Source organism: Balearica regulorum, chromosome Z (genome assembly GCF_011004875.1).
Source record: "Balearica regulorum gibbericeps isolate bBalReg1 chromosome Z, bBalReg1.pri, whole genome shotgun sequence".
In the NCBI taxonomy this organism is placed as follows: Eukaryota; Metazoa; Chordata; class Aves; order Gruiformes; family Gruidae; genus Balearica; species Balearica regulorum.
In genome coordinates this window covers 32,824,035-32,959,966 of record NC_046220.1, presented here as the reverse complement: position 1 = coordinate 32,959,966, position 135,932 = coordinate 32,824,035, and the positions used below count along the sequence as shown (strand labels likewise).

The 135,932-nt window shown below is 44.4% G+C and overlaps 2 protein-coding genes across 2 annotated transcripts; one reads left to right on the top strand and one right to left on the bottom strand.

Moving 5' to 3' along the window:
* The first annotated feature begins 14,643 nt into the window (after window positions 1-14,643).
* On the top strand, window positions 14,644-27,100 carry NIPSNAP3A (nipsnap homolog 3A). Its single transcript, XM_075740868.1, has 6 exons — window positions 14,644-14,784; window positions 16,123-16,330; window positions 24,463-24,624; window positions 26,148-26,297; window positions 26,686-26,772; window positions 26,883-27,100. The coding sequence occupies exons 1-6, from the start codon at window positions 14,710-14,712 to the stop codon at window positions 26,957-26,959; spliced, it is 759 nt and encodes a 252-aa protein (XP_075596983.1). The 5' UTR covers window positions 14,644-14,709; the 3' UTR covers window positions 26,960-27,100.
* Window positions 27,101-31,163: 4,063 nt separating this feature from the next.
* On the bottom strand, window positions 31,164-128,552 carry ABCA1 (ATP binding cassette subfamily A member 1). The gene is made up of 50 exons (XM_075740859.1): window positions 128,172-128,552; window positions 111,705-111,851; window positions 105,997-106,090; window positions 102,770-102,911; window positions 101,760-101,881; window positions 83,631-83,752; window positions 79,280-79,471; window positions 71,872-71,958; window positions 67,104-67,344; window positions 66,381-66,520; window positions 65,579-65,695; window positions 62,427-62,615; window positions 61,351-61,556; window positions 61,082-61,258; window positions 60,250-60,472; window positions 59,680-59,901; window positions 58,869-59,073; window positions 58,202-58,315; window positions 57,563-57,734; window positions 56,903-57,034; window positions 56,232-56,371; window positions 55,057-55,194; window positions 54,324-54,544; window positions 53,781-53,853; window positions 53,058-53,260; window positions 52,011-52,059; window positions 50,968-51,081; window positions 50,484-50,632; window positions 49,893-50,017; window positions 49,401-49,499; window positions 48,074-48,263; window positions 47,828-47,922; window positions 47,382-47,414; window positions 46,714-46,819; window positions 45,932-46,006; window positions 43,212-43,381; window positions 42,119-42,296; window positions 41,455-41,570; window positions 41,223-41,367; window positions 39,901-40,024; window positions 39,149-39,278; window positions 38,898-39,018; window positions 38,647-38,709; window positions 38,069-38,175; window positions 37,541-37,682; window positions 36,143-36,277; window positions 35,285-35,388; window positions 35,071-35,163; window positions 34,649-34,892; window positions 31,164-34,447 (listed from the first exon to the last, which is right to left on the bottom strand). The coding sequence occupies exons 2-50, from the start codon at window positions 111,768-111,770 to the stop codon at window positions 34,307-34,309; spliced, it is 6,786 nt and encodes a 2,261-aa protein (XP_075596974.1). The 5' UTR covers window positions 111,771-111,851; window positions 128,172-128,552; the 3' UTR covers window positions 31,164-34,306.
* Between the last annotated feature and the right edge of the window lie 7,380 nt (window positions 128,553-135,932).

The following is a 135,932-nucleotide window of genomic DNA, read 5'->3' as shown; positions in this document are numbered from 1 at the left end:
CATGTGTGTCTTCTTTCTCCTGCTACAGATGGTTCAGACTGGACTGAAACTGCACACCAGATACCAAACCAGTGAGAAGTGAGGGTAAGGGAACATTTACTCAATGGCCTTTCTTTTCTTGGTAGGGTAAACAGCAGCTTTTTCCAACACTACCAGTGTCTGGAAAACCTGAGATAGAGGAGAATTGCTGCAGCTACAACTATGACTGCACTGTCATGCAACAAGCAGCCTTCAGAGTCAGGCAAACATAAGGCATATCACCCCACTGTCATCCCCAAAATGAGATTCCAATCACCCACAACTCTGGGACATTCATACAGTAGTCAGCCACTGACTGAAATGCTGCAGCCAAAGAGGGAATCAACACTACTGAGAAGGTAAGTACTAACAAGATTTGCTTCCTCTACTTAAACAAAGCTGCAACAGGTGTGGACAACAAACATCTGGAAACGGCCAGGCGCATCCCCAGCTCTCCCCAGGTGGTGAGCCTGCATCAGTCACAAATGATGGATGGAAGGTTAAATGGTGACAATTAAGCATGTTTCACTGGGACAGAGCAAGCCCAGCCAATATGAAGAGCTCAATACTGATTCTTGTCAGAAGTGGAAGGTCTCTGCAGATAGGCATCTTGGCAGATTTTCTAAACAAAGGAAGACACCATTCATTCCCACAGCAGAAAACAGGAGCCTAAGCCTAAAAGACTTGAGCCAGAGGTATCGTGTGTCCAGCCAGAGCATGACACCAGAGACAGCCACTCTCCAGGTGCAGCACCATGGTAACAGCTGCCGTTTGCAGTGTGGAGGGCTGTATTGCCAGGCATGGGGGTGTACCATATTTTCTCCTTCTGCAGCTGGTTTCCTGGGGCAGCCTGCCACACAGGATGGCTGTGCAGCCTCCTGGGCTAACATCAGCCTTGAAGGGTCATCTGAAGAGATGGAAAGCCCTAGGAGAGCAAGAGCCCCAAGGTGCCAGGGAGGATGGAGTGAGAAGGGAGGCATAGCTCTGCATCAGGTGACAGAGAGTATACGCCTGGCATTACTCACTGAAGCTGTGGGTGGAAAACAGGCTACCAGGGGAAGACCCCTGTCCTCTCTTCCCATGTAAATCTCCTCCAGTTTCCTGCTCCTCTCCAACCAGGACCCCAGATCTTCTTTCAAACTTTTCCCTTCTCTCTCTTCCCTCCTCAAACATCATGCATCCTCTAAGTTTCCATCCTCTGAAGTACCACCCCACTGCCTCACAACCAGCCCCACCTCTTGCGCTGCACAGCCCTGACCTCCTACAGCACTCAAACCCAGACCCAGCACAAGGGCTCTCAATCCCCCTGCCCTCCTGCCACCACTGGTGCCCCCTCGGTGAAGGGTCACAGCCCCACTGCTGTACATCCCCAGTCTTGTGCTCTCCACCTCCCTGGCAATCATTTATCTTCATATGATTGCTCTTTCCCCACCTAACTGTTCATTTCCACCCTGCCCCTGGCCAGAGACCAACCCTCCATCAGTGAGATGGGCACACAGACACGACATTCAGCATTACCTGAAGTAGCAGAAAAGCTGTAGAAAGTCCCACGCACCCCACTCTTGTTCCTGCCCACCATCTGGAAGTTGTGCCAAATGCGACATCTACCCAGGCCCACCCTGTGCAAAGAGAATGCTCTAGCCAAGAAGAATTGTTTTCCATTTGAGCTTTTTTTCTACATTGTTCCCCCAAAATAAATTGCTGCTATCACCTTTGCTCCCCCCACCCCTTTACCTCAGCCTTACTTTTCCATCAGGAACTGGATAAAACAGCTCCTGTCTGCTCCTGTGCTATAACCCTCAGCATTAGTTTTCACCATTTCCATACATCTTCCTCTGCACCATATATAACTGTACTAAAAGGCAGGCTAGCAGGCTACACAGCATCTATTTCTTTTCTTCCCCTTACTTTCAGGAAATCCTCACTAGGAATGCAGAAGGCATGAAATGAACAATATAATACTTTAGAATGGAGATCAAATCTCCTGCAAAGTGGGTTTTGTCAGAACTAAGGGTGCTGGTGGGCATTGTCTGTCATTCCCCACTCCCAATCACTCACCATCTCCATGTGGATCCAGCATCTACAGGTGAAACAGATGTGCTGCTCCTGACTCCCTCAAATCCAAAAATCCTTCTTTATTCTATTTCTGAAAGCTTGATTTTTTTTTTCCTTCAGCATCATACTGACTTTTTTATGACTCCATCAAACTAGCTTCACAACTCCACAGCTATCTCAAGATCAAATCCAAGTCCAAATTCAGCCCAAGGGAAAAAGCTGCTCAGTCCCACAAGTATGTATTACGATCCTTCACAATTCTTTTCCATTTATATTTTTAAATTAGGATGCTAGATTTTTGATAGCTGGTGCAGAAGCAACATGCTGTTTTCTTCCCTTTCCTTGATGTCAGAAAGACTCGTTTCCTGGCTTGAAGAGCTTGCTGGATTCCAGTTTTCTGAGAGAAGCAGAAGATGAAGAGGTATGTATGGTGATGAAGTGATAACTATCTGAGACAGCTGTAGGAGATACAAGCTGGTTCAAAGCCTGCTGGAGTCGGTGGAAAGCTATTACTGACTGCTTTGGCTTTTGGAGTCTCCCTTGGTTCTAAAAGCTTTAGGCTCTTCCCAAAATTTGGATTTCCAATAGCTATCTTAACAGTAAATTTTTAGTCTGATTCTGATCCTGCTGAGCACATTCAACCTTTACTGCTTTGAGCAGTAGTGGCAAACAGTCGGCTGTGCTCAGGATAAGGCTATTGTGCAAGTGTTTTCAAGTGCAGGACAAACAATTCTTAATTACAGTTTTTCATACTGCCAGACTTCTCTGAAGTCCAGGGCACACACTCATGAATTAATCCTCCTACATAACCTGTCAAAAAGGCAAACCCTAGCAATCTGCCTTCTGAGATGAAACAACCAAGGTAGAGAAGTTAAATGACATGATCAAACCACAGATGCAAGTGAGTGTTACAGTCAATATGAAAAGGCTGCTCTTTGCATGGCAATAAACCAGGTGCCTTTCAGCTTGGCGTCTCTCAGTCCATAGTAAACACATAGTTCAGTCCCACTGAAGATAGTCACATACATGGAATTAGGTAGGCACAAAACTGCTTTATAAATCTGGAACCCAAATATCTTAGGTTCACATGCACGTTTTTAGACACTGGTCAAGCACAGTGCTGAAGCATGAGCTCCAGTGCATTTACCACATCTGAAGTGGCCACAAAATCATCAGCCGGCCCAGCTGTCTCAGGAGTCAGCTTTGCTGAACTGAGCTCTCAAAGGAAGGCCTGAATTTCCCCAGGTTGCCTGAGCTTGATCTATTGGAACTGGGTGGAAAAAGAAGAGAATGATGTTCTGAGGCACTCTGGTTTGTTCCTCCTCCTCCTGCTTGAATGGGGAACACCTTTTGATCAGTCATCTCAGATGAATAAACCTGACTCACATATTGGATTTGAGTTTGAGGGGATTATCTGAATTGGATGGGATATTTTTGCCTCTTTTTGCAAGTCAGTATTTGTCAATGTGTTAGCAGCTCCCTTGAAACCAACAGAAGACCACTGTTTTCTGTGGTAAAACAAAGGTTCAGGTTTTCCAAAGAACTCCTCATGCTGCAGTTCTTTAGACACACCTATGGGAGGCAGACAAATTTGCACCACAGGTTAGCACCAGCCAAGAGAACAAGGTACAAACCCTTGTACTTCCCATAATGGGAATGTGATTATTGCTAAAATAGCTTGCTTAAATAATGGACTTGCTTAAATAATGGCTTTGATCTCCAGAGAAAACAAGTACTGCAGGCTCATGATGATACAAACCTACCATATCATCTCGTGGTATGACAGGAAACCTTTTTGCATTTCCTGCATTCTCCCTGCATTTTCTGCAGGGAATGCATTTTTTGAATGGAACGTGAACATTGCAAAGGCAATCTTTGTATCAAGGCTGTGGGCCTCAAGCCATACCGCTGCCTGAGGATTTGCAGGTACCTCACCAAGGGTCTCTTCTGGATATAAAACATTCAAACGCATGAAAAGAAGCACTGTGCTATATGCACTGAGGTAACCTGGCAAAAAGAGATTGCCAAAGATCCTTTCTTTTTTATCTTTAGAAAGCCATGTTTGAATTTAGTAAGGCCAGATCTCTGGGATCCAAGGGGTACTTTATAAGGATTGGCAGGGGTTGGGCTGAGCCCAGAGAAGGTCTTGGATATGGTAGTATGCACACCACATAACCTGTTGTCTACAACTAGTGGAAGTCAAGCCACTGAGATCTTCTCTAAAGATGGCAAGGCAAGCCACCAGTCAAAAACTCCCTGTATGGACTGGAATCATCCTTAGGGCATGGCACTATATAATTCAAATATTGCAGTGACAGACTGGACAGCTATGGGGAAAACTCATACCCTTGGAGTGGACTGGAGGATGAAAGCCATTCTGAAGATGAACACAGTGAATGAATGAACAGCTTTTAAAAACTAAAGCATATTGCGGTAATAAGGTACAGTACAAACCACCCAAAACTATTCATATAACTACTGTTTATCCCTTGGGAGAGACTAAAATGTGCAGAATGCTTTCTAAGCATTGCTCCTTACCCAAAAAGTTTCCACTTCAATCCAAGTGATGCTTTTTTAAAAGCTGATGTTTTGCTATGAATCACATGACAAGGAGACTAATAAAGGTGTCCTAGAAGGCAATACTTTGTACTAAGATTCTGCAGTTACCCCCTTGCCATATCCTTCATCCTATTGCCTTATCTTCTCCCTCTAGTCCCAAAAGAAGGCACCACCACCCAACGCCAGTCCTTCTGAACTCAGTCCCGTCCTTCAGCCACAAAGGTGCCCACGGGTTGCTGAAGCAGTACTGAGAGCAGTGCTGAACATTGGATCAATGAGGATTAAATCAGACCAGCCTGGGCAGGGACTTTACAGTCAGTGTGCCCCCCCAGGGAATCTGCTGGATTTGGCTGCCTGGTTTTTCAAGCATAGGCTTTCTCTTCAGTGCCTGACTTGACCAACACAGGCCACAAAAATTTGATTAAACAGTGCTTGTTTTAGCCTGGTTTTCTAAGAAAACAAGAGCTTACTGGGTTATGCTACCTGTTATCTGTTTGTTCATCTGTCTGCTTCCCGCAGTATCTTTTGAAACGGTTAGCTAATTTCAAACAAAAGTAGGACAGAGGTCTCAGGGAAAATCAGGTTGATGGAAATCAGCACTTTTTAAATGTTTGTTCCAAGGGAAAGACAGGGAGAAGCACATCCCTTTGGGCAGCAGTCAGCATTGGCAAGTGGTCCACTCGTACAGGCACTTTTCTTTGCCTGCCAGAGGTAATCCACCAGGACACAAATGGGAGATGGGAAATACTGATATGAGAGCATGAGGTAAGGCCAAAAGAGTGAATCTGTAGGAATGGAGACTTAACAAAACGTTGTATTTTGTTACCATTGGTTCCTTGTGATTCATGTGCCCTGCTAGGAGGCAAACAAGGCCATAGTTTTCTTGGTGATTCAACAGCAACACCACCACCACAGCTGGTCCCCTTGAAATTCTGCCAGCTCTAACTAGAGGATTCCTTCATTTTCTTTGCTGGCAGAGGGAAGAGCTCCTGGTTACCAAAGGGTAACTCTTTGGTAAATACCCAGGTTGCTGCCTCAACATCACAGACAGAGAAGGAATTATGAAGAAAACAGCTGAACCAAGTTATGGCATGGCATTCACCATTGTCCACCCTTTCCCAAGTCTGTGTCAATCCCAGCAAGAACTACTTCATGGCATATAGGGGGTACAGCTGTATTGCAATGTTTAATCCTGAGGCATCCCTGGTTGTTTCGATAGTCACTCAAAATGTAGAAGGCTCTTGTTGTTGAGAAATTCTTTTACCAAACAGCTTTGAATTTAACAAGTGCTATGAGTAATTAATGTGTATGGAGAAGATACCCTTACCTTGAGAACAGAAACATCCTGGCAGGATTGCCCAAACAGGGTTGATAAGGAAGAACAGCTTGGCCAGACAAGAGAGTTGGGAAACATCCAAGGAGAAGAAATTGTCCTCAAGACTCGTGACCATAAAAGGGAAAAGGAGTGGGGGGCTGACTCCCCAAACGACCACTGACGACTACCCGAGACCCCCATGCATGCGTAGTGTAGTTTTGCAACACCAGCATTATGTAAATGTAGTAGATAGGCGGAGAGGCGGAGACTTCTCAGGAAATGTATGAATATTTATGTCTTTAAGGTATATAAAGGATGAACGTTTGTTTCAGGGTATGCGTGATAGGTGGAGCTACCCCCCATGCATCTGGCATAAAGAATGCCTACTCTTTAACACTACATCAGTGTTAAGGAGTTCTTTTCTGATTTTTCGGTAATATTGTCGGCTTTCAGTGACAAGAGACTGGCTCTTGGCAGTAGCTGCTTGTTATCAACACACTGTAAAAACCTCCAGGTATAAATATGAGTTACTTTCTCTCAGAAATTGACATTATCTTAGACAAGATGTCAGATGGAACCCAGAAAGTCAGGTAGTCAATGCCTCAGCCTTCTTTAATCTGGAAAGAAAAGGCAACAAGCCGTGTAGCACTTCAGAACTTGATAGCGATTAGAAGGGATAGTGATGTATGAGTACATTAGTCAGCATTTGGTCAAAGAGTTACCATTTTACAAAATGGTATTTTTACTGGGTTTGCCCCCAACATGTCAAATAATCCCTCAGAGCAGAGGGCAGAGATCTACCACATCCCCACTGGCTGTGGACTGAGGGGTTTCTTTAAATTGTTCTCCCATTGCCCTTTCATGCTGCATGGACCCTGCATATCTCATGCACTGTTACTCTGTGGTCCATATTCCACAGGTTAAGCATGCTAATCTAGCCCATACCAGCTCTGTGAATGCATGAACACCATTTCAACCATCCCTATTTTTTCCAGGCCTGGATATCCTACTTTCTCCCAGGCAAACTTTTCAAACATTTCACTATCTTAACAAGTGGAAAACATCTAATCTAAATTTCCCTTCCTGTAATTTCAGCCTGCTGCTTTTATCTTATCCACCACAGACAGAGAGAACAGATTACACCTTTCTCTCCTGAAGCACTCTTGTAATTGCATGAAAAAGGATCACATGACCCTTGAGTCACTTCCTGTCTAAATTAAAACAACCCTGGCTCTCGTTCAGCCTTCCTTCTAAGTCCTGCTGCATGTGTAACTTGTTTGTATTGAGACAGGCCTACCTGCAGGATAAAGCAAAAATGCAATAGTCTACCTTCTCATTAGAGCTGAGCAGTGATTACTGAAGCTACCTGTTACCAAGCATGAAGAAAATGTTCCGGGATCATAGACCATACATTTTTGGGACCCAGAGCTAGAAATACCTAGATTCACACCCAAGTTCTGCTACTGCCAGTCTGTTTGGTCCTAGGCAAATTGAATCCCAGTTCACAGCTCCTTCACTTGACAGACAGGTCTAGAAATAACAATTTGCTTAACTTAGCATAGCATGACCAAGGTAATATAAAGTTGGAGATTGTGCAGATGTTGTAAAGTCTGGTGGAAGAGCTCACTGTTATCACAGACTTCCATGTGGATAGGTGTTCTCTCGTAGAAGCTATTTAAAAAAAAAATTTCTGAAATACTACACGTGTCTTTAAAAATCAATGTTCTTCACAAGTGACTACATCAAACTGCCAGGATATCAGTAGCTTCCAAGTAAATGTGGGGAAGTGCAGGACTTCAGAATACCAGGAATGCCATGGGTAAGTACTGCTATTTGAAGACCTCCGAGTGAATGATTAAACCATTTTGCCTAACATTGCTCTGACTCACACGTTTCCTAGGATCAAGCTGTCTGAGCCTGCTGGAGGATTCTCTCTGCAGTAGGTGTATTCCTCCTCCCTAGAAGATGATTACGAGTATCTGAATGCTTTCTGGTTCAGGCTGGTCTTCTTATTTTTGTATCACTGCAGGAGAGAGCCACATGGAATCACATAAACGCTGACTGATAAGACTTTTCCTCCAGTCTGGAACTTTCTACACAATCACCTTCCTTTAGTCATACTGGCAAGAGACTCCGTATCAAAGCTTCGTAGAGAATTTCATAGGCTTCCTAACTTAAAAAGGATTTGGTTTATTTTCTGTTTTATACATTAAATTAAGAGAGATCCTTCTGCAATAACAATCACAGAGAGCACCATTTCAGAGCATTTTCTGAAGTAGTGTGGGCATATTCAAAGACACCAACATTGCTTGTTTTTACTCTTTTATTTAAAGAATGAGTCATACATGGATTGATGTAAGCAAGCAAAAAGAATCCTGTATTTTTTTGTAAAAGGGAGTGGGCACTCATATAAGTTACAATCTCCAGGTGAGCCAAGCCCACTTGCAAACATTCTTCACATTGCACGTCCACTCCATATCTGTCTACCTGCAGTGTATACAGGTGCTACAGTCGCTCCTGTGTGGTAGCAGGAGCACTGAGGTGTATCTTACAGCTCTTGCTGCCTAGTACCACTCTAGGGATTGCTCTGAGGAACACAGTGGCAGAACTTGTCTGTTCTGCTCCCAGCCTCCACCTTCTTAGCCCATCAGTTCATTTAATTGAGCTATACCCTGCTTAGCACATTCAGCCTGTGTTAACCATAGCTTATTCACAGCTAGATGAAGTAGTCCAGCCTTCAGCTGTGCTCATTGCACCAGTATTCAGATTGGAAGGCCAGAGATAGTGATGACACTGTGCCAGACAGATGCGGAGGCAGGTGACAAGTACTGCTGTAAATTTCCCTTGAGTGATTAGCACAGACCTGCAGCTCATTATCCTAAAAAGTAGCAGTCCCTCCTGAATTTTGGCAAGAGACATTGTATAACAAGGGAACTTCTCATCTTGCAGTACCAAGAAAAGCAAGTTCTCTAGGGCTTGAGGGAAGAGCAACTAAGGCAGAAACCAGTACTCATTTCAATGCAACTCCAGGCAAAGGAAGCCTTGAAGCCATTATTTACAGAGACTGGAAAAAGGAACAATTTTTCCAGGTAAGTGGGACATGACTGGTTTTTCACAGGAAAGAGATGTTTATCTAATCAATGCATCAATAATTAGGACAGGTGAGTTACTAGGGTTGATAATTCAGCCTTGCTTAGCAATCTCACTCATTATTTTGGGCTTGTCCTTGATGAAAAATCCTCCAGGACTTAAACTCAAGAGCTGAATTAGGGCAGAGGAGCTTGCTTACAACAAAAGAGCAACAAGACTTGCTGCCTCTAACCCCAAAGAGGCCAAGCACAGCCATCACGGAGTTCCTTTCATTAACACGGCCATTGGGACTTTCGCTGCAGGCTGTGTAGGTCAATGTCATAAGTAGTATTACTGATATTACAGAGAGTCACAGACAAAGAGATAAAGAACAAAATACCTAGAAATTACATGTTTACTATATGCCAGTGTTGATTGTTCTCCACCCAGGTTAACCAGACCCACAGTAAATCAACAATGCTCTCCTTCCACATTGGGCATTGCAGGGTTCAGCAGGGCAGTATGGGGAAAAGGGGCTAGCTGCCCAGTCAGGGCTTCCCACTGGCACAAGCATAGCAACAAGACGATGTGAGGGGATGCACTTGTCTGTGAGTGGCCTGCTTGCACTCCTTTTGGATCCATGGTGGGAGAGGGTAAAAGAAATCACCCAAGAAAGGAAAGTGGTCCCTAGGAGCCTCCCCTCCTCTCTTACACCTGCCCAGGACCATGTCTTTTCTCCACCTCTGGGCTAGGCCTGGCATGGGACTGCAAGGTAAGAAGGTGCTTTCCCCAGGTAGCTGTCTTGTGTTGGACTCTACCTTCCTTCATACAAATCTGATGCAATGGGTACTTTTGCTTGTCTCCTCCATCAGGTAAGGCCTCAGACAGGTTAGGAGGCACAGTATTGTTCCATCCTCAGCTGAAATCATCCTGTATTTCTCCAAGTTAAACATGTCCAGGTCTGTGTGTAGAAGACCAAGTAGAAGACCCAGAAAATACCTGCCCAAGGAATGGTGGGGTGGCCCTGAAAGATTGATATCTGCCACCTAGCTTTACCTGCTTTCATACTAGAGAAGTTAGAGCCTGCCTTAAAGAAATACTTAGGTCCTGTCTTATGCACGCTTCTCTGCAAGCAAACCTGAGTTCAGAACACAACTGCAACCTTGGCTAAATCCTAGAGAAAATCTCACTCTGCACCTCCAGAAGAGAACTTATTGTATACAGAAAAGAGAAGTAAATAAAAGGCGGCTGTAGAGAGTTTTAACTTAGGAAAGAGGATCTAGATATTTTATCCACATCCTTTCAGGTCTTAATTTTATTCAGGAAAATGTTAATTAAGCTAGCTAGTACCTGTGAAGTGAAACATGAACCCAGCTAAGTATTCCTCATGTAAACCTTCATCTGCATACTCATGTTGTCTCCTTTCCATTCTCTTTGTAGTACAGATCTCCCAGTTCTCAGCTGCATCGTGCTTGAAATACCCACAGTGGCAGAAGATATTATGTCACCCTGTCTGTGAAAACATGCAAGTAGAACATTCATTTTTTGCCTAATTAACAGAAAAGGGTGGATTAAAAGGAATATTTCACTCTCAGATTTTAAAAATATCATTCAAAAAGCCCACATAGATATTCTGAGAGGAACAACTGCAATTACACTGGTCAAGTAATAAGTACAAGCAATTAATACAGTCTTTAAATGCTTTAAATATAATATTTATGGTCTGTTGAAAGATTTTTTTTAAAAATCAGAGGTTTGGAATAAAACCATTTTTACTATACAAAAATGACTGGAGGATTTCAGTGTGTGTGTTATCTTTAACATGTCCATTCTTCTGGAATCATTAAACCATTACAGATTTCCCAGGAAAAAAAGAAAGGAAAAATCCATTCACCAAGCTTCTAAGAAACAAGTCTTCTAAAAAAAGAACAGGGAACACATCTGAATGTTTTCTTTGAACTTAATTCAAACAGATGTAGTGGCCTGTTACCCAGTTTGTGCTACAACTACTTGCAAGATGAGTGAAGAATGTTTGATACAGTAAAGTTCATCTCCTCCTAGTGCTGATATAAACAATGACACAGGGTGTCATGACATCAAACATCAGGCCCAAATGTTTTTAAAAATCAAGCAGGATGAAGCAGCTCTCTAACTCCCTTCCAGATAGCCGTAAGTGCCTGTTCTGCCCTTTATCTTCTTGCTGTGCAGCTCCGAAAGGCTGTGGTCTCTCAGCCAGGTTAAGACAGCTGAGGGACTCCACCCTGGTGTGGTCAGAGGCTGTGTCAAACATCCGTGCATATTTGGGTGTGGAGTGAGTAAATCCAGAGTGGAGAGCACAGACTTCCTTCCCAGAAAGATAAAGTGCTACGCTGCTCTCTCACTGCCTTCTCCAGCAAAGTGAAAACATGAAACCAGCTTTCTCAGTCCTCATTCACTGCCTGGTAGGGCACCTGAACATGCCTCTGGTTCAAGCTTGTCCTCAGGCTCTGGGAGCAAGGAACACTAACAAGGCTCTTACTGCTGGTAAACACAGAGATCACACTGGTTCTTGTAGGTATTCTCATCAGTGCCACACAATAAATATTTACATACACTGCAGATTGTTTTCACGAGATAAGGAAAGCAAATTGGCTAGGAAAAACAGGGAAGAAAATACCAAGTCTGATAAGCTCTTATTCAGATTTTCATATGGAACAGCTGAGAGAATGGAAAGCAGAGGATATTTACATGTCCTGGCCTACAGGGAACATACCAAGAGGCTGCATTACATTCAGGAATGTTGCCTTGTGTGCAAACCAGGAAACCTCTCACTGCTTGCTTACCCAGCAACAGAACTGCAGAGAGGAAAGGAAGCACTCAGCATGAAAGCTTTGTGAAAAGTAACAGTGGAAACCTCGTGTATTATACTCACGCTAAACAAGCTCATTGCACACCTATATCAAGCCTACTAATGGCACTGCACTGTGTAATGGAAACCGTAGTGCCATTGAAAATGAGTGGTGAGTTACACCCTCCTGTGCTTTTGAAAATTGCCCTTCTAAGGAAGGTATTGTGCTGCCTGATTTTCCAAAACTCTCAGTCACTTTCTGTGACTTTGTTTAAACAAACACTGCAAATTAAGTTTAAGCTGCTCGTGAAAGCATTAAGTCTTTTGGTACAGATGGTTACCTTTCTGTCATTATCACCATCTCCACTTAGTGTACAAACGAAATAAAAAAAATCTGATCCAGTCCTTGCCCACATTCCCAAGTCACATACAGATCAGATTAAAAGTGTTTCCTGTTCCATGGGAAAATGAAAATAGATGAAAATGTTGCATGCAGGGAGTACCACACATAAATGCAGTAATGCACACAAATCACTTTCTTGCATTTTGCCTTCATGGAGCTTTGGCTTCCCTCAGTAACAAAAGTTTTTAATAAACCATTTCAACTCAGGCAGCTCTGGCAGTCACGGCTACATAAATTGAAAATTTAATTTGATTCATCAACTCAGCCCCAAAATTAAAACTTCCCATCAAAAAGAATTTGTAACAGATACTTTCCACTATTATTTGTTCTACAAGATCAACACTGTCATTTCCAGATGTCCAATACCATCTGTGAGTTGTGAAATTTATGTCTATGAAGCACAGCTCCTGTTTACTGTTCTGTATATTGGTAGGCAGACCTGCAAGTGGCAGGCAAGAGTTGCAGGTACAACCCCCTCATTTCACCACTGCCTCTGCCACATCCACGTGGAAAGAAGAATATACCCTGGACTTCTAGAAGAACATAAGAAAATATCAGGGAGTATGGTGAATTCAAAGTCCAGGCAAAAATGCAGACCTGAAAGAAGAGCCTTCTCAACAGATTTTATCTTAGCCACTTCTTTAGCTGCACTTATAAGCAGTTTTCTCAAATTTACTTGCTGTATAGAATCATTTGCTGAATTGTTTCAGGGACTCATTTCAGGCTTTCACTGAGTTCCAGTGCAGTTTGTTGTACATTTTAGCTCTGCACTGTGTTGAACTGTTTTGCTCAAATTCATGAAAATCAATTTCACCTTTCTATTCCCTGACAAAGCTTCTCGACTATTCAGGTTAGCAAGAACAAAACCTGCTTTTTTTGATTACTCAGTTCAAATCCTGCCCTGTGTGATCATTCCTAATGAGAAAGCAATCACAGAAAAAGTTCAAATAATTAAAATAAAAGCTTTATAAAATGTGAAGGAATATTCCAGCACAACATGGCTGTGAACATTACTTCACCCATATAACAAGATGAACAGAGGAGAACCTTAAATATTTTGGAGTTTGTGATCCCTGCCTTCAGCTGAAATAATACAATTTGTTCATAACTGAGAAAAACCCCACATGTTAAACCAATGTTAAACCGTCAATAACTGCATCAGTAATCACACTTCACGTGTGCTTCTGCTGCAGCAACTATGAGAATTACTCATGCCATATTGCAAAAACACTTTAGCATGTATCATGCTTAGTTCTTGTGATATAAAAAATGTAACCAAGAATACCACTTGCAAATGAATATATATATGCAGTGCAGATGTTTTATTCTTTCCACACCACTCTTTTAATGTGTTTGTTAGAACTATTTTTTCTATGTCATTTTAATTTAGACAATCTTTCTTCCTGGGCTTGTCTTTAACAAAGAGGAAAATTGTCTATAATTGTGAGAAAAAGCATGAAAGCTCCATAGGCACAAAGCCATCATTTCTCTCTTCACGTTAATTCCATGCAGAGGCCTTCAAAATCAATTGCTCCGGGTGGACAAAGTAATGTGCTGCCCCATTAAGAGGAATCATGAAAGATACTGCCTTGTTAATTGAGGTAGTCTTCCATCAACCACCCAAATAAGCTAGGAGCTCAATTGTCTTCCACAGGTAAAACACTGGATGCACTCAAACCAATGGAAATTTTACCTTTACATTTGTTTTGGCTTTGATTCTGCAAAGGTATACAGTCTCAGCCATCACAAACTCTCACCCCTGGGTAACTTGTACGGTAGTAAGAACTACGCAGTCAGCCATACAGCTGTAATGGGGTGACAGTGCTTGGCACTGTATACCCATGGTACAAAGCCTGGATTTACCCAAAAGAACGCTACAGGAAAAAGCCACAAGGCTTTCTTGTGGGGGAGCACTATGGGTGACGGATTTGTATCTGTACCATTTGAAGCTTAATCCAGTAAATGCTTGAGGGCGCGTGATTTACTGAGCGATTTGCCCCAGGGCAACCTGTGGAGGACAAAGAGTCCTAGGTCTCCCCAAGCAATCAGGGTACTTTTTTATTGTATTCAGGGACTCAGGTAGAGACAGAGATACCACATTTCAGACACTGAAGCCTGGTAACCTGAACGAGCATTTCTTCTCAGCCGTGCGCCCATGCGCCCGCCCATCCGCCCATCCACCCATCCATCCCACTCCAGCGGAATGAAAACCAGGAATGAAACACCCTTCGCCGCCGTGCAGTTTGCTGCTGACCAACGCAGCGGGACGCGCTGCAGAGGCCGCCCCAGGAGCCTCCCCTGTCACGTGCCGGCCGCCCAATGGCTGCTCAACGGCCGCCCCGGCAAGGGAGGCACCGCCGCCTCGCCCCGCCCCGCCCAAGGGCCGCCCGCCCGCCCGCCGGCCCTCCCACGGAACCGACCGCGGACAGCTGCGTTTGCCTTCCGCCCGGCCTGCCGCTCACCATGCTGCCCCCGGGGGCGCTCCGCCAGCCCCTCGCCGCCGCCGCCCGCCTGGCCCGGGCCCGGGCCCGCCCTCAGGTAACGGCCGGGGCGCGGCGTGGGGAGCCGAGCGCGGCGGCGGCGGCAGGGAGCGGGGATGGTGGCGCGATCCGCGGGGGCGGTGAGAGGGCGGGGTTTGGTGATGGGGTGTGGGGGGGCGGGGCTGGAGCCGGCGGTGCCCGGCGGTCCCGCCTGTGGCTCTGGCCCCCGGGGCGGGGCGGGGCTGTCGTTGTCGCGACATCCTCTTTAACGGGCAAGTGTGGGCACGCCTCGTGCTGAGCACGGGCCCTGGGTCTTCTGCAGAATTGTGTGATGTGTTCTTTGGACAGGAGGGATCTGTTCGTTCAGGGTCCTCTGGGGATTTAGAAACTGTAAATGCTAAAAAAAGCAGTGGCACATGGCAACCGAAACTAGACATGTAATCCTTCAAAGGGTCATTAGGAAACAAGACCTTTGGTCTTGGCCATCTGAATTTTGTGTCTTGAGCTGTACAGTGTGCATCACTGCTGATGCTGGTGAAATAAAGTCATGTCCAAAATCCATCCTGCAGCCAGTGCTGTGCAAATATGGGCTAAGGCCAAAGGTTTGATTTGGCCTTGATTTTTCTAGTTTTATTTGAGAGGTGAGTTGCATGTTCCAGGTTATTGAGGCAGTTGTAAAAGTATGCATATTCTGGGACCTCTGAAGCGGTTTATGTTATATGAATAGAAAAACTGTTCTTGAACCGCCTTTGGGAAGCAGCCAGTGAAGGGCAAGGATGCAGACTTTAGCAATCTTGTGCTGGAAGGAATCAGTCTTTTCCCAGCCGCTGGTATCTTTTTCTTTCTTTTGCCAACAATATGTAATTTGCTAATACTGATGTAAGATTGTAATTAGAAGACAGATTGCACTACTGTGAGTTGGTTGGATAAGGGCAACACAGGCAGGTGTTGATGTTGCCTCTGCTTCAGTGGCATCAGCGGCATCAGCATCCTCACATTATAAATAATGTGTTTAGCCCACTGTCTTTTTATTGCTTTGACTTTTTTCATCCTGCTGCTGGCTTCCTAATAAAGGGGTATGAGAAAAAGAAAATCCTGTTTTGTTACAGGCTAATAATTAGACAATTGAGTGCAACAAATAAAAGACATGTCATGGTCTGTTGCACTGTCAAAAGGAGTTGCAGCAAATAATACACATGGGAACCATTTCCAAAGGAAAAAGTCACAAGATAATATGTAGTGGAGATCATGAAGTACTACCTCTCCCAGCACCCAGTAAAAAAAATCTCATCTATACCGTCTCATTTTTTTTAAAAAAAAGCCTAGAAATTAGGCAGAAGACAGTTTTCTGCCTTGAGAATTAGTTTTAGTTGTTTTTCTTAACATTTTCTTTCAGGCACTTGCATCCCTTGCTACAGGGCCCAGACAAAATAATAGCATTTTCTATGAAATTCGCACATATGATATTAAGCCATCAAAGATGAAGGAGTTTGTGGAAATTGTCAACAAGTACTTTCACCTTCGCACAGCTCACTCGGAGCTGGTGGGATTCTGGTCTGCGGAGCTGGGAGCAATGAATAAGGTTATCCACGTTTGGAAGTACGGTACGCTCAGCATCCCTTTGCGCTGCTCTGCTCTCTCTGTCCTCCCTACCTCCTAGGGAAGAAGATAGCTTTAAATTAGGGCCAGTTCCTGAACCACAAATGTCTTCAGAATTTCAAAATGGATGGAAAAAAGATTGAGACCTCCTTAATAAGATAATACATATAAGTGCAGACAATCTATATGCAGTCTGTATATGTTTATATGCAGGTATAATTATCAAATTTTAGTTCAGTGTAACAGTTACTTCCCTAAAACAAACGAGCACACAGTTTGCATGCTAAAACTCCTTCTGCAGCTGGACTGTGCTGAGGTGGTGTCCTGGTTTTCAGCTGGGATAGTGTTAATTTTCACAAGAAGCTGGGAGGGGACGCAACCAGGACAGCTGACTCAAACTGGTCAGAGGGGTATTCCATAGCATATGGCGTCATGCTTAATATATAAAGGGGTCTGACCAGGGAGGAGAGGTTGGTGCTCTGGGATGGCATGGGCATCGAGGGTGAGCAAATTTCATTGTGTATTACCCGCTTTGTGTATCCTTTTATAAGTATTGTTGTTGTTATTTCCCTCTTCCTTTGCTGTCCCAACCCACAAGTTTTACCTTTTTCTTCCCATTCTCCTCCCCATCCCACCAGGGGGGAATGAGCAAGCAGCCCTGTGGTGCTCAGCTGCGGCTGGGGCTAAACCACGACGGTCCTTTTTGGCACCCAACGTGGGGCTCGAATGGTTGAGATAACGACAAATCTGACCAGAGCATGTTGAAACAAAGTTGTTACACACATTTATTATAGTAGTTAAATAGTCACTGGTCTCAACAGTGATTTGTTTGTTCACATGGCTGTGTGTATTCCCTGTTTATCACCTCTGGGAGGTGATAAGATTCTCAAGATTCTCATTTTGTTGTACTGTGTGATATCGACTTACGATATGATAACATCACTGGTCATGAGGTTAAGCTGGTATGTGTATGTGGCATTGCTGTCATGCCTGTAGCTCGAAAAATATCTCTCAGGATTTATTAATAATTGCACCCAATCTATGGGGAAGATGGGAGGATACTTTCTCTCGCTCTTTCACCTCCCCTTTTTCCTTCAGGCTGGTTACAGCAGCTTTTGAGAATTTTAAATATCCTTGGGATTTTCAAGCCAGCATGCTCTTATTGCTATGTCTCCTGAATGTGGACCAGGTCTTGTTTAGGATTACAAAAAATTGTTTTAAGAATACCACCCAGAGATCTGCTCCAAGGCTGGATAGTCACGGATGCCATGGCATGTGGGAGAATATGGGCAGGTACCTAGAGAACTTCTCACCTCCAATGGTTCAGAACTTCACTCCCAAACAACTACAGGACCCTGATGAAGTGATAGAATATTTGAAAGGCAAATGCTGTGGCTGTTCTAAAGAGACACAACTTACTGCGCTGTGCTGGGTCCTGGCCAACATCTATTAAACACTGCTCATTATTAGGCAGCACCCTTAGTGGGAGGAGAGGAAAAACAGAGCGACAGGCACTGTGACTACTCCAACCCAAGTGACAGGCACTGATACTACTCAAACCCTGGTGACAGGTGCTGTGGCTACTCAGCCCCAGTGATAGTCACTGTAGCTGAACCAGAGAACCAACCTGTGCAGGTATCAGTCACCCCTATACAGAAGAAGAAACACACAAAAAAATCAGTTCAGTTAGTAAGAGATGATGATGAACCAGGAGCATCACGAGAACAGGAGGAAGAGGCAGAACCAGAGGGAATCACCCAATCCCTGTTCCTGAGTGAGCTGCAAGATATGCAAAAGGATTTCAGCCACCATCCAGGTGAGCATATCGTTCCCTGACTGCTCCAATGCTGGGATAACGGGGCCAGTAGCCTGGAATTAGAGAGTAGGAGAGCAAAGCAGCTGGCATCCCTGGATTCCTTGTCTAGGGAAGAGGGCATTGACAAGGCAATTGGGGAAAAGACACAAGCCCTCAGCCTCTAGAGCTGACTTCTGTCAGGCGTGAGGGAAAGGTACCCCTTCAGTGAAGCTGTTGTATGACACCCAGCCAGGCAAGTGAACCACCATGGGGAGAGGTGTCCAGTACCTCAGGGAGTTAGCCATGTGAGAGATGGTTTATTATGACCCAGACAATGCGCCATTACCCACAGATCCTGATGAAGTCCAATGCAGCCGACCCACATAGTGGAAGTTTGTACGGAGCGCACCATTGTTGTACGCCAACTCATTGGCAGTAATGGATTGGAAAGGTGAAGAGGCACCAACAGTGGATGAAGTGGCTGGCCAACTCCAGCAATATGAAGAAAGTCTTTCTTCCTCCCTCATCTCAGCTGTGGAGACACTGGCTCAGAAGTTCCAGCAACTCAAAGAGAAAATACACTATTCCTTACCTGCAGGGACCAGTATCTCAGCTATTAGGAGTAAGCATTCCTCTGCTCAAGAGGGAGTATATAGAGCATACACACCATGAGGCACCCTGTGGTTCTACCTGTGTGACCACAGAGAAGGCATGAGGAAGTAGATGGAAAACCTACCTCAACCCTAGAGGCACAAGTACATGAGTTGCAAGAAAAACTATCACAAAAGGAGATTCTTCCAGGAAAAATGTGGCTCCAGGTTCCAGTGGGGAGTTCCTCAGTCCAAGTGGAAGGCCTGATCTTACTCATGATACTCTTGAAGGGACTTCTAAGTCATTTTTACAAAAAGTGAATAACAAATACAATGAGCAGGATTAGAGGGGCCCTGCCTCCAGCCACGTGGAGGAAAGGGATAACCAGGTTTATTGGGCTGTGTGGATCCAATGGCCTGGCACGTCAGACCCCCAGGAGTATAAGTATTAGTGGACACTGGTGCACAGTGTCCCCTAATGCCATCAAACTATGAAGGGGCAGAACCCATCTGTATTTGTGGAGTGACAGGGGGTCCCAAGAGCTGACTGTACTGGAGGCTGAAGTGAGTCTGACTGGGAATGAATGGCAAATGCCCCCCATTGTGATGGGCCCAGAGATTCCATGCATCCTGGGCATAGACTGCCTCCAGAGAGGGTATTTCAAGGACCCAAAAGGGTACTGGTGAGTTTTTGGCATAGCTGCCTTCGAGTCGGAGGAAATTGAACAGTTGTCTACTTTGCCTGGTCTCTCGGAGGACCCTTCTGTTGTGGGGTTGCTGAAGGTTGAAGAACAGCAGGTGCCAGTTGCTACCACAACAGTGCACCAGCAGCAATACCGCACCAACCAAGACTCCCTGATTCCCATCCATAAGCTGATTCGTCAACTGGAGAGTCAGGGAGTGATCAGCAGAACTCACTCACCCTTTAACAGTCCCATATGGCCAGTATGAAAGTCCAGTGGAGAGTGGAGGCTGACGGTAGGCTATTGTGGCCTGAGTGAAGTCATGCTGCTGCTGAGTGCTGCCATGCCGGACATGCTAGAACTTCAATATGAGTTGGAGTCAAAGGCACCCAAGCGGTATGCCACAAATGTGTTTTTCTCGATCCCTTTAGCAGCAGAATGCAGGCCACAGTTTGCTTTCACTTGGAGGGGTGTCCAGTACACCTGGAATCGACTGCCCCAGGGGTGGAAACACAGCCCCACCATTTGCCATTGGCTAATCCAGACTGCACTGGAACAAGGTGAAGCTCCAGAGCACCTGCAATACATTGATGACATCATTGCATGGGGCAGCACAGCAGAGGAAGTTTAAGTTTCTGAGAAAGGGAAGAAAATATTCCAAATCCTTCTGAAAGCCAGTTTTGCCATAAACTAAAGTAAGGTCAAGGGACCTGCACAGAAGATCCAGATTTTAGGAATAAAATGGCAAGAAGGACATTGTCAGTTCCCAATGGATGTGATCAACAAAATAACAGCCATGTCTCCACCAACAAACACAGGCTTTCTTAGGCATTGTGGGTTTTTGGAGGATGCGTATGCCAGATTACACTGTGACTGAAGCCCTCTCTATCAGGTGACCTGGAAGAGATGGGGCCCTGAGCAATGACAAGACTTTGTACAAATTAAACAGGAAACAGTTCACACAGTAGCCCTTGGGCCAGTGTGGGCAGGACCAGATGTTAAAAATGTGGTCTACACCGCAGCCGTGGAGAATGGCCCTACCTGGCATCTCTGGCAGAAAACACCAGGGGAGACTCGAGGTCAACCCCTGGGGTTTTGGAGTCGGGGTACAGAGGGTCCGAGGCCCGCTACGCTCCATCTGAAAAAGAGATATTGGCAGCCTATGAAGGAGTTCGAGCTGCTTCGGAAGTGATTGGCACTGAAGCACAGCTCTTCTTGGCACCCTGACTGCCAGTGCTGGGTTGGATGTTCAAAGGGAGGGTCCCCTCTACACACCAAGCAACTGATGCCACGTGGAGTAAGTGGGTCGCACTGATCACACAGCAGGCTTGAATAGGAAACCCCAGTGACCCAGGAATTCTGAAGTGAACGTGGACTGGCCAGAAGGCAAAGATTTCAGAAAGTCACCGAAGGAGGAGGTGACGTGTGGAAGAAATTCCACCATACAATAAACTGCCAGAAAATGAGAAGCAATATGCCCTGTTCATGGATGGGTCCTGTAGCATTGTGAGGAAGCATCAGAGGTGGAAGGCTGCTGTATGGAGTCCTACACAACGAGTTGCAGAAGCTGCTGAAGGAGAAGTTGAATCAAGCCAGGTGAAAGCCATCCAGCTGGCTTTACACATTGCTGATCGAGAAAAGTGGCCAGTGCTCTGACTGATGGGTGGTGAATGCCCTGTGGGGGTGGTTACGGCAATGGCAGCAGGGCAACTGGCACTGTAGAGGCAAACCCATCTGGGCTACTTCACTGTGGCAAGACACTGCTGCCCAGCTAGAGAAGCTGGTTGTAAAAGTACCTCATGTAGATGCCCACGTACCCAGGAGTTGAGCCACTGAGGAACATCAAAACAACCAGCAGTGCGTCAGACTGCTAAGATTGAAGTGGCTCTGATGGATCTGGACTGGCAACATAAGAGTGAATTATTTACAGCTCATTGGGCCCATGATACCTCAGGCCATCAAGGATGAGATGCGACGTATAGATGGGCTTGTGATTGGGGTGGACTTGACCATGGATGCTATCCACAGGTCATCCATGAACGTGAAACATTGTGCAGCGATTAAACAAGCCAAGCGGTTAAAGGCTCTCTGGTGTGGAGGACGATGGCTGAAACATCCATATAGAGAAGCCTGGCAGATTGATGACATCCCACTCCCACAAACCTGCCACGGCAAGCGCAATGTACTTACAAGGGTGGAAGCAACCACCAGGTGGTTGGAAACATATCCTGTGCCCCATGCCGCCACCTGGAACACTATGCTGAATCATGAAAAGCAAGTCCTGTGGAGACATGGCACCCCAGAAACAATTGAGTCAGACAACAGGACTCATTTCCAAAGCAACCTCACAGACAGCTGGGCCAAAGAGCATGGCATTGCGTGGGTGTGTCACATCCCCTGTCGTGCACCAGCCCCCGGGAAAATGGAATGATACAATGGACTGTTAAAGACTGCACTGAGAGCAATGGATGGTGGGACGCTCAAACATTGGGATACACATTTAGCAAAGGCCTCCCAGTTAGTCAACAGTAGGGCGTCTACCAGCGGAGCTGGCTCTGCCCACTCAAAACTTCCACATACTGTAGAAGGGGATAAAGTCCCCATAGTGCATGTGAAGACCATGTTGGGGAAGACGGTCTGGGTTAGCCCTGCTTCGGGCAAAGGCAAACCCATCTGTGGGATTGCTTTTGCTCAGGGACCTGGGTGCACGCGGGGGTGATGCAGAAGGATGGGTAAGTCTGATGTGTGCCTCAAGGGGATCTGATTTTGGGTGAGAATAGCCAATAAATTAAATTCTGTGATGTTAATTGCTAAATAACCCTGTCGTATGTTATCATTGCTACAATTGCTATAGGCTGTGTCAATGATATTAGAGTAAGGGTGACCCAAATGAATGAAGGATGAACTTGGATGAAACCGAGTGAAGTGCCACGATGATGGAACTAGAACTGGCCTCTGCAACTGGCACCCAGCAACTTCCTTGAAATCAAAACCTTCAACCTGCAGACGGCGAGCATGGGCCATGCCAGATACACCAGCGGCGAGCTCCGGATGCAGCATTCAACAGTCCCACAGCACACACCGTCGCTCCCACCCTGAGAGACTGTTATGACAGATGGAGCCCAAAGTCATGGATGAAATGAACTCAATGGACATTTTAGAGGGATGGCCCATAGGCCAAGGGAATGATATCGAAGACAAGCAGAGTGGTTGGGAAGTGTACGATCTGGGTATGATGTAGATAGTATAGAATAAGGGGTGGATAACATCCTAGGTTTTGGCTAGGATAGAGTTAATTTTCACAAAAAGCTGGGAGGGGACACAGCCAGGGCAGCTGACCCAAACTAGCCAAAGGAATATTCCATACTATGCTCTGGATATAAAGGGGTCTGGCTGGGGAGGAGGGATAGTTGCTTGGGGACGGGCTAGGCATCAGGCTTCGGGGGTGAGCGAATTTCATTGTGTATCACCCGCCTTGTATATTCTTTTTGTAAGTACTGCTGTTGTTATTTCCCTCTTCCTTTGCTGTCCCAGTAAACTGTCCTTATCCCTACCCATGAGTTTTACCTTTTTCTTCTGATCCTGTTCCCCATCCCACCGGGGCAAGGAGGGGTGTGAGCAAGCAGCCACGGGCTGCTCTGCTGCTGGCTGGGGCTGAATCACGACAAGGTGGGCAGCCACTCCATCACCCCAACTTCCCATGCACACGAAGCATTTTGTTGCTGCTTCAGCCTTGCCTTCCTGCAGTACAATCAACTTTTTATGTTGGAGTCAGTGCTGACCAGGAAGATGCTGGTGAGCCCAGAAAAGCTATGATTATGCAAGAAACTAAGTGTGCTGGCTGTGCTTTTCATGGAGCTCAAGGGAACTTCATGTGGAGGGTTGTGGAGAGGTGGGAAGGCACACTGGTATCATTTCTTTGTATACGTGCTGCAGTCCAGGGTATATGTGTATGCTGAGACAGAATTTTTTTTCTGAAGTTCTCAGTTTGCTCGCTGAAATCCAGCGTGTTCTCAGTACTTGTTTAGAATAAAGAGTCACCTCTTCTGTCCTGGAGGGGACCAGCCACCTGTCAACAGGAATATTACATTTTTACGTGTATCTATGGTTAATAAATTATCCTGCTTCTCAGAACTTTTTAGCCTTGTTCTTTCTCTAATAATAAAAAACCCCAAAACACATTTTTAATAATCCATGAGAAACTTTTAAAATGGTAAAACTAAGGAAAAACCTACAATTTTTATTTGTTTCCTAATGGTATTTACATGTGTAAGGTACAACATCCTTTCTCCCTGATTCATCAGACCCCTGCTTATATCTTTTCAGTAGGTAAAAATAATTGGCATATTTTTCTTTTGGTCCCAAGATAGTGATATTTCTCAAGGATCTTCCCATTCTTAGATGCTGGATTTTTCTCTTGTGTTATTGAAAGCTGTCTGTATAAAAACATACTGCTTAAGATGCCACTGCAGCCTAACCAATTGAAATTCAGACACTCTTAGTTCAGTGGATTTGGTTTTAATAAAAAAAAAAAGGTTTAGGTTTTGGGTATATAATAGCTTTTTATGTAGCTGAACAAACAAACATCACTTCTATGCTTGTAATTTTAATGTCATTTTGTATAAGCCAAAACTCATGTTTTTTCTTATTTTTCTCTTGGTAGGCTAATATTCTGTCTGAATTTTATTTTCCACTTCACTTTCTTTTCCACTGCGCTTTCTCTGAATCTCCTTATCCTTAGTAACTGTTGCCACATCCAGTCATCCCTGTGGATGCCGTATATTAAGGTTTCTTAACATTGCTTAGTGTATTTTAACTTTTTTATAATCTGTCTTGGAAAATTTGGTTTGGCTTGAAACCATTTAAATCTGAACTAAAGCAAAGATTTTTGCAGAATTTAAAGGAAACTTACCACATCTGCGTTAAGCTAATATGCTGTTTAAAAATATCAATTTCAAACTTATGGAAGTGCAGCTTGCTTCCTTGTAATTATAAATTTTTGATTCTGTCTGATGTGACATTAAGAGCATTTTTTTCATACTTTGTTTTTTGTTTTTCCTTTCTAACAGATAATTTTGCCCACAGAACAGCAGTCCGGCATGCACTAGCCAATGACAAAGACTGGCAGGGAAAATTCATCTCTGCAGCTCTCCCCTTGATAGAAAAACAGCACAATGAGGTTGCTTATCTGGTACCCTGGTGTCAACTTGGGAAGCCTCCAAAAGAAGGGGGTGAGCTTATCTTCTCTTTTTTCTGATTAATGTTACTGATGCTGATGGACTAACCAAAAAAATGGCTTAAAGTTTAAACTAGGTATTACATGGTTTTATAACCCTTTATGTAACAAGTGCATGCACATACAGCCATGTGAAAAAGGTGACATAACGCAGATGAGGGACAAAGTTTTTAAAAAGGATTTTACACTAACTTACATCAGTAACTGACTAGAGCCCTGATCGTTAAGGTTGTAAAGAGGTGTGTGAATTGCCCAAATGAAGTAGCAGTGGTCAGAGCAGTCATCCCGGTCTTGCTTTGCCCCATCTATCAGTGAGAAGGCATTTCCTGGAGGTGCTAAAGACAAGGATTGTTCTCTTTCACAGAGGTTTTTCTCCTTTATCAATTTGCTTTGATGTTATCACTTCATTCGCCTAATAGTTTTAAGAAAAAACAAAAATAATCGGTACTTTTTAAAGATAATACAAGTCAAGTATACTTTGTAACAATTGTAAATTAGGTATTGATGTCCTGTCCTGATGTATTTTAATTCTCTCTGTAGCAAATGTGTTATCAACAGTGTTGACCGTTCCACAATTCATGAACATTTGCAGATGTTGTTGCATGGAGTGACATCACAGAGGCCTTGCTTTAGCCCTCAGCATGTGCATGCATACAGTAATCTTTGTTCTTTATTTCCCTGTGATTCTGAATTTTATGCTGTTACAATTGAATTTGAAAGCAGTCCAGTTTTCTCTTAAAACTGGAGCACTGACTTTTCAAACACTTTGTTTCCATGTTAGTTTATCTCCAGCCCATTGCTAGAGAATGAGACCAGATGTACATTGTCATATGGCAAGTATCTAGCTTTCTATTAAAGTGTCAGCAATTGTGATCTAGAGTAACTACCTGAGCGGAAAGGAAGGAGATAACGTGTCTTGTAGCAGGACTGGAGTTTTTTGGCAAATTGTGCCATTTATCTACAAATAAGGGAGACTGGCAGAGCAGAGATGCTAAGCGAGTCCTAGTCTGTTGGTTAGGTCTTCAGATCTTGCTGTGACTAATTGCCAGGAGTCAAAGGGGTTTATAATGTCATAAACCACTTCAATGCCAGAAAGCATTGCCAGTTTTAGAAAAGGCCATCTTGCATTGTTCAATCAGCCATCCAAACCCCGCAAACATGTATGACTATTTGTGATTTCTGCAAAGTAGTCTGACTCTCCTCAAATTTCCAGGCAACACTGAAAATTGCTAAATTGAGCTTTGTGTGAAGCCTTGTGTTCCTCAGGGTCTTGGTACTTACATTTGCACTTGAACAAGCTCCAGTTAGCAAGTGCTTTTGTGAGTCCCTGTGACATACTGTGCACACTGGGGCAATGGGGCAGTTTCACGTCCTGCTGACCCCAGATGGCAGGGAATTGCAGTACTGATTTCACAATAATTATGTCGTGGCCACGGCGCACTGTTTGAGAACCAGCATATTAATTTGTATTTCTTTCCTTGAGGTCACCTTTGCCTTTTCTTTCTGTACTCTTTCCAGGAGTATATGAATGGGTTACTTTTCAGATGAAGCCTGGTGGGCCAGCATTGTGGGGTGAAGCATTTCGAGCTGCAATCAATGCTCACATCAACACAGGCTACACCAAGCTGATCAGTGTTTTCCACACAGAGTATGGATTACTTAACACAGGTGCTACTCAATTTCTGGCACAGACTTTAACATGGGAAGGGGTGGAGAGAGGGGTGCAAGCCCTTGTCCTGGATCAGGATTGGCCAGCTTGATGAAAATGTTGGTGCAGATCACCAAAGTCCTATCAACAGTCCTTGAACCCAGCTTTGTGTATTGGCTTATAGGCTTAAGGCAGGTGCTGGTATCTTAAAAGAATCTCAGATCTGATGATAAAAAGTCAAACCTTTTAAAGGCTCAGCAAAGAATCATGGCACCAGTTACTTGCCTGGAGAATTGTTTCTGCTAACTGCAAGGCATCTAACAGGTGAAGGCAGACTGCTAGGACTTAAGAGTACATGTTGTATTGCAGCATAACAGTATTCAGCTGACTTTATTTGTACTTTCTCAGTCCATGTGATCTGGTGGAATGAGAGCCCAGATCACCGGGCAGCAGGAAGGCACAGTGCCCATGAAGATGCCAGAGTCGTAGCAGCTGGTAAGAAATGATGGATCCAGAGAACTCATTAGCGGTACTTGCATGCATGCCGACAAAAGTATTATTTCTCAGTGGATTACTGTCTTAATTAAATATGCATTTAATTTCAGTGCGGGACAGCGTCAGATTCTTGGAGTCCCAGCAAAATGTGCTCCTGGTTCCTCTGCAATGCTCACCGCTGAAGTAACCTTATTCTAAAGGTTATGTAACTGATAGCAGAAAGGACAGGAAAGAAGTGCTGTCAGCAAGTGCCACGCATGGATCATCATACTCACATGCACTGAGTTGACTGTTCTTCAGTTTACAATAAATGTATGCAAAATGCTGATCACTAGCAATGTACATCTGTAAAACTTTGCACCGATAGCAATTTGTAAACAGAAGTTTATGGTGATGTTCCTACATAACCAGGAAACAGAACTTGACCCGTAGCACTTATGGCATGAACCACACTTCACCTCTCTTTTATTTTAACCCCATAGTTCTTAATGCTTTTCTGCATAGCTAGGTCATTTATCAAACCTACTAAGTGCTCTTTTCCAACACTAGAGCTAAGGGCTGTTACAATTTTCGTAACATACGTTGGTGACTCTTGTAACTATCACACCTTGGCTATTGCATACTGATCTAAGAAGGAGTGCCCTCACGTACCTGTTACCCAGTCATGTTTTAATCAGACTTCTCATTGAGATGCTTTGTATTAATTTTGAGTAATGTAAAACATCAGTGTGGCTGGATTTGCCCCTAGGAGGTACTGCAGTGAAGCTGATCAGATGGTGGGTCCCAATAAACGCTGCCACAAGAAGAGCATCTTGTTATAGTTCACGTCAGCCTTTTCCTTTTTTTTGTTCAGTAAACACTTCCTCAAAATTGTGTATTACACACCTAATGCTTTGCCTTAGGTATTTCAATATTTGAAATTGATTAGCCCTTCTTGTTCAGTGGTATAGTCAAACTCAGCTGACCTACACATGCTCACATTCATAGAATCATAGACTCATAAAATGGTTTGGGTTGGAAGGGACCTCGAAGATCATCTAGTTCCAACCCTCTGCTGCAGGCAGGGACACCCTCCACTAGACCACGTTGCCCAAAGCCTCATCCAACCTGGTCTTAAACACTTCCAGGGACAGGGCATCCACAACCTCTCTGGGCAACCTGTTCCAGTGCCTCACCACTCTAACAGTGAAGAATTCTTTCTAACCTCTAATCTAAATCGACCCTCCTTCAGCTTAAACCCATTACCCCTTGTCCTGTCACTACACACCCTGATAAACAGTCCCTCCCCATCTTTCCTGTAGGCTCCCTTCAGGTACTGGTAGGCCACAATTAGATCTCCCCGGAGCCACCTTTTCTCCAGGCTGAACAATCCCAGCTCTCTCAGCCTGTCCTCATAGGAGAGGTGCTCCAACCCTCTGATCAGCTTTGTGGCCCTCCTCTGGACTCGCTCCAACAGCTCCATATCTCTTCTGTACTGGGGCCCCCAGACCTGGATGCAGTACTCCAGGTGGGGTCTCACAAGAGCGGAGTAGAGGGGCAGGATCACCTGCCTCGACCTGCTGGTCATGCTGTTCTTGATGCAGCCCAGGACATGGTTGGCTTTCTGGGCTGCAAGTGCACACTGCCTGCTCATGTTGAGCTTCTCTTCAATCAATACCCCCAAGTCCTTCTCCTTGGGGCTGCTTTCAATCCATTCCTCACCCAGCCTATAGTCGTGCTTGGGATTGCGCTGACCCATGTGCAAGACCTTGCACTTGGCCTTGTTGAACTTCATGTGGTTCACATGGGCCCACCTCTCCAGCTGTCAAGGTCCCTCTGGATGGCATCCCTTCCCTCCAGTGTGTCGACCACACCACAGAGCTTGGTGTCATCGGCAAACTTGCTGAGGGTGCACTCGATCCCACTGTCCATGTCGCTGACAAAGATGTTGAACAGTGCCGGTCCCAGTACCGACCCCTGAGGAACGCCACTCATCACTGTTCTCCACTTGGACATTGAGCCGTTGACCACAACTCTTCAAGTGCGACCATCCAGCCAATTCCTCATCCGCCGAGTGGTCCATCCATTGAATCTATGATTCTCCAATTTAGAAACAAGGATGTCGTGCAGGACAGTGTCAAATGCCTTGCACAAGTCCAGGTAGATGATGTCAGCTGCCCTTCCCTTATCCACCGATGCTGTAACCCCATCATAGAAGGCCACCAAGTTTGTCAGGCATGATTTGCCCTTAGTAAAGCCGTGTTGGCTGTCACCAATCACCTCCTCATCTTCCATGTGCCTGAGCATAGTCTCCAGGAGGGTCTGCTCCATAATCTTGCCAGGCACAGAGGTGAGACTGACCGGCCTGTGGTTTCCTGGATCTTCCTTTTCACCCTTCTTAAAAATGGGGGTTATGTTCCCGCTCTTCCAGTTGGCAGGAACTTCGCCAGACTGCCAGGACTTCTCAAATATGATGGCAAGTGGCCTGGCCACTTCATCTGCCAGTTCCCTCAAGACCCGCAGATGCATCTCATCAGGTCCCATGGACTTGTGCACCTTCAGGTTCCTTAGATATTCTCATACCTGATCTTTTCCTACAGTGGATGGTTCTGCATTCTCCCAGTCCCTGCTTTCTGTGACCTGGGCAGTGTGGCTGAAGCATTTGCCAGTGAAGACTGAGGCAAAGAAGTCATTGAGTACCTCAGCCTTCTCCATATTCTTTGAAATACTTTTTGCCAGACTGTTAAAAGCCAAATAAATTTGGATAATGCAGGAATTTTTAGTGTTTACAGCTCAAGCTCTTACTTTTTTTCAACTGTGAAATGATAAACTCCATTCTCCAAGTGCAGCATTCAGCAGGTCTTGTATTTTGGTCAACAACAGTCTTGGTAATAGTTGCTTTAGAGCCAGTAAACAAGTGAATAGCAGCAGGGCAGAGAGCACATGGACTGAGAATTCAAACTTGTGTTTTGTGTACAGTGGTACCGAGCACCCTCTTCTGCAATTTAGAGGTCATTAGCTGGCAGAGCACTTGGGAGGCTGTTCCACAGGTTAACTGATGACTTGCAATGAGCAATTGATTTCACGTCTCTACTGAAGTATCTTTATGCAGTCTGCCTAATGATGATTATTGCTTCTGTGAAGTGCATTGAGATCTCGTGGAAAGCACTAAAAAAACAGGTGTAGACAATTATGTTTATGTCCAAAGTGCATGGATGGGATCAAGCTGCTGTAGCAGGGGAGTTTAATGGGTCCCACCTCCTACTCCCAAGTCTTCACACTCCAGTATTCTCAGGGTGGAACAACCACTACTTCAGAGACTACTGTCTTATAGTTTACAAATCAACTTTTTAAGGTATAAATGGCTGATAAACCATTGATTCAGAATGTTGCCTTACGGCAGTTAAAGGAGGACTTTGGTTTTTATAGTAACAAAAATATTGGCTGAAAAATGGGACAGGGAATTACAGGACTTTTTTTTTTTTCCCCACATGAATGCAAAAATCATTTTATTGTTTACTGGAATAAAAAATAAAAGCTATACTAAAAATAGTATAATTTCTTTTTAGTAAAACTATTTTCCTTGTCACCAGCATTGAGAGTAAAGAATACTTGGGATGTTAGAGGTGTGCTTTATTCGCAAGTTTGTTGCTTTCTGCAAGAGGTTGATAAATCAAGCACATTACCCAAAGCACCACCTAGACACTAGGTTAAAGCAGAAAACAGGAAATCTTAAATGGCTTCTTATCTCAGGATGAATTTTCCTGACAAGTGTAACTTCAAGAATTGGTTGGCTTCTGGAACTTAATTGGTTGGTAGTGGGACTACAGGCAGTAAAATACAAAATTTTAAAATCAGTTTTCCTTTGAGCAATCAGACCATTATTCTCCTGTCATTTGTAAACTGCTGTTAAAATCAACCTAGTATTAACCTGAGTGATCTTCCTTTAATTTGGTATTAGCTAAGGATTAGCTAAGTTTAAGGTATTTCAGATTCTTTATACTAACATTTTGCTTTGTCAGCAAAACCAGGTATAGAGTATTTCTACCAAAGAGAACAATTACCAATACTTCCAACTTGCTGCAAGTCTGTTATGGAAATATTCAGAGGCAGGTCTGACTTGGGATTTAAACATCCAGGTAAGTTGGCCATGCCGGATTTGATAGTTACACGCACCACTTTTTTCAGGATTTGCTGGAGACCTTTTATTTACTAACTTTAGAAGCTTAAAGTAGCATTTGCCTTTCAAATCTTGTGCCACCTCATCTGAAAATAGTACATGCCCCACGCTAATTTGTAGAGATAATGGAACTTGCTTATACATTACGTATCAAAGCTCAAAACAAAACAAAATCGGGTAAAACAAGAGCTGCTAACAGCACTCCTCAAAAGAACATACAGAAAAATGACACTTTGAAGACCAATGGTGCCACAACAGCTTTATTTTTCACTTAACATGAGGCAATTAAGAGTGCCTTTTAATACTCCACATAACAGTTATTAGCAAATACAAACATATACACTTTTTTTCTTTTAATGAAAATGTCCATTTAAGGATTTAACTTACACATTTCAGTTGTGAAATCTCTCTAGATTTTTGCAAAGTTAACAGATATTCCAGTGCAAAAATAGATCCCATTACAGATAGCATAAAGTGCTTGGAATGAAGGACCAACTATAATTCAGGAGGGAAGGATAAGCACAAAGTGGTTTAACCATGGGGAAAATACAACTTACTGAAATACAAATGTACTACAGAGAGGGATGCAATATGTCAATAGTAATAAAGTTTAAAATAAGTTAACACCTCAGCGCAGTTTCATTATCAAGAGTGGTTCATATACTGTATGTGACTCTAGAGTAATTTTTTTCCCCAATACACTTTTGAAAGAGTCAATTAGTGGCTGTCTGAACTTATTCCATGACAAATCATCATGTGAGAGTTGCATTATGCTGTTTGTTCAGTACAAACAAGACAGATCAGCTGAACTATTTCACAGCTCTAATATCCACATTTACTACAACATTTTGCCACAGATAGCAGACTCTGTATGAGCATGACAGTCACAGGGCAATAGGAATCAAGAATCTCTTTTTGGTGGGCTAAGGAAAGAAGATTATGATGTGAATCTTATTTCCTGCTATATTAATCGTTTATGTGAGCAGTTACAAAAAGCAAACCACAGCTCTTTCAGGACCAAATCTGTATCCTCCTAGGACTCATTCTAGTTGTACATGCACTAGTCTGGTGCAGTGCAAAACTAAAGCCCTTCACTTTGGTGACTTAATGCCAATTTGTAATAGTGATTTTTAGCAGTGGTAAGGCTTCAATACATGCTATTTGTTTCAATTATACCGTAACATACCTGCAGCCTGTTAGAGAAGTCATGGCTGTAGCTCAGCTGTTTGTTTAGTAATTTTTCTGCACCTGGAGGTCTGGTGTATTCATCACCCTGTAACTCATCCCCATAGGGTGACGATGCAATAAAGACAATAACAAAGCACGTTTTAAGTGAGGTATACTGATCCCCATTACACTCCTTTTTCAATCCCCTAAGCAATGTATTATACAGGTTTTTTTTTTTAAAAAAAAAAGTATGAAAAAGGCACTTTAGCAGAGCATGTAGTAAGCTCTTACTTTATCCAAAGGCAGGATGCAGCAGGGACTGGGAACTTGGACTAAATACTTAACTGTTTGTGTATTAAAAATGCTGAATTGGTCAGTGTTACCAACTATACCTGCAAATATGTAATCAACCTTCTTCGGGCTCATGGCAGCCTCTCCACCATTTGTTGGGCTGCTATATGGACATTCACAGAAGAAAATGGTCCGTGATTGATTCATGGTGGAGTAGCATCAAGAAATAGTGCAGAACCTGTACTAGTATTTAAGGCGAAGGTGTGACATACAGGAATAGCCCAGGAACTGCACTTGGGTTCACACCACATTACTGAACCTACTTCTGACTGTAAAAGCAAGACAGAGGAGTCCATAAGTACTAATGAAGGCATACTCTCCCATGACTGTTGTACAATGTGAACAAGAGTTGGTTGTTTTAATCACATAATATCCCCTCTAATATTATTATGACTTTGGAAAACTTTAAAAATTATTGACTGATGGACCTGTAGCACTACTACTATGAACTATCTTGTTCTTGAAAGGGATTTTTACTGAAGCAGTTTGTCACATGTATAACAAGGGTGTATACTCCAGTTAGGGATCACCTAACGACTGAAACTACACTGCACAACACTAGCAGAAACTTACACGTTAATCTAGCATTATACCACTTTCCAAACAGTAAATTCTTAGGTGAACAGCTTACAGTAAATGCGGATAGTGGCCGATTGCTAGAGTCTGGAACTTGGTCAGATCACAAATGTAGCTATCACTGAATGGATAGAATGAGAGCATAGCATTACAGGCATATCATAAAGAAATACTGTGGCTACAAAGATCAACAGAAAGCACTTTCAATATCTAATTATGCTACCTACCTAAAGTCATAAATAACACTGTTAAAAAAACAACTACATCTCATTTCTAGTTTTATCTGGCAAAGCCAGAAATGGCAACATGCTTGTGCTAAGCAGTTAACTTCAGATGATGGGTACCTTTCTGGTGCAAAGCAGGGATTAAAGAACTGATATTACATATCTGAGCAACATTTCATGATTTAGAATGCGCTCTTGGCATTAGCAGCTTGTACAACTACTGAGTTTGCTGCTGTGGTCCAAACTCTAGGTCTGCTTCTCACCCACTTCCTCCTACTAGGTGTTCATGCAGCTGCTGCAGTACCTCAAAGGAGCAGGAGCGTACTTAACTACACAAAACCCTAGTCAGAGCAGGTTATTGATTGTGATGCTGGTGGGACAATCCTGTGTATTTACAGGATTCACAGTTTGCTTATCACCACTTACTGATGATGCAGACGTATTGATATGATGGCCTATTTCTTGCCATCCCATCTGCGCAGCACTGCTTTGTGGCCCCAACTGACCTACACCAGTCTAGGAAAAGCAGTTGGTCAGGTAAGTTTTCACAACCTAAGGCTACAACATTGGTGGTGACTTTTCTTGCCACTGTCTGTCTTGGTGCATTCATTGCCAGCAATGGATGTAGCACCGGGACATTCCCACTCCTGACATGATTGTTTTAAGACTAAAACATCCATGTCTAAAGTATCTATAAATAACCACTGGCCATGATTCCTCAATGAACTATTTTCGCAATCCTAGTAAAAACATACTGTACAGGACAAGGTACAGCATGGCTGAAAGCCCACAGCATCTGGTGGGTGCTTTACCACAGCTTCAGAGTTATACTGTAATGAGTTAAGTTCAAGTCTTTCACTTGAGAACAGTACACAACGACTCCACGAGGCACTGCCCCTGTAAAGGAATTTTGTTTTCATTGCATTGAATTGCATTGCATTGAATGGTTATCAGTAGAGTGTCCAGTTTCTCTTCCTCTAGCTTCTTCTTTGGGAATATCCTATCCCAGGAAAAAGAAAGTTTGCATGTTGCTTATCATTTCTTTGCTGAAACTGGCTCACACACAACTTTCTTTTACCTTCTCATCTTGCAGGAAGGAATTAAGGATTGCAATGTCTACCACAGTCTGGTTTTTGTGCAATGACAGGTCCTTAGTGTGGTCGTCGTCACTTTGGTCCTTAGCAAAATTTACAAATACCTACAAGAAAAAGGGCCATGTCATACATCACCCTGAATTTTCATTAATTCAGGGCATGTAATACACTGGGGATCCTGAAGTACTGAGATTCAGTACTCTACTTCACTGAAATACCCTTAAAAGATAGGTCCAATAAACCAGTGGATTTATTCCTATGTCTGCACGAGGAAGTTTTTGGCAGACAGACTACTAATAACTTACTTGGTCAAGTGTGGTCTGAGAAACTGAGTAGTCTTCTATGTGGAGTCTCTTTTTGTTCTGGGAGAGAATACTGAATATTCTGGCCAGGGAGGATGGTGAAGAGGGAAGCTGGTACTGCAGCATATTCCGATGCTTTTCCTTCAGGACACTTCCAGGGAAGGCATGCCCAAAGAACTCCTCAACAGGCTTCAAGTTTGGGTTAGCCCCTGCAATTCTCACCACTATGGTGTAACCATCTCCAAACCTATAAACAATAGGGCCAGCACAGGAGTTAAGTGCCTTTGAAACAGAAGTGCAGCATAAAATCCAGCAGTATTTCCCATAGCCAGAATAGCAATGGGAATGCTGCATGAGGAATTAAGTCTGACTATGTCCCTAAAATGCAGACAAGTCCATGGTATAAGCGAGAAGAAAATAGCTACCTGTTCTTTAGATGCTGGACACTGCCCAGACACCTGAATCGCCCATTGACCATTATTGCCATTCGAGTGCACAGGGCTTCACATTCTTCCATGCTGTAGGCAGAAATAACTTCATTAGCAGTGCAAGCAGCAGCGAGGGGCAGAGCAGCCAAGCAAAGTTGAGCATCCAGCCCTGGTAGATGCAAAAGCCAGTAGCAATTGGGGTGCTACTTGCCTGTGAGACGTGAGTACCACTGATCTCCCCTCTTTGATTACACTCAGAGCACAGTTCCACAAGAAACGACGTGCTTTGGGATCCATCCCTGTTGTTGGCTCATCCTGTAAAATATATACAAAAAACCAGGTTATGCTGTTACATTCTACAAACAAATACCTCTGAAATGACCTGTCCATTCTGATTATGCATACTGGAGAAGCTGAAAATAAGTAAGTATGACTCATTTTCCAAAATGAGAAAATAATTTATGCTCCAAATTTTAAATTAAAAAACTTCTTTTTCAGAACTGAGAAGTACTGCTTATTCTGCAACTGTAACATTTTGAAATATCCAGTTCTAAAGCAAGTTAATGTCAATTAGCTTGTTAAATAGAGCACTAGACTACTTTCTCTTGCACTATGAACCTTACTAATCCTAAGTTTTGTCCTTGATTTTAATGTAAAGAACCCTAAAATACTTATTTTCAATTTTCACTGAATTATTAAAAACACAGGACCGATTCTCCTGCACAGTAAGATCTGCTTGTATCCAGCAGAAAGGCTGTTATTTTTTTGTAGGTATAGAAATCTTTGCAGCAGTACTAAGGTGGTGAAGATGCTACACAGTTGGCAGTTTGGCATCACGTTCGAGAACCCCTAGTTCCCCAGTGATTTTTCAGAAATAGAAGCCCAGAGGCACATTGTAGCTTGCAGCTACATTTAAATAGAGAATCTTTATTTCCCTGTGCTCTTTGCTCATGTTTAAGTGACTAATCATGTATTTAAGTATTAGTTGGCTGTGAAACATCTAGTCTTCATTTGAACTTGATTTTTCTGTCTCAAGGAAAACGTTAATGAGCAATGGTTCCAGACTCACCAGGAACACCACGGGTGGCCCTCCAATGAGGGCAATGGCTGTGGAGAGCTTGCGCCTGTTCCCACCACTGTAATTCCCAGCATATTTTTCTCCGTATTTCACAAGGCCCAGTTTCCGAATTGCCCACTCACCAACCTACAAGAGACAGCACAACACCATCTCGCATCAAGCATGGCAACATCTACACAATGAGATTTTCCTTGTGAGCTTTGACTTTATAAACATTTTTGCGAGGGGCCATTCATTTAAGGATCTAATGTGGCATGGATATGGTTTTTGAAACACCCTGTTCACCTCTAGATCAGACTACATGCAATCCTGCCCCTGGGAGGCCAGAAAAATCAAATGGCTGCAGCCTATTTGCCAGTAAGCATGAGTTTGACATCAGCTGAGGCACATTAACCACTGGTGTAGTCCTCTTTGCAGTACTGGCTTCAGCTAGCTTTCCAGTTCCTGTGGGTTTGCAGCAAGGACACAGTCACTACTGACACCCAGCAATCCCACTGTGGTGCAACTTAGCCCTTCAGACAGATGGGGAGGATCTGGTCTGTTATTCAGGAGTATTCCTACTGGTGCCAATAAGCAGGCGTTGTTGCCCTGGGAATTAAAAAGCATAAGGGGGAAGAGATTCAGAGACTACTCGGATCATACCTGGTTCCTTTTTATATGGGGCTGGTGAGAACATCACCAGGGGAACTCACCAGCAACCTTCAAAGGACCTTGCAGTTTTGACCCATCATCACTACTCTCAAAGAGGGATTCAAGCTACCTGGACATACCCTAGGCACCAGATCTGGCCCTATGCAAAGCACTGGGTACAAATGTCATCTTCCTACCTACAGCAGTTCCTGTTCTGCAGCACCCAGAACACATACAGTGAAAACTGCTGTTAAGGAAACAGTACTGGGAAGGGTGCTGTTTAGTACTAGCAGCTGTTGTTAATTGTCTAAAGACTGTTAGTGTAACCCCATGTCTGAATGCTGCAATAGCAACACTTTAATGATGCAGCATGATCAAATGGAAAGGTAACAGCCAGCATGAGGCTTCTATTAAGCTGTAGAGTACTTGCTCCCTGGGATTTTTGATAGCAGGTGAGGTTCTGCATGGCCTGCTGCTCCACAGCCGTTAAACTCTTAAAGGAAAGAAGTCATTCAGGGGAGAGCGCATCCACTATGAAAATGTAGGACCCAAAGTATCTGCCCTTCCATTTAATACATTTTTCTAAGCAGCATGGAAAAACCACAGCAATGTTGTTTTGCCCTGGAACAAAAGTGGGGCAGATTTCACTGTACAGTATCTTCAGCAGCTTCACATCATGGCATTGCATGTGTTGCAGAGAGGGTGCATGCAAGCAGGAACAGTTGGCCACGGGGGTGGGTCCTACAGTGTTCCACTTACCTTGCAGACTTCTTTCTCTGGAACACCTCTCAAGAGTGCAAAGAACTCCAAGTGCTCTCGTCCTGTCAGCAGTTCATTAACAGCATCGAACTGTGGGCAGTAGCCCATGTTCTGATAGACTTCTCGGATGTTGGACAAAATACTGTAAAAGAAAAAACCCCTTCTAGGATTTCACAAGGACACACTCTTATTTTAGGTGTTAAAAGGAGAAAAGTGAAACAGTGGTTTTGAGATCACTGAACTAACAAAAACACAGGATCCTGGAAGTATGTCTGGCTAAATTCTTTCTTCTCTCTCCCCATCCCCCTCTTCTTTTCTTAAACATGACATTTAAACATGAGAGGGCAGGTAAGCTGCTGAAGTGCTTTACCAGACACAGCAAAGGGTTGCCAGGAGTTAAAAAATGGAAAAGTGGGGCAGAGTTGAGTCTTGCTGGGAAGTAGAACCAAATGCTGTGAAAGCTGGAGGAAAAAGTAGCAAAAGGACCTGCTTTGACACAAAGCAGAGGAAAGATGCATGGATTTTCACCTGTTTCCTTTGAGGAAAGCTTCTCCTCCTGTCACATCTGTATCACCAGTTAGCATCTTAAAAGTGGATGACTTGCCAGCACCATTTACTCCCAGGAGTCCAAAGCACTGGGGATAAAAAAAAAGCAGACGAGCACAGTGTGTTTGAGAATAGGATTCAGCTGCATCATTTTCAGCACTGACAAGATGGGAGGGAGCAAACTTGACCCTCAGGACAGCTGGATGGAGTCTTCAGTGCATTTTCAGAAAAAAACTTTTGGACTGTCATTTTAGTACAAATCTTTAGGCTGGGAAAATGAACAAACTGTGGTGTCACCCTCATGCAGGACCACCACAGTGTATCTGTGCCACACCTTGGAGGTTAAAGTTTGGCCTCTCATCCCAGACACTGAGAGTTCAGTATCTTCTTCAAAGCCAGAGAGAGACAGAATCAGAATCAGAAACTTCTTCAACTTCCAGGCAATTTTCTTTGATGTAATTTGAACATCATCTGTTTCTGATCTTACCATACCCTTTGCTGTCTGTTGCTCTTAAATACTGCTGTAATAGCAAAGCAATAAATTTGACAGATAAGCTTACCTCTCCAGGGGGGATTCCAACACAGATCCTATCAACGGCTGGCTTTCGCTTCATTCTGTAAATCTAAACCAGAAGAAAAAGAATGAGAAGGACAATGTCAAAGAGAACTATAATTAAAACTATAATTACACATATTCAACACTCCAAACATGGTCCGGTTTTCATCCCACTAAATTCCTCTAAATGAAGCTTCTGGTGAACTGCATGGTGGTGTGCCAAAAAGTTTCGAGAATGCAGAACTTTTCTGTCACCTTGGTTAGCTCCTTGATTTCCAAGATGTCACTCTGTCCTCCTCCACTAATTATCCTCTGTCTCTCTCTGGTTACATCCTCATCTTCATCATTGACAGGAGGCAGCTTGGCATAGACAGGCCTGGAGAGAACAACATGATAAAGCCTTAACAGAAGATGATAGGGCCTCCATAGTTAATATTCTCCCCACTTCATGGGGAACACCAATGAAAACTTCACCTGCGTGCAGTGAAGTACAGCAGAGAACCTACCTGGGCTTGATGAAGAACCTGTACTGGATGAGCACTGTGATGAAGAAGAAGACAGCGCCCTCTACTGCCATGGCAAAGAGGTTCCTTCCCACCAGGTCCCATGACAGAGGGGACACAAAACGATTTTCTCCTGCCAAAATGAGATGAAAAGCACAGTCACCTTTCCACAGCAACAGGAACAGGTTAGCATTTCTTCCTGCTCACCATGTTGGCCACCAGGGCAACCGGAGAGCAGCCAGCGGGAAGAGGGAAGAGACAGACCACAGAAGGTGCCAGTTGTGGCTGCACATGTTTCTTATTGTAGTAAAGTTGGGACTGAGGCCCAGAAAATTCAGCCTGCCAAAGGAGAGCTAGCCCACCTTCCCAAAAGTTTAGTGAAACACAGAAAGACTGTGACTCAGGCCTGATATCTGCATCCCAGGAAAAAAAAAAAATTCAGCTTTCCAGAATCTCAGCCACTCCTTACACTTGGCCTAATGATCCTCTCCATGCAGTTGGCTTTACACATTTTTATTTAAGGCCACTAATAACTGTAAACTCTGGGGATCTATCTGTCAGGCCCCCTTCAGTTCTTGTAAGAACCTAAAGAGGACAGCTGTGGAGACTTGCCAGCTTTGATCAGATCTGTGCTGCAAATCACGCACTTGCAGTTCCTGAAAAGTCAGAGGAGCAAAGGGTGCTCATCCGGAGCAGACTTCAGTTTCCCCTGTTCAGTTCAGGCCACCGTCCCTGTGATACACAATTTCACTCACCAAACCTCTCCAGAGCATCAGCCATGGCCTGGTTTTTCACCATATCAATGAGTCCTCGGCCTAGGCAGAAGTGGGGGAAGATGAGGAAAACAGACTTCAGGATGTCATTGATGTTGTTCAGCTTCTGTTAAGACAAAATCAAGTGCCAGTGAGCCACCTCAGCAGAAAGTAGCCACCACGTGCCAAGTGTGACCAATGTTGTGATTGACCCCTCCCTCCCCCAACACTGCAACCCCACAAAAATTCAAGGATTAGAAATGCTCTCCCAAGAGCCAGTGCCATGGCTACTCTCGACAGTGTTACTGTGTTGCTCAAGATGCTATTAATGCAAGGAAACTGCACCAAAGGAGACATTCCTCCATATGCTCACAATTTAAGATATTCTTCCTGAGACAGGAAAGTTGTGTTTGCACAGACTGGTTATCTCAGAGGCTGTGGGTAGCCCCTCCGTATCCAATATTGGAGACTCTAATCCTTTTCCTTTGTTGTCTTCCAGTTGGCTTAGCCCATGGGTTGGACTGACAGCAGCCTGAGGAGAGGCTCCTGTTCTGCCAGGCACTTATATTCAAGCAGGTACATGTTTTTACTGAGCTAAAACAGGCCTTGTAACAAAAGGGACCATCAAGAAGGACTGCTTCCTTATGCCCACTGGGAGTGGTACAATGAACAGGTAACTTCCACAGGGTCTCCTCAACTTCCTCCCCCAAGGAACACTTCACACCAGTGGGGGTTAAATGGGGCCTGCTAAGACATCTTGTGTTGTATACAGGCAACAGAGGAACTTGCACCTTCCCCAGTAGGCATCTGGCTTTGGAAAAACTGAAGTGAGGTGTTCCCAATACAGTTAGAGAGGTATCCTGCCCCAGGAGGCAAAACTGAGGGCAACTAAATCCTTAGTGCTTAAAATGGCCTGTAGTAGACAGAAACTACCCCTTATGAAGAACATACAGGAAATTCCATTTGAAAATGTTGGGTTTTTTTTACCCTAAGGGTGATTGAGAATTGGAAGAGGTTGCCTAGAGAGACTGTGGAGTCTCCATCTCTGGAAATGTTCAAAACCTGATGGCCCTGAGCAACCTGCTCTAGCTGACTCTGCTCAGGGGTTGGACTAGACAAATCTCAGGAGTTCACTATTCTATGAACATTGCTGAAGTGAGCTTTAACCCATTTCCATCAGAACCTCTGTTTAAACTGCTGCAGTAACTAATGGGTACAGGCCAAGGGCTAGCCTTTCTGGAGGACTGGCTGCTAAAGGCAACATGGCACCAACATGGCACTAGATCACAGCAGCACAAGACAGAGGAGATTCTGGAGAATCATACATTGTTGGTGAAGAGCTCCAGGACAAAGGTGGCCACACTACCATTGATGCCAATGAAGAGGTTCACACTGGTCAGCACAACGTATGCTGTGCTGGGGATTTTGAACACGAAGGAGGCTGGATACATGAGAGGGGTGATAGACCACCTGGCAAGAGGAAAGGCAGCAACATCAGTAAACACTTTCCAAGTCTAAGAGCCTTCCCAGTCATCTTTTTCATGAGAAATCCCTTACCCATAGAGAAACAGAAGAAGAGCCAGCACAGGCAAGTTGGAGGAGGATACGTAGGACTTCTGCTGGAAGCAGATGAAGATGATGACGACTAGTGTGGCTGGAACAATGTAATTGCACTGGAAAGTGAAAAATACGGCTTTGTATTTGTTTCCAGATGACAAAAAAGTGAAATATGTCTTTCTGCTTTGAACCAAAGTTTTTTAACATTCTTCAGTGTTCCCAAAGCTGTTTCCAATGGGAAACTCTCAGGAGCGTCACATGTGCGAACTACAATGTAGTATACATGAATTTACATTTCTTGGACCCTCTAGAAGTAGTCAATAGACTCTCAGAGGTTCTGGACACCACAGGCGGAGAAAACAGCTTTGAACAGAGCAGAACAAGGGGCTACACAAGCAACATTTTGGGCAGGTATTTTAAAGTGACATAATAAATGCTGATGATAGAGCTTATGGTTGCCCTCCCATCCTCTGTTCAGCGTTCCTTGTCCTACTGAGGTGAACCACTGCCCCAAGAGAGTAAACACAGAAGTCACAGGCACAGTTATTACTCACTGAACTAATGTGGTGCCCACTGGCCCTTATATGCACTTTGCACTTCAGGGCAACAGACACCCTGCAAACACAGAATGAAGGACAGTTTAGCACAGTCACAAAGCCCTTACCATATCCCAGACAAAGTTGGCCAGCCAGTAGATCACAGGCTTCACACCACTGATGAACTGCAAGTGTTTAGCCTTGCTGACACGTTCCTGGATAAGGAAGACCACAAAGCTGGCAGGAACAAAGGACATGGCAAAGATCACACAGATGGAGACTAGGACATCCACGGAGGTGGTCATCCTGGACACAAAAAAAAAAGAAGAAAACAAAGCATTTGTAAGCTGGTGCTGGGTCCTTTGAGATGAAATAAGGCAGCTCATGCAGGACAGTGCAAAAACCATTTCTCTTTCTGCTGTCCTTGTTTTGCAGGGTAAAGGATGACCATATCAGGCTGTCTTAACTGCACAGTTTTTCTCCAGCTATATATCAAAGGCAACATATGCAGCCTGTTGGCATCTCAAAGACAGCACCACAACCTGGAGATTGGTTGGTAACTTCAGCATAATAGCCTTCCTTATCACCACCACCTTGCTTCCCACTTAATGCATTTCTTGGGGTTGTCAGGGTTTTGTCTTTTTTTGTGTGTGTGTTGTTTTAAAGTTCAGAGATGTCTGACTGTCATCTGCCACTGCTCTTAAGATTTGAAGGATGTATCTGCAGACAGCTTGTAAGTCTTGACTCTGGTTGTGGTAGTAGTGGACTGGAGTAGTCCATGGCTCAGTAGAGTAAGCCCTGTGCATCACTATGTGCCTCCCAGGTTGAGACAGTGGGCAAAACTGAACAGTATCTATCAATGGTTCCTAGTCAAACGGTGGCACCTTGGGACAAAAGAATGACATGCCTTTGACAACCTGCCTTTCTGCATATGGCTGAGAAGAATTTCCCAAGGTCCCAAGACTACACTGGTTCTTAGAAACTGCACCTTCCAGGAACTCAGAAACAGAAAGCTTGCACAGTAGTACTGCTTCAAAAGCAAGTGCTCTACAGCATATGTTGCCATCTGCCCACCACAGAAAATAAAGGCCAGCACATTAGAGCCTAAACGCTACAGGCCACTGAGTGTCCACCAGTGAGGCTAGCATCTCCTATGTTGCCTGCTTCCAGCGATCAGCAGCTGATGAGCCCAAACCCATCCATGTTCACATCAGGACTTACAGGGCCACTTCAGAGAGCTGTTGCTTGGTGAGGTTGAGTGGATGATTGAAGGCAGTGATCCCATAAGCACTAGGGTTTTTGCCGTGCTGCAGGTTGGCCCGAAGGATGGCGTTGTTGATCACATTCAGGAAGGAGGCAATGGCATGCCAGCCCTTGTTGTTGAACCACACCTGCAAAAGATCACATCAGCATCAGAAAGGCACCAGGTATCTCAGCCACCCAACAGGCTCCTGAGCCCTGCAGAACATCTCTTCCTTTATTGAAGTCATATATCATAGAATCATAGAACGGCTTGGGTTGGAAGGGACCTCAAAGATCATCCAGTTCCAACCCCCCTGCCACGGGCAGGGACACCTTCCACTAGACCACCCAAAGCCTCATCCAACCTGGCCCTGAACACTTCCAGGGAAGTGGCATCCAGAATCTCTCTGAGCAACCTGTTCCAGTGACTCACCACCTTCACAGTGAAGAATTTCTTCCTAACATCTAATCTAAATCTACCCTCCTTCAGTCTACAGCCATTACTCTTTGTCCTATCACTACACTCCTTGATAAAAAGTCCCTCTCCAGCTTTCCTGTAGGCCCCCTTTAGGTCTCCCCAGAGCCTTCCCTTCTCCAGGCTGAACAACCCCAACTCTCTCAGCCTGTCCTCATAGGAGAGGTGCTCCAGCCCTCCGATCAGCTTCGTGGCTTTCCTCTGGACTCATTCCAACAGCTCCATGTCTTTCTTGTACTGGGGACCCCAGAGCTGGATGCAGTACCCCAGGTGGAGTCCCACAAGAGCAGAGTAGAGGGGCAGAAGCACCTCCCTTGACCTGCTGGTCATGCTGTTCTTGATGCAGCCCAGGACACGGTTGGCATTCTGGGCTGCAAGCACACATTGCCAGCTCATGTTGAGCTTTCCATCAATCAAAACCCCCAAGTGTCCAGCTGCCCTGAGGATCTTGAATTCCACCATTCTGTGGTCAGTGCAGCCAAGGCTGCCCTTGAGCTTCACATCCCCTACCAGGACCTCCTTATTGGTGAGAACAAGGTTCAGCATGGCACCTCTCCTTGTTGGCTCCTCTGTCACTTGGAGGAGGAAGTTATCATCAATGTATTCCAGGAACTTCCTGGATTGCTTGTGCTCTTTTGCGTTGCCCCTCCAACAGATACTGGGATGACTGAAGTCCCCCATAAGGACCAGGGCTTGTGAACGTGAGGCTGTTCCTATCTGTCTACATAGGGCCTCATCTGCTCGGTCTTCCTGGTCAGGTGGCCTGTAGCAGACCCCCACTATGATATCCCCCGTCGCTGCACTCCCTTTAATCCTGACCCATAGGCTCTCGGTCAGCTCCTCATCCACCCCCAGGTGGAGCTCCATACACTCCAGCTGGTCATTGACCACTGAGGGGGTGACACCCCCTCCTTGTCTCCCCTGCCTGTTCTTCCTGAAGAGCCTGTGGATCCTTCCATCCCAACACTCCAGTCACAGGAGCCAACCCACCACGTTTCCCTGATGCCAATAAGACCACAGCCCTGCAGGCACGACCACATCTCTAACTCCTCTTGTTCGTTCCCCATCCTAAATGCGTTTGCATAGAGGCATTTCAGTTGGGCCCCCATTGAGGCTGGCTGACTGGCTGGAGTGGCTGGAATTCCTCTGAAGTGTTTCACTGGTGTTTCCCTGTTGGTTCCTGTTATCTCATGAGCCCCTTGCTCGTCTCCTCTAGACTTCAAGTGTGCTGCAGTGTCCAGCACGTCTCTGAGCAACAGGCTGAGGGTCCTCACTGGCACCCTGTCCCTCCAACCTTGGCATGCCATCCCACAACATTTCACAGGCAAGCCTGATATTATCCCCCTCCTCCTTCAAGCCTAGTTTAAAGCTCTGTCAGTGAGCCCCACTAGCTCCTAGGCAAAGACCCTTTTTCCCCTTTGAGAGAGGTGAATCTTGTCTGAATTCATCAAGCCTGGTGCTGTGTAGGACATCCCATTGTCAAAAAACCCAAAGTTGTGGCAGTGACAACAGCCACGGAGCCATGTGTTTATGGACTGTGTCTGTTCCTCCCAATGTTGCTGCCCACCAACTGGAAGGGAGGAGGAAAAAATAACCTGCACTTCAGATTCTTTCAGAAACCATCCCAAGACTCTGAAGTCTCTTTTGATTGCTTTTGCATTGTGTGTCGTGGCTTCGTCCCCACCCACATGGAGAAGCAGCAGTGGGTGATAGAGGTCCATACCAGGCTGGGGAGTTTCCTCGTAATGTCCTTAACACGGGCCCCAGGGAGGCAGCAGACTTCTCTAAGAGGAGGGTCTGCCCTGCTTATTGGGCCCTCTGTACCCCTCAGAAGGAAGTCCCCTGTAACTATAACCTGCCTTTTCTTCCTCATGGAGGTCATGATATGGGGTGTATATGGTGTATATGTAATTTCTTTCCACATCCTTCTGGCTAGTTTGCTCAGGGAAAGAACATACAGTTTGATCAATAACTACAAGAGGTTGCTGGAAGCCAGCGCTGAAGTCCTTCTGGGCCTTAGGCCTAGACTCCAAGGAAGAATCAGATTTTGAGGAAACCCACACAAGAACACAAGCTGCATTTGCTCCACTAGCAAATACAGAGAGCTCTGGTCTGCACAGTTGTCCAAGGGAAACCGCTGGGACTTTGCTAACTAAAAATAACTCCAAGTTACCAGAGTTTCAAACAGCAGGCACAGCAGTGAGGATTGGATTGGTTAATTTACCTTCACGTTGTTCTTTGTATCCAGGCCTTTCATGAAACTTGCTAAGCTGTTGAGAAACCGATCTCCGGCACTCCCCTGCAAACAGCAAAGAGAGTTACTTTCCCTCTGAGAATATCTTTATTCATGTCCTCGAATCTAGTGGGGGTCATACTACATTTTTCACAGCTCTAAGAGTTTTCTTTCCATTCTGCAGCCTGTATCCACCAAGCCAGAAGTGGTGTGAAGGCTGAGAAACTGCAGCTTTCATCCCTTCTTTCCTTTCTGCAGTCCCACTGGTAAAAGAGGTCAGCCTTAGGCCTGCTTTTTTCCCAGCAGTAAGTATTAACGAGAGCTGCAGGCAACCTTCAGATACATTGCAGCCCACAGGCAGTCTCAGAAGCAAGCAGTGGCCGAAATTCTCTTCTGAGCCAAGGCAGACTCAGCACAGGAGGGTTCAGCTGAGGTTTTGAAGAAGGTAACAACCACTTGTTAATTTTCTGAGACAGCCCACCCTGTCCTGCCACAAAGCACTCAAGAGGTGTCTGTAATCCCCAGTGGCTTGCAACTGGTGTTGGGTAGAACCCACATCAGCAATGTGGCCTGCGTAAGCCTCAGCTGAGCGTGTCCCCAAGCCTTCTGCTGCTCCCAGACACCAGCCTGGGAGACCTCAGCTTAGAGACAACGGGGAGAAGCCACTGAACACAGCTAACATACACACATGCTTCTCATTTTAGGGCTTCCAAGTCATCTCCCAAGTTACAGGACTCTGTCATTAGTGCATCCAGGGTTTATGGGGGACTCACCTGTGCTAGCTCCAAGATTTTCTTCACCTGTTTAATGGCATCAGTGACTTCATGGCTTGGAGGAAGCATGAGGGAACTGCTGGCTCCCAAGGAGAAGCCACCATACCTGAAAGTTCAGATAGAAAGTGATGCTAAGACCCGACTACACCCTGACCTCCAGAAAATGCCACTCCTGCTCGCTCCCCAGATGTCTTCTCTTCCTGCACTATATCCCAAGCAAGTGTCTCTACTCTTACATGAAGGGATGACTTTGATCTTCCTACACTGCTGCTTAGCCATGATGTCTCCTAATCCTTGTTTCTGGGGTTAAATACCCATCTTATGACTGGTCAGTGTGCTGTTCTGTTTAATGAATGCAGCTATCCTCTGCTGCCAGCACAGGCAAAGCAGGACATCTCCCTGCTTCCCTTGCTTGGAAGAACAACACCTCTCAGGATGGAGTATCAGCAGGCTGGTCCTGCAAATCTTTTCAAGCCAATGCTGCTCTCTGCGTAAGGCAGGTATACTTTCCAGTGATGTGCTCTGGGGTTGTCCCCGTTCATCCTTAAACATGCTCCCTCAATATTTGGCAGTTAAGAGTCATATAAAAAAAAAAGCAAAGTGGGGTGGGTTTGTCTTGCTCAAGGGTTAGTGGACACATACAAGCTAGAGAAAAGGCAGTAACTCACCGGAACTCATTCACCCAGATCTTATTCTTTAAGCTGTAGAGACAGAAAAGAAAGTCTATATATATACAATACGTGGAACAAGAGGAGAGCCAGACCTACCAGTGCTTCAGGCACGTGGCCAGGGAAAAAGAGTGCAACAGACTCTCACATCTGGCATGTGTCCCACCATTCCCCTTCAGTGTAATCCCTTGGGTTGGTGCCCAGACTTTCCCTGTATTCTGCCAAGAAGGCTCAGGACACCCCTCCACAAGCTGCCACAGCATCACTAACAGAGCAGAGAAACCACCTGAGCTGTGGATCAGGACAGCCTGAGGAGCTGGGTGGGTCTGGCCCACTGCTGAAGAGTTTGGATTGCCCAGGCCCATTCACCCAACCTGTGCACCATCCCCCATTCAGCAAGCAGCATCTGGTGGGGAGAGACGGGACAGGGCGTGTTCAACAGCTACCTTTTCCCAATGATCTGCACGTAGGTCTTCACTAGGTAGTCTGATATATTGCGGCCAGTCAGATTCTGGAGGATGTCAGCAGTATCTTGCTCACGCTGGTGTCACCAGGGAAAACACAGATAAACGCCCATAAGAAAACGCAGATGCCAATTCAAACAGTGTGCAGTGCTGCATACAAGAATCACACCCAGCTGCTCTGCTTTCCAGGAGCATCCCTCATCACAGCACCACTGAGCTTTGGCCTACCTGTGGGGGTGGCAGCCCACCTGCACCAGGGGGGCACACAGGCAACATCTTCTTGATCTTCTCATTGCTGCACTCACAAGATGGGGAAGGGTTCTCCATGCTCCAGTTGCCTTTCAAGAATATGTCCAGGACTGATTCTGGGACTGATGCGGTGGTCCATTCCCTCTGCCCCATGGTGCAAGGAGTGTCTCTGTGCCAGGAAAGAGGCAAGGCAAATGCAGTTCTTAAAACAACTATGACAAGCCACTTACATAACAGACACCACAATCCTCAGAAGAGACAGGCTGTTTTTCAAAGGAGCCTGACCTCACTGAGACAAACAAGGCAGAGCAACAGATCAGGCTCTGCAGCTACGGAGACTGAGGTGGGCCAACACTGAGTAGTGCCGGACACTCCCCTCTTCTCATTCACTCCACAGCATGTGAGTGCTTTATTTCAGTCAGTCCCAGCACACACAGCATCCAGAGTTCAAGGAGTACCTGGACAATGGTCCTAGTCATATGGTTTAGTTTTAAGTAGTCCTACAAAGAGCAGAAAGTTGGACTCGATGACCCTTATGAGTCTTTTCCAACTTGAGATATTCTATGATTCCAAGATCATGGCAGACAGTTGTTTCTTGGATGACACTTCTGCCTTTGGGGCACCAGAATCCTGCTCTTTCCCAAGGTAGCATCAGTTGGCAGCCTCCATGGGTGGAGTAACCCAGCTTCTGGGTCTGTTTTAGAGGATACAGCTTACTTTTCATCACTAGCCAACACACAGGGCCCCTTGCCCCCCTCCCCATCACCCTGTGAACATGAGCTGCAGTTCTTCCAGACTACAGACACACTATGCTGGACTCTGTATACCCCTTCTGTACTCACGGCCTGGATCTTCAGTGGCCCCAGGCCATGCAGCAAGTCAGAGCAGAGCTAGGAAACCACACCAATGCTGTCTGGTTCTCCACTCTTTCTGCTAGTGTTTGTGGGCACGCTAACCTAGGTTTCTAGTGCAGCTAGAAACAGAGAAGTGTGGAATGGGAATAGCTACAGTCAACAACATACAGCAACAGGTCCTTTTCCATGTTCAGGACCAAGCAGTAATTTCAGTGAGAGACTACTGTCTCCTTTCCTTCTCTATCAGTAAGGACTTGCCCTCAAACCTCACTCCCTCACCATGCTGAGGGCTGGTAACTTTCTAAAAGGTCCTAAGCAGAAAAAATGAATGTAATTGCAATTCTTTTGCCTTAATGTCATGCATGACTATCATTCTCTAAAGCCAGCTAAATCTACCAGGTGACCAGAAGCACGGACTGGCCTTTTTCTTCCCAGCCCAGAATTTTACTTACGGGATGGAGTGTCCCTGCATACAGCGTGTTCCAAAACCAGGCTTATTGAGAAGGGCATCCAAAAGCCTCTGAGTGCCTGCATCTTCTGGAGCATCATTGCTATGGGTACAGCAAAGAAATACTATCAGGTCAGTGGGATAACAGGCACACAGTAAAAGCAGCAGCAGAGCAAGGCTGAAAGCACAGTGAAAGAGCTCAGGAAAAGGATATGGAGTTTTCCCTTTGAAAAACGCTTGGCCTAGGAGCACACACACACACTCCTGGTCTTTGTACACAGTATTACTAGAGTAATAGCACACTCAGAAATGGATATGGCCTTGCCAGTAGTTAGAGTTGGCATTTAAAGGCCTAAAAATAAAATACCAGGACTCTATGACAATGTGCTTCTGTGCTAAACAAATTTAAACAACCTGGTAAGGAACTCAGTAACTCATGTTTGCAAAGAACAGAATTGTAGGATTTAACACCATTTCTACACCACAAGAAACATACCTAATAAAAGTGTACTGCTCGTCATACATCCAGGGCTGTAATTCAAGGCTGGGATACTTCCCAAAGGGAGGAACGATCAGGCTGAACATGAGAGCAATACACACAAATACTGCTGGCAGCACAATCTGAAATTGCAAGGAAAGAGCAAGCCCTTTTTAAAGCAAATATTCCCAGAGACATCAGGAGCTACATGTGAGTCACTTAATGGATCAAAACTTTTTCAGTATTTCCCAGGAAGGTCTTTGCTATTTACACCAAGCTATTGCTAGACACCAACACAAGAGCTACTCTGGCATTCAATCAGGGCACTCACTTGGCATGCAGAGGATTTAGCCTCCAAATGCTGCTCTCAAGGCCAAATTTGGATTTGAACATCAGCTGCATCCTTGCTGTGCAAGAATACTGTAACCACTTGGTTATCACGTAACTCCTTTCACTTGCACAGGTCCCCTTTTGCTCAGATGTGCAGTGAAGACCAGTTTTGGTTATCCGTATTCCCTTGAGGTTTTCTGCCTGCCTTCAACTCCAAATACAATGCATGGTCCAGAGCTGTCCCTGCTGAAGGACCCCGTACATGTTGGGTGCTCTCACCTGAGCAAAGAAGCCCTTCCGGCTTCTCTTAGCAATAAGCAGCCTCTTCCAGAACAGAGCCGTGAACTGCTGCTGGGTGAGCTTCCAGCCTGTCATCTGGTAGGATCCTTTCCCATCCATCCCACTGAGAAGGTCTGTCTCTCTGGATTCTGCTAGCAAGAAAGGACTCTCATTCAGAAGCTCACAGAGATGTTCTCTGGGCACTTCTGTGCTGGGAACACAGGGTGACAGCTGGAGCAGATGCTCTCACTCATTAAAATAAAAGGGTGGTGGTGAGCAGAGATAGCAACAGAAATTTACATGACTACATTTTCATCCTTATCTGTATAAGCCTTGATGGGAAGATTGAGCAGGCTGTGGATACTGCACTGCCCACTCTTCCTAAAGGCAAATAAAACACCACTCCTTTTGCAGTCTCAGCCTTATGATTTATAATATGAAAGAGTGTCCACAAGAAGAAAAAAGGCTTGAGGTCCAGCAATACCTGGATCTATGTCTGAATCATTAGGATCAAATGCATCATCTTCTGTAAATGGACGAAGGCAGCTTTGTCTGTCTCCAAACACGCGCCTGTTCCTTCTGGCTGGCAATGTCCCATCTGAAAATAATGCAGTTATGATTAGCTGAACGGCTTCAGTTAATCTCCAATTAGCCCCAGAAAAAACACAGCAGTATTTTTTTCATTTTACAGGTCTTCCATTTGCAAAGTGAGAAGCTGATCTAGAGTGACTCCAGTGCAGGTAAAAGTAAAATGAAGATTATCATTTTGCAAGGGTCACATGTTTTATGCACCATTTTTTGTGTGCTGTCCTAGAAGCTTCTTCCAGTGCATTTGTCACTTTTTTTTTTCATTTAGGTATGGAAACTGCAGGCTGCTCTCACTGTAACAAAATTCTCACTTTATATGCATATGACTTCAAGTGCAGTTTGCTAGCACTAGTTTATCAGGAAATGCTGGCACAAGCACTTAGTGCAGTGAGCTGCTCTCAGAAAGTCATTTCGTCCCTTACTGTAGTCTGACTGTTGTCAAGAGATTTTCCTGTTCCTCAGAGTAGACAATAGCATCAGCCAAGTAATTCACAATAAACTCAAACACTATAAACTCTTCACTATTACAAAATAAACATACTACCACTGAGTCAACAGAAGTTAAGAGTACATAAAAGCATGCATGAAGTATACTAAGAACAGCTATTTTAGGTCATTAAAAATATTTGCAAAGCAGAGTTCCAGTTCAGTCTGAAACAGAGACTCTCACACCTTGGCATGCATCACTGTATACAAGCTGGACACGCTGCCATACACAAAGGTCAACAGTTTGCCCAAGGCTGGTGAGACCAGGAACGCTCCTCATTTGAGATACCCTCTAGATCTTTTTACTCCTCTGGGAACTAAGCCCTGCACTGAGATTTTACTCTTGAAATACCTAAGCTTGGTCAGCCTTGTGCTTAAACAGCACAAATACCATATGAAAGGGTATCTCCCTGTGAAGTCCCCTTCAACACTGTAGGGGACAGCTACACCCACCTGAAGTTTCTGCATCCACACCGCTATCATCAGCCACTTTCAGGAAGATCTGAAAAGCAATTTTAAGTGAAAATTAGAAGGGGAGTAATATTGTGGGGACTGCTTCAGAAGATGCCATGAAAGAGTACAAGACTGACAGATGCAGCATGAGAACAGAGGATACAGGGTTTATCCCCTGTGTGATGGGGACATGGACTTTGTGGCTTCTCTCCAGCTTCCAGGAGCCAGCCTGTAACCACATGCCAGCCACTCCCCCTTTCCAATGTCTGTTAAACACATGCCTCAGATAAAAGACCTAGTTACTAAACTTGGGGAATCCCATTTTCCTCCTAGACTGACAGAGCTCACACTCCTGTTTATGCTTGAATAGGCACCATTGTGGAGCTTGTCCCATGGATTCTCCTAAACCAGAAAAAAAAATTTTTGCATTGGAGATAGCAGCCAAGGCCTTCACAGCTGTGGGAGGACCTAGAGGGCAACCTCAGTAAGTGACACCACCACTGTTTCCCTTGTCATTATTTTTTTTTTTTTTTTAAAAGGGACATTTCACATAAACAGGGGATAAAGTGCATGACACTTCTGTGACAAAGGGATACTTGTCAGCTGGAACACAGCCACAAGGAACAAATCCTAAAAATGTTCCTGACAAGGGTATACATCTAAGTGGCTTCTGTAAAGTACAGTCTCCGGTACTGAAATGTATGTTTTCAAGTTAAGTGCAGCACAAAGCATCCCTAAAAATACCTCAAAGGTGTTTACACAGTCATTAGAAGCCAAATTGAGGGACAACCATCACATGACATCTGAGCAAAGTGCAACTGAATACAAAGGACCTGTCTATGCTTGCTTGTACTACATTTCAGTTTTTAATGCATGCTTCTATGAGCACACACTTAAACAGGGAAGACAATCCATTTTTGAGGGGAACACAAGGCTGCCTGTTTCACAGTAAATATTTACAGAAAGAGACAAGACTATCTTGTTCTTATTTCTGCCACGATTCATTTTGCCTAGTTCAAGTCAAAAGAGAATCTGCAGCTCACTCACCTCCTCCAGGGTGGTTTCAGAGATCCCATAGCTGGAAATGCCAAGATCAGAGAGGCGGTCATCAATTTCATGGAACAGCTCCACGAAAGCTCCCTCTTTAGCAGCCTTGTATGGCAAGACATAGGTTAATTCATGGCCGATGTCCTCCACCAGCCTGGCCTCAGGAACATGCTTTGTAATGAGATTTGAAATTGCAGAGACATCTAGAAGAACCAAAAGGAAAAGATGGTGTTCATCTTGTTACTGCTCATTATGCAGAAAAGAAGAGCTCAGTCTGAAAAACCTTGCAGGAAGGAAAGGAGGGAAAATGGGACATCTTTGGAAAGCAGCTCATTTCCATGAAAATCTGGTTTCTTTTTACATTTAACACAAGCTTGGATGAAAGCCTGGACCGAAGCCTGGCTATTCTTTTTATTTGCAGAATCTGGGAGAGATTACACATGCTACTCACAGCCTTGCAAGTCGATGTACAGTTCACCAGCAAACATTACATATTACTAACAGGCCTAGCAATTATACAATCTTTATTAAATCTCAGGACAGCTTGAACCCAAAATGGTTCACTAAAGAAAAATGCTCCAATATTTATGGATTTAAAAATATCATCTCTGTGAATTTAATAATTGTCACAGACTGTAGCTACACAGGGGCACAAGGTTAAGGCAGTTGTCCAGGGTGAAAAAGCAATGTCAGCACTGGTACTGAATCTTTTCAAAGCCTCACCTATTGTCAACGTGTCACTTTCATGGTCACTGCCAAGGCCAGCATCAGAGCTGCTCTGGGAGACACTGTCATCCTGGTCACAAAAGAGAAGACAACCATTGTTTCCTGCTGTTTGATCAAAAAGGGACCCAACTAGATGCGCTACTCTCTAGATAACTCCAACCAAATGCTGCAACATTCTGGTTACTCCACAGAGGACTCAGAAAGCAATGGTGACATACCACTGCAAAGGGCTGGAATACAAGTAAGAGGTCACAGTTATAGAAGTGAGTGTTACAAAAGCGTGCACTCCATCTATTCTGTTTCTCTCCAATGAGCTTTGGACCAGCAGCATTGAAAAACTATATGGAGATGTAAATTCCATGCAACAGTTTAACCAGACATGATCTTGCATAACACCTATAAAAGCAAGTAACACTTCTTTGGAAGAGTAAGGGATTTCTCTTTTAGACATTCTACCATGTAAAATCTTAGCTGCTGCTTCCCATAAGCCTAAGACTTCATGAAGGAAGAATGAATATGAGCAACAAGGGTCAACTGTACCTTTTTCAGATAGGACACTGTGCTGCTGCTGTTTCGGCAGGAGCTCAGAGATGAATCCACATCCTTCTTGACCAGGGTCAAGTAATAGCCTGTTCCCAGCTGGTTCTTCAGGAAAAGAGAAGAGCCAACACAGCAGAGCTTGCCATGAGAAATGATGGCAATCCGGTCCCCCAGAATGTCTGCCTCATCCATGTGGTGTGTGGAGAGGATGATAGTGCGGCCTGGAAGAAAGTAAGGGAAGACTTACTGCTGGTATGTCAACCATACCCATGTTCCCAAGCCAAAGCCACAATTGTCTGGATCTTGCCATGAAGCTGGATGGGAGATTGATGCCAGAAGTCCAGGCTCCTTTGAACAAGGCTAGCAGTATGGAAAATGTTCACAACTGCTGTCGTAGGTTTATTCTCCCCAGTCTCATGCTCAGCAAAGGCATGTTAATTTCATGTCAGCAAAGCTGGTTGCACAGAGCAGAACATGACACTGCTGCACACCAAAAGTGAATTTCTGGCTTTAACTGCCCTCACAACCCAGCAAGGAGCTTTGTTCATGAGCTCTGGCATGAACAGGATGAGAAAGGAGGACAGAGGAGAGATTAGAACATTCTTGTCCTGCATGTTCTTTGTTCCTTCCTTAGCGCAGACAACAATAGATTTGCAAAGACACATTGCTATTTTGGGAACAGTCATTTTGGGAACAGACCCATTCATTACAAGTAGAGAAAAAGACTACATACCTTGCCGATACTTCAGGAGTAATTCCCATATCCCTCTGCGAGAATAAGGATCCACCCCAGCTGTAGGCTCATCCAGAATGACAACTTTGGAGCCCCCAACAAAGGCTAAGGCAACTGAGAGCTTCCTCTGCATGCCACCTGACAAGCACAAGAAAGAGGTGTTCAGGCCGAGGCAGAGATGCAAGGAACAACAATAGCTGCAGCACAGTGGATAATGAGCTCTCCACAAAAAAGCAGAACTGCACACTGAGAAGACCAAGCACCGCTACTGTTTCAGGCCTTCAGGGTCCCATCACCTTCAGGATGGGGTAATTTATCTAGATGGTCTTCAATCAGTGGAGTCCTACTGTCCTCCTACTGCAGGAAACCACACCTTGCAAGCCCTTCCATAAGTGAATCATACTATCTCAACACCAAGAGTAGCAAGTCACCAGCTTGGAGGCCTAACCATATTTGAGGATCTGGAACACAGGTCTCCAGAGCCTGAGCTGCAGAAATAGGTCCCCAAGAGATATCCCCTCCTGTGGAAGTGTGCCAGAGGCAGAAGCAGCAAGGAATTATATTACTCTCTTCAATACTAAAGCCAGCCTGTGGCCATCTGCTCTCCCTTCCCAAGGACAAATGTGCAGTCTGTGCTGAGAGCCAAGTCAGAAACAGAGGAGTCTCGGTCCCTCAACTATCTGGTACAGACTGATACAGGAATCCTGCTTTTCGTAAACAAAGAGGAAGGATGCTCTAGGACACCAACTGAAGAAGTGGAAGTCAGCATAAGAAACGCACGTATGGTTCACAAACAGCAAGGGACTTGGGAGATTATGGTCTGAACCACTCTCATTCAAACCCATAAAAAACAAACATTAGTAAGCATTTGGAAAATACATATCACATGCAGCTGAACTATGTCATGATAGAAACAAGTACAAAATACCCAGAGAAAGTGAGTGACTTGTTATGGTCATTAGGTAGCATATGACAGTGTAAGTTTCTTAAGTTTACTACAATATACTGATTAGGTACTTAATAAATAACTGATTTCCTTAAGTGCTTAATTATGTCATAGTCTATATTTAATTGGAGGATCCAACCAGGGTCTGTGATGCAGCCTCTGTGAAACCCAGGAGAGTTTTTCTGGGGCTGAGGAAGCAGCTGAGACATGTAAAAGCAGCTGAACCTACCAGAGAGTTTGCTTGTCCTAGCTTTCAGTTTGTGAGGCAAACCGACATCCATTGCCATCTGTTCCATCTCCTCTTTCACCTTCTTTTGTGGCAGCCCTTTGAGCCGAGCGTAGAACCAGATGTGCTCTTCCACAGTCAGCCTAGGGAACAGGAGGAGGCTCAGGCACTGCTGAGAGCACCGTGCTGGGATTCATCCCTTGGATTAGCATTACAGCAAGCATGTTTTTTTGCTTGGGAAAATATCTTTTAAGGCCAAGGTTTCAGGAAGGAGCTACAAACTGGGTGTACTCAGCTTAGGGCTGATTTCAGGGTATGGGTATTCAGCACCAATGTAAATAATCCTCCTTTAAGGGTGCTTTACAGAGTACCCCAAACATCCCAGATCACTAGGCACTGGGAAAACATTTGGCCTAGTTAAGTTTAGTGGAGTAGATTTCTTTAAAGAGAGGTGAAAGATGAAAGCTTATGCTCTTGCTGACAATTCACAGACATGTACGAACACACTAATAAACATGCATAGTCCTTGCACCAATCTCACACCACCCCACTGTCTCATACCATGCACACAGATAAAGATAGGACCGTCCTAGCTGAAAGCACACTACTGCCTCCTGAAGAACCCAAACTTCTGTTGGATAACAGTAGCCCTGCATCTCACAGATGCTACTCACAAGTCAAACAGCACATTGTGCTGCGGACAGACGCCCAGGTTCTGCCTGATGGTGCTGAGCTCAGAGCGGATATCTTTGCCCAGGATGAAGGCTGTACCCGAGGTTGGGGGGAACAAGCCAGTCAAGATGGACCTGAAGAACAAACACAACAGATAAGCAAGTTCCACCACCAGGAAATGGCTGCTGCACGTGCCAGGATGGATGAAGAGTGGGTGGAAGCCTTGGGGAACTCCCATATCAGGAAAGTAGTCTGAGAAACATCTCACTAATGGACTAAAAAACACCAAAATAGCTCCAATGGTTTTAACAGTGATCAAAGCACACCCACACAACTCCGCCTGAAGGAAATATTTTTTCCTCTAAAAGCTTCTCATTCTTTCAGTCCCAACTTGTTTCCTTATATTGATAAGTCAGAGTCACAAATGGCATTACTAAAAAATGCCAATCTGCCAATGCAGATTCATTTAGCACAGCCTCAACCTGAACAACCTCCAGTTTCAGTCCTCTGTATCTGCGCATCTTCTGAGGCGCCAGCACAACTAGGGGAAACCTGCACCAGCTTGCACACTGCACTTGTACAGCTACCTCTACCATATTGATAGGAACCACAGTATTGAGAGTCACTTCTCCCACTGTCTTAAAGCATTATTTTGTTCTTACATGGTAGTGGTTTTCCCTGCTCCATTATGTCCCAGAAAGGAGGTGATTTGTCCTTCATAGAAGTTCAGTGTGAGACCATCTACAGCAACTTTCTTGCCATCACGATAAACCTTGACCAGGTTCTGGATGGAAACACCAAGGCTCAGATGCATAGGTTCTTCCTCCTTGCAGACTGGAGGAAAACAGAGTAAAGTAGAGAGAAATATGGTAGGTTTTAACAGCAACTGTGTGGGAGTTCTAATAAATGTTACATTCCCCCAAGCCTGTCTAGATCCAAGGAGAAATGAGCTATATGAACTGACCACATTTCTTCCTCAGGGACAGGAACCTTCCACAGAAGTTGTACTTTAGCTCTTTTCTCTCTACTGGCCTCATCTGGGAGTTGGAGATCTCCACTGTCACCAGGGTCAGCAAAAATTGGAGGAATTCTCAGCTCCATGAAGCTGGAGTACGCAAGTGCACTCAAGTGGGCAAAGTACCTTGGGGTTACCTGGATACACCCACCTGATCAGCATACCCAAACTGTGATAGCAAAGGGATGACCAATTTCACATTAGCCATGCCAGTCCTGCCATCCTTGGACTCTCCTTTCAAAAAGGCAGACCATAACTGCAGAAAGGTTCTGTGTCCAATACTTACCTTCTGAAGGCCCCTTCTGGTCAGAATGATGGTGCTGCCTGTCCTGTGGTTCCTCACCAAACCAATAGGACTTTGTGAAAGGAAAGTACCAGGGCCTGGGAATCCCGTACTGGCCTAAAGAGAAAAGCATTACATGAGCCTGACTGCGTCTGTCCCTTTTCTCATATTAGATTTCAGGACAAGAAGGGAAGTACTCCACCACCAGTAAGCCTCTAGGTTAGGCAGGACTAAGAAGAGATCTTTTGTGATGAAGACACTGCCATACTTTTGGGGTAAGAGACATCTCTTTCCCCAAACCTCACTTCAGGGTTAAAAACTCTGTGCTGAAAGGTGCTAAGCAGCCACATCTGGTGCTGATACTCTCAACTCCTCCCCTGCAGCAAGGTCTGTGGACTTAGCAGTTCAGAGAAGGCAACATCTGAAGTGCAGCAAAGCTTCTGGGACTAGCTCAGCCATCACCACAATGGGGCACAGCCTCTGTGCTGGGCAACAGTCACTGCTACTAGCAGCAGCAACCTTACTGTCATGCTGGTCTGTGGTTTTCCTCCATGACCCTTCTGCAGCTCCGCTTAAAAACGGGCCCAATTTGCACCTTGGCAAATAAGCAGGGTGAAAGGTTTCATTTAAAAGTGTGAAGACATGAACCTCCCTCAGAAGCAGACCTCACCTGGGAAGACAGACTCAATGTACCAGGTCATGACTCCATATAGGAAGGTGTCGAACAACATCATGACAGCAGATGTGGTGATGCTAAAGCCATCTTCTTCCAATGGGCTCTCAAAGAAGTTGTCCCACTGAACACCAACTCCCTGCTCTTCAAACAGCGCAAAGTACTCACAACCAAAGCCAAAGGCTACTGGAGACAGGAGACTCTGTAAATGGGAGGCATGAACATGAATTCAGTTTTTCACAACTACTCTTCAATTGGGCAGCTCAGCTCTAGCACAAGGCTAAGGGACATGGTCCAGAAGCGTTATGGGAAAAGTCAAAGGTCCAAGGAACATGACTGTATTTGCAGAGAGGGAATGGCAGACTTAGTCTTGGCTCCAACAAGCAAGCAAGGCCCAAAGTCTCTGCTGGACCACCACCCAGAACTGTTTGTTTCCCTATTTTCTTTCCCTTGCCCTTTGTGAGGGAAGAGATCACCCACAACCACCCTCTCCAGACAGGTACGAAGTGCTGTGCAGAGGAAAGGCAGCTAGTTACTTTAGCCTGCATACCTGATGGTACAGCATCACAGCTCACGGCAGCTTAGTCTGGCTGAATTACTTCTACTATGAAACCCAACAAAACCCTCCCAGCAGCTCCTAGCAGGTTCAGTCAACCTCTTCACCAAGCCCAGCCCCAATAGTCTCTTAGACTGGAAAACTGTCATCCCCTTTCCACCTCCACCACTTGTGATCAGTGTTCAGCTAGAGAGCTGCTGAGTGCTATATTAGTAGAGGCACAGTACCCAGGACAGTTTCCTCAAGACTCACCGCAAAGATCTTGAGTGAGAAGCTGACATAGTCCTGCCAGGCAACACACAGCACATAAGGCAGGTACAGCGTGAAATAAACAATGCCCCCACAGGCAGCTGCCAGGTTGGCCCTGGAGAACACGGTGCTGATGAGGAAGCACTGGAGGATGGTCACAACACCGAAGATTGAGAGGAACACAAACACCACACTAGGGTCACTGTAAGGCAGCAGATTCCCCATCTGGCAGGAAAACAACAGGCACATCAGGCTTTCAAAGGGCTCTCCAAGGTGGCTATAGTACAAGCAGGTCTGCAGAGCTCAGGGGAGGCTGGGCTTGCTGCAATTTGCAAAACAACCTCCCCAGAAGTGAGGCGGTACCAGAGGCACCTTTACAAGAGCACTGAATCTACTACAGCCCCTCCACCTGTTTTCAGCCACTCAGCCCTGTTTTGCTCAAAAACCTTGTTTGCAAACAGTTGCTGGTCAACCCACACTCACTAACCCCTCCCCAGTGTGCCAGCACAGACCACTGTGCAGGCTTCTCAAGGCTCTAGATTCTGCTGCCACACACTAAGCCAGTCAACTCACCTTAAGGATGAACACCAGCAGGCCTGCGCTCATCAGGAGAGGGACGAGGCTGCTAATGAACCAGCTTAGCCAAAGAATGCCATTGTCAAGTCCCATAATCCGCATTGTCTCCTTCAGCCGGGCTTCCTTCTCATATACAATGCCCTTAATTATCACAGCCACTGAGTAAATCCAGGCTAGAGTCATGAAAAGAGGCATGGAGCGGCTCATGACACGCAGGAATCTGACAGAAGGAGAAACGAAGCCAGTAGAACACAGTGAGAAACATCAGTGCAACTTCAGATACCGCTCAAGGGCTAGCAGAGCACAATGATGGTTATGGCTTCACTGCACAAAACAGCCCACGTGCAGAGCATGACACAGGATCAGTGTCTCGCCATAAGGTAAGGCTGATGGGTCTAGAGCACATCACCAGCCTGGAGTGGGAGCGGGAGTTGCAACTGTTGCTCAGTGGAAGAGCGGGTGCAGAGACCTGCCTTTCCTGGGGAATGCTCTCAGCTGTCCTCTTCCCACTCTCCCATGTCTAAGTCTCTGAGGTTTTCCCCAGTGCTATTTTTGCCTGTATTGGGTTTAGGGATATGGGCACATTTCAGGAATGCACTCTGTATGTAAAAGTCCTGTACAGATAGTCCTTCTCCTGGGAAGGACTCTGCAAGTCATTGCATATTCTAAATCCTCCATGCAGGCATCCCAGTTCCAGGGATTAGAAGCACTAAGGAGATTGCTTCCTCACTAATAGTAGGGACATAAACCACGTCTGAGGAATGACAAGATCCCATGCTTCCCAAGACGCAATCTTCCTGGGAGCTTTCAAAGCAGCCTGCATACATACATGTCATCCACGTAACATGGATAGGGCATCTGCTGCACATAAACTCCTGTTGTCTTCTCCGTGCCTGTCTGCACCCTGATGATGGCCTGTTCCACAACATCCTGCAGGTAGGCAAAGCCTCCCCAAACATAGCGCATATCCTCAAAGGGATCAGCACGGGGACCAGGATCCCAATACCTGCACCAAGGGAACAAGACCTTTCCGTTAGAAACTCTCATCACTGCATCAGCCATAAGACATTGTTTGTAAGCCTGCATGTCCAAACTGACCCGTCCTTGATCTTGTTGGTCCTTTCCACATTATCAATGTCCATGCGTATCTTGTATTTCACATGTTGAGGGAGCTCTATGCTGTTAGGAGCTATTTCAGTGAAGACTACGCCAGCCCAGAACCTCCTTTCATCCAGAAGCTCCAGTGACTTGTTTATGAGCCGGACTTCTGTGGCCACAGGCTCCAGTTTGTCCAAGTTGACACACTAGACAGGGACAGATTTGAAAGCATTTATTGGATAAGTTACAAAACCAGAATGTACTTTGTTTACATTTGGGAGGAATTAAAAAGGAGAACTCTGCAATGGTAATGCCATGCCCAAGAAAAGACTGCACTGCTGGACTAATTTGCAATGGCTCATGGTAGGCCAGCAAGTTGCTAGAGATGTCATTTTTTCCTACTTGATGGTGACCCGCCAGTCAAACGTATATCACTGAGAAATACCACAGCAGAGGTATTTTCTGGAAAAGAGATTAGGTAGCATTGTAATACTAGCTATAAGATCCCATCCAAGCATCAATTTCCACAGATAGCATTATTTTCTCTATTAACAATAAACTCGGTCTGATTCGAAGCCTCTAAAAATCACTGGAGAGACCCACAGGCTTTGGACCAGGTCCCTGACAGGCCAAGGTCTGTTTCTGTTTGCACCCATCTGCCAAGATGGCCAAGTAACAAGTAGAACAAATCTCATTACTCACTATGTCTTCCTCAGCTTAAAAAAGCTGCCAGCTTCACCACAGTCCCCAGCTAAAACCCCAGACTGGAATAGGAGCTGTTACACTGCTGAAGCAAGCAGCAGCTCTCAGTCACCCAGTAACAACAGGGTGGGAAACCACATGCAATGGCCAAAGCGAGCACTTCAAGAGCAAGGTCTACAGTTAGGTTCCTACATCTGTATTTAGGCACCTGAATAAATGGTATTTTCTAACACTCTGTGCATTCAGCTCTACTAAAGCCTGGCTGTTTACAGAAAATGGACTGAGGAACACCTCTCTTCCCTTTCCAGGGAGAGAAAGTGGAGACCAAGCTGCTGCCGTCCCCCAGCTGCTTGCCCACACTAGCAGGATCTCACCTCCATGAAGCGGGAGATGGTCTGGATAGCCCGATCTGTCTCATTGAAGGCATCCACCCAGGTATACACTGAGTCGTTTCCTGTCTCAAAGTCCTCCGGATGGTTTGACAGGAAACGGGAAAGGTCCTCCACTGTCCAGTTGGAAGCCGGCAAGTGCAGGTCCCAGAAGGCTTTGCTTTTCAGCAGCGTCTACAGTTATTTTGTTTTCAAAGGAGAAATAGTTGTTGAGAATTAACATTAGATCTCTTCTCTCATCATGAAAACAAGTACTACTGGGGAAAATGTCTTTTAAGAAGGTGCAGGGAGAGGCACTCTGCCATACTGAGAAGATCAGCAGGGTGGGGTCCTTCCTCTTATCCTCCCCCATTGAAAGGATGTGCCTCCCCGGTGATAGACAACTACACCATGGGGTATCCTTTGCAGGCTGGCTGGCTGCCTCCGTGTCCTGTCACCCGTTTCCCAAGAAGAGGGCAGCAGAGAGCCAGGCATAGCTCTGCACACCACACATGCAAACCAGGTCTTGCTCCAGCAAAACAAGGCGTTCAGAGAAATGCATTCAGCTGATGGTGGCTGCCAAGCTTTGCTCACCTCTCCCGAACAAACCTCTGCTCCGGGCTGGGATAGAGAGGGGCTGTGGCATGGCTGGAGGCTGAACTGTCACAGTGCTGAGCAGAAATACCAGCACCAGAGGCCACGTGGCTTTTCTTACATATTTTGCTATTGCACCACCAGGGCTGGCTGAAGCAGTCCTGTACAGCCATGATGTCCTGGCTCTTTGTTCTCCTATCTAGGAGAGTGCTTTTTTTCACCTGGTTTAACTGCCAGCTTTCTCAGGACAGGGTATTGCCCCACTAAATGTATGCACAAAGCCCCACACAAGTGCAATCCAGGTAGAAGCATCTGGCATTTAACCACAAACCAGTCCTCTGGGCAGAAAATAAAAGGGCAGGCATGAAGGAAGCATTAATTGTAAAGGACACAGTTGAACTGAAGTAGGTGAGAGGAAAAAAGGAAACTCTGCACAAGAAAGAAAACTGTAAAAATCCTAACCAATAAAAACAGGAAATGGATTTTCTGCCAGAACAAAGAAGGAAGCAGAGAGGTGAGAGGCTTCCCCATGCTCTGCTGTTACCAGAAAGTAACGGGTCACAGAGTTACAAAAACAGCATCACAAAATGGGAAAAGAGAACAGGCCAAGCTGGCAAAGGAGAAAATGTGAAAGGGAAATCTGAGCAAATCTGAGGGATCGACTGTGCTGCGCTCTCTTCACATTTGGTCTCCTAAGGTTGGCTTTCGCCACCCTCCCCAGCAGGAAGGGCACCATGCCTGTGGCAAGGGGGTCAGCCTCATCACATTCAGCAGCAACATTAAAGCTTCTTAACTCCAGGGGCACCTGTTGTCCTCCCTGAAGTTAGCAGCCACATTAGCAGCAAGCTTCAAGTGCCAGAGATGGGCAAGAAAAGCACTTTCCTCTCGTTCAGCAGGAAGCAACATGCCAAACAGATTGCACAACCCAGAAAGTTGGGAGGTGATGACCTGTCACCCAGCAGCACAGCAGCCTCCCTGGCTACCAAACAGCAAAGGACCCACCTCCCCCATGAAAGTAGCCACAATCAGGCAACTCTGTTTCAGCCTATTCATGTACAAGTGATCTGTGCTGCACCTCTACCTGAATGGGATGCTGCCCGGGAGCTGTCCAGGCATTAACAGTGAAGTATTCCTGCTTGTGTGAACTGCAACAGGTGACAACAAATGAACCCCTGCTACTGCATCAATAAAGAGGAGGAGACCAGACTGCTGGGAAGATCAAGAATTAACTACCAGAGCCAGCAGGGTTAACAAGAAGCATAAAATACAAAATACAAAAGCCTAGGGCTCATTAAAATAAAAAAATAAATGCAGCAACTTTCATTTTTCAAAAGATGTGACTGCAAGCCAATACCCAAACCTTGACCCTCTGTCTGCACTCTCTGCATCAAATGGTTCAATTTACAGTTGGTGGCCCCAAGTCTCGCCTCCCTGATGCCAACATCTACAGAATTAACTTTCATAAAGCCAACAGAGGCACAGGAGTGATCAAATGATGCTTCTGATCCTCTCGGATGTCACCCTGATGGGGAAGTGCAACAGGGCAGGTCACAGACTGTTCAGCCCAGCCTTACATTGGGGTAAACAAGGAATGAACTTTAAGGCTTAAAAGACATGGGGAAGTCTCCGTATAACAGTTGCACTATGACACCCAAGCAGCTGCCTTGCAGAGACAGCAGGAAAAACTACTCTAGAACTGTTTCTCTGTTGTGTGATCCCAGTTTTACATCACTGTGCTTCCAAAGACATAAGCACGGGGTGCAAAGATCCTCAGAGTTGCACCTGAGGGAAGAAACAATCATCTAAGCCACTTAAGCAGATAATGCCCCAGTAATGAAAGTCTGACACCTGGCACAACAGGGAGCCAACAGGCTAGCAGAAAGCATGTGAACTCCAAAACAAGACTCCCAGCCCCTTCTTCATGGTCCAGTATGCATGGCATGTTATGAAGCAATCAGCTGTAGGATGTTTGCTCTTCTCCCATGAGCAGCCAAGTATTACTAAATTAAGCGTACCATGCAGCTTCAAATTAAGTTTTTACAAGATTTGTGCCAAATTACTGCCAGGTATCGAGCTTCAGCTCTAGCATGATAACCATTCAATTCCTACTGTATCCGATGGGGCCCGAGGTCACCTGGCACCTTCCAGGATCTGATCTAGGTGTATAACCGTTTGCTTTGCTGCTATCGCGAGAGCACTATCGTGGAGAAGTGCACAGCACAGGGCGCTGAACATGTCACCAACCCCACAGGTCCCCAGTTTACAAAAATACCTCAAGACAGATACTTATACCATGTTAGGGCAACACTGTGGAAGAAACAGCCCATTTCCCCACAGAGGCAGGTGTTAAACACACACAGCTCCTGTTTGCAGCAGGTTGTTACATGAAGGAAGGAATGCCAAGCATAATGCAAGATCGGTACAATCACAATGTGTTTCAAGATGGGGTCCCATCCATACTATTTATCTGTCCAGCTCAGCACTGAAGCACCATCTAAAAGAAATATTTCATCACTTATTGCAGAAGATGACAGTGGTGGTTCTGGCAAGGACAATATACTGACCCGAATGAGATCCATTTCCTGACTACTTTCCATAAACGTCCAAATCTTTGGGCTTATCTCCTCCCACATCCCTCCGAGGTCACGAAACACACCCAGCTCCTGGAACGTCCTGTTCACCTGTCAGCAAAGAGGAGAGGAAGGTTATTTCCAAAAGCGGGCAGAGATCCACTGTGGGCTGAGATGGTGCATTGACCTGTCAAGTGAAGTACTGAGTGCTGCTTATATTCAAGCAGCTCAGCTTCTGCAAGGACCAGTGTAGGGAAAATCAAATGCACATGGGAGGAAAACAACAGGGACTGTGGATGACTGTGGCTGAGCACTGCCTTTCAAGGTTTTGTGGAGAATGACTCTGCCTTGGAGATGAAGGGCACACAAAGTCAGCCCCTCCCCATGTGCTAGAAGAGTCTTGCTGAGGGACCTTGGGGAATTAGAGAGCACATTAGGTAAACCACAATCGGAAATGATTCAGGATCTGCTGATCAGCCTGCAGTGGAGGAGAGGAAGGACACCTGAAAGCTTATCAAGGTCTTCCCCACTCCCATATCCCACATCAGAGCCTGTGGATAATCAAAAGGCACCACCAGGAAAGCTTCCAGCCAAGTCTAGAAAAAGAGTTCAGCCTGGCTTTTTCTCCTTGAGCCTTCAACAGCAAGGGCATGGGAGGTGAGAGACTAGGGAGGCTGTGCTTTGCAGGTAATCCTTTCCAGGCTTGTGTTTGGGCCCAATTTAACACAGAGCAGCTAAGATGCACAGCCAGAGGTCATACCTCACCCTGCATATCAGAGGATAGAGCTAGAGTTACCTCAGTCATGACTCTCCTTATGGCTGGTGTGTCTGGAGTGTACAAGATCTTCCCAATCAGCAAGGGTTTCAAAGCCCTCCAGATAATCCTGGAAAGCGGGCTGGATTCCAGGTTCTTCATCAGCTCATTGCAGTAGGGTGCTGAGGAAGAGAGAACATGGGTGAGTAGCTGAACAGCACGGCAACAACTGCAGAAGGCATATGCCCCACTTGTGTGGGCTTTAAGGACAGGCACAGCTGAAAGCGCAGCATTTGTCAGACAACAAAAACCTTCCTCTACTGCAAAGCTCCACAAAAAAGCCCCTTTCAATCCAAGCCTCCATGGCCTACCTAGCAAACATGGAGCACCCAGGTAGCTTCCAGCATTAAGACCCACAGTGCTAATTCTGCACTGCTGCATAGCACAAGCAAAATTTGTCCATAAAATACCACATTTCCAAACGCTGCACCTGACTGTGCTCCCCCTCTCCCTGCAGCAGGTCCACTGAACAGCCTTCTGTGGAGGCCTTCTGGACACAAGGTCCTTAGGATTCCCTTGCATGTTGATATCCTCTCTGGCCTTAAGGGCATGTGCAGAAGGTGGCACATGCACCCCTTTCTGAAACAGCCAGAATGTATGTTGTCTGTCAGGACCACCTGCTTTCATCTGTGGCAGTTTGGGAAACACTAGCAATGACAAGCATGAAGTAGATGGGACCTTAGGCCATGCCAGGGTTACACTTACTTGTGGAGTTATCATAGAAGTTAGTTACATCATCTTCAGTGCTGTTGCCTCCAAACAGTGCTTTGTAATTGTTATCCTCATACCAGTTGAGGGATTTAATTTTGAGCCCTCCACCTTCGGGATGGCCACACACAATGCGTGACACTGCCTGGTAGATCTGCGTAGAGGAGTTTGAGGTGTTCACATTGGTCAGGAACATCACCTCTTGCCTCATGTCGCTCCAGCTCTTCATGCTCAGCAACTGGAGGGTGAGGTGGGAGAAGAGAGTGGAAGCAGGGATAGGAACATGAATAGCGAAAGGAGAAGATCTTGCTACACTCCTTCAAATCACATTATCTTGTTCTGAACAGGTAAGAATCCCTTTAAATGCAGTATCAATAGTAAAGACCAGGGAAAGCACATTTCCCCCGCCACAGTGGGAGAACACAGAGGGAAGTCTCTTCTGCGCATGCACAAGGAATGTGCCCTTGCTAAGCTCTTTTAAGTTTTCTCCTCTAGTGCTGTGGGTAGTTCCTGCTCTCCTTGCCCTCACAGGAGAAGCAGCTTCCACGTGAGAGTTGCACAACAGCTCACATTCAGTGGAGTACCCTCATGCCAGGTGGGGTGCAGCAAGTCAGAAGAGGGACTAAGGAAGAACACAAAGCGAGTGCAGCTCATGGGACAGTCTGGATGAGCTGCAGGCCCCAGCAGTGTCACCTACCACAATTCTGCCAAGGTCAGCAAGCCTCCAGTGATTTATACCAGGCAGCCAGTTTGACCTCCTAGGTTGGTATCACTTCTCCCTGCCCTAGCACCTCCCTGCCCCGTCGTCAACAACATTCCCAGAAAACCCTTGAAAACAAGCTCAGTTGCAGCCCGGAGCCTGATCACAGCATGAGCTGTTCATGCAGCTAGCCAAAGCATTGAGCCTTCTCCTACACAGCCAGCCTGACATCAGACTTGAAGTGCCTATGCAACTGGACAGGTCAGTTGGTACCTCCATTCTCTTTTGTGGGGTATAAGCATCTACCTGCAATACGTCATGAACAAAACCCCCATCCACTCAGCCTGAGACACTCCTTGCATGTTGCCATACTCAAGAGGCGTGGCCAAGCTCATCACAACAGAAAAAACAATGCAGCTCCATGAGCACTGGTTTCACATGACACTCAAGCACTGCTCTCAGATTCCCTAGAGATGTAAGAACATCAGCAGAGGTCTGTCCATATAGACTAGACTTCCGTTTACCTCAGTAACCTCTGTGATGATGACAATAAGTGGATGTTAGCAAAAAATGAGGTAAGGGCAAGAAGGTAGGATATTTCCCTCAAGTAATCTTCCAGCTTCCATTTATTTTCAGCTCAGGGAACTTCTGTTTCCTAACCCTCAATGAATTTCTTCCATGGTAAATTCCTTGAGTTTTGAACATCCACGAGTATTTGACATCCAACACATCACTGGAAAGAAGCTCTTCCCCCCTCTCCTTGACTTAGCTATGGTTAGCTCCATCTGGTGCCATGTTTTTTGCACTGGAAGAGAGAGTGAACATTCAATCCCTACTTCTTTCTTCTGGGCCACTCAACTTTATAAACCTCTACCATATCCAACTAACCTCTTTTCCAAGCTGACAAGTCCCAGTTTACTCCCTTGTTCCTTGTGTGAAAGTCATTCCACTTCTAAATGTCGCAATTGCCCTTCTTTGAACTTTTTTTCAGTTCTCTCTTTGGAGAGGAAGGGCCTAAATCTGTATTCCATTTGGAACAGGAGGGCAATCCACAGTTTTATATAGTGTTGTGGTAAAATCTTACAGCAAGTTCTCCGTCCCATTTTAAATCTTTTCTAGCATTTGATCTGATTTCTTGACTGCTACTGAAACATCAGGTGACACTAACATGTTCTTGCTGTGCTGCCCAGAACAGCAACATGCACTGATAAAGGCAAGCAGAGCTTGAGACACCTATTTGTAACTGCTCATCAGCTGCATCTCAGCTGCATCTCAGAAACAACTTTAGATGCTGTGGCCCAACTGCCCACTTTTCAGAGACAGTAACAGAGTCAGTCAAAGGCCATCTGCCAGTTTTACTCCCTGTGTATTGGTTTTGTCACCTTTGTTTAAATAAAATACAGATAATCAAAGTCCAGGACAGCTGGCAAAGCCAGCCAGCAACAATGCAGAAAGCGACGGGCGTGCTGGAACAATTCAATCCAACTTCACCCAAGGACAGCACATCCACAGTCTCTGGCCTTACACTGGGAGGCAAACCTCATCCTGCATGTTCATCTGTAGCACTGTGCATGCTTGATGTGCCAACATCTGGACAAAAATTCGTGATGCTAAACAACAGACACTATGTGTCACATACACAAGGAGCTTCTATTTTTAGCTGCCTGAAAACACATGACACTGCTATGATGGAAGACAGCTCTGAGAACAGCTAAAGCCGGGGGATTCAGTACGTGTGCCCAGAGTGACTGCCTGAAGTGTACTTTCATTTCCTCACTACTCACCACTGCCTTTGTCTGCACCCTGGTGCCACTCAGTCTGGCTCCACAGGTTTAGGGTGACTGACAGGACACTAGCATCACAGGACACGAATGAACAAAAAGTCACCCAACAGCTTTTGTTGGTTACATATGCTTATGCGGGTTTTTGGATTTGATGATTCCTCACCCAAAAGGCCAAGGCCACATTTCAGGCATGACAGTTTTGAGTATCCAAATCAAAGGGACCCCCTTGGGGAGTTTTTGGTACCTTAGGTAAAACAGCTGATTCTTCCTCAGCAAAAAGTCAACTGCTTTAAAGTACCATAAACCCCCTAACATGAACAAAGGTACACAAATAGGAAGAGCAGCTAATTCCCATGAACATATGAGGTGTTAATCATCTTACAGAGGGAGGGCTTGCATTAGAAAATACATTTTTTACACATGGTTTTAAAACCAGTTTGAGCAAGGAGCTTTGTTTTATCTTTGGCATCAGCAACTTTAAAATTGACATGCAGAGCTGCTCGGTTCACACCAGTGGAAGCAAGTATCTCATGTGTGAAGGGTTATCGTACTATTTCTTCTGCCAGACATCAGTCCTGACCCTCTAAGTGTTTCTTAATAGTTGCCCTTGCTCTCTGTGTTTAATCTGCCCTCCTAGGTTGATTTAAAGAGCCCAGAGACAGGGATCCAATCAATCCCCATACTTGGAGACAAATATTTTGTTCAGGCCATTCTCCAATTAAAATTCCTTGCTAGAAAGGCTCCTAGACATGGCACAAACAATAGTTCTCTCCACCCCCTCAAGCTGCTGCCCTTCGAAACAAGGGAGCAAGTTCCTCCTTTTCACACAGAAATCAGCCTGCCAGACAATAAGAAGTAACTTTCGGTCAAGCCATCTGGAGGAAAAAGCTGCCTTTGTTTTGCACAGCAATAGGGCAGAATAAAAGTTAGTCCTACTCAAAACAGCTGCCAAGCAAAAGGCACGTTACCCTAGGACATTTTTGGCCACATCAGCAAACTGAATATCACATGGTTTCAATTATTTTTATCCCAGACAAGAAAAAAAAGGCAAGCTTAATAAGTGACGTAACGGGAAACAGCTGTAATCAAACTCTGAAGGGCAGCCTCCCTGCTAGCAAGAGCTCGGCCACGGTCTTAACTGAAGCTGATCCTGGAAACATCTTAATTTCACTGTAAATGGGACCCGGCAGCAGGTTGTGGGACTCAGGGAGGGATATGTGCCAGGAATTGTTGGCTGGCATGGCGCTGGCTCCCGGCAGCCACCCCTCCGTGGGAGTGGAGCACACGCTAACCTGAAGTGACCCGCTCTTGTGCGTGCTCTCAGAGGTTACTGCCGTTCACGGCTCGGAGCCCTCTTGCTCTGATGCAAAGACGGAAGACTAGCGAAGGGGAGGAGGAGGCGGCACTGTTTAGCTTAGATGGCTATGATTTCTGCTTCAGGGAGAGACTGTTTTGGCCTTCAAAGAGCCAGCCAAAAAGCAACAAGGTAAGTTTCTGGCTCAAACAGCTGCCCCCCACCTTCCCCGCCCCAGTTTTAGACTTCTGATTCATGCTAGGCATGCAGGGCTTTTTTCTGAATACATCATTTCACCTGCAAAAAACAAATACTTGCCGTCTCTATAATGTCACTTTGCCCATGCAATCCATTGTTTATGTTTTACCACAGCCCTTCTCGGCCAGTGCTGTGATGCCATTGCACTGAGTGCCCCACAAAGACCAGAAAACAATCTCTGTCTCAAAAAGCTAGTTAGACAAAAGGCGAACAGTAGCTTATAAGTACTAATTTAGATTACAACAGCCACAACGTCTCTCCCACATGCCATATCCTCACCGCACCCAGAGACCAATAGATACAAGTAACAATCCCGACATTGTTGGCAACTGAATGAAAAAACTAGAAAGGCGGCAAACCTCCACATGCAGTTTGCAAGGCACTGCTAGGCAGCATATGTACTGTGAGCCCAACAGTTGTGCCACCGCTGAGAAGGAAAACCCCTCGGAACACGTCTCAATTCCTGGTCCTCCTGTGAGGACTCAATCTTTAGCCACACATCTGATAAAGATCCTATGGTGCCTGTAACTTGAAGTGCCAAGGGGCTGCAAAGTGCGTGTTGCCTCTACTGATATAGAGAGAACAGCTACAGGATGGGGGGGAAGTTTCAAAATAAGCAAGGGATTTGACTTTGAGTTGCACCAAGGAGACTTGTGCTTTTTGTACTCGATTGCAGGCTAAGACAGCAACCGTGGCGATGTGTTCTCCTGACATGAAGGCACTCCTTACCTCTTTAACAAGCTTTCCAAGGCTCTCTCTCAAAGCTTCCACTGTTTCTGACAGATCACGCAAGGAGGAACTGAAAGAAATTCGTCTCTGCAGGAAGACAGAAAAGAAAACTAGAAGTCACTACAAGCCACAAACAAATTAAACTCTTGCAAACATTCTTGTAAAGAAGAATAGTAAGGACTGTTTACATGGCAAAGTACTTGATGGGGAAGGCAGTGCTGGCTTTCTGTGCAACCTTGAGCTTAAAATACCTTGGGTACCCTGGGCTTCAGCACCCCACAATGCAATGGGGACGCCCCTTTCCTTCCTCACAGGTTAGGTATGCAGATTCCATAACCAGACTGTCCCAATAATACATTCAATGCATGCACGTACACTTACAGTGCAAAGGATGGCTTGCATTCCAGGTCACAAAACAAGCACAGCCTACAGGACAGCATGTGGACAGACCTGAAATCCTGCAAGCCACATCCCCCAGAAGGGGATGCAAAGTATACAAAAGGGAGGAAGAGACCAGTTGGGAGACACAATCTTTCAGTGGGACTCCAAAGATAACAGCTCAGATACGGAGAACTCCTGTTGCAGCGTACATCATCTTCACCACTCAAGTTCACCCATCAGGCCTTGACATTTTTTATCTAAACCAAGGGTATATTTTAAAATAACCAGCTTCCATGAAACAGCCGACACTCGCCATCATCACAAGAGAAAGACAGGTTTCCTGAAGTGGAAGGCATAGCTTTCAGGAAACTATTTGGTCTAGGAAAGGAGTCATCCTGAAGACAACTCCTTGTTTCCAGTTGCCCTACATGTAACTGATGGGCCTGGGTTTTGGTTTGTGGGGTTCTTCTCCCCTTTTGTTCACATGCCTGGATTATCTTGCATAGGAAACATTTGGACATAATCCTTCTTTCAAGGGTATAAAGATTAAACTCATTTCCTAAGATTTCACACTAGCAGCTACACATTACAGCATTTGAAAGCATGCTAAAGTTACAGCATTGTGACATACAGCCAAGGCTCTTGATTTTAGCACGCATCTTTTGGGCTGCAGCTTGAAATTTTCACATCTTTCCTGATGTAATTTCTGAAAGCAAAATCTAGAGACTTTCACGTGTTCTAGTTGATTTACTGGAGAGTGATAAGACCTGGTCAGTGCCAGCTACTGTAAATGGGAAATGTTCCACTGATCTGCCAGGGCATTTAAGACCCAGCTAACTTTTCTGAGTGCACAGTTAGTGCCTGCTCCAAAGCCAGTTGCAAATTTAGGGAGGGTCTCTGTAACCTCTAAAGACTTCTACTAAAGACAGCCCTTAAGGTTCAGATAAATCAAAACACATCACTGGGGCTAAAAGAAAAGCAATTCAAATTCCCCACAGGTTAAAACCTTCAAGACACATTTAAAGAAATATAGTCAGCAAATATCAAAGCTGCATAGTAGCTGCACTACCACTTCAGCAACAAGACAAAGCAGAAAATCCTAGGTTCATGCGTTAACAGTAGACATGCTTATACAGTTCCATATACCTCATCAAGCTCTACACAAACTTGTGTTATTCACTGTATTCAGAGGTGATTCAGGGACAGCATGGATATTTTTCTGATGATACTAATTGGTTCAGAACAGTGAAAAGTCAAACGCCAATTGCAAAGGATTAGTGAAAGGCCTCATGCTGACACACTGTTATAAAGTGCCAGACGAAATTCAGTGCTGCAAAGTAAAGTACATAGGGAGAAGACAGTTCTACCTTGAGATAGTCTTTGATGGCTCTGAACTAGCTACTGCCACTCAGAAAGGGAGATCTTAGAATTACAGTGATAAGACAAATCAACATCAATATAAATCCATGGTGCAATCTCAGTTCTCAAGTACTATGTGCAATTTTGGTTCCTCCATCTCCGAAGGAACACAAGTACAGAAAAAGGCCACAAGTAGGATTCAAGATAAGAATAGCTTCTGAACAAAGAACAATAGACCACAGTTCTTCCAGTGGGACTTGTAATGACAAATAAAGATTATGACAGAGGTCTGTAGAATTGCAAGTGGGATGGAGAATGGAAACAGGGAATGATTGCTCACTGTGTCTCATCATACTGGACTAGAGGGCTTCCAGTTAAAGGATCAAATTAAAACAAACCAAAGGAGCCAAGTTGTGCACACACAACCTAGTCAAAATGGAGAAATTTTGTAGATATTATGCAATGCTGAAGGTACTGAAAGTTAACGTGGGTTCAAGAAACGCTTAGGAGAATTAATTGATGAAAAAAAGCTTACTGAATGCTATTAAACACAAAGATCCCGGCAGTAGCTGAGAAAATCTGAATTGCAAGTTACTGAAGAACAGGACATCACATGGGGGAAATATTACTATATACTTGCCCCCTGCCTGCATTGTTTCACATACCATCATTATGGGCCACTGCTGGACTACCGCTCAGGGGACACCCAGCTAAACAGGGCTTTGGTCTGACCCAGTGTACAAGTCTTAGGTGATTCAAGGAACTTACAAACATTACCCTGAAAGGTGAGGAGAACCCACCTATCCTTTCACACCCCACCACCCTCACCTTTCTTCCCTAACAAATTCACAGGACTCCAAGTTCATTTCTCACCAGAGCTTGCAATGACACCATTGCTATGGAGGGAATTTTGCTTTCTTTACCACCACCCTTTGTACCATAAAGCCAACTCAGGGAGCCTCTCGCAAGTCATACCTCCAGAGACAATGACAAAAATCAGTCACAAGTGGCAAGTGTTCTTTGTACAGATGAGCATGTAATGAGTTTCCCTGGAAAATAACTTTTTACTTAATGAGCCACTGCAAAATAGCTCATTACATTTATAAGAGTCCTATAGATTCAGTGCAGCTCCATTAAGAGTGGTCCCACTGTGAGGGTGTCTTTAGCAGGTGTCTGCACTACATCTTGGGAGAGGAGGCAATGACTAATTTTCCAGTGAAATGCAGCAAAACCATCACCTGTCCTTTCCAGGCAGACTGTAGAGAGATAAAGTTCTAGCAGGCTTTGAACAGAACTGCCCTGTACAATTACTGTGTTAGTGGCCGGCAAGTCATGCCTTCACATCTAGGCTTGTCTTTTGGGGGCTGCCAATATCATAATACTCTTCAGGTACAGATTGCATTGAGTGGACTCTGTGTGCTTGTATGTGCACGCAAGACCCAAAATAGAGACAAATACTTGAGATGACTAGAGTTGAGGGCACAGTCAAGACAAGCCTTGAGTAAGTCCACCTGTTAGCTTCTACTAGAAGGGATGAACAACTCTGTCTCTTTAACATGCAGGAGAATGCATGTATTTGAACTGTTGGGAGGTCATACCAAGATGCAGCCACTGTTTGCATCATGCAGCAGAGACTGCTCTGCTGTGGTTGCTGCGAAATAGTTATTACAACTTCGTATTTATCTTAGCAGAAACTTTACACTGAACTTTGCAAGAAAATCACATGCTTTAAGATTCTGCTTTTGTTTCCTGGGAGTAGAAGGCCCAAAGTACAGCTGCTTAACAGCATGATATCATTGTGCTTCACTGAAAACACTCTCAAAAGAGCAAGGAAAGCCACAAGTTCAGTTGCAGCATGTATTTACATTAAGAGACCTTTTATAAAGCCATTTTTCAACTGAAATGCATTTATTATTCAATGCTTAGGTCAGGATAACCATATGACCAAATACCACCATTATTACAAAGGGAAAAAAACAACTGGATTTTCATATGCTCACCCACACTCCTTCAAGGACCACTATAGTACGCAAGCCACAACATATTTATGGTTTATTACAGACCCACATAACCGGAAGTGAGTGTGACAAAGCCCTTCTTAGGCAGCACTGCAGAGATGAAATCCCACAGGACCGGTTTGAATTGTCTTTGTCCTTTAACTTTCCTCCCAAATCATTTTCAAAACTGGGGAGATTTGCAGAGGGAGAGCTGTCCCACAGACAGGTATTTTTACGATATAATGCAGTCCCCATCCATCACACCACCAATCCAGTGGGACAGACTTACTGCCATTGCTTTTGCTAACCTGGGGTCACTGTAACCTTTCCCAAACTGTGCAGTTCTTCCATGGGACAACTGCAGGCCTAGCACAGGGAAAAATATGCAATTAGATTGCAATGCAATTAGAGGTACCGTTTCATTGTTGTTCTCAAACCAGCTTCTCCTGCCTCACAGTCTCAGGAATACAGCCAGTACAAGGCAAACCTCAAGAAGAGGAGATGTGTCCACACAGGGCTTGTACAAGATGTCCTATGCCCCGTAGTACTTACTGTTGGCCAAGAGGCTTCAGAGAATGGATGATGGTTAAGATCTGGGTCCTGGAAAAGTGAATTTGACTTTTTGAAACATTTGTTGCTTCTAGTGGAGCAAATAGTCAAGAAGGAAAGCTGATCCTCTGCCTTGGCACTCTGTTATCACTCCCAGATATTCTTCTGGATTTTGATCTAAACAGCCTGCCCCAAGTAGGTTCTTACATAAGAAAGAATAAGGAGACATATTTTAACCTTCCTACCATGTCTCTGTGCACTTGGCTCTGTTTTCTCATCCTAAAGAGCAGGCTAAATTGAAGTCATATGAAGGATCAGCGGCAGAGCTAGAAATCCTAGCGGAAGATTTTAATCAGAAGTCCTTCTTTGTCTTAACTGTACTATTGTGCTTTGGGCAATGCTCAAGCTGTTCTGGATAGAACTGATAAGCAGGTATGTAAAGAAAAGTGTTTATATTTTGCCTTTCTTTAAAAAAAAAGTTTCCTTAACAGTGCTGTGACAGTTAGAGCTCAGGCATTTCACCATGTACACACTTTTATTTCCTTTTTTAAACTGTGCTCTGTCCATAATTTGCTAATAATTACTTTTTTGCTATGAGTTACCTAGAACACTTATAGTTCTCCTCAGGCTGCAAATGCACACACACTTTAAGCAAGCAGAAGCAGGTGCTGACATCAGGGTCTCAACCCACACACACACCCACACACCCTGACCACTGGGTTGTCAGTGTTGCACCTTCCCCTCCGTGTTTCAGCACCAATGTTTTTGTAAGCACACCATCAGGTCAGTCACTTTTAATCTGGATCAATTCCGTGATGTTATTTACTGCATCACCTTCCAGAGGGAACAACAAATGGGAATGCACAGGGGCAGGAACAATCAGGCGGATGCTGGCCCATGTCTTCTGGATTAAAATAGTTCAAGAAACTATAGCCACTCTACTGCCCAGATTCTTGAGTGGCAAAACCTCCCATTTTACTATTCGAGCCCTTTGTGTTGAATGTACACAGTTCTTGCATACAGTTGCAAGTCCTTTTCACCCCAATTGTATTCACCTAATCACACTGAGATGCTGCCTCTCCATAAATAACAGCATGCTGCAACCAGCAGAGCCCAGGTCCTACTATAGGAGCCAAAAACCTCTGAATTGCTATTGTACCTGCATTTGATTTGGCCCTTACTTTTACTTATTGAAATGCCATGCTGTAAAATACATCAAGGGAATTAAGCAAAAAAAAACCTAACCAAAAAACCACCCCAACAACTAAATCTCTGGGCAAATTGCTGGCATTAGTTTACAGGCTCTGTAGTAGATACGGTGTATACTTCAGTGTGCGTGTCCAAGATTTGACCTACAGTGCCTTTAATGATAAGCTATGTCAAAAGCCTCCTTTGTTCATGAACAGCAAGTTCCCTCTTTGCTCAAAGATGTTACTGCAGGTCAAGGCACTTTTTAGTCTTTAAAGGCACTAAGTTTCAAACACATTGGTCATGAACCTAGAGTTAACTTATTCATTTTGCCTGGCCACATTGAAGCCAGTCGGTTTTTATTTCACTCATTGATGCATTACAGCACCTTAAGTAGAGGGTAGCCTCTGACATTTTTCTGAGGAAAACTGTAGGCCTTTACAGGACAGCACACAATATGCAGCAGGTTTAGAACTGCTGGCTTCCGGACTCAAACTCTTTTCCCTCTGAAGCCAAGATCATGAGCCAGCTTCTCCAAAGTCCAAAATTGCACATAATGTCTTAATCTTCTTCGCTGTTGCCAAGTGGCACAGAGTGGCTTATGGCTGTTTTCTTTCACCAACAAACAACATGGATGTAACTTCACAGACACAACTCAGTACACTTCTGAGGGTCAGCCAAGTTGTAGAGACTTCCATAAATGAGAAAAGCAAGACTGAGTCTCCAGAGAGTCCAGAAGACTGAAACAGAGTTGTACTATAGCTGGCTCTTTTCACCCCCTTCAGTCCCCAAAATTCTAGCATGTCTGAATGATTTAAAGTAAATGCATGTATATACATCTAACTGAACACAAGAAACTGCTTATAACCATTCCATTTCAAACAGCCCATGTTTGCTATTGGGACAATTTTAGTGCTGCTACCTCATCTCTTGATGCTTATGATTAGCTTGCTCTTCCAGCAAGAAAGAAAAAATGCAGATGGAGGACACATGGAAAACAGAAGATGAGCTGTGGAGAAAAGTAACTGACCACTACATACTGCGCAGAAGAGTAGTAATATGATTCCAGTATTTGATAATGACCCTTTTTGACTGGGGACAAAGCAAAGCGGTACATGACTTTCAGTCCTGAAAGGCTCATCAAATCTGGAAACTCACACAGCCGAAGTGTTTGTTCCTTCCACAGCAGACAACAGAGTGCTTGTTTTAGTGGGTAACAGAGTCAGTTCTGTGGTCCCTTCTTCTCTCTACTGATACTTCCACCACTAGTTTCCTCAAACTTTTGTATTTTACCAGATATTGCAGACTTATAACAAAGCATCACTGGGGTTTCCTAGATAAACAGCCAAGTCTGCTCCAGTCTCCAGTCATCCCCTAAATAATGTATTTTCTTGAAGCTCATTGATTTCTTGCTTCAAAACCCATTCAGTTGGTCAATCTTTGAAACAGGGCTTTAAAACTTGACTCTTCTTTGTATGAACTAAACCTGCTCAAAGGTTGTGGCTTGCCTTTGGCTAGAAACATCTGCACGCAGTGGCTCCATGGTAATGGCAGAGGGTGGTGGTTTTAGCACTCAGAATGGGCTGGTCTAACATCTGGGCTCATTCCAGCTAAGACACAACATCTGACCAAAATACAGGGACAAACAAAAGCTTGTTTGTTACTATACTGCATATATATTTTCCTCTTGACAAACTGAACTGCAGACCACACACATTTATGTTCTGCAAGTACCACATTGCAACAGGAAGGGTAAGAATGACAGGAAGAAGCAATGTTGCTCATGCTCCAGTGATAAAGACCATCTTTCTTCTTTCTTACTGCCAATGAACAGTTCACTCCAGAAATGCAGGGATGAGTTCCTAGATTGAAAGCCCTAGAAAATGTCACCTGTGTCAATGACAGCCTCTCACAGGTGGGACCAGTGGACTCACCTGAAGGGGCTTCAAAGGATTCAGGTTAGCACGGAAAGCTTGTTCAGCTGCATGGAGTTTTTCCTTTGGCAAGCTGCAAATGAAGGCTTCAGAGTCCATGGCCGCTGTCCGATTTTGGATTGTAAGAAATTCAGACAGTGTTGAGCTATTGCAGAGATCTCGCAGTCGCATTCGGTAACCAGACGCAATGACCTGGACAAGTGGGGAAAGCATATGTCTCTCCATGTAAGATTCACAACACAAAATTGATTATCACCTAAACAAAACATTCATAACATTCCCAGATAGAGGTACGAAAGCATTTTTCTCCACAAGTTGCATGGCCCTGACCCATGCACAACTCAATTCCAAGGAAAACACATCCCCCTGCTCAGTACGTGGGGTAGAAGTCCTGGGGGAGGCAGGTCTCCACACACATGCACAATACAGCAGTGATCCTGGTCCTCCACATCAGCCATTTTTTCCAACCAAGGGTACACACATTGCCCAATCTAGAGTCTTCTGGGAACTGAGCCACAGAGACAAAACAAGGCTTGTGACCAAACACAAGTCTGGTAAATGTATGTGAAGGGCAAAAGACCTATGCCCCAAACTCCTTAGAAATATCTGCTAGACACATTTTCTGTGCTGTTCTGAATTAGCAACACCTTCTCCTTCAGCTCCGAAGTATCTCTTTACTAACCACTGAGAGAAACATTTTGCAGTGTTTTGGGGTAGATAATCTATCAGTGGAGAAAAAAAAAATCTTACTAGCTGCAATAAACAAGAGATGAGATCCTAGAGCTGTCTTTCACAAATGTATTTTACTTAAACTCATGGCTGAATGTCAATAATGTTTCCTAATCCACAAGCAACCACCTTAATCACGAGAGAAATGCATAAAATCCCTCTGGATTATCACCAGTCCTTTTCAGGCCTTACGGCCTAGTTTCTTTTAATAAGGTCAATTACAGAATTTACATATGCTGAACACACAGATACATCTCAAACAGGTGCACACTTCATAAAGGTGATAAACACAAGAAAAATCCAGAATCTTCCCTTGGAAAAAATTTTTTGTTTGCCTTGGGGCTAGATGCAGGGAACAATTTTATTGTAAATGCACAGTGAACAACAGCTTTACATTTAATTTCTTTCTGTTCTTTTGTAATACCCACTGTGCATTGACCAACTTCCAGCAACAACTAAAGAGGATTGATCTACATCCCAGAAGAGTTAACAGTTCCTGAATCATGCTGGTAAGTCTGAAAATCTTCCCATCTTTCAAAATCAAAAGGGCACCAACAATCCGGGGGGGGGGGGGGGGGGGGGGGGGGAAAGCACACTATGCTCAGAAAACAAGCAAATGGAGCTGCTAGAAGAGGGAAGAGATTTACAGTGCAACACTTGTGCAAACCTTTAACTTTAGTCTGCATCCATATGCCAAAAATAGGATGTTTCCATGCTGCACACTCAGCTGAATAAATGGGACAGCTCTTGCATCAAAAAGGTTGGCCTTTTTCAAAAGTTTGGGTGGGTTTTTTTGCCAGCAGAGATACTACCACCATTGCACCCATGCTGAAAAGGGGATATTCCTGTGGCACTAGAACGACACTTAGGAGAGCTGGGATCAGTCCAAAGCAGCTTCCCTGTGTGGACATACAGAAAACTAGTGCCTCCCGGTGCCTCAGTGCTCACTCAAAAAAGTGAGGGCGAACAATCCTTAGCCACCCCCTGTGTCCATCCACCTTTTTCACTTGTATTTCAAGCTCTTTTGGAGAAAAGCCGCTCTTTCCAAACACAGTGAGGTCCATAGCACGTGACCCTATAATAAAGACCCTGGCTACCCACCCCCCCACTCCCCCCAAAACTAAAGCACCCAGTCACACCAAGCCAATTCTCTGCCACCGTTTTAAGTCATCTGAAGCCATGCTATCTTCAACAGGCGAATATATTCTAAATGACAGGTTAAGTCCCCTAGGGACTCTCAAAATGCCAGGCTCATGTCTGAAAGCAGTCACAGGCAACTGTTTTGTGCTCCCAGGTCAGATTGTTCTCTCCTGGGACTGTCCCTGCTGTGTGAAACAGGCAGCTTTGTTCCTGGCCATCACTACTTAGCCCTCACTGCCATTCAACACATCATGCTGCAGCCCTGGCCCAGGACCTCACTGTGCCCCTGCAGCTTTTCACAGGGATAGGACCTGCTCCTGCCATCCAAGCCACGTTACAGCTGTCTGGCTGCACATGGACAACAGCGGCATACTAGACTTGATTAGATAGCTGCTTGCCCACTGCTGACCGAGGCTCCTTCCAAACCACACACCCTTCTAAGTACAACTGCCACTTTCAGAGAAACACAAGGTTGAGCCACTCTGCCCTAGGAAGCAATATGCCCATCAAGAAAAGGCTTTGGCTATTTTTACGTATTTGTACTGTATTCACTATACTGGAACCATGACCCTACTTGGCATGTTGAAGTACTGTCGCTACAGTAACACCAGTTAACAACAACAGTGTCATCTCCTTGGTGATCTCAGTTCCTTATTTGCTTGCAAATTGTAACTTCTAGGCTTGTTGAACAACCACAGGACACTTAACAGATTGCTGGAGAAAGCTGTATTTGCTATGAGAGGTTTGCATACTCTAAACAGGCCCTTCTATATGACTTGAATGAAGCCATGATGCATTCATACAGCCAGAGACCAAACAACTATTGCCTATTGTCATGCTGCTGCCTATGCAGCTCAGTAGTGAGGTCAGATACCACCCCAGATTTCCAGCAAAATCAAAGGGGTCCACTTTGTGAGCCAGATAAAGTCATCCTGCAGGAAGACAGAGCTCTGCCTCTCAGTTATTTGTATTAGAAAAGTGCTCAAAGAACGATTTGGTGGGTCACTGCCTTCCTCTGCAGCTTACTGCCCTGCTGCTTAGATTAGCTCTTCCTGCCATCACAGAGCATAAACCCCTGTTAAGATTAAACACCACCACTCCCAATGTCCTGGCAGAATCAGCACAAGAATTCCACAAACAAGAGCAAAGCTTAAAGCATTCAAGCAAGAACTAGCCGAGTGATTACCCCTTCACCACCCTTCAGACACATTATGTAGATAAAAGCTAAACTTTTCTTCCCCTTCCACTGGCTTTGCCAGATAGAACCAACAGAATATAGCAGTCACACGACGTAAAGTCAGAGCTAGCTTTTTTGCCTCTTTGAAAATCCTTCTGCCTTTCCATCAGCTTAGGGAGAACGACCATGTTGTTGTTGCTGAAGCAGCCTTCTTATGCTTGCAGAACCATTCTTAGCATGATTCTGTTTTAATCTAGCATGAATTTCAGGCAAATTAATTTCAAACAAAACAAAACTTGCAGCCTAAAATGGGTAAGATTTTTCCCCCACTTTAGTTTTTTTTAGTGGAACATATCCTTAACTTGTGGGATTAATAATCAAACTGCACTGAAAGAGATGGTTTGACAGAATTCACTGAAGAACAGGACCATGTGTGTGAAGGGGGCCAGCATTTGTAACTACATGAAAACAAAGTCTGAAAGGACTATCAACTCCACTTCAATGAGAAGATCTGGAGTTGGGAAGCAGAACGGATTTCCTCCTCCTTTTGCACATCACCTTTTGCACTACCTGAAGAGAACCACAGGTCTTCCTCTGAAGTCTGAGGCAACCACCTCCTACTTCTGTGTTAGAAAGAATGTTGATGGACTAATTCATCCAGCCTTGCAAAAAACACTTCTGAGCTTGACAATGGTAGACAGCCATCCCAAACAGGGGCTCCAGCCCACTGTCACCGCTGTGACATATGTTTATGAAGGCAATCACGGGAGTACTCAGGAGTTTCGTTTGAGATGAGGACTCTCTGGTACTACATAAGGTGCAAGTTTACTGTCTGTCTCGAAGAGTTGGGCACAGACCAAAAAGCATTCCTCCTTCCGTTGCAGAGGATTTTAAGGTAGAATAATGCACATAAACCCTGCTTGAGTCCATGCTGAGTGACCAAACCACCACCCTATTTTTATTTCTAATCAAAACAAAACAGTTCAAACAGCACTAGGAACCTAATTTAAAAAAAAAAAAAAAAAAAACCACAAAACAGAAAAGAAAAGAAGCAGTTTAGTATGAAGGGTACTAGGGTATTTTCTTACATAGATGAAAACATTTGCATCTAAGTCTCAGAGTCGTTTTACAGCTTACAACCAAATAAGTAAATTGAGGGCAAGAGGAAAGACAGAAGCAGGGATTAAATTTTCCTCTGTGTTTACACAACACCTAGCACAGAGGTGTCTTGCACTGTGGATCTTGGCACTACGGTTAAACAAACAATAGAAAAGCATTATGTTAGTGGTTGAAAGTTCTCTTTACCTGCTGGAGGTTGACCTCTGCGCCCAGCAGCTCCTCTACTGCAGATGATGGCATGGACACATTATGATGGAGGAAGTCTGAGAATGTCTCATTGTCAACCAGGAAATCCCGAAGTTTCAAGTCTGGAAAGTGACAAAACAAGCAAAATTCTGGTCAGGGCAAAGCCAAAAGGAAGCTCATGTGAGAGCTCCGAACAGGAAAAGCAAAGCTGACAAATGATGGAGAGGGAATTACACAAACCATAGCACAAAGGGAAAAGAGGAGCTGCTGGCAAAGTGCTCTGAAGCTTGGCAGCTTTCAGATGTATCAATCCATGATGTCTTAATCTCAAAAAAAACCCCCAAACCCAAACCTCTAAACCCAACTCTCTTTAACATCATTACTTCAGCTCAATTTATAGATAACACAGAAGCATCAAGGCACACCAAACTGCTCCTCCTGATCTGGGGCAAAACCTACACCAGCATTAGCCTTGCACAAAGATTCAGCTTCACTTAATCCCTGTGTTGTTACTGAACATGGGACTGAACTGCTGCGTTTTTCACTGGGGGATTTACTAGCCTGTATTTAATTATGTTAATAGCAGATGTACTCTGCTATAAATTTCAAAGTCTGACACATGCAGACATACAGATACGATACAGAATCACACACAGATCTAGGAAGCAATCTTAACCACTTGGCAAAATTTCTGCAAGTGCTTTTTAATTCCATTTTCTTTCCAATGGCTTCAGAAGGTGAAGCTTTTGGGTTTTTCAGCCCTTGGCTTTAAAACAAATTTGTATTTCCATCACAGTTGAGGGGAGCCATCTGGAAATTAAAATCCATGTACATTATTAAAGTTCACAAACCTGGAGCTTAAACAGTTTAACCTTCACAGTGTCTCGGGTTGTTTTGTTTTTAAAGGGAGAGGATAATTCTATCTTTACTATGCTTCAATAAGCAGCAAAGAGGAAAGCAGCTATGCCAGGAGGAACTGAGAGATCAAGTCTCAAAGGATTTACTGGGGTGAAGATTCCCAGGCTAAGTCAAGTCACCAGCTAGGCACCACTGCTTTTTCTACTCTAGGAAGAGAGGATTCCACAGCCCATGCCAAACGCTGGAAAACAATGAGATCTGAAGGTAAAGTAATGCAAGGGAGCCCCAAGAGTTTGCACCTTCCTCCTATATCGAAAAGCCGTAACAAAACATTCCCCCCCCCCCCCATGTTTGTTGTTAGCTCGGCGTGTGACACCCTCAGGCAAGAGGGTGCTGGGCACTCAGGCAGCCACGGGCGGCGGCGGCGGGGGGGGGGGGGGGGCGGGGCCCGGCCGCTTCCCCGGGCCCGGCGGAGCGGAGCGGAGCGGCTGGCGAGGGGGGAGCCGCGCGCTCTGCTCTCGCGGCACGAAGCACGCGGGGTTACTGACGGTCATTGCTCTCTCGTCTACATATCCAGTTACAAATTCCCTGCGGCCTTCTGTTCCACACGAAAAAGTAAATCGCTCCCCTCTGCTGAGGCGACGCGGAGGTTACTTTGGGGCAGAAGTTTCCCCCTCGCGCTCCTCTCCCCCCTCCAGCAGGACCGCTCAGCAATTTACGGGTTTTGACCACGCCGTGCAAACGCCCCGCTGCACCCCCGTCACCAAAATCAACCACCGTCCCCTCTCACAGCCCAGGGAAAGGCTGGGCAAAGAGCCGGCTCCTGCAATAACATAAAGCCGTCCTTTTCTTCCCAGCAGAGGCTAAAGCACCCTGCTTTACCGCAACTGGAGGAAAAACTCCCCCCACCCCGATTCCTTGGTTACTTCCTAAATGCACAGAACTCCCTAAACACTTCTGCAGCTTGTTTATTTTTTGGTGAGATCATCAACAGTTCGGAAACTGGGATGGACAAAGGGGTGGCTGGCTGAAGGCACACTGGCATGCAGAGATAAGATTTGCGAGCTTTTTCATTTAATCTGTCCCTGTTAAAATACTTTTCAAACTCCTCTTAAAGGGCCACACACACACCTTTTAAAAATGTAACCAAGAAAAATTCTCAAGATTTTTCTGTTTCCTCCTTGTTGTTTTGCTTTTGGCTTTGCCTAGGCTTTTTTGTTTGTGGGTTTGGTTTGGTGGGTTTTTTTGTCATACGGAAGCAGGATTTCCTTGGTCAGAGACACATTCTATAGGTAATCGCAGGAAAGCAACCTGAGATTTCTGCTGAATTGTCCATAATCAAGATGGGGAGTAACAAAGAGCCTGCTATCTTCCACGGCTGTAATTAACCAGCCCAGTGTTAACAGGGCATTTCTCTCCTGCCTTTTTGTCATGCCAAGGATTTTCAGACTTGTTCAGCACTAGAATTTGCTGAAAGTTGAAGCTGCCTTCCAAGGCAACTCCTACAAACATCTGAAGGAGCTTTCATCATCATTTGGAGGAGGAAAACACGAAGGGAACAGAATGTAAAGTTACAAAACTGCTTGTGGGACAATGCTTGGCTTCCAGCCGGCTGGTCACAAACCTGTGCTCACTGGTCATAACCTTCTCTGTCCAAGACCACATGGAAGCTCTGTGAGACCAAGGGACTGAATCCAAATACCATGATCCCACTGCAGTGCCCTAAGCAAAGAGCCAGTCTTTCTTACCATGCATTTTCTCCCCCACCCCATCTGGTCCTACTTCCAGCACTTGTGGCTCAGTTGTCTTACACAATACCCCTCAGTCATGGAGACATGCATAATAACTTGCACGTGAAACCACAGAAAAGTACGAACACTGCAATCAGTCTGAATTCCTGCCCTGGATACTTCAAAAAGACAAGAGTTAATAGATGTTTCCTCTTGAAAACAGCCATTCTCCTCCAAGACTGCTTGCCCACTAGGGCTTACGGAAATGCAAGAGCATTAAAGAACTCCTCCAAAAATAGAAAACAAAAGAAACAGGCAAGTCTTTTGAAGGCTAATACCAAGCTTACCTAATAATGCAAACATTTGGAGTGGAAGAACACATTTTACAACCGGAGGCCTACTACTGCAATATTTTCCTGCCATAAAAGCTCAGACACACTATCAAGTTACTCAGAAAACACGAAGCAAAATATGTCACCTCAAATGTGATTTAACTCGCACATCTTCTCCCATGCTTGAGACTGACCAAGAGCATTGGTACAGTCAGCTATGGCAAGCTGGCTGGCAGAGCAATGTAGCCACAGCATCCAGACAGCGCACTGAAGAGAAGTCTCTCCACATACTTTCGCTGACATGGACATGCAGCCTCTCCTTCCCCGTCCCCTTCATCTTCATCAGAAAACCAGGGAGCCACAGTCCCACAGGCTCCCCTCACCACCACCACAGGGTACAGCCTCCTGGTTGAAACTTCGGGTCCCAGCAACTGACACAAGCCCCAGGCACAAATGTGGTAATGAACTTGAGGTTGGACTGAGCAACCACACTCAAGACAGTCAGATCTGATGTGAACCATCTCACTGATTCAGTTGTGGGATGCACATTCTGCAGAAGAAACGCTGAGGTACCTTGTCCTCATGGTAGACTTTTCTAGTTTCATTTCTGACCAAGGGAGTGACAGCAGAGAATGTAAACAGAAGCTTTGCTTATAAACTATGCCAATAATCTCCAATGCCAGCAGGTGCAGTGAGGCTGAAATGCTTTTGTTCTACCTAGCTCCAGCTCGGGCAGTGGACGGCAACAAAGCAGGAGACAGTCCCCATCAACATGAAACAAGTAGGAGAAGAGAAGTCCATTTCCCACACGGCGCAGGGAGAAGGGTTCTCCCTACGGTCATGTAAGGAAGCCTCCAGCAGAACTGAGAGCTCCCACAGCTGGAGGTCTTGTGCCTTAACCACATAACCACCCTTCCTCTCTGAAGTCACAGGTCAGGATTAGACAATCACACATGGCAGCATTTCACAGACACTGACTTCACGAAAGGCACAGCTGTCCTTCGTTTCCACACAGTTCAAACTGACCTTCGGGGCTGAATTCTAGGCATGGAAACTAGTAACTCATGATTTTCAGATTGCACAGCATCTCCTACAGGACTGACACACTGTTTTAAATATTTTTAAGATTTACATTTTCCTGACAGTTCAACCTCTTCCAGCACCTTCATGCCTGAGCACAGAGCTAGGCTGGTCATTCCTTGCTTGAGAATCATTGTGACAATGGCAAAAAAAAAACCCTACTCAAGAAGCTCAAGGCATCCACATGAATTAGCAAAGAAATTTCCTTTCTTTGCTAAGGAAACCTTAGCAAGGGTCCTCCATGCTTGTTACATTATTGGTTAAATTGAACAGCAAAACAAAAAGTGTTCATTATAAAATATAGGAAATCAGTGCTATGTGGGGGTCTCCATTCCATTTTTTTTTTTAGTTTTAATTTACTGATCTTACTTTAAGTATGAGCATGACAGGTCCCACAGTAAGCAGTTACTGTTTCCAGCAATACTGGGAAGATCCACGGGAAAGTGGGATAAAAAAAAGCCTGAGGGGACAGGTTCCAGAGCAAGACTATTCTCCTCAAACTTCTCTCCCATTTTTTCTTGCTTCACTTGGAAGCACAGAGGGCTCATACCTTCCTCCGGAAACTCAATGGTGCAGTATCTTTTAAAATTGAACAATAGGGTAGAAAAACAAAACCCCACGGAAATTGTGGCTACAGTTTTCATATCCTGCACACTGCATTCTAAAAATAAAAGGCATGCAAGTGGTATTTCAACATATCTCAGTCCACCATAGAGTACAAAGCTTACCAGGTCTGACTTCAATTTGTGGGGTTTCGGCCCAAAGGCTTTGTGCCCATAATCTACAATAAACCAGATTTTCAGCCAGTTTAAAACTAAAGAGCTCAGCAAAAACAATGTGACAGTCAGATCTACTGTTTACTTCCCAGCTTCACATGCCATAAGTCCCTACAAGGAACTGGGTGAAGAAGGGGGAGAAAGGGATTCATGCTGTAAGTTAATTCATAAGCTAAGAGGAAAGCAGAGCAGTGTGTCCCACCTACAAATATGACTATTTATCTTCAAGAGATTTCACTCCCTACCAATGGAACATGCAAGGCAAAACCCAATTATGTTATTTTCTGTATATCCATTGCAGCTGGAGGATTTACTAGCCTTTGGCCTTTGAGTATTCCTCACAGCCAAGAATCAACGCAACATAGAAATTGGTCTTAAATTATGACCTTCATTTCTCATCACACGCACTGCTCATAGGGCAACCCAATCATTTTTATAACAGCAGCATTAAGGCATCACAGCAAGATGAAACAGTGAGACAGGATGGAGCACAAGAAGCTTTAAGCTTTCTTTTTTAGAGTCAGCAGGTTTCCACAAGTACCTGAAGGAGACAAGTGGGTTCCCAGCACAATACGGGCAGAAGCACGTGTCTCCACCAGTTAACAGAAGGAGCAAGAGCAGAGCAGAGTGCTAAGTGAGTAAATAAGGTATTTTCTTCGCCATGCACAAAGAGTTCACAGCACCCAGTTCCCCACTCAGATGAACCCACACTTCTACAGCAAGGGAGGTGGGTGTGCAGCACCTCCATAGCATGCTCACACAAGGGCAATAACTGAGACATCCATGCCAGCCTGATTGCACAGCTGGCTGTCAAGTCTGTAAAAAACCACTCCACAGCACCTGGGCATGACCAGAGGACGAGGTCACAAGTCTCTCCAGTCACACAGGCCTGCTTCACCCAGGGCATCATTTGTTCACCAGTCATACTCCCAGAAGCAGTTTTTGCAAGACACAAGCACATGAAGGGACTGAAGCTGGGACCAAGAGCTGGAGCTCCAGCCACTGAAAGCATTTACTAGTAGTGCATGTGACTGCTGCGAGGACTCCAGCTAGAAACCTGCCTTAGCATTCAGCAAACCCTCACATAGTGAGAGAACCAGGGCAGGCAAACCAGGTGCTGGGGCAGAATTACCTCATATACTGGAATTTTGTATTAATTTTTCAGTGAAGTATCTGGGAAGCATTCCTCAGGAATACATGGTAGGTGCACTTGGAACACCTCAACCGATTTTCACACTCATTACCCATCACTGTGATTCACAGCCAAAAGGTATCCAAAGCTACTTCCCATAAAAACAGGCTTTCAAACAAGTTCAACAGTGGAACCAAAGACCGAATGATTTGTGAACTGACAATCTTCCAGAGGAAACAGCAATCTGCTAATGTTGAAGCCTGTTACAGCATTGTACCCTACTGAGCCAACGACCCCGATCTACAATGTGAAAAGCAAACCTTTCAGTTTTGGTGGGTTTGGCAAGGCAGCAAATTTTCATCCGCCTTCATTATATTCTTAACTTTGGACAACACATCTAGAAAGTATGATTAAGTTGGGGCTTTTTTAAAGCAATTACTCTATTTCAATTTTCTTTTTCCTCTAAGGCACTCTTCCCCCTGTGTGGCAGAAATAGCTCTCAGAGCTGCCTGTATCCCTGTTGAAACTGGCAGGAGCTAAAACTGTTCTCTGAAGAAGTTGGACAGCCATACCCTGACTTGCTGACAAGAAATCAAGCAGCTCAGCAGGCCTGTTGTGCAGGATTGGCTAGTGTGAAAATACAAGCCTAATTTGCTCACAGCTGAAGTGCTGTTCCTTCTACAGCCACGGCTTGACCTGTTTTTCTCATAGGCTACAGTTCTCTACTCTGTGTGCATCAGACACATAACAGCACTGCCTCTGCAGACGTTAGGTAATAGCCAAGTGAGCACTCACTTAAGCAGAGCACATTGTATTCATTTATTTGCCATATCAAACAGTGATGTGAGTAGAGAGGAGGCAGCCTGCTGTCCATCTCCAGCAGCTCAGATCTCTCCTGGGAGAAAGGGAAACCTTCTGTGACAGGCTCGGGCTTTCCCTCTCATCTTGGGACTGCAAAGGCTGGGACCATCTCCATTCCTCTACGAGTCACCATTTTTGTTTAGAAGAGCTTTAAAAATAGTGGCCAGCACAATCATTCTGGCAGGAAGCACAGATGACACTGTGTGCTAGTGCACACACAAGAGACCAATCCTCAGTAAGCCTTCACCAGGGGTATGTTGGCTTCAAGGATGTAGAGCCCATTTAAGCCAGCTGAGATCTCACCTCCAACCTGCATGGAAATTCAGCAGCAAAGGCAAGGCTCATACCTCTCTTTGGGTAGTACTTTAAGTCCCAAATGCCATCAGCCCTCCCCTCATGTATAACACACATGACAACAGAGAGATTAGATCAGAAAGCAAAGACACAAGGCGTAGAAGCCACAGGCTGGTCACCAGCAGTCCTGCAAACAGCCTGGAGAGCTTCTGCCTACGAAGTGACACACCCAATCACTTCCACAGGCCCTGTGTAACACCATAGAAGAGATACTCTGGCATCTTTCCCTGTTGCAAAGCAAATTCTGTAATCAGCACAGAACACTTAAGTACAGCTTGCCAATGGAAAAAGTAGAAAAAAATATTCAGGTTTCTAACAATGCAAAAAATGAAGCAGGTTTAAAGGAACCATCCTAAGTATCTTCACTGTATTGCTTTAAGAGGCAAATCCCAAGCAGAGCTCCAAATCGCATGGCAGTTAAAACTGGTTGAAAATTCTTGTGCTAATTTTCACAAACTGAGGACAAACTTAAAATTTCTTAGCCTTTGAATTCGCTTGTCAGTCAGAGATGACAGACTTCAGACATGCCCAGATACAATACTTCATTGTTGCAACAAAATTATTTTCAAGAGTTGTATACAGAACATGTTTAGGGCTGGTACAGGCTATGAAGAAGGTCTCTAAAGGTCAAATCCAGCTCAGAGAAAGGTAAGTGCTTCTGAAGAGGCAGAAAGCAAAGGTTTGCTGTTAAGATTAGCTTTTGACTGCACTACGAACATTATGCCCCAGATAATACACAGATTTTAGATGTTTCAAAACATCAACTCAGACACAGTAAAATACATTAGAAAAAAAAAAACAGACTAGAAACCAAATGCCATGGTCACATCCAGCCACATATCACTATTCTAATGGCAAACATTGGTGTGAACCTGCAAAGAATGACATTATGCTATTAAAAAAGCATGGAGCTAAGCAGAAGTGCAAAGTATGAACTGTGACTAGAGAGGACCCCATCCAGAATTCCTTGCACTTCAGCAAGTGACCTTAAATTCAGTGGAAATTCAAGTCACAGGAAAAAGCAGGACTGGACATTTTACTCAAATGACCATTAGTAATAGCAGAAGGGTTTTCATGAGCTGGCTATGTGAGCATACATGTGAGAGACTGCTGGTTCAAATGTAAACAGAAGACACCTATATCACAACCATTTCAAAGCCCCAAAACAAGCAGGCAGAAGCACCCCAGCAGTATCATGCTACTTGATACTTATCACAGCACTAGCTATCCAGTTTGAAAGGCTTCCCCCACAAAACTGGCATGAGTTAATGATGAACCTCAAGCAAAATAGCAGGCAGAACTGCCTAGGATCCAACAGCCCTCAGTGTCCTGTACTTACATTTGTTTAGCCTCACACTGAAAAGTTGATGAGAAAAAAAAAACACCTCTGTCTTGGGTGTGAAGCCTCACCCTGCCACAGCTCCCTTCTCACTCTTCACAGATTTGGGGAACTTGACTCACATCTGACTTTTACAGTTTAACACTGCAGTCAGCAGATCATAGTGGCTCTTTCTTCCCATATGTTCAGGAAGACCTGTTACTTCTGGATTTCGTGCCATGTCCTAACACATCTCATCTAGTGCACAACAGCAAAAGCCACCTCCAGAACACGGTCAAACCAATCCAAGAAGCAGCAAAAAATGCTAAAGATTAATAAGGATATGCCAATCATTGTAGTCCAATTAGTTTAAATAGAAACACTGTCTACTTATGCTGAAAACATACCTACATCTAAATTATTTCAATCTCCCATGATTGCTCCCTATGTTTCAGTTTAGTTGGTAATTGGAAAGTTATCCTTATAGATAGTACTTTGGTTTTGCTTTTGAGACTCAAGTCCAAAGGAAGAAAACAAAAAAAAAAAAAAAAAAAATCAAGCTTCAGCACTAGAACAAGAGATTATGTCTTCTCTGCCTAGTTTAGGGCAACCTTTGCAATGATTCAGCCCCTCCACTAGTATAAATCAAGACTGTTGAGCAACAGCACTTCAAAATAGTTAAGGAACTTTCTCAATCTTTGGGAAAGACTGAAAAGCAGATGCTTAGTAGATACAGATTGCCCAAATTCCCATAAAGTCTTGGCTAGAGATCATGTCTCTTGTATCCTAAGGGCGACGATACACTGCTGTTTGCATAGGGATGCTCTCAGATCCTGCTTTGGTAGGGTGAGGAGCTCATCCTTCAGGTTGGTTCTTCTGGTCTGTGAATATACTAACCATTCCTTCCCTTCAGTACTGACATAACTTGCTGGCTCAAAATACACCTTGGAGTACTTGCAGCAATACTGGTGTCCACTGGGTTTTACATGGAGGACAGGAATAGTACTAGTAGACACAGAAAAGAGCAGTGCCTCTTGTTGTTTTAGGAACCTGGTCCTGTGTACTGGAGTCTCAAAGCAGTGCAGTTAACCTGAAGAAAATCGTGTGTGCTGCTGGAGAGGTCTTGAGCATTATTTATATGGATGGACTGGTAAATTTCTTTGCACTTTCTTCAGGTAGCAGCAAGAGATAACAAAAAAAATAAGGAAGTGACCAGGTAGGTGAAGACCCTTGTGGTCTTAAAGGGCTACTCCACTGTCTTGATTTCTGTTCTCTGGCTTTACAGCACACTTTTCCCCACCTGCTGGGGCAGTGGGCAAGTATGTGAACAGAGCAGGATAGTAACACAGCTGAGCAGGGATATCTGATGGCTGCTGACCATGTCTTCACACAGCTGTGCCTTTGCTATGAGGAGAGTTGTTGGGACAACTCACTTTCACGTCTGCATCTTGTCTGAAGTAGCAAAGCACTACTGTTCTGAAGTAGCATTTTGTTGTGTAGACAAAAGCTGCTGCTTTCCTAAGCAGCTGGTTGGCACAAGTCACAACAAGCACTCAGACTTGAGATATTGCTATCTTTGCAGCAAGCTGTCTTTGCCTCATCAGCAAATCCCCTTCTGGCATACATGTATGCTCAGCCTCAGATACGGTCCAGTTATGTTTCAGATGCACTTGCTAAAATAAATGGGAGAACTACAAGGAAACGACCTCCTGAGATGTAATACTTTATGCTTATAAGTTCTGGCTGTCTGTAGTTGTGCAAAACTTCTGCCAGTGTCAGCCACAAATGCATCTAAGGACTAACACAGGTAGAATTTGCCTCTAAAAACATACACTTAAAAGAAGAGAGAGGTTCAGGGAGAGGAAGAACATACAGGAAAGGGTCTTATTTAAAATTCCTTGAAAGGGTCTTTTATTGCACCATCCTTAAAATTAAAACTAAATTAGAAGCGGAAGGAAACTTTGGCTGTTTACAGAGGACGCGTGACGTAGATCAGCCTGAATCTCCTATACACATAGCTTAGTGCTGCCAGGTCAGCATAAAAAAAAGCTAGGGCAAGATCTTCAGCTAACAGATGAGCTACACCAGTTCTTAATCAGTTGAGGATCTCGTGCCAGAGAGGCATAAGCAATATGTAGTTTTAACAAACTCAGTTAAATTTTAACACTCAGTTAATACGTTAAAAGATGTATATTTTTTTTATTCTGTAGCTTTTGTATTTAATTTCAAAGGATTTTCCCAGAATTTTGGAAACAAAATATATGCAAAGTATAATACAAGCATAAAACCTGTAACCTCAATTAAAAAAAAATCTTAAGACACAATCATTACTTGGTAAAACAGCAACACTAAAAACTAGGATTAGATGTGAAGAATGGTGCAGTCTGTTGAAGCTGCAAAGAAATTTAGCAACAGGAGGTAGAATATGTTGTTTGATTTTAGCTAGGATCCTGGCATTAACACTCACTTATTTTATGATCAAAAATATTTAAATAGAACAGCATCTGTTTCCTATGAAAAAGGCTGCCTACAAAAATTGAACTCTCATGGATTTTTCAAAAAAATTAGTCGAGCAGTATTCTATCCTCTTGCCTAGGTGAAACAATATTTCAAAGCCATCACCTTTTATTGCATCCTGACTACATTGAAAACCACCACATCCTACTGTGTTTCAGAATGAGAGCTCCAGTTCCTTAGCAGCTGTTTGTTTATGTAGCTCACAGGAATGCTGTAAAAATTAGGTGGTAAGTGTTCATAATGCACACTGAAGTTGAAATGTATCATTACTAGAGAAAGCTCCAATGCTGAATATTAACTTGAGACATACAGGAGGACAGATCTGAACTAGGCACTCTGGTCTTAGTACCAATTAGGGGACAGAAGTGGACAAGGCTTTCTCCAACTGTGGCAATTTCATAACAGCCACTCTAATGAGAGCTCAGCTCCACGGAAATCCCCTGAGAAAGCTGAACTTTTCACCAGACAAATTTCCTAGGGGACTACTAACACCAAGCTCAACGTAAAGAGTCTGTTACACTCTGAACCAACTTCAGACTGTAGCTTAAATAAAACAAATGCTATCTTCCACAAAGCAGGGAATCAGATTCTGAGATTAGACATCACCAAGAACAAATCCAGACATTGTGTCAGTGTGGAAAACAGAAAATAGATGCAAACTGAGTTAACACTAAGCATTAAGTTTTCAGCAACATAATGCTGTTATTTACAAGCTCTACTGATAAGGTTGCACACAAAAAGAGGGATAGAATAGGATAGTGTGGAAAGTGCAATTGTTTACTTCACACTCTCCATTTTATTCACTGGTTCAAAATAAAAGTCAGCACTGACAGGCTGAAGAGTGTTAGGAGACTAAAACCACCCAGAACTTTTTAATACTGTCTGGCTTCTGCAGCACATGCCAGTATTACTTATACTGTGACAAGCACAGTAAGCAATTCTTGTTTTCTTTGTCATTGTATCTTTATCTAGACGAGTTAACAGGAAGATAAAGACCATGCCTCTAAGGTACAATTCTTTGGTATCTGTTGGAATAGCTGTGTTGCTAACTGTTGGCTCCCTGCATGCAGTCAAGCCATTAGCTGGCACCATCAGGTTAGCCGGTCTTAAAGTAACCAGATTGCCAGTCCGGCCCTTCACCAGTGCAAACCAATGCTCACAGGCTTGTGATTCTCCTCATGTGTTTTTAACAAAGGTCATACAGCCTTCTGTAATAGGATTCTCAGAAAAAGGATTCTCAAGCTCCTGTCACCTGTATAACAAAGACACTACAGCAAGGCCAGATTTAACGTAACACTGCATGGGGTTTTTTTTCAATTCTGCTTTCAAAGGAATTTCAGTCTTCCCCCTCCCACATCCATACACACCTAGAATCCAAGCTGGCATAATTCTAAACCTCTTACTTCAACAGCATCTCAAGGGAAGCATCAGAAGGTAAATTCAGACCAAACCCAGGCACCAAAGACCGGTTCTGCAGAATCAGAAGGCAGCAATGCACATTACACTGTATCTGTTTACCCATCTCAGCCTCTAAGCAAGTACTGTAATAACAACTCTGTTACAAAGAAGCCTCTGAAAGTTCGTTGACAGCCCCACGGGAAACAAGTATGATTGTCCTGGTAACAGATTTAATGCTGCAGCAGGCCTTTGTGCCTAAACCTCTACCAACATCATTTTATTACTTTAGTCTCATCTTTGGCTTCAAAATATTAAGGAAAGCAGAAGCAGACTACTGAAAGTGGTAACTGTGCAAATGTGTAATTCAGCAAACATCACACCACCTTGCTAATAAAAACTGCACAGCTAACTGCCCAACACACAAATTGGGACCCACACTGCCATAGGAAGTCGTCTCCACCTACGCCTCTCTTGACTGTCAGCCTCCCAGTTTCAGTTTAGGACAGAGAAAAATAACCGACCCATTGGATTCACACAGAGATTTTGTCTAGTACCTGTAGTAAAGGACTTAAAGTGCCCTTCCAAGAATGTTGTGGAAAGGTTTTTCCAGCAGATCTGCAATTGCCTGCACAACTTCCATTCACTTAAAAAAAGTCTAAGGACATTCAGGTCTGTGCCTGCTCAGAGACACAGTGATTTGAAGAAAAAATTAGTTAGGCAAATGTGTGAAAACTGCCACGTGTACCTGAATGTAACTGCCTGATCAACATGGCATACTACAAAACCCTTTGTGCAATCCAAGTAACCAGTATTGTTAGCTTGTTCCACTTGCTCTACCTGGACAGACTGCATGTGACCAGAGCAGAAATCACACTGGTTCTCATGCCATCCTGGGCTCCCCTTCCTGACTGTATGTTTTGGGCTGGGAGGCAAGCAGCAAGGAATGCCCTGGGGAGTTCTCCTGAGGGCTAATGCAAAGTAACCCAAAAACACAAAATAAAGCAGCCTTCCAGCTGCCCCTACGAGTCAAGATATCTCTACTGATACCACAGGGCAGTGTTTGTGGCAACATCTTCCCCGGCCTAAAGGAGCACAGTATCAGAGAAGCCAGTTGTATATTTACACACAACCATGCAGTGGCAGGAATGCCACCCTGCCACCGTTGGTGTCTGCGGGTGTTTCCAGGTCTGAAGGCCACCTGGACATGTGGTTTGTTAGTCTTCATTCTAGCCTGGCTGGTTTTTCCTAGGATCCTTCCCAAGGGAAGTCAGGGAGGAAAACAGCTTAATTAGGGAGAGGTGGGCAGGTATAAGAATCACTTTGAATGTTTAGCTTGAGGGTGTGGGGTCATTTTTTTTATGGAGAAGACACTGAGGAGGGAGTTTAGCTATCACCTTAATGCCATCTAGCAGATAATGTAGAACATCCTGTTTCCCTGACCACCCTGATAATCATACAGCAGGAGACATGCCACCAGAGAGCCTCTCCCAAGGCTGCTCTTCAGCCCAAGCCCTCCATCATCGTTCACCTGTTAAAATAAAAGGAGCACTATTGCAGCCTGTCTGGTCAGTGCCAAACTCCTTCACTGCCAACATCTATCTGTGCAGCAGAGTGCAACATCAGCAGAAGATGCCACCCAGCTGATGTTTTTCCTACACCACAAGCAATACTAATCCAGTAAACAACTGGGAAAGGCAGGGCACGTGTGGAATAATAGCCTAAGATCTGATGCAATTTCTTAGGCGATGTTTGTTTCCCTCTGCCTATTTCATTGCTCCATTTTTATTTAGTTGGGTTAGTTTCAAGAAAAATAGAAACATGCCCTTTGGGATCACTGGAAACTAAGAGCAATGAAGTAAATACCAGCTAGACTGGCTTATATGTGCAACTGTTAGCAACAACCAGAGAAGGTGGCTTTAATTTTACCTGTTGATTTATTACCCTGTGGCACTGCAGAACAAAGTGTATGGGAGCCCTGTAGAGAGAAGGAAGAAATAAAGAAAGTGTGCCTCAGAGCCAACAGCAAGCTGTATCTCCACCTTTCAAGCAGGAAGAAAGCTTATTTCTTGCAAACACTTTATCCTCTGATAAAATGGCATTGAGGTCAGTTACAAATCCAGTGCCTGCAAGCAGTGAGCCAAATCTACTGCAGATGGCAATCCCAGCAGTCATGTCATGCTCTTGGAAGTGCCGTCACCAAGGTCTTTGACTCTTTGTTCTGTTTTGCACCCTACCTTATCATGAGTGTTGAAGACCTTGGTGACATTGCTGGACACAGATGTAACAAGAGCTGGGAAGGAGAGGGCACCTGGCACTTGCTGGCAAAATTGATTACGTTAGGTACGTGTGTGCCCGCACGTAGATTTCAGTGCTCAGGGCTTGGTGAAAGCGGCCATAGAACAGCAGCACTCACACAGCATGACAGCTGCCAGCGCTGAACTCCCTCACACCACCAGTTAGTACCTCATCCTGGCCAGAAAAGATGCTACATGAAACAAGGGTGGCCAGTTCCCTACTGATAACACCTTCCTCTCTCTGCCAGAGAGCTGTTCTGGAGCTCAGAGACACAGAGAACAGGAGCCACTCAAACTCCTGGACAAACAGCCCTGTTTGAAGGGATTATCTTCCATCTCATCAAGCGACTGAGATACAAAGCCTGTTGGCATGAGCACACGGCACTGCCTGAACAAAATCTTAGTGTCCTACCTTGCCTTTAACCAAGACACTGACTTGCAGGCACCTGCGTAAGGACTCAGCCATCTTAAGCAAGTCTCCCGTCCCCAGGGTTCAGCACATGCCTAACGTCAAATCAGACAACACTAACAGTCACACCTTGAACATTAGTTTGTGAGGGTTGTTTTAAAGAAGCTTGAAGTGAAAGGACTTTGGCTTCAGATGTTTGAAGCTGTTTAGAGAGCATCTGCTCTGCATGACTGGCATTAGAACAATATCTATACCACAGGTCTAGTTTGTATGCTAGAAATAGAAAAATCACCTCCCAAAGCCTGTTTCAAAGCCATCAGGCAGCAGTGGGAAGCATGTGTGGAAGCAGGACATCACATCAGTGTGAGAGAGGATAAGGGAGGTACAGAAACTCCAGCAGAGCCCACATGACCCAGAAGGGAGCACACAGTCACCCCCACTGGGGAAACATGAGCTGCAAAGCTGCATCTGTCTGCACCACTGATTCACAAGGCTTCAGATCCAGGCCAGAGCTGGAACAGAGGAAGTATTATAAGTGTTTCCAATTATTAGCTCATCAAGTAACTAACCCTCCTGCTAATTGGGGAATGCATGTATATAAAGGCAGTGCTTTTGTGTTTGGAGGTGTGCTTATACCTGATATTCACTCCTACTGTCTTCTTAGGTCCCCAGTCACTGGACAAAATGCCCCAGAGGAAAGGATTTAAGCATCTCACACCTCATTGTCAACAACAGCTTGACCTTCAGCTGTACCTCCCTTCCTTGCAGAGGGATCTAAGCACTGATAAGCATAAATACACAAGTAGTTGTAAGAGTAGAGGATGATCTCTTACACGTGCTGTCAGAGAATGAATCAGGCAGCCAAGAGGCAGGCAGCAGGGACCCCCAAGTTGGAGGCTTTCTAAATAAGCATATCATGATAAGGACAAACAGGCTTTGTTCCCTACAAGCCCTACCAACAATAGGAAGTCTGTCATTCTAATGACAGAGACACTTGATTTCTTATTACATATTTGAAATATTTTTATAGAAACATGATCTTTGATGACTGGTCTAAGGCTTATTTTTGCAGTCAGTCTGCTAGTCTTTACAGTATAGAGAAACATAAGTCTTCTGACTCTCCACTTGTACAATACTCCCTATGTGAAATGGTTCTTGGAATCACTCCTCCCCTTAAACCTTCCCAGCAACAACAGCTTCATCTTATGGCTTTGGTAGTTTTCTTGTAAATGTCCATGTCTTATGTTCACTGCATGTTTCAATACAAAACACCACAATCTACTCTCTTTGGAAGAGTTAACTTGCAGATACTACTGTGTAAAGTGTAAAACCCAGTAACAACAACATCCACCATTCTAAAGGAGAGGGCTTGTTCCCACAAGACCACCAAATCAAACCAAGGGTTTGAAGAGCTCTGCTAAAAACAGTATTAAATCTGTCCTCATTTTGGCTGTGTTCATTGTGTGTCCACCTCTGCCCAAAGGGTTCACCCTGTATCCTCTCCCATGTAAAACTGCTGCAGATTAAGGTAAAGCACTTACCAGTCCCCAGAGTAGAAAGAGGGGAGCCTGGCAACATGGATATTGAGCCCAGCAAGGAAGAGTGTCCCTTATACATAAGGACAACTGTAAACTAATGCTGAAAGAAAGTCAGTAGATCGCAGTAACACCTGCAGATCTGATCACATCAGGATTCTGCACAGCCCTGAAGGGGAGAAAGGAGGGCTATGTATCCAAGACAAATCTCTTGCACAGTTCATGTTTGTACATACAGCCAGCACACATCTGTCAATTTGTCACTAAAAATACAGATTATTTTAAAGTGACCTGCAATGTACTGAGCAACACAGGAAAGCATGCAAAAACATCTCTGATTTTAAAGTGTGCTCAGGACATCAGACATGAAACTATTCACATCAAGTCAGGTCAGATATTTTTCTTCCTGGAGCTTGCCTGAACCACTCAAATGGAAAGCTAAGAAAAACCACAACTGTAAAACCAGGGACTACTTTCACAAAACACTAAAATTCCACCCACAAAGAGTTCCACGTGCCTGGATTGAGGCTGTAGGTGAAGACACACAATGGCTGTGTTCCCTGCTCTATTTCCCTGCTGTATTTCTTTCTAAACCATTACTTTCCATCACTTCCAATAGAAGCATGCAGCACTAACACAGCAACCAAGAGAAATAATCTTTCAGAGAAGAGTACCCCAAAAAACTCTTAGCAAGTTGCCATGTGAGAGACACCTAGCAATAATGAGAAGCCTGCCAATTTTCTGAGACCAGGCAGAGCTGTTCCATGTCCCAGCTCTGCTGCAAGCCTTCCATGTGATCTCACACTAGTCACTTACTCATCTGCATGGGACAGGAAGGCACATCAGACCTTCCCGCATAAGCTAAAAATGGAAGGATTCTCAGTTTTCAGGGCAAACAGAGCTGTGTGAACCCCCAAGATAAAGTATTTTCTTTTGGACCCTACTATTCAAAATTCTGCCAGACAAAAAGCAGAGGATGAAGTATCCTACACCAAACATTCGCACAGGGAAAAAAAAAAAAAAAAAAGGGAAATGGGGTCTTCACTGTCAGATAATAATCAGCTTTGAGTTTGTAAACTGGAGGCCAAGGAGGCTTCTCCTCATCTGCATCCTTCCAGCACACTTCCCTTCAGAGCTCAGGGGACAGAGCACTAAATTGTAGCCATATTGCATTCACTGCTCCACTGACAAAATAGCAAAATAACTAGTGCTTTCCAAAAACACACACTACTTAGACTCGTTTGAGAAAGTCAGCATTTTAATTGACTTCAGTGGGCTGAGAGTTGTAATTTCACATCCAAAACAGCTGCTATTCTTGGAATTACAGACCATCCCCTTTCTTTTCACCGAAGAGCAAAGAAAGCTCTGATGCAGAAGAGGCTTAAGGTACTTTCACAGGATTGGAAAGGGTTTGATGAGCTGTAAATTATAACCGTGCACTTTCTTCCCATTATGGTACATTTCAGAAATTTACACACACACAGAATTAGACAGACCAGAAATGCCAGATGTAGGAGGCTCTACCATGCCATTACCTGAGCCAGACGAGTTTCCCAACTTGCGCAGTTTTCCCAGGACCTTCTGGACATCCTTTATACTCGTGTCCTGTTGGCTGTACAAGAGTAACCTCTTGGCATCTGAGAACAGGCGGGAAACACTGGTGATGGGAAAACACAAAAAACAACCAGCAGTCATCAGCTCTGTGAGCCAGCATCCACAGATACAGTTTTACATCCCAATTCCAAACTTTAGTCACTTTCAGTTATGCCACTGCCCTCTCCAGTACAGCGATCCCTTTCTTCAGCGACTACCCCAAGACAATACAAGAAGCCTAATAAAAGATGGCTGCTAATGCAAGGTCAAACAAAGTTACACTGGGATCCTCTGCACATTTGAAAGCGGTTATTTAAGACTGGGATGCAAAGGGCTTCTTGCTGTCTGTAAACTGCTTGCTATTAGAAGATTTAAGTATGTACTTGCACCTTTCTAATGCTTCTCCAGGTTGCAGACACATTTTACTCTGCATTAAGCCTAACTGGCCTGGAGTATGAATGCAGCAAGCAGGGCGGGTATAACGAAGCTGGCTATAAATTGAGCTTTCTGCAACACATTAACCAGTAATAAATCAAACAAATGTCAGCAGTATCCCCTAAACCTACTCTTCAACTGCCTCTCACTCTACACTGTCCATCTCAGAAGTTCATTAACCATGAAAAGAGGGTCCCTGAAAAAAAGAGCTTACGCCTTGCCTTTCTATGGGCCACATTCTGAGCAACCAATAAAAGAATGTACTCAATCCTCGCCCAGGCAGAGCTTTTCATTCACCACAAGCTTCAACTGCTTGGCCTCAAGGATACTGCACCCCTACTAGCATTCTGCTGGCCCCTCTGAACTTGGTAACTGGACAGCTTGGTACTTTAGTGGCAGCAGAAACAGCAAACCCTTCGATAGCGTAGCGTTACCCAGCTAGCTGGCAACTTCCAAATATCCCTTTTCCACATGTTCCCCCAAGAACAGAGATGAGGAAAAAAGCAGGCAGACTCACATGGAGGCATTGAAGTTTCCAACAATACCAGGGGATTCCCCAGGAGTTGGGTAGCGGAAACAAGGGTTGTTGGCATTGCAGATGATCCCCTGTATCCATGGCAAGGTTCCTGCTGAAGGCATGGCTTTGTTTGGGAAGTGACCTATAACAGAAGTACAAGAGTTAGGAGACAGAAACACAAGCTAGAAGCCACTGCTGTACAGCATTACATCTGGAGGACAATGCTAATCCTGCACTGGTTACTGCCCCAAATTGCTTGTGAGAGCAGAACAGCCAACATTAAGAAAAGGTGAGCTCATCTTAGGTTCTCCACATAGCTCTGGCCTCCTCCACTTATAAAGTACACATTGTTAAGTCTGTAGGTGAACCTCTTTGCTACTCTCATCTTTGCACCATTGTGTGACTTCAGTCACACAGGGGTACTAGCTCCCTACCTCCACAGCTGTGATGGAGATACCAAACACCCAGGAGGAAGAGAGGTTAAAGCTGCTGAATTACAGCAAGGCTGGTTAATGTAGGTGGCTGAAGAAAGACTGGGAGTTTATCAGCCCTCCCCAGAGAAAGCCAGGGACTCTGTTCAGGAGAAAGGTGAAGGAACCGAAGCTTCATTGTTTCTAGTACCCAGGGAACTGTTTGTTCCCAGTTCTCTTTTTAAAATAGAAAAGCTATTTACCTGAGCTGTCTGGCTTTTGTTTCATTTTGCTTTTTTGTTCTTCTTGGCAGAGGTGCTTGGAGGGTGGGGGGGAAGAGGAAAAATGCTAAGACTTTCATATTCTTTCCCTAAAACTTCAGAGAAGCACCTTCTCTCTCCTCCATGCCTTTTATTTTACATGGCTAAGAACTCAAAGAAACTATTAAAAGCAGTATGAAAAGAGGAAAAGAGCACAAGAATTCATGATAACATTTTTACATAGTGATGCATGTAAAAGCAGTTTCTCAAAGAGTGAAGCACGAATGAGCTAGTTTTAAGTCAGCTGAGTTACACAGAAAACACAGTGTAACAGCACACTGTTTTCAGTGACACTGCTGCAAACACCTAGGTTTTCAGTAGATATTAATTTTTTGTCAGATTCCCCCACCACCACCAAATAAAGTGCATTTTGAATACCTTAAAGGGTCACAAAATTAGAAAAGAAAGTCAAGCTCTACAAGACTGGAGTCAGCAACCTTTCTCAATAGCAATCTAAGATGTCTTCTCTGGCTGGTCTGGTGAAAGCCATATAACTATCACTTAAGAGCAAGCAAAATTTTCTCCCATGTTTTCAGAAAAAGGTTCCTTACACTAGGCCAAGCTGCTAGTAAAAAACCCTGACTGGAAAGTCTGATCACAGAAACAGCCCAATCCTTGGTGGTTCTCCTTTTCCTCAAACAGGAAGACAGAACTGAAAATCTCATCTGTTTGTTGAAAAAACTGTACCATTAAAATACTGAGGCTATCTGGAGGCTAAAAAGCACTTGCATGTAGCTCTGTTACTGCTATCAGGCATTACCTGCAAGTCATTTCATAACAGCATACAGCACTGCCACTACAGATAACAATCCTGTTTCCCTCAAGGCATCCACAGGGTTCCCAGAGTTCACCATAAACTCAAGGTTTCTTTCTTTCTATCTCTGTTCACAGTTCAGCAAAACATGTTCCACTATACAACACATCCATATGTGTCAGCATATGAGGCAACGTTCAATGAAACCAATCCAGACTTAAATAATACAGTTACCTGTCCTCAGAAGCTTTTAGAAAAATGGAGAGAAATTAACCATAGAAAGTGAATTAAAAAGTTACCAGATGCTCTACACTTTACAATGCCCAATGACAACACAGGGAGAAGGCAGGCAAAACATCAGTTAACATAAATGGGAAGGAGAAAGGGCAGCAGGTGAAAGACCCAAAACTGCTTGTGACACCAGGGTGCCAGAGCAAAGAATTTACAAGGCTAATGACAACAAGCTCAGCCTAAACAACTCTATGAAAAGGCAGCTTTTGCTAGGTTTGAGTTTATGAACAGCACTGCCAGAGCTGGGACAAGTTATCATTGAGGCTGCTAGTTATTTATACCAGCTGAGTAAACCAATTATTGCTTCTTTTCAGCTTCACATCCATTTTGCAGGTATCTCTCCTAATGCCACTGTAACACTCAGTCAGAACAGGCAATTCAGGCATTATGCAGTAAAGGATGAGATTTAATTTAAGGAAACTTCAATTATCCTGCCAAGCACTACAGAAAGTGAGCTAGGCTGTACACGGGACTAGCAGCGTCTGAAGTGCAATGGGAAACTGCACACAGGAACGCTTCAGCTTTGAAAGGATCCTTGCTAGCTTGAAAGCCCAGCAAGCAGCATAAAGTGCCCCAGACACTGCAAAGAACCACAGAGTAAGTACTGTAAGACCTAGTTCTTCACCCATTTTAAGAACAAAACACTTCAGAGTGTCATCCAGAATTGTGTTGTGCTGACCCTCAACCCTTACCTCGCAGTAATCAGGTAAAGGAAAGACAAACAAAGAGCTCTTCCACAGTCAGCTAATTGCAGTATGAGGCTGTCACCAATCATAGCAAGATGAAGAATGTTGCTAATAAACAAGTCATGCTTCCTAAATCAAAAGGCAACCAACACAAAGGCCTAAAGATTGTCATTTGCAGAGCAAGAATAAGCTTCCTTTGAAAGAAAAGTAGAAATGTGCCCATTTAGGATGTAAAGATAAAAGTAGAAAGGTTTTCCCCAACAAATGTATGACTGCTGAATGAACCTACTGAATATAGAGCCAACAGTCTGTGGTTAGAAAGAATGGAACTGCTTTTGTGCTCTTTAATATGATACATTAACCCACATTACTGCCTGAAAATGAGATTGCATTCTTGCAGATCTGAACACTGCTTTCTTTTTATGCTAAGTCATATACAGATCAGGAATGAGAAATAAGACTTGGGTTCTGTGTGAGTTTGGCAGACTTGTCACACTTCCATAGCAAGTTCTCAGCTAATACATTATAAATACAAAAACTGAAAAACAGCAAGAAAAATGGCAGCAATGTACAGTCCTGGAGCAACATTAACATGTCAGAACACACTACAGTTCCCAAGGGGGAAGGAAAGGAGCCATTAAAACTTCCCTGAAGATTTCTGAGTGAAGTATGCAACTACTGTCCCTGCATCTTGCCAGCTGCATTATTATCTTCTAACCACGAAACAACAACCATTCTGGGTGCAGCTGTTGTGTTTGGTACTTACATTCATGCTGCTCGTAGGGCGGATATGAAAGTCTTACAGAGATCAGGATGAAGAAGATAAACAGAGGCCAGGCAACTTCGATCAGCAGCTGGAACTGAAAACAATAAAGACAAAGTATTAAGACATCATATTCAAAATACAGAACAGAACAGAGGTTCCAGTACGTGTAAACCAGGACAGTTTTGCAAGCTCTGCCTCACTGTGCTTTGCCTATGCATTCCAGGACCAGGAAGTTTGTTCCTCCGGCTTCAGAGGATAATCTGCAAAGAATTACGGGATTTTCTCCTTGATAAGTGCCAGTTATGGGACGAAACTGGATATGCTTAAGGCCCATTTTTGGCTTTTTATAGTTCTTTTCATCCCTTGACTGAAAGAAACCTCCCAACAAATCTTCCCAGCAATAAACTGAATTTTTGGCCTCATATTTTAGGAGTAGTGGGAAGTACTTGTACCCCCATTCTCACATTAAACCACTGAGCTTCTACCCTAACACATCAGGCATGGAAATTGTGCTGGTGGACAACTATGTCAAATCTTTCAATGTCACTGCTGCAAAAGTATATTGGTATCAGGAAAGCAGAGCTACTAAGATTAAGCTCATATGTAGTTACTGTTTTGTTCTAACATACATTTGTTTCCAAAGGTAGGCACCCACTGGTCCAGGGTATTTACATATAGACAGTGAGTGTCAGGTCAAAATATAAAGAACTCAGTTATTTAGAGGGACTAGACAAGAATACAAGAAAGGCCTACTATTAAGCGCAGAGTAGTTTTTAGACATGGATTTGAAACACCAAAAAAACCAGAGATGTGCCTGTCCTACAGGAGCGTGTAGCAACACTACAGCCTAGAACTGAGATACAAGCTGAGATTTCCCAGGCTTGAGCTTCATAAGCCACATTTCTCCTTACACACTCCAGAAAGGTTGCCTAAGCCCGCATTTTAGGTAAGCCATGAGACAAGGAAAAACTGAGAGCTTTTTATGCTGCTACTTATGTTTTTCCTCCCCCTGGGAGAGGGAAACTGGAATGTAATCTTTTCCCCGTCTTTCCTGGAAAATCCTGTCTTCTCCAATAAGACATCTGCATCATTCTGATTACAAGCCAGATAGGACAAGACCCAAACCCCAGTGGGAGAGAGAATCCCCACACACAAATGTGTTTTCCCATGTTACACAATTAACAGTTAAAATTAGGCCAGGCAAACTTTGAGGTGAGAATTCTAGGTGACTACTGTACCTCAAAATAATCTCAGTGTAAAACCAGTGCATTAAAACAGATGCCACTTGATCCAGCAGAGGAAACCACCCAGGATGGCTCCTCACAGATACCCTTAATGGATGACATCCAACCAAACGGCAACCCTATCCAAAAGACAGGAAAACTGAGCAGAGTCTCCCAGGTACTCCTGGAACAGTGCCAGGCTCTGCAGGATGAGTTTGGGATATTGTTTCCATGAAATTGTCATGCACATACTCTATGACTACTGGATAAGAAACTCTACAGAGACCATGCTAAGAAAGATGCCAGGAAGATGCCTCAAGTATCTTTGGTCTCACTACAAACAATGTAGGGGCAGCATACACACATCCACTAACAGTGACAGCCTGCTTCCTTCTGCATTAAATAGTGGTCTGGCTTCCAGAGGTCACAGATGCTCAGGGCTAGGATGCTGACAACTTGTCTACCTCTTCCCTTTTCAGTATCCCCTCACAGCTGCCACCAAGATGGTGTAGAAGGATTTTTCCTCCTCCTCTTGACGGAAAGGTACCTGTGAAACCAGGACAAGTCATTCCCTCCTCCAGCATCAACAGCCATGCTCTAGCACACATCATGTGTGGCCCTCTGCCACCCTGGCTGTAGGCAAGGAGCATGCACTCCTAGTGACTGCTACTACACTGCTTAGGGATAAAGCAGTGTCATCTGGGCTTGTGGAGGTTTCTCAGGGTGACCAAGTAGCCTAGATAGCCTCTTGCAGCCCTGCAACTGCTACAGAACCAGCAAGAAAATGCTGCCCTGGAAAGCAAGTCCTGGCTCACTCAAAGAAACATCAGCCCCAGCCACACCACCCTGGAGTGCACAGTAGCGCTTGAACAGCTCTGTTTTTGAAGGTGAAGCCTGGCCACCTGCACACATAGCTCCTCTTCTGCATACCCAATTATAGTTAATTACACAATCACAAAGGTAACCACACATGGGCTGCATGCACAGTGCTGTATGCCTCTGCACATACAACATGTCTGACTTTGCAGATAGACAGGCTCGGAGAGGACAGAGAAAGGAGGGATGCAGCTTGGACTGGCTGAGTTGCACCTGTACAGCTGAAGACTGCTGCATCACAGCAGCCACTGAAATGCTGCTTAGTGAGAGACAGCTGGCAACTGCTGCTGCAGAGGCTTGCACGGGGTCAAGCTCAATGCGTCAGTGGCATTTCAATAGCAAGGTTGGACTCCCTGGACAGCCTCTAGTGCTATCCAACAAAACCTGAATTCTATTCACTTTGCTCCTAAAGGTCAGTATGTTCCTTCCCCTACTGCTTCCTGACCTGCCTGTGACAGTGCTTTTCATCTGCTATGGCCTTTGCAGAGGAGGACACAGATACTAAAGGGGACGTGTCTCACTAAGGTTCATACTAAGTAGATACTGAAAAATCAAGTCTCCTCACCCATTTTTGGGCTGCAACTACTAGTCCAGCCTGGTAAATAGTGAAATGAAGCTTCAAACCTCCAACTCTTTACCATCCCTGCTCCATCCAGAGTTGAAGGAGGAACATCACATTTACACACAGGTGAATACAGAGGCAGCACTTGGCCCAGAACAAACTGTTTCTAATTTCACTGGGGCTAATCCCCAAAGCATGCCCAATTTATACCAGTTGGCTGATAATGCAGGATACCATTAAATATTGATATCTACACTGTGTCAACAGGAAATCTGTTAAGCAAGAACTAGCCAAACTATCATCTCATCTCATTGTCAACCACCCTCCCCACCTTTACAATCCAGTTTCAATGCAGGGAGCTACCAGCAGCTGATCAGTCTTCTCCAAGCAAGTTTGGGGTGTCTCCTCATTTGCGAGACAGCAGTGACCCCTGAACACGATTTTTCTTCCCTCTTCTCCCCCTGTAAACTCCTTCCCCCACACTCTAGTGCTGTTGGAAGTTATCCAGTACAAAGTAACACTTGAATTGCACACGTCAGGCTGAGCTTTGAACCCAGCTTTCGCAATGCAGCCAAACTCACAGCAGCTGAAGAGGGCTCAGTGGGAAGCAAAGGCTAACCTGCACTTCTTGTGGGACGAAGAGTAAGGATCAAACTATTTCTGGGCTACATCTTCAGTAAGTACAAATAGGAGAGAGCCATCACCAGCACACTCAGCTCAAGGACACTGGTCTCACAGTAAAGCAAACAGATGAATGACTGTGCAGCCTTGATAACAGCATGGTGAGACGTTCTGCTACTTTTCTGCCATTTTCTGCTAAGTGGCCTTCCCCTCCTGACATCTTCAGGTAAAGCCCAAATGGCAACTGTTAATGAGAAAAACTCCAGAGAGATAGGAACCCCACAAAAACAAGTGATGTCTCAGGCCTTCATTGTGAATTGACTAACAGTATCAGTGTGGCACAGACTACGAGCAGTCTTGTGCCCTTCGTGCTACTTGATGGGAAGCTGATACAGAAGTTGATAGAAGGTACCAAGAAATAGCTGAGCAGATCCAAGATCATAACAGAAGTACAAGCAGGAAGGTCTTTTTCACTCACACATGCTTAGCCTACTGTGGTGTTGTGGCATCACCAAAGGATCTGAATGCACTTCTGCTGCCCAGCAAGCTAGCCCACAGCTACCTTGACAGGACATGTCATGCTAGAGCCAGACCTCTTCAAGTAACCTTCAAACCTGATGCATTAATTCCAGAAAGCCTTGCAAAAAAGCACTCATCTTCAGTGTAAAACTCAGCTCCTCTGAAATCTCCTCCTGGTTTAACCAGTTTAAGCATTGCTCCAGAGAATCCACCAATGTCCCAGAGGTCCCCTAGTTGCTAAAGCCAATCTGGGAGAGGTCAAAAGCAAGATCTCTAGCAGCAAGGGAGGAAGAGATTGTTTTCAGTACTAAGAGCATAGGTTACATGGGCAATAGCTAAGAACAGCCTGTCTTTTTAGGACCTGTAGCCAGTTTTGAGACTACCTTCCCCAGCTCCATTGCAACATCCTTCTAAATTATGAGGCTGTTCCAAGGTCAGAATGCTGGCCCATACGTCCAGAGAACAGCCAGCCTCACTCCTTGTGGCTGGCACAGCCTGCAGCTTCTCAGCTGAGCAGTGCTGTCCCAGGAGATCAAGGCTCCTGGGGTAAGGATAAAAACATTCAAATCACACAGAAATTCCTGCCATCACTGGCAGCTCTGTAACTGGAAGAAAACTCAAAGATGCCATGAGCTCCCTTTGTCTGGCTTTATTTAGGAATGGACTAATTCCACCTGTGAATTCACTGGACAAGTCCTATGAAAACAAGCCTCAGACACCTGAGCAAAGACTTCAAAGACTGTCTCTGTCAGTATGGTAGCCTCCTCTCCCTTGTGACTCCCAGTTTCTAAAACGACTTGGCCCCATCTAGCTGGCAAGCACCCAGACATTTGCAGGGTTCAGAAAGCTTATCAGACACCACCACCTTGGTAACTCATGCTCCCTTCACGTTCCCCACTCATACCTCCTCAAGGCCAGATCTAACAGGAGAGATCCTCTGTACCAGCCTGTTGTACAACACATGCCCTTGTCCAACACAGTTATCCCCTAAATCCCTGGAGGGAAAATACCATGTTTTCTCTGGCTTTTGGCTGTCTGCAGCAGTTACAGCATCCTGTGGAGTCTCATTAATGTAAAGGCAGAAGAACCTCAAGAACACCAAACTGGATTCATGCTCCTGTGCCATTGTCACAAGGAGAAACTCTTGTTGTGTATTGTCTATCAGAACAAGTACATTCCCACACTGCTAACAGATGGTGAGGCTAGCACAGAAACTAAATCAAAATGCACCTTGGTAGAAAACCAGCAGTTACCTGGATTTGTCTCCATGCTGGTAAGACACCTCATGCCAGTCATTTAAACTACACTTCCTGTTGCAAAGTTACATGACAGGCTTGGGTTCTCTCCCACTGAAGGTGCCTCCTATTGCTTCCACCACTTCTGCTATTAGGAAATGGCAGAATTTTGTTGCTGCTGTTGTAGCTTGCAGAATTCAAAAGCTTATAGACCCAAGCGCATACTCCTGCAGTTTGGCAATGCCCTACCTGCAGAGCAGATCACAGCACAGTTTTTCAGTTTACATCATCCTGGCTGCATACAGCAGTCGTGCACCCTTTCTGGCTTTAAACTGAAGAGTGGTACATTTAGATTAGATGTTAGGAAGAAATTCTTCACTGTGAGGGTGGTGAGGCAGTGGAACAGGTTGCCCAGAGAAGTTGTGGATGCCCCATCCCTGGAAGTGTTCACTGGGATTCAGGACAGAAGTCTTCAGCACCTCCAAGCCCTCTGGTTTCTGTCCACCCACCACTCTTCAATTTAAATCAAGTCTTTCCATAGGCAGACCAGTTGCTCTACCAGGGACCGCTAGACATAAGACATCAAGATACAGCATTTTTCCTTGTTTTGCTTGAAAAATAAGTTTAAAGGCTACAGTTTAGACCTCAAACAGCCCTTTGGCTAATACTTACAGTCTGTCTTTTTCTGTAGGTGAAGTTCTTCCATAGCAGCAATGCCAGCTGTGTCCAGAAAGTCATCTTCCTTCAGAAAAGCCTAGGAGCTCCCTTTGTGCAGCAGCAGTGGCAGTACACAGCAGAGACGTTGTGGCTGGGCATTAACTAAGGCAGGGGAGGCAGGAAGAAAAAAAGGGTTGAAAAGGAAAAGCTGCATCAGAACAGAAAATGCAATAAGACAAGGGAAAGGCAGAGGCTGCACTCTATCATCCCAGGTGACCCTGCAGCCCCCCATGGTACTCCCCACCACTGCCTCATGCACTCTAGCCAAGTCTCCTGGGTCTCAATAAGCTCAGATTTAGACTCACCGTCTATTACCTCGGAGCTCCAAGGCACAGAACAATGCAATACCCACAGGACAATTTCCCTCCTTTCTGCCCAAAAATTCCAAGAGTAAGAACAGCCCAGAAAGGGGAAAAAAATCACAGGCTTTGAAAGCTGATTTAGAGACCCCCAAATGAGATTGAGCTGTACAATTCAACTCTTTTTTTTTTTTTTTTTTTTAAAAGCTTTACATATTTACTTTTATAATGGTGAAAAGCCTGCTGTCAAATTAGGAAAGCCTTTGTTTTGAAGTCCAGTCAACATCACTTGCAGAAGAAAATGCTCTGCAATTAGCAGACAAGGGAGAAATGTCCATTTACTTGAAGGTGACTAAGAATGACCCTGCAGCCATTCATATTTGAATAAAGTGAATGGAAAATTGCTGTTGAGTCAGTGTCAGGTCTTGCAACCACCTAGCCTCCAACACTGCTGTGAACTGGGTGTATTTGGTATACACACCTTGTGAGAGCATAAGAAAGTATAAAGGGTTGAAAAACACATTTGTCTCTTTGGTGGCTATTAATAATAGCATGGGATAGGCTTGGGTACACACAGACTTCCAGGAAGAATCAATCAAATGGAAAGGTGAAGTTTAATGTACTAAAGCTCATTAAACCTTTTTTTCCAGAATTAATTTGGCATAGCTCAATTTACTTTTGAGTTTAAGCCACTTCATATTAAGAGTATTTTCATTCTGAGTAAGCATCCACACAGGAATTTAGCTAATCCACATAAAATTAATTCCGATTTATGTACTCAAATACACTCTGTTGACAGGCTCAGTGTTAACCGGACAGCTAGCAGCCTATTCAAACACACAGTGAGAGCACCATTCCCTCCAACATCTGTTAAGCTGGGAACATACGTTTTTGATTCTAGTGTCCCACATACCAGTACCCTAACCCAAGGATTCAGAGTTGCATGCCTGATTGCAACTGCATTGAAAAAGTTTCCAAAATCCATAAATGTGCTAGGAACATAAGGCTTCCTCAGGAAATGCTCTGACCAGTCCTACACTGGAGTAAGACTAGATGATAAATGGCAATTCTGGACATGAGCTTTGAGTTAATGAACACTTGTGGCCTTTAAGTCTCATCCAAAAAAAAAAAAAATTCCATTATTTCAATGACTTGCAGATTAAAAAACTTGTCTCTAATAATTACGTCTGTGTTACAAAAAAATTTCCCTAACATGACTAACAAAAACAATTAAACCCATTACACTGAGTTCTACAAATAATTGCACTGTAGTAGCACAACAGCGCTTCTTAATGCCAGTGCACGGAAGCAAAGAACAATAACAGATGCCTCTACAAAAAACTACAAATTGAGCCTCACGTCAGCACACAGATAGCTAAGTGTACTGTCAGCATGGGATCATTAACTTCTGCTAGGTACTGCCATAATTGAGTGATGTGACCTCTACAGATGCTTGTCTTCACAGAAGTGTGCCCAAGTGATCTGACAGGAGAACCTTCCTTCCCTGCCCAGTGCTTCCTGCTGGTTGGAGCCCCCTGACACTAACACATTCCAGCTGCATGCACTTCTGGCTGGTAGATGGTGAAGTCCCAGACATGCTGAGAGGCAGACACTTGACAGGCTAATAGCACATCCACAGCAGGAAAAAACCTGCCCTTTGTGGACAATCTCAAAGGACAAGTCCTGGCTGCTGAGGACAGTGCACACATGCTCATGGACCCAAAGCATACCTTTGGTTACAGGCTTGAATAAAGGGGGGCTTTGCAGCATCTCCTCTGCATGTCAGATTACACATTGAAATCTCTAATTAACATGTAACCCAGAGAAGAAACTAAGTAGGGAATACTATCACCCCTCCTTTGTACCGCTCCACTGATGCATTTCTGGTCAGGATTCAGTGGATTTGGCAACAATGTTTTTACTCGCCCTACTGAGCAACCTGGATTGCTACTCACATAGTGCACAGGTGCTCAGTGACCAATGTGGTGCAAAAATCCTTCACAGAACACCAGGAGCATTGCTCTGTTCAAGCCTTTTTTTTGCAAGATACTGGTCTGTGGGTCACAGACCTACATTTGCTTTACTGCACTCTCCAGTGTGCCACAAAGTGTAAGCCCTTCTGCCTGAGCACAATCCTGCAGCCACAGGGCAAGTTTGGCATACAGAAGTAGAGCACAGGAAAAGACTGCACAACCTTCTACAATCACTGTTATGCAACAAATTTTATCTTCAGATGGGTGTGCAGAGTACCCACCCCATATCCCTCCCCTCTATAAAAATGTCAACTGTCTGCAACAAACTACTTCCCAATGTTTTCCAGCAATTACAGCTAAAGACTAAAATCCAAGAGTATAAATTACCACAGGAAGAGTGCAGGAAGGATCCCGGGAACAGCCAGAGACCTTTGACACTGTCAATAGAAATACAACCAGCTCCTGTGCCTTAATACCCTGCACAGAGGCAGAATAAAATTTGAAGCAGTTTGTGGGATGTTTGAGCTAATCATGGGGTAGTTGGTTTAACCCACATCAATGAAAATCTAGACATTGGTCCCTCGCAATTGCAGTCAGTCTGCAGGATCCAGAACACAGAAATATTGCGCTGTAGAGGTTGTAGGGTTCACACTGCACTGTCTAAATGGTAGTGAGATAAGGGCACGTATTTGATCATTTAACACATCTCAGCTGATCAGCGGAAGCCTGTGCAGCCAGGACTCCTCAGCTATGGCCAACTGCTTGGACACCAGCTATCTGGAGTTCAGCTAAACTTTACTTGGAGCAAAGCAAGTGTGCTGGCCTTCAAGTAAGGCCAGTTTGCATGGATACAAGTTTCAAATGAAGCAAAAACACTGATTTGTAAAGACTGTACATGAAGACTGGAAAACCTGGCCCAGTGCCAGTAGGCACTACTAGTGAAGTCCCAACATTAAACTAGGAGGCAGAGCCTAACACTGGATTATTCACCAAGAGCACAAAACCTGAACCGTGCCCAGCTCTTCTTCCAACTGTGCTGGGGTGACAGCTTTGAAGACATATTCTGCCCCAGTATCTATTACAGACTGGGTACACAGGTTTGCTGATGCCTAGAGATGCCTCTGATTTTGATCCAGAGAAGCTGATACATTTCCTTCACTGCTGATACAAGTTAACTAGACCTGTCTGAATTACTAATGCATCAGAAAGTGTTCTGCAAACTAAGAATCTCAGAAGAAAATGGGTTAGCACCCTTTCAGATGTTCTTCCAGCTGACAAAAGGCAAGAATTACAAGCCAGAGATGCATAAAACTGACAGACCCTACACTCCCAGCTCAGTTGAGTGAAATACAGCTGAAGTCCATCTGTATTTCCACTTCAACACAGCTGGGAAATCCAACTTGCCATTTAGCACTGCAGTGCCAAAACACACAAACACCAGCTAGTTTCCAGTGCAGGCTTTTGTGTTTCACCTAAGATGTTGTGAGCTAACAGTAGCTATCAGTAATCACTCCTGACATTTACCCAGAACCATCTAAAGCAGCAATACTGTTTCCGTCTAGAAGAGGAGCTGCATGAATTCATCACCATAGCATAAGTTTTCTGTGATGTAGAGCAACACAGCTCTGCTAAAGAGAATGAGGATTTATACCTGCCCATACTGGACCCGTCATTTTGAAGTGCAATCTCGTGCTTTTTTAAAGCACTTACTCTGTTAAAGTAGGAAGAATTCCCCAACTGCAACAATTAGCGCAACTTAGTTATGGAGAGATCTTTGTGTAAGACATCCAGCCTTTTCATTGTGTGAACACTGCAAGTTTTCCCATAGAGGTAGATACCAATATACAGCAAATTTAAGCCTAGAGGCATGAGGCTTACTTCTCTTCATCACTCAGAAGCCTATTTTTGTCTAGCTCTGCTTCAGGATTTCTCCACCTCTTCAGCAACAGATGCAACACAACAGCACAACTCAGACCATATGGAGCACACCAGGGGAGACTCAAATTGCCTACAACTTCAGGGTACACCTGGCAGCTGTCCAGTAGCTCTGGTGCAAACTGAAACTGCCACCTTACCATAAGTAAACAGATACCATCAGAAGGGTCTGTTTGATAATTGAAAAAAGCAATGTGTGTTTGGAATGACATCCTGAGTCCAGGCCTATGCCCTATGCAACACGTAGGTACAGCAATAAGCGTTCAGTTAACCAGCCAGCCGAGAAAAAGTAAGGATTAAGAAGCCATTTTATATTTAGCCAGCAAATAAATGGTGGGGATCCAGTACACAGAGGTCCCTGCACATTCTACCAACATGTCAGACTTGTGCACATGGAATGTACTATTTGTTAGGCGTCTCAAGTTTTCCCAATTCCAGACAAAAAACACACAGAGGGGATCAAGTAATAAAAGACATCCAAATACATCCCCAGATCTTTTGATGCAGTTACTCCCAGTCTCTTCCTAGGAAGAAGTTTATACTTAGAACTACCAAAAACCTTCTTCAGCTTGCAAAAATCAGTGGACATCAGCGAACTGGGAGGAGATGAAGAGCGATTTGCATCTATCTCCTGATCTGGCCTGGGGCTAGCAAAGTTCCATCACCAGATCAAGACCTTCTCTACTCATTCAGACCAGCAACCGCTACACCTACCAGCACAATTAAAGTACAGGGTCCACATGCTTGTCCCACAGCCTGCCTTTCAGAAGACTCCCTGCGCATAACATTTCCCCCCCGCCACAGAAACCTTACATGGCCTCCAGACCCACAGGGCTGCAATTCCATCCCAGTGTACAATTCAGAAAATTTCTCTAACAGAAAGTTAGGCTATAGGGCAACCTCTGAAAACGCTGGCATTGAAACACATACCTTCACCAACCCTTTCTTTCTAGATCAGTACTACCCATTACTTGGAAATAGAATGGCTGTTGAAAAGTCCATTAGCTGGTATGCCAAGAGTCTCCAGACCCAATTCATCTTAAATACAAAGCCATGTATTTTTACAGCTGTAGATTTAAAGAGGAAAAAAGCTTAAGTGGCAGAGAATCAATTCCCCACCCCCGTGGCTGGTGTCTGTACTAAGTAAACATAGAACGGCCTTCAAAAGCAGCTTTCTGCAAACAATGCAGCTGTTTGCTTTCTTTTGGGGACGAAAAAAACCTTTCCCCTAGAGAAGAAATCACTATTTAGTCAGGGAACAAAGCAAACTTATCAAACCTTATGAGACTGGAACATTTCAGGATTCTGGCAACAGGCTACAGACCCTTTATTTCTCCAACAATGGTTTAAACCCAGTCCTGGTCAGTAGAGCTAAGAGTTTTTACTAGTTGTTGAAGGTTCCTCCATGAAACCAGTTAGTGGCCTCTGTCCTGTTCTCTGTCAGATTTCAACATCACAAAAGCTATCACCACTGGCAGCTCTCCACAGACCAAGCAGCCATGGAGAGTATCAATCTAATATCTAGAGATGATGTGCTTATGAGGGGAAGAAAGCATTTGGTGGACACAGCATCAGTTTGAACTACAAGAGCCAGTGATGTTCCTTTCCCATGAGGGGACATGGTATAGCATTTTATGCTTTCTGCCTCAGATGAAAAGTTATAATCTGCTTAACTCCAATTTTTTTTTGCCTATGTATGTATCAAGTCAAACAAGACTGACTTTGGAAGAAAAGGGGCAACTGAAGCACAAACACCAGATTTCAGCAGAAATATAGTCCTCTTCAGTAATGCTGAGAAATGTCTTAACATTTCATTTCCTTTAGGCAGTATCAGACTGTATTAGGTGGACCAAGTAATATCATAAGCCATGTCAACTCTGCAAAGTCCAGATCTGAGGCCAAAGTCCCCCAGTGCTCCAAGTGCCATCAGTTGAGAGCAGGTCCCCATGAGGTCTGTGAACACCAAGGCAGGACAGAAGTGTCTGCCTCATGAACTGACATTTTGACTCAGACAAGACAAACTATCAGAGAATTACTGGCCTAGATAGGCATTTGGATAACAGAAGCGCAGGTTAAGCTAGGAGTCCAAATTAAATCCACATCTCCCAAATCAAGGTCTAGCATCTTGATCACTTCTCTGCAGAGCACCAGGATTTTGCTTCTTCCAGCATAGTAGCTACAGCCAAGTGACTTACTCTTACACAACTACATCCCGCTTTGTACAACCTATGACTGTGCAAGGATAGAAGAAGCCTCAAGGCACAAGTATGTGGAGAACACTTCCACAATTCCCAGAAAGGAAGCACTTTGCGTCTATGCAACTTCAAAAGAGACCAAAGGAGGAGGAAAAAGAGCATTGATCCCAACTCTGTTGGGATTAGGCTAGACAAAGAGCAGCTGTGGACAAAGGCCATCTTTTTTTTTTTATCCTGCTGCTAGAGGTCTAGTTGGAGACATTATCCACAGTAGAAACAGCCAGTGGATAAAGAAACAGAAATAATGTCCATTCTACAATCAAAACAATTAACACAAAACTTGCAAAACCCACAGGAGCAAGTCTGGCATTCCCATGTCTAAAATTTTCGAGAAATCAAACATCTACTGGAGCTCTAGGAAAGAGGGGAGACTGCCATCTAAACAATTATACTTTTATAGGAATAACAGTATTGCTCTTTTAAAGTCATCTTTTAACCTAATGAGTCTGAACTAAGTTACAAAAAGGTGCCATGAGAAGTGTTAGCAGCCCAGAGAGTTCAAGCAACTCACCTGAGGACACAAGCAAAGCAAAGAGACGAGAATATAACCAGCAGATCCCACACAACTGTCTCCTGGTTTGAGCACTGCTAGACTCCACAGCAATTACAAGCAATGCAGGATCAGCAGCAGGTGTGTGAGCTTTGAACCTACAGCCTGCTGCCTGGGACACAGGGTCATTATCAGTGGAGCCACACAGACACAAAAAGCAAGTCTTTCGTAAGCTCCCCACAGAGGGCTTCCATTTCTCTCCCATTTGCCAAATAAGTATCAGACACCCAGTTTCCTACCCCATCTAAAAATTCATTCAGCAAGAAGTGCTTTCTTCTTCAAGATCTCCCAGGTCATGTCACAGAGTTTACACCAACTCCTTGTTACCAACAATGTGATTGGAGACCTTCTGGGTCAGCAGGCAAGAATTTAATCAGGACCACAAACAACAATATGTGGGTAGCAATTCTTGGCAAGATCCACTACTAGTTTACATCACTCTACACACACTGACTACTTGGCCTTAGGTTTGGTAGTAAACAGGTGCTGGCCTTGTTCTTCAGAGCTTACTAATACTGAAAGCAACTAGTACATTGCTTTCAATGCGGCCATCCATCTGCCCTCTAAATAACAATGATTTACACGACAGAAGCACTCTAAGATCCAGCTTCATGATAATCCCCAAGCAGTTTGATTCATTTTCCATCCTTGAGGAGCACGTCAAGTTTTGTAAAACTAACAAAAGATAGTACCAAAGCATTGGGCAGCTGACAAAAGGTCTCATGGAATCCTTCTAGTGACCTGCCACCTCTGGTCCAGACAAAACTGAGACGCCAGGTATCTCACTCATCCGCAGGGCCCTTAAGGCAGCATGCACACAGCTACCAAACACTGAAATAAACTACTTCGCTCTGTTGTCTAAGGGGGCCCAACCTCACAGAAGATTGGAGACAACCAATGGAAAATGACTTCTTTTAGCACAAGTTGACAAGAAAATGCCTATTCACAACCTGCTTTAACTGCTGCTATTAAAAGGATTAGTGATGCAACCCAAGCCCGAGACTAGGTTCTGCCTGCTGCAGTAGGTACAGCACAGAGAAGGGAGCCTGGACCTTGCTCTGGCAAGTTAGAACTATATAATGGGATATTAGGGGCAGAAATCTGGCTTCCCAACTATTTAGGCAAAACGGTAAGGAGTTTCTAAAGGTATCTAGCCTCAGCGCTAGGACTGAGCGAATGGATTTTTCAAAAATCAGTATATTACATGCTGAGTCTTTCTGAATACTTCACTATCAACAGCTGAGCAGACAACCATTTTGAAAGACCTTGCCCAGAACTAACATAATGAGCACTGAAATCCCTGGCCCTGAACCCTTCAGAGTATCTGTCTTCCTTCTTCTGTCAAAGCCAAATTCCTAAGATGTATTTCTAGGCCCCAGGGGGGCCCATCCCTAACAATCACAAATAAACTGTATGGGGCAGTTTCCCCAAATTGCCAAGCGCTAGCTTACAAATTACTCTGTAATGCAAATTGTCCTCAGTGCCTCCTTAGACACTGACACAAAGCCACATTTTCAGAAATTGCTGGTGTTTTATAATCTTCCCATGTGATACCACATGCCAACTTTTAAAAACCTGTCCCAGGTCACAGGAGAATGTCTGCCTACCAGAATGACCCCAACAACTGGTTCTCATTACTTCTAGCGTGCTCAAAAAGCTCATTGGTGAAAACAAGTGCAGCTCCAATGCAATGGAAGAAGTTGAGCTTGCACGCACCACAGCTGGACTGACCCAAAGAAAGGCAGTGCAAGAGATGTAACATGCATTTCAGCAAGCGGAATTGCTTAAATGTAGAGTATATCACTCAAGATGAAATGTAGTCATCTATTTTACAAAAAAAAAAAAAAAACAAAAAACCCCACCCAAAAAAACCCACCCAAAAAAAACCCCAAGAAAAGCCAGCTTCCACTGGAAGCTTGTGAAATATGTGAAGCATTTCAACTTTCAACATTACACCTCTACTTTCTCCATACAACAAAAAAAGCCAAAATCTAGTCCATTCTCTGGAAAAAGCAAACACAAAAGCTGATTTGCTTTATCACGGCCAATGTCCAAAAATCCATAGTCCATATTAGATTTTTTTTTGGCTCTCAAAGAATGAGCTTTTCTCTAGCAGAATCTAGAAATAATAGAACATCCTGCTAAAATAATAATTGCGACATTTGAGCTCAATTCATGCCATTAAGCTTTGATCTCTGAGCAACTATAGTATCATCAGTACACAGTCTGCAAAAAGCTGTGCTAAACAGCCCCAGTTACATTTTCCAGCTGATGACGCAGCCTGTTTAAGGACGTTAGCTTCACAACTAGGAAAAAGGGTGAAGCATTTCACATTACAAAAGGTACCTTTCTGCTTGGCCATAGCCTCCAGGGGGAGAAGGAAAGCAGGGCTCCCCCAAGAAAGTCATCCGTCTCATCAACTTTTCCTAAAAGAAATCCATAAGCTCAGAGGGTGTTAGGCCAGAAACACTTTTGACCACCACCCTTTACACAGCACATCCTAGTCATTGAATCATTTTAGACAAAGTAGCCATAGATACGGTTTAACAAAGTGTAATGGTGATAGGTGCCCCACAGTCCTACTGCAGAGTGGCTGGTGCATCACTGGGATGTTTTTATGTTCTGTTGAGCAAAGTTACCAAGCCTTGCAAGCTTTGCCATCACATTCGTAAGGCTTTTTTTGGAAGGCAATGTCTTCTCCTACATCTTGTTTTTGTAGCTTGCTTTTCATTTTGGGAGAAGACAAGGACACAAACTATACTCAGTACAAGATTAAACTGCAGTTTGAGGTGTATGCCTGCCATATAACATCCAAAGAAACTTTACTGTTATTTTCCTCTTGATCTTTGCCATTTGGCACCATCATGCCATAAACCAGTGCACGTGTTCAAAAATAGAGCAGAACACAACATGGCTTATACTGTAGAAAACATCCAAGTGGTGCCTTTGGGATTCACTGGCATAAAGAATAAGCTGTTAAGCTTAACACGTACACAACTGCACTGATCTGTGGCATAGGTATAAGTAACAGCAGATGAAACAAAAAAATATCCCTGAAGTACACAGAAAAACATCAGCCAAGAAAAAGCCTCTAGCACAATGAAAGGAAATTACATGTTGAAAAAAGCAACAAGCTGGCAAAGGAGGTATTTAGCAGCCATTGTCAGCTTGAGCAGAGTTTGATCTTTTAAAGCCTACAATAGACAGGCTCAGAACAAGACCTCAGCTCCCACATGGCTACCATCTAAATGTATTGATTTGGAAGCTAGTAAATCACTTAAGTGATAAACAGATGTCCAAGTACCTTTGAAAGCAGCAAGCATCAGCTATGAAAAGGAATGAATTTCTGATCAATCATGGCAACTGACACAGAGTTCAATAACCACTTATTTCTAAAGTTATTCATAGAAGAATATGAAAATAATTGGCACACACGATAAGAAGGAAGCCCACGTGCCTGCTGTGGCAGGTGTGGCACAGGGCAGCTAGCTGGGAGCACTGCCAGAAAGCATGCACCTATCGTCCCCATTTTGCCTGATCCACAGAGGAAGCAGTCATTCTACACATTGTATATTCTTCAGCTCCAGCTGTACAACCCATACCCCCAGTGGTAAAGCTTCAAACCTTAGGGTCAGCACAACAGTTGACAGACATGCAAAGCAGGCTAACATATGCCTATTTTAACATCACACACCAATCTAAAAGAGATAAGGATGACAGAATTTGTTCATGTCCTAAGCAATATCTCATGATGCAAAATAGTTCAGGACAGAGTTCCATTAGTGTTCTCCAATACTTTCAAGGGAACAAGCACTCAGGTGAAGAGCTGTGGTCTACTCAATTTCAGCCAAAAGACTCAGAACAGAACACACTTCAGGTACATGCAGAAGTGGCATGAAATGCCAAGAAAAACAAGTTTGCAAGAGAGAAATGTAACCAAACTTTTTGCAAGTTTTTAATGTATATAGGATTCAGACCACTTTTTTTGTTGAGCTTAGGATAATCTTAATGGTGCTCAGTGAGGAAGTTCCACTGGCATCAAAGCATACTCCCCACAGACAATCCAGTTGACTGCAATCATGTCTGGTTTTATATATAAATACAATTGGGAATATGGACTTAGTATATAGTAATATATCAAAAGCATGTTGCAAGAACTGGGAGTGAAGCACTGGAAGACAGGGCAATCAGGAGAACAAAAAAATAACCTGGGAAAAATAAGATCTGAAGAAATCTGAAGATTGTGTATAGGTGATGGCATCAGTTTGCTAGAAAAAGGAAGTGGGCCCATATCTCCCCCAAGACAGCAGAAAAACTCCTATTGCTTACTTTAGGCTGAATATTTAAATATAGGTTTGAGGGAGCTGGGAAACAAAGCATTAAGAATTGCTACTCTAATTTAATAGGATAAAGTATAACTGTCTAAAATAATTTAAAACAAAGAAATTAGATAAGCACATTGCCCATTGGTAGAACAAAAACACAAATGCAAGATCAATTTAGTTTATTAAACAGGAATGCTTCACTTAGGAGTAGATTTTGAACTTTGACTCCAGTACTGCTACCAGAATGAAATGTCGGTGTGTCTGTGCTCAGAGAAGGTTGGTGCTGCTTTATTATTTGGATGAGGAGAGTTCTCGTGGGTTTGTGTTTTTTTTTAAAAATCCATTCAAATTTGGTCCTAACTCTGCTTTTACCAGCAGGTAAGCTAAACTCTTGTTATGGGAACATAATTACAATATGGGGAAGAAAAAAGCAATCAGTAGACCCTAGAATATCAGTATATATACACACAGCTCTCAGACAAAAGAACATATATTATAATTTCCTTATTTCTTTTGAAGGGACAAAAATTCACCTGGAAAAGCAGAAGCTACATCTGAAACCGTGGGACTTAAACCCAGGTTGCTGAAAACTAGCAACACAGCCCACAGTCTTTAAAAAGATGAGTTACCTGCTACAGGTAAGAAAAAAAACAACCCACTTTCTCTTCTACCATGAGGAGTATAAGCCTTTGTCATCTCATTGTCCTTACAATAGTGAAAACAGGTAAGAGGAAACAGGGCAAGTCATCACAACAAGACAGGCACAGGTGCTGGGAGCCAGGTTCTCCTGGTCCCTAGTCCTGATCTTATCACATATAACGGTACCACCACTGCTGCTCCGAGACCTTTCGTACGTCTTAATTTTGGCTTTTATTAAGCTAACAAGCAATAATGCTAATGAATACTAGTTGCATGGTTTGCTTTCCTGCTCCTGGTAACAACCATTCACTTGGAAACGGGCTAGTAAAACAGCAAATCGTTTCAGGGAGCCAAGCAAGTAGGGCTGTAGCAGGTTTTGGCCACTTCTATCTTCCACACAGCACTGCCTGCCCATGTGCTAAAAAGGAAACCAGACCTCCAGAATGATCTCTGAACTGTGTGGTCAGAGGCTCTGACTTTGTTTGTTCTTCCCTGGAGAATGACCTTGCTATCTAGCCCAAACCAGAACAGTCTTGGAAAGGATCTTTTGCTCTCCTTTTTCTGTCTAATACCAATTGTTCTCTAACAAGGTTAGCATAATGCAAACCCATCTCTTACTGCATTAGATAAAGCTCTGCTAAGCAACACTCCTCCAGAAAATAACAGAAGAGGAAAAAGGTCAGCTTGTGTATGGATATTTATGCCACTCAAACGGATGTGCATTCTTGTAATCTGTGATAAAGCTTTTTCACTAATAACCCAGTGAAGAGAGATCTGAATGCCCCCATTTCCCCCCCCAGCATTAGCTGTTGTGTCAGGAAAGCGGCATCAACAGTTTACCATCCTACTCTGTCCTGCTCTCGGTCCTTGAGACAAGCTCACGCTTTTTCTCCTAATGACAAATGTTAAAAAAAGACAGGACAAGATTTACTTTCACCTATTTTAGGGAAACAGACAAAAAAATAGAGAACAAAGTACTCTGTACTGATGACAGTCAGTAGTTCAAAATACTGAGTTGCTCTGTAAGACTTTCCTATGACCAACAGAAGTAAAAGACATGTAGCTACAGAATATGAAATATTTTAACTTTTTGTTGTGATTATCTTTTGAACACTACACATAGCATCTTACCATGGTATTTTAAATCTATACTCTTAATATCAGTAACTGCAGATATGCATGCTGGTTAACTACACAGAAAACTTTCAAGTGTTCAGGAGTCAAATCCTCAGCTGGCATAAGTACAAGATAATCTCAAAGAGATTGAATTTCTACCATGTTAGACCTGGAGAAAATGGGTAGAGTCCTAGCCGACTCAGATGAACAAGGAAAATATGTCATACGAATAAAACATGTTTTACTAAACAGTAGGTTCTGACTCTAGCCCCTCTCACAGCAGAGATCAAGAATAACCAGCCTAATGGAAACACACTGGTGTGTGGCCAGCCACAGCCTCCAGATTTATTTCAGGATTTGGTGTGCTGCCCAGCCTAGGAGACCTATGCAAACACCAAGGGTGCTTGCTCCAAGGTTACTTAAACAAAGTGGTAGTCTAGGTGCCTTTCTGCTCTGCTCCTGTCATCATTGTGCTGGCACCAGAGCTCAAAGCCATGAGAAGACTCTGAGCACAGGATGCTGAAAAAAATCACCAAGCAAAAAGAGGGAGTTCGTTCTCAATTACTCATCCTGGGTTAGTGAACTCCAGCACCATCAAGGAGGACGAAGTGGAGGAGAGCAAAAGAGAACAGGCACTTGGGGGAAAATGAAGCAGGTTCATTACTGGCTCACTAGCAACCTTCAATTACTCTGTATTAAAGTTCTGAAGAAATCACACCCTAAGAAATACTGTGCCTGCATGGGGCAATGCATATGATAAACACTAGCAGAGCTGATCATATTTGGCCACAGGTGGATGAGTTCAGGACTGATCGTCCTCTTGCTCTCTCTTTGTGGGTCTAACTCTGCCAGGTGAACTCATTGGTGAAACAACAGGCTTGCACAGATGAAGGCAAGGGAAGACTTCCTTTCTGAATTGTATATGTTACACTTGAATAACACATAAGACATTGCATGCATCAGCCCAGAACTTCAATAGAAGGTCCAGAGCTGCTTTCCTCAAGTCATTGAGACTTATTCCTGAATCACAGTAGACTGTTTTACCCTTGCACAGCCAGGAGGAAGTTCAGCCCAAGGAATGATAGAGAAAAGACTACTCCTGGAACAAAAGCCAAAATAATTTTACTGACCTTTTTTGAAAATCATCGCATTTCATTTTCTGTAGTTCAGTATTTCACTAGGAGCCACTCTTATCTACATTGTCACGGTAGATGTCAAATTTGGTGCCGGAGCAAGTCTCTGCTCACACCAATAGCACTGGGCTACACTTATTTTTTAAAAAAAATTTAGCATTACAAAAAAGGTTTGTCAGCAGCTGCCTCTGGCAAACTGATTTATAAACATGCCTCAATCTCACTAGGTGAAGAAACCATTAAGAAGCTTTCAACATACCCGCTTACACTGCTTGCGCAGCTGTATTCAGAGGAAATTTGGAAATTATATCCAAGAGATTACCACAGCTCCTGCAAATGCCAAAATCTTCCACATAGCTGCACCTAAGGTGTTTGTTTCACTTAAATATGATATGGCTAAGTATTTCAGCAGCAACTTATCAGAGGAAAATAATTGTGAATGCTTGGGGCTAGCTGCTTGATTATTACTCTCTAACCCCGGGTGACAGCAGTTGTGATCTCTTGCCACTCAGAGGTCAGCAGATATCTCCTCACACCACCTACGATGAGCATTAAAAAAATAATAATAATTGACACTTTTAAGCTAGGCATTCTCAATTTCAAAAGTTCATCTTAGATTCTACCATACACCTCTTATGTGGATTAAAGTTTGGTAGTGCAGAACACTTCACAAAGAATTGACTTCTAATTCTTACCATTATCAGCCCTACCAAATTACAGTTACTTGAGAAACAAGGTGCTCTGTAATGAGCAAAGGCATCAGATACCTGCCCCTATTTGTCCAGACCACACCAGATACAGACTGTACCACACTACTCTTACATGCATTGAAATCCAAATTTGCACAATGAATAGTGAAGACCCAGCACCCAGGTTTGTATCTGTTACATCAGTAACACACTGCAGAGTCCCAGGTACTACCCATTTAGCTTAATAACCTGTGCGGGCATCACAGAATCACCATGCACTGATCTGCATTACAGTAAAGTCTCAGCATACATTGCCATTCCCACTTGTTAGGGAGGCATGCTGTGCCACAAGGGCCAAGCACAAAAAGCATTTGCACTGAATGTTTACTACCATGACCCCCTTTCAAAACTGAGTGAGACTGCTCAATTACAAAAACCTTTCAACAGCAAGCTTGGCCATTGCTTGTTAATGGAACATCCCCAAGACATGGCTGTTCTATGCTGTACAAGAGCCACCTTATTTTCAAAGGAATGTCCAAATTGAATTTAATGCATTAATCCATATCAATAACTTTCAAGAAGTCCAACTCCTCTTTAGGTTTCAATTTAACACAAGTTTGTAACCACATGTTTACATCCCTCTGGCTTCGGTAAGGTCTGTTCATCTATTCAAACACACTAAAGATCAACTTTGATCCTCCAAGTAAGTTATTTGTATACCCTTAAAATCTCCAAGCCCAGCAGCTAGAGGGGAGGAAAGGAGGAGCACAGGGGATACGCTCCTGGATTATGTTTAGAAAAAGACAAAAACACATCCTAACATGAACTTTTAATTTATAGCTGGCAGTATCTTCCCTGATAAATTTTAAGCATCTGGGCAGTCACACACCTCCAGAACTAAGCAGTAGTATTTTATAACGGGCTGATGATAGGTTGTAATGTGGCAGTCCAGACTTAACAGTCTGGCACGCAGAAGCAAAATTTGTTGCATGCAACTAAACCTCCTGCCCATCACAAAAGCAGCCAGATCGACCTTTTATTTTTACATCCCCCTTCATCCCAAGGCCCCCCTCTCCTCCCCCACGACTTTACAGGATTCCCATAGGGGTGAAGGGGATGAAAACCCTCCCGTTATCTTCTAGCACCCACCAGGGCTGTAAGAGGCGGCAGTAAGGTGAGCCACCCTACGCGAGCGCTGCCAAGTCAGAGTCGCTTCGCTCAGGATAAGCTAAAATAAAAGAATTATAAAAAGAGTAAGCAGACATGAAAAAACACCCACTTAGCCCCTTCCCGATGCCCCGCAAGCCACCCTCTGAGCCACGCTCCTGACACGCTGAGCGCAGCGAGCGGCACCACGCCGGAAAACAAAATCAAACCAAAACAAAAAAACCCACTTATTTGCTTTTTTTCCCCTCTCGCTTTATGCCGCCTGCTCCGGGCGGAGCGGGGATAAGCGGGAAGCCTCCCCCAACAGCGGCCCGCGACGCGTCCTCCCCGCTACCGCCTACCTCCCCGGCTAGCAGCCGCGGTCAGTACCGAGGGCAGCCGAGCCGAGCCGAGCCGAGCCGAGCCGAGCCGAGCCGTGCTCCGCCACCTCCGCTCCGCGCTCCCGGCCCCTGCGCCGGCCCCGCTCCCGCTACCAGGCGCCCGCGCCCCGCAGCGCCTCTTATAGGGCGGCCGGGAGCTGCCCGCGGTGGGGGCGCCCGCCCCTTCACGGACGGGGCCGCCCAGGAGGGTTGTTTTCCTCTTCCACTCTCCTCTTTTCCGGTGTCCTCTCTCCTTTTTTTATTCTCTTCTTCATTCTTCCCTTTTTCTTTTTCCTTTCTCCTTTTCTGTTCCCCTTCCCCCCTTTTTTGTTTTTCCTTTTCGCTCAGCAGCGGCTCCTGCTTCAGGCAGGAGAAGGGCGGGGACGCGGCGATTTACATGTGGGCGTGCACACTGCAGCCAAAATCAAGCTGCAGGGTTGTGTATGTCCGCCTCGGCCCCCCCCCCCCCCCCCCCCCCCCCCCGGTGGGACACGGGTGGCGTGGGCTAGCTGCCTTGCTTTTTTGCGGAACCCCGCGCTTGCCGGAGCGTGAGAAGCATCCCACCCACCCGCATCTGGCTCCCACGCCTGCCCCCCCGCCGGCCCGTCCTGAGGACCGCCGGCAGAAGGAGCAGAAACCTGGGCACTGAGTTAGCTACCTGCGAAGTCACTGCACTTCCACCGCGCTCAGCTCCACACCTGCTCTGCTCCCTGCATCTTCAGAGCTGAGCTGGTGTAAGTTGGGCTCATATACATCCCCAGCTGTCCGGCTACAGAGCGTACTGAGAGCACTGGCCTGGCAGGAATCGATCAATAATAACCAACCTCAACAGGACCAGAATTTGTCCTCCATGTCACTTATGGTATGGAAAAGGCAAGGAATTGTGAAAGCTAACATAAAGCTATATACCCATAAATAAGGATGAATTCAGTTGAGTCAGTTCTTGGAGAAACTGACAACCATTCAGAAACTGAAAATCCCCCCCAACTTACTTTTAAAGGTTCACAGTGCCCACCCTGACTTGCTCCAAACACAAAATCCATAAATCATTGTGTATTTTAGCTACCTGAGAAATGGCCTGTGTTATTTACCTTAGCAATTAATTCTCAGGTGGCTGAGGATGTCACAGTTCCTTGTCCTCCCAAAAGGGCTCCTTCCATAGAAACATCACCCATCACGCAACCCCCTCCACATTTTTTGCCTGGTACACAGCGTACACGGCAGGAACACTTAAAAACACTGCAGTGCAACCTGTGAAAATGTAGCAGTGCATTTTCAAGGCATAAAATGCTCTGTGAATGAAAACAAGTAATGCACAAAAGGCAGGCAAGTCTAAATTAGGGTTCTCTCTACAGACATAATGCACTGCCATTGCTCTTCTGCAGTGAAGTGGCTGATGTTATGTGCATGCTGCTAATGCTTTGCCTTATTATGAGCAATCTGGATGATGCACGGTTACTGAGGAAACTGTATCTTTGAGTTTCCTGACTTGTATTTTGATGCTAAGCCTGCCACCATTGTGTTTCTTCAAGTGGCATAGAAATACAAATACCTGAAAGCAAACTCCAGAGAGCTTGGACTGATTGTGGTCTGAAATAATATTATGCACTAGAATCTCACAGATAGCAGTAAATATTCAGACTAATAATGTAGACCCTTCTACACTGAATAAAAGCTGACATGTTCCTTTCAGCAGTGACCCAAGCTCCTTCTCTCAGTCACCATCTCAGAGAGATGCTCAAGGCTAGACAAAATGAAAAAGTTCCTGGTTTTGATCTTAGTATCCCCAGTGTAGCTGCTACATGACTTCACTGACTTAAACAGATTCACTCTGTTTGTACCCTCATCTGGTTGTAAAACTGAAATAAAAATTGGGTCTTTAATGTATAAATGCAGCTGTATGTTTTCCACCATATACTAGAACTTTCCATCTTTACACATTTCCAAACATTTACTGGATTGCAATTTTAAATTGTAAAATTAATAATTTCAGCATGTTTACTCAGAACACAGGGAGAAAGAGTGCATTTAGTTTATTATCACCAGTGTTAGAGCTCATCCCACATAATAAAGAGTTTGAAAGAGAGTGGGGTATACTGGATAGGCTTTTCAAAAGAATTAGCGACCTGGCATCAGTCAAAACAGCACTACGTCAATACCAAAGAGCTGAAAATTGCCCTGCTACTGGTGTCTCCTTAAACCAGGTTCCTCTAAGGAAAAAAGTGGAGTTTTTCAATATCATCAGAAGGCTGGATTTTTAAATTCTGGAAATTGGTATCTGTGCTAACTGTTAAAGCATTTGGACAACATTTTCCAATAAAGCAGCTAATATACAGCTGTTCATCAGAATCAAATGGAGCATTTAATTTAGTTTGCTCTGTTAAAATACCTGTAGGATGGTGAGAAAGCATCTTTATGCACCACTGGATAGTATTTTTCCACTTTTGCATTCTCCCAGTTGCATGACCACAGCATCAGGTCACTGAGAGACAAGCGCTGACAAATGGTACAAGAAGGATGACAAGGAAAGGGGGACACAGTTAGATCCAATGCCTGGACTGAACAAACACTAAGTCTGTAGTCACACTGGGAATAGTTTCTAAGAATAACAATCATCTCCTCCACTGACTACACTTATATTTGGGTGGCTTGAGTTTTCAGAGTGGATGAGCACATGCAGCTCTTGCAGATTTTTCAGAGATATTTGCACCTCCCGAGTCTTACTACATCCACAGCAAACATTATGTTGGCTTTTGTGTCCTGTGGAAGGTGTGATGGGTCTTTGCAGGCAAAGCAGTCTCAGTCAGGGAATTCTGCTTAATTTAACTTATTGCCAATTAACATAAAATTTCAACTATTGATTCAGATATTGAGGGAGGAAAAAAGACAACACAAGCAATTAAACACTTGGGGAAAGACCTTTTCTGCTCCCTCCTCAAGCTCAGCTCCAGTTAGGCACCTTTCCTACCCCCTTCCTAGTCTCAACATCCCTTGTTTTCAACAGGTGTTATGCTCGGTCCCTCCTAATTCCTTCTGTGAGGCACTGGGCAACGTGGGAAGTTGGGGTCCAGTGTGTAATGGTTTCCTTCTGCCTTTCCTTGCTTCTTACTCATTTTCCTCCACTGCTCTTTGTCTCTTACTGTTCCTTTGCTTCACAGTGGGTCTTCCATGGGCTACAGTCCCTCCAAGGATGCAGTGTTCTTGCACAGGACCTCCATGGGCCACAGTTCCCTCCCGGGTGGCCCTGCACTGCCATGGAGCGCTTCCTTCCAAGATTGTGTATCTCCCTTCCACGTGTCTCCTCCACTTCTTCCTCCTACACTTCCCCATAGATGTCCTCATGTCTCCTCCAGTGTCTCCTGCCCTACAGGCTGCTGCTCTTTCTTAAACCTGTTTGAGCAGAGACACCATGTGCTGCTCGCATTAGTTGAAGTTTTGCCATACAGTGGGTTGTTTTCATTCCTTTCAAAGCTGGCTGAAAACAGCTGTGACTGGCACAGAGGAGTTCATGGCCTCCTCCCTTGCAGTATGCCCAATACACAGTTCCCACTGACATGCGCTTTCAGATTAGACCTGATCCTTTCTTTTTTTCCAAAGGCTAGTCTTCAATCTATTCCCTCACTACAACGTTCTTTTGCAAGATTGAACAAGCCGCCCACACTAGGGTCCAAGGCTGGGTGCAAGGGAAGAGCTACAGAGCTGCAAAGGGACTGTTGCTACTCCAGATACGGAGAGGTCAAAAACCATGTAAATTGCTGTTCATGGAAAAGACATTATGTAGTGGAATGAAGGGGTGGAACTGAAAATACGAAAACACACTGTGTTCTTGCTGAGGAGGAAGTTATTTCCTCATAATTGTAACTTCTACAAGGCAAAACTCACCATTGTTGAGCCTGCAAGATTGATGGCTCCTAATGTCAGGATACTACAGAAGACTGTGGGCTTAGTCAGTCACATCAACAAATATGATTCAGTATAAACTGAAGAGGTCTAAGACACATTTCAGCAATAAAGCAAGTCACAGATTAATACACATTTGCAGTCAGCTGTTGAGATATTTCACCTGGAAATCCAACCTCTCTTTTGCCCTAGATGACCTAGTTTGGATTAAGTTCCGGAAACAGGAAAGATAGCAGATTAGTTATAATTCTATTTAGAAAATTACTTTTCAAAGACCTTTGCTCACCTCCATTCTGTTACCTGACAGTTTCGTAACACAACCATAGCTTCAAGATTCCTCACTATCCTATCTTGGGATACAGAACACATGGAAGGTTGATCCACATTTCATTAATTTTGCTTTACTCTCTCCTTTGATTTGCAATATCTGAATCCGTGGATGGTGACAGCTTTCATAAGGTCTTCCTGGAAGGAGCTTCCTAACTTTTAGTAAGAAATAATTGCATTGTTATTATTTTATAGCAACTTAAGCTCTCACTGAGCATCCTAGCTCCAATTTATATTTCCTAACATGGGAGTTAGTCACTCCAGCCTGGTTCACAGCCCAGTGAGTAGAAGTGACTGTATCATGCTGTTTACTGCAACCTGCCATGCTTACTTTTCTTCCCATCCTTCTATTTAAAAAAAACCCAAACAAACAGGTACAGGTAGTTGCTGTTTTGTTGTTCCACCTGGAGAGAAACAGAAGCACTAGCTAAGATTTAATGACCCCTATGTGCTCCACTGTGCCATGTAGCGGGAATACTCTGAAGTGCTTATCCGTGCTGTGTGAAGCAGTGAATCTGGGAAGTTACTGCCCTCTGAACAAAGAACATGGCAGGCCTGTACCAGTGCCTGCTCTCGTCCTCTCCATCTTTCAATATAAACATAGGTTTCAAACTGCCTTCAGTCCTTAATAAGGTGCTTCTAAGTATTTTAAATAAAGCATACATATATTGAAGCTTAGATATAAGCAAGCCACAATTAAAGCAGTTATGGGTAACATTTCTTAAGTAATGTATCTCGTGTTTAAGCAGGGTGATTTAAAAGCCATCTCTTGTGAGGCTAGTTACCAAATGACTGCTGTTATTTTAAGAAGAGAGCCCACTGCCACAAGCATAGCCTTGTCATTTCTCACAAACACTTAACATTAAATATAAGCAAAATTACACCTGCAGGTATCTATATCCAGCAAGGTGCTGTGAGGCTTACTGTTAACAAAATTACTACATTTTGGATGTAAAATATAAGTGCAGCCAAATACTTAGGTGGTAAAAATTCTTTGACTTTGCCAGAAATAAGCTGATTTTCCCAACCACGGATCTAACCTATAGTTTGAAGAGCAAAGAAAATAGATAGGGTTGCCAACTAAAATACTGGAAGCTTATGTAAGGTGGCAGTTTTATTTTTATATTGAATTTCTTCCTTTCTCAAATTCTCTAGAGGTATACTTTATAACAGCATACAGCATGTATGTATTTTCATGTTAACATTTCAACCTTCCTCTGTGCAATTGTCTATCTTGTAAAAATTAGTCCAAAACAGAACTCCCTCAGAAACTCCCTCAGAATTACAAGTGCATTGCCAGGCAACTACTATAAGGATAGACTGGCCTGCATGAGCCAGGGTTTCTGTGCAAGCAATGCGATTGAGTGGACAGCTCAGAATGTAAAAGTTCAATGTGAACAAAGCCCATGCTTTAAAAATTCTGCACTTCATCTCCCACAAAAAATGTTCATGCTGATAACATCCCTAGTGCATGGAACAAGGAAGAAAAATTCATCACAAAACAGAAGTGAAACCTAGCAAACAGAGAACCTGATCAAATGCAAAGAAAGCCAAATAAAAGGATGCAATCTAACCTCAGTTAGATTTCATCTAACCTCAGTTTACATAATGAAGGCCAAATCTTCACTGGTGTAAAAAAGACCAACCAGGATGTAAACTTCACCAACTTACCCCTTGAGATGTAAGTTAAAATGGTCAATTCCCAAAATTTCCTTGTGGCCAGCCAAATGCCATTTCACATCAGCTGCAGTACTCTTGTCTCTTAAACAACGATTTAAAAGAGATCAAAATCCTTACTCAAAAAGTCCTCATGAAATTCAATGCAATTTCAATGAAACTTTTGCCTGAATAAGGACTCCTACATCGGGCTCGTTACTACTAAAGCTTCAATCATTTACATAGCGAGCATTTATTAAAGTAGCTCCACTAGGTCAGTGGAGATGTGCACTTGAGAATTTGACTGCAGAACCTGGCAGTGTACCCTCTAAATTTTAACTGTAGATAAAGTCAGTTGCTGATTAATAAATCTTTCACTCACAGTTCTAGAGCTGTAGACAACAGCATTCAGTGCAACTCTTAGTGTCAAGGGGAGCACTTTTAGGAAGCGATGTTTTTCCTTCACTAGATAATGACACTCAGAAGGGAAGGAAATGCATCATCAAGTGTTCAAAACCAGCCTGTGAACCAGAAGGAAAGGGAGGAGGGGACTACTCCGTAACTGTATGACCTGCTTCAGTGCCAGTATGACCAGAGGCCATGGAGGAAAGTACGCTGTCCCTCACCTCCAATCTTATGAAAAGAGTTACACTCAGAGCAAACCATCCTCAGGCTCTGGAAGGTTTTATTTACCTAGCCTCACTGCAATATACAGTCCAGCGAGCCCCTTGGCCTCCACCCAAGCAAAGCTCTGCTTTTAGGCTCTTCAGCCTCACAGCAGCTTCCCCGTGCTCACTCTGTTCCCATCAGACCTCCAGCATGGAGGTAGAAGAGTACCTCGGTCCTTCCTGACAGCATCTCCACTCTATAACAAGGGAGGATACAGGACTTGTCTGCTGTGAACTACCGTGCCCTTAAAGAAAGAGTCACAATTTTTTTTTTTTTTGGTCAGAACCATTTCCTTCTCTTTTCCCATTCCCAGCCTCTACTGAGCTCAGTGGTACCCCACATTACTGAGTTGCTGAGTGCCCATGCCATCCTTGCTTTCCAGGAAGCAAGAAACACCTTTTTTACACCTCCTTTTCCAGGAGTGAGTTTTTCCAGAGATAGGACTAAGACTAGTTTTTGCTTTTGTTCTCTTTGTATAGCTGGAGAAGCACCTTCTGCAATCAAGCTTTAAAGGTGTCTCTTCAAATCTTGAGTTTTCCTGGACATCAAGACAAACTCGCACTGCAGAATGAAGGATCTCTATTCAAACTCAAATCTTTCCAGAGCTGCTCAGAATTGCCAGCCAACTTCCACACTTACTTACAGCCACTGCAGTCTGCTCTGTAGAATCTAACTTGTTTTCATCTCACCAGGTTGTTCAGTTTGGGGTTTGCTTCGCACTGTGCTTTTACATTAAAAAAAACAGGCAGCTTTTGAGTTCTGCCAGCCATTATATTTTTCCCTGTTGAAATAGCTTCGCTTTCTGAATGTTTCCAGCTCTTTTATCAAGGCAGCAGGTTTGACCTCTACGTTCTCTAGCTACTTGCAGGCATCTGGGGCTGGATCTAGGGTGTAGCCAGCTTGCTCTGCAGACACAATCCCCTTCTTGGCTCTAGGATAAGCCAGTTCCTGCTTTTGCACATTTTGTCTTAATCTGGAGAACAGGTATCTCCCTGTGCCTGTTAATCAACTCTCCAGCATCTGTAGCAAGAGGACATAGTTGAGTTTAACATTATCTGGTGCCCCTCCATCCACCCCATCCATTACTGTGTGATCTCATCAGGTAGTTGGAGAGACTAATTCTGTTGCTGCAAATGTTGTCTTTAACTTGCCTCCAGTGTTGGTGCCAGAGACTGTGCTGCCACTGGTCCT

Excerpts from the sequence above, each read along its gene's own strand:
- NIPSNAP3A (XM_075740868.1), top strand. The coding sequence starts at position 14,710 with ATGCTGCCCCCGGGGGCGCTCCGCCAGCCCCTCGCCGCCGCCGCCCGC. Across the intron at positions 16,331-24,462 it reads TATCCACGTTTGGAAGTACG|ATAATTTTGCCCACAGAACA; the intron begins GTACGCTCAGCA and ends CCTTTCTAACAG. Across the intron at positions 26,298-26,685 it reads GTATGGATTACTTAACACAG|TCCATGTGATCTGGTGGAAT; the intron begins GTGCTACTCAAT and ends GTACTTTCTCAG.
- ABCA1 (XM_075740859.1), bottom strand. The coding sequence starts at position 111,770 with ATGACTTTCTGGACACAGCTGGCATTGCTGCTATGGAAGAACTTCACC. Across the intron at positions 59,074-59,679 it reads TCTCACTCAAGATCTTTGCG|AGTCTCCTGTCTCCAGTAGC; the intron begins GTGAGTCTTGAG and ends TCCCATTTACAG. Across the intron at positions 54,545-55,056 it reads ACTCCTGAAGTATCGGCAAG|GCCGCACTATCATCCTCTCC; the intron begins GTATGTAGTCTT and ends ACTTTCTTCCAG.